The sequence below is a fragment of the Oreochromis aureus genome, linkage group 11 (assembly GCF_013358895.1).
Source record: "Oreochromis aureus strain Israel breed Guangdong linkage group 11, ZZ_aureus, whole genome shotgun sequence".
In the NCBI taxonomy this organism is placed as follows: domain Eukaryota; kingdom Metazoa; phylum Chordata; class Actinopteri; order Cichliformes; family Cichlidae; genus Oreochromis; species Oreochromis aureus.
In genome coordinates this window covers 21,033,852-21,173,709 of record NC_052952.1, presented here as the reverse complement: position 1 = coordinate 21,173,709, position 139,858 = coordinate 21,033,852, and the positions used below count along the sequence as shown (strand labels likewise).

General features: G+C 40.6%; 8 protein-coding genes and 2 long non-coding RNA genes across 13 annotated transcripts; 5 read left to right on the top strand and 5 right to left on the bottom strand.

The window, feature by feature from the left end:
* Positions 1-7,867: 7,867 nt before the first annotated feature.
* Positions 7,868-13,769, bottom strand: LOC116321196 (circadian-associated transcriptional repressor-like). Its single transcript, XM_031740981.2, has 6 exons — positions 13,551-13,769; positions 11,771-12,123; positions 11,570-11,645; positions 10,996-11,074; positions 10,446-10,629; positions 7,868-10,320 (listed from the first exon to the last, which is right to left on the bottom strand). The coding sequence occupies exons 2-6, from the start codon at positions 12,119-12,121 to the stop codon at positions 9,757-9,759; spliced, it is 1,254 nt and encodes a 417-aa protein (XP_031596841.1). The 5' UTR covers positions 12,122-12,123; positions 13,551-13,769; the 3' UTR covers positions 7,868-9,756.
* Positions 13,770-24,329: 10,560 nt separating this feature from the next.
* Positions 24,330-38,010, top strand: ca14 (carbonic anhydrase XIV). 2 transcript variants are annotated; one of them, XM_031740992.2, is made up of 12 exons: positions 24,330-24,490; positions 24,722-24,745; positions 28,019-28,198; positions 28,414-28,559; positions 30,356-30,451; positions 30,583-30,649; positions 31,686-31,843; positions 32,492-32,618; positions 33,451-33,474; positions 33,616-33,700; positions 35,070-35,123; positions 37,167-38,010. In XM_031740992.2, exons 1-12 carry the CDS (start codon positions 24,421-24,423, stop codon positions 37,276-37,278), a joined length of 1,143 nt encoding a protein of 380 aa, XP_031596852.1. In that variant the 5' UTR covers positions 24,330-24,420; the 3' UTR covers positions 37,279-38,010. The 2 variants fall into 2 exon arrangements, with proteins under 2 accessions (XP_031596852.1, XP_031596860.1); XM_031741000.2 differs by lacking the exon at positions 35,070-35,123.
* A 1,881-nt stretch (positions 38,011-39,891) lies between these two features.
* LOC120442713 lies at positions 39,892-41,234 on the top strand. The gene is made up of 2 exons (XR_005614889.1): positions 39,892-40,040; positions 40,236-41,234. It is a non-coding gene; the product is annotated as an uncharacterized LOC120442713 (long non-coding RNA).
* Positions 41,235-41,353: 119 nt separating this feature from the next.
* LOC120442714 lies at positions 41,354-71,618 on the bottom strand. Of its 2 annotated transcripts, XR_005614890.1 has the most exons (5): positions 71,566-71,618; positions 69,745-70,030; positions 68,644-68,735; positions 54,183-54,324; positions 41,354-42,020 (listed from the first exon to the last, which is right to left on the bottom strand). It is a non-coding gene; the product is annotated as an uncharacterized LOC120442714 (long non-coding RNA). The 2 variants fall into 2 exon arrangements; XR_005614891.1 differs by lacking the exon at positions 69,745-70,030 and having other exon boundaries at positions 71,566-71,601.
* crabp2a (cellular retinoic acid binding protein 2, a) lies at positions 52,395-59,406 on the top strand. The gene is made up of 4 exons (XM_031740741.2): positions 52,395-52,720; positions 55,953-56,131; positions 56,709-56,825; positions 58,748-59,406. Exons 1-4 carry the CDS (start codon positions 52,639-52,641, stop codon positions 58,799-58,801), a joined length of 432 nt encoding a protein of 143 aa, XP_031596601.1. The 5' UTR covers positions 52,395-52,638; the 3' UTR covers positions 58,802-59,406.
* A 1,540-nt stretch (positions 71,619-73,158) lies between the features above and the next one.
* Positions 73,159-105,915, top strand: itga10 (integrin, alpha 10). Its single transcript, XM_031734029.2, has 30 exons — positions 73,159-74,311; positions 83,373-83,484; positions 83,613-83,722; positions 83,813-83,901; positions 86,375-86,489; positions 86,594-86,721; positions 87,466-87,614; positions 93,438-93,588; positions 97,768-97,933; positions 99,251-99,324; positions 99,427-99,571; positions 100,140-100,288; positions 100,425-100,568; positions 100,728-100,934; positions 101,014-101,144; positions 101,345-101,511; positions 101,628-101,770; positions 101,872-101,982; positions 102,070-102,155; positions 102,235-102,376; positions 102,483-102,575; positions 102,694-102,770; positions 104,192-104,281; positions 104,373-104,457; positions 104,566-104,679; positions 104,750-104,854; positions 104,945-105,058; positions 105,141-105,236; positions 105,319-105,432; positions 105,532-105,915. Exons 1-30 carry the CDS (start codon positions 74,260-74,262, stop codon positions 105,583-105,585), a joined length of 3,513 nt encoding a protein of 1,170 aa, XP_031589889.2. The 5' UTR covers positions 73,159-74,259; the 3' UTR covers positions 105,586-105,915.
* Positions 105,916-105,966: 51 nt separating this feature from the next.
* Positions 105,967-116,496, bottom strand: polr3c (polymerase (RNA) III (DNA directed) polypeptide C). Its single transcript, XM_031734090.2, has 13 exons — positions 116,358-116,496; positions 114,152-114,298; positions 110,041-110,305; positions 109,371-109,675; positions 109,127-109,231; positions 108,409-108,582; positions 108,259-108,310; positions 108,088-108,148; positions 107,842-107,992; positions 106,723-106,824; positions 106,550-106,599; positions 106,287-106,436; positions 105,967-106,189 (listed from the first exon to the last, which is right to left on the bottom strand). Exons 2-13 carry the CDS (start codon positions 114,296-114,298, stop codon positions 106,108-106,110), a joined length of 1,644 nt encoding a protein of 547 aa, XP_031589950.1. The 5' UTR covers positions 116,358-116,496; the 3' UTR covers positions 105,967-106,107.
* Positions 116,486-122,960, top strand: rnf115 (ring finger protein 115). The gene is made up of 9 exons (XM_031734091.2): positions 116,486-116,662; positions 118,735-118,793; positions 119,031-119,085; positions 119,230-119,513; positions 119,661-119,729; positions 119,818-119,890; positions 119,966-120,059; positions 120,907-121,022; positions 121,691-122,960. The coding sequence occupies exons 1-9, from the start codon at positions 116,510-116,512 to the stop codon at positions 121,808-121,810; spliced, it is 1,023 nt and encodes a 340-aa protein (XP_031589951.1). The 5' UTR covers positions 116,486-116,509; the 3' UTR covers positions 121,811-122,960.
* Positions 122,036-129,817, bottom strand: gba (glucosidase, beta, acid). The gene is made up of 12 exons (XM_031734089.2): positions 129,665-129,817; positions 129,449-129,526; positions 129,165-129,356; positions 128,931-129,077; positions 127,260-127,393; positions 127,013-127,185; positions 126,824-126,913; positions 126,571-126,718; positions 124,673-124,897; positions 124,074-124,237; positions 123,869-123,985; positions 122,036-123,787 (listed from the first exon to the last, which is right to left on the bottom strand). The coding sequence occupies exons 2-12, from the start codon at positions 129,519-129,521 to the stop codon at positions 123,682-123,684; spliced, it is 1,569 nt and encodes a 522-aa protein (XP_031589949.1). The 5' UTR covers positions 129,522-129,526; positions 129,665-129,817; the 3' UTR covers positions 122,036-123,681.
* A 1,561-nt stretch (positions 129,818-131,378) lies between these two features.
* dap3 (death associated protein 3) lies at positions 131,379-137,600 on the bottom strand. 2 transcript variants are annotated; one of them, XM_031734118.2, is made up of 13 exons: positions 137,452-137,600; positions 137,237-137,278; positions 136,999-137,112; positions 135,716-135,817; positions 135,484-135,592; positions 135,288-135,380; positions 134,863-134,993; positions 133,738-133,818; positions 132,974-133,138; positions 132,807-132,866; positions 132,641-132,730; positions 131,662-131,779; positions 131,379-131,578 (listed from the first exon to the last, which is right to left on the bottom strand). In XM_031734118.2, the coding sequence occupies exons 2-13, from the start codon at positions 137,273-137,275 to the stop codon at positions 131,493-131,495; spliced, it is 1,188 nt and encodes a 395-aa protein (XP_031589978.1). In that variant the 5' UTR covers positions 137,276-137,278; positions 137,452-137,600; the 3' UTR covers positions 131,379-131,492. The 2 variants fall into 2 exon arrangements, with proteins under 2 accessions (XP_031589978.1, XP_031589979.1); XM_031734119.2 differs by having other exon boundaries at positions 137,463-137,599.
* Between the last annotated feature and the right edge of the window lie 2,258 nt (positions 137,601-139,858).

The following is a 139,858-nucleotide window of genomic DNA, read 5'->3' as shown; positions in this document are numbered from 1 at the left end:
AAATAGTTTAACACATGGCTTCCAGCTTTTTAAAGGTAACTATTATCAAAGTGAACATTATGGAGTTAAGCTCTGTTGGTTCAGGAAAACAAGAACATTTGAAGATATGCACGTGGAGTATGTAATTGCTTTTTGGGTTGTTTTTGTTGTTGTTGTTTTTTTTTAGGTATTCACTGATATATTGCCCAAGAATAACTGCTTCTGGCAAGATTGACCTTGTTGGCTGTCAGTTATGTAATGACATTTGCAAGTAGCAGTGACTATTGTTCCATTGTATGTGTTGTACAAATGTGGCTGCCTCTGGAGCTGAAAACTGATGCCAATATGGAAGTGCCAAAAACTGCATTAGTTCCTCTAGTGGCCACTTTAGGCCCGCTCCAACAAGAAGTTAATCCCAAGGGATGTTTTGGGCCTTTTCTAACAATAACTATCAGGCAACTATCCTATACAGCCACCTGGATACTGGAGTTAGGTTCATGGACTCTTTGACTGACACAGGCAGCTGGACCTGATAGGCAGAGGCAACGCTTTCCACCAGGCATGCCAGGCCAAACAAACTTCAAACTACAGCAGTTGCAATGAGCAAAGTTTGCAGGCCTGACCTCGCTAAGGGGGAACCAGACAAGTGTTTCAAATTCTTTTAAAACAAACCTAAAGACAAAAAAAGAAACTCATTCAATAAAAATGAAGTTGTCCCTTAAGGAGTAACAAAATAGAAAGTAAGTGATGTTTATTTATAAAGTGCTAGCAATATAAAACTATGGTAGAAGACATAACAATAAAAAAGACAATAAAAATATAATTAATAATAGAATTTCAATAGAAAGCGTGGTTAAACAGAGAAGAATTCAATTGTCGAAGAGTCAGCTAAATTTACAGTAGGGAAAAATTGATTCTCCTGCTGAATTTGTACATTTTGCTGAGTTAGAAAAAAAAATGTATGGCCGCTAATTTTTATCTTAATAGAGAGGGACAGAATATCAACCAAAAATCCAGAAAAAAAACACATCACATAAAAGTTATGCATTGATTTGCATGCCATTAACTGAAATAAGTGCCAGTCACACTTCTTCCTCCCACAAATTGGCTGCGTGTCCATGTGGCACACAAATTACATTCAGTCAATTACAGATACTCCCGAACTTAACTCGCTATGTTTAGAAAGCACACCTGCTCACAGAATCAATTTCTTTCTTTCCAACTTTGACCACCAGTACCAAAACAGCTGTCCAATGACATCAAGGACAAGATTGTAGATCTACACAAGACCATCAACAAAAAGCTTGTTGAGAAGGTGACTTGTTGAGAAGGTGACAAATGTTGGTGTGATTATTATGAAATGGAATAAATACAAATGGACCACAATCACCTAGAACAAAATTGGTAAAACACTATGCTATAAGGTCTCCCTGCCCAAGAAGGCACAAAATCCCTCCTGAGATGTGTGCAGACCTCGTGACCAACTAAAGAAATATCTTCCCACTGTGCTTGCCAACAGTTGTTTCTCCACCAAGCACTAACACATTTTTTGCTTGGGGATCAAAAACTTACTTCACTCAGTGACATGCAAGTCAATTTGTAACTTTTATGTAACATGTTTTATTTTCTGGATTTTTGATTGATATTCTGTCCATTCAAATAAAACTACCGTAAAAATTACAGACTGTTAATTTCTTTGTAAGTGAGCAAACCTTCAAATTCAGCAGATGATGAAATAATTATTTTCCCCACTGCAGCTGGAATGTTAGACTTTTCCAAACCCTTGGTGCCACAGACTGAAAGACTCTGCCCACCCCGTAGTCTTCAATCTCATACAATGATCACAAAGTGCTGAACAAAAGAAAACAAAAAACATCAGACATCAGTACATTGAAATAGTTCATTAAAAGCAATTGTAAAAAGATTTTTTGTTGCTTTTAAAAAAGCTGAACAGAGTTTGCAGACCTAAAACTAAAGGGGAGAAAGTTCCAGAGTCCTGGTGCTACTACTGAGATAAGGCTCTGTCACTTTTAGTTTTTACCCTTGCATGTGGCACAGCAGGCCTCAGTCAGATGACCTTAGGGATCTGCTAAGGACATACAGATGTAAAAGTTCTTAGATGCATGCTTGCGCTTGACCATTCAGAGCCCTGTAAGTGAGAGCCAAAATCTTGACATGTATTCTCGAGTCAATGGGATGCCAATGGAGCTGGGAGAGTAGCAGTGTGACATGAGAAAACTTTGGTGATTTGTTCAGAAGTCTGGCAGCATTCTGTACAGTCTGCAAACAGTCCAATGATGCTTTGTGTAGGCTGGTCAATAACGAGTTACACTAATATATACACTATGTACACACAGATAGACAATAAATAACTGGTGATGATTTACACTAATCCAATCTCGAAGAAACAAAAGCATGAATAACAGTTTTTCAGTTCTGTTTGTGAGATAGTACTATTTGGCAATATTTCGTTAGTGATAAAAACAAAATCCAATGACTGAACATGACCAAAGTAAAGTAAAACCAGAATCTAAATTTGCCCAGTGGTTCCTGATGGAAGGCTTGGAATAGTCTAATCAACTAACAGTCTAATGCACTAAGAGTTTCCTAGAGTTATATGCTTTTCTGGAGCACAAACAAGAATTTCATTTTTTTTCCTTATTAAGAAAATTTTTTTTATCCAGCTTTTTACATAGTGTAAGACATGCAGTTTGGAACCTCATGAGGCTTAAATAAGATATAAAACTGAATATTACCTGTGTAGCAGTGATATGAGAGATCTTTAAAAGTGCTCAAAATATGCTGAAGAGGGAGCATGTAAACCAGAAATAATACGGGCCCCAAAACAGAATCCTGAGGTACACCAAAATGAAGACGACTTAAGGAAGACCTATAATTTGAAGCAGGCACGCAAAAAGAACGATCAGAAAGATATGAAGGCAGTGTAAGGGAGATCCCAACACACTAGTCCAATACCTCAACCTGTGAAGCAAAATCTGGTTGTCAACTGTATCAAAGGCTGAAGTTGGGTTCAACATAAGGAGGACAGAACAATTGCATTGTAAACAAAATCCTTTTGTTTACAAAGTAAACTTACAGTGGCAGTTTTGTCTTCACCATTGTTACTGAAATAAACATGGTCTCTGCGGTTGGTGTCTTTAATAAAATTACCTGATACATAATATGGTTTGCTGGGTGATAGAGATCAACATCTGTGCTTCAGTTCTGGTGAGTGAAATTGTAGTATGTTGTCAGTCTGTTGATTAACACTAATGAGTCTGTATTTGCGTCTGTGCCATGCATGTGTACAGTTTATGAATCAGCTTGCTATTGACGCTTCGTCATCTCATTCACATATGGTCATGTCTTGCTCAAAAAACAATAGCAACATGTCAAAAAGCTAGTTGAAGCTTCAAAATGCATACTCCAAAACCAGTGGGTGACATCTGAATGTTCAAGGATAGTCTGATGAAGCTAGATGAGTCAAAAGACTCCAAAATTATTGAGGTTTTTTGTAATTATGGTACCTTCTCAGATAGGAAAGGGTCCAAAAAGGGAATTGAAAGTTAGTGTTCACCCATACACACAAAACATCTGTATCAGCTGTCAGCTAAATTCTAAAGATTGGTATTAGTACTGGCCCTAATGTCACATGTATGTTGTTATTGTTTTGTTTCTCCAAAGGATGAACTAATTATTCAAGAAAATAATCAGTAAATCAATAATAAAAAGCCTTTGTGGAAGCCATAGTGAGACAAATAAACAAAATCTAAACATGACTCCAAATAGTATGTTTCAAAAAAAAGAGAAATACAGGAAATAATCACATTTAAAAGGGTTCTCGTATTTTTTTTCCTCCATAAATGGCTGAAATTGTTGGGCTTCACTTTCTCACTGATCAGCCTAAAAATACTACATGAGTTCCTAAATGCCAGGTTTACATATAAAGCTCTTCTCTCAGTTTTAACTCTGATTTTGGCTAAAAACAAAGCAAAAAAAACCCCAACATGCGTAATTATTTTCATTAAATTTACAATAATGCTACCTTAATCTGTGGATAATCAAATGATTAACCTGACAGTAAACACCACACACACCACTGTCTCTCACATTTACCCACTCTGCTACGACCACCCGTGGCCAACCTGAATCCCTCCCATGTGCCGTCTGCCCTGCACACCCCACACACCCCCACCCCCCATTCCCTCTCTCCAGCCAGCTCTATTATGTAATGACACCTCAGCACATAATATGACAATACCACAGATATTTCTATACAAGTGCACACAGGAAAAACAAAAACGCACACAACATCACATGCGCACACACATGCCCTTATCCCACACTGGCAAACACGGTGATTTCAATTTGCCTGTGCAGCTAAAACAAGAGTAATGCATCATGGGGGCATGCGATGGGAGCTGTGTGAATTAATCTATTATATTACTGGAATGTCAGGCATTTAGTTTGTAATCCTAGTCCGATATCTGCAAAGCTTTTATTGCTGAATCTTAAGTGTTTCCTTTCAGTCTTAACAGCCCCCGGCGTGATATCAGCTATTAATGTATATTATTGCTTTCCTCCAAAAATTAACAACAGAGCAAAGTTTATGACTTTAGTTAAGTTATCCCCCCTGTTCTCACACAAAGATTTTGATTCATCAACTGTATGGTTATGGTATATTTTATCATGCTGACCCAGTTTTATTTCATTGTGTCTGACAGGGGTTGTAAATCATCTTGGAAGATACACTCTCAGGGGGCTCAGCTGTCTTCACTTCGAGCATACGCTGCTAGGATCTCAGTTCATGTGCAGGTGCTTCATTCTAACTCAAAGGGAGTAAGCTTTAATCTCTCACTTTTGTCTCATTTATAGCCCTCTTTGCTTGCCATCTGTGTCTTTCTTTTCCCCCTCATGAGTATACTGAACCTGGTGATTCCCTTTCACTCAGTGTACCTGAATAATTAAGCAGCCGTGTGGGATGGTGTCATCGCGAGCAGACTCCCGAGAACACATTCAGGCCAGAGAAACTGATGAGGATGTTATTTGCCTGTAGCTGAGCCGTGCCCCAAATATCACACACACACACACACACACACACACACACACACACACACACACACACACACACACACACACACACACACACACACACACACACACACACACACACACAATGTCATGATGAGACACACGTGCGCCCTTGAAAATTTAGTCCTGGTGTCTCTGTCTTTACCTTGTTCCCTGTTGGTAACATCACAGAGATAGAGACCACAGATGGCGCTCAGAGCAACCCCTTCAACCTGGCACACCAAGGGCCCGTCACCGCTGTGATCTCCGGCGAGGCAGGGACGACTTCGAAATGTCTGTGATTTCCATTTCAGGATTGTGCAGGTTTATTGAGCATTCAGGCTGTTTTTTGGTCAAGTCTGCACTAAAAAAAACCCTGTGGACTTATGGTGAGTAAGAGGCTGTGTATGTAGTTGTAAAGTCAGAGAGTGACTTCACCTCACGTGAGTCGTACTGGAGTGAAATTATGGGGGAGGGGTGTTTAGAATAAGTGAATAAGCACCTCATTGTGTCGTTCCCTTCATTATGTGCACAGAGCAGAACTGGAAGGACACCATTAAATCATCAACTTGTTAAAACCAGTAACAGGATGTGGGCCCACAATTAAAACCTACACGGCAAGGGATAAGAGCCGCAGTAAGTTCATTATGTGCAATCCTATTGATGGACACACACATGCTCAATTAAGCCAACACATGCTCGGAGAAGTGAAAACAACTTGAATGTGAACAGTGCTGTAATGTTAATTATGTGAAAATATACTGCGCAAACAGAATATTATAATCCAACTGAATGATTAAACACAAAACAAATATAGCTTTTTGGGGGAAACAAGGAACAATTATATATATTTTGTTTGTTAAAAGTGTTCCGAAAACTGTAGTGAGGTCAAGTTTCGTCCCTGTGCCCTCCACACATCCTCTTCTCGTCCTTCTCCTCTTGCCCCTCGTTTCCATCCTCCGGAGTAGAAAGAGAGGGGGGGAGAATAGCAGCGGTGGGGAGATGGAGGGCAAGGGCTTTTTCTGCTAAAAACTGCATGGATACAAGGGGGGGCCGAGGGGGAGGGAGGGTGGAGGCAGGGAGGGCTGTCTGTGTTGTTGTAACGTAGCATAGTCACTGTGTCAGAGACAAGCCCATCACCAAATCAGCCAGTCAGTGTGTCAGAGCGTGCGACGGGGGGAGCAGCGCATGCATGCTTGCATACGTGCCGCATGGCATGAGAGAGAAGTCAAAACCACACCCTCCCAAAATTTGCCACTCTCATCCTGGTGCGCATGCAGTATCCAAGGATATGATGCTGGGCAAAGAAGGAGAAGGAGAGTGCAATGATGATTAATACATGAAATTAACAGTTCTGCTCCTTATGCAGTGTAACATCTATTGTTGCGTCTGATTTTCAGGTCATAGATTTTTCTTTGAGAATTGATGAAAATAACAGAATCAGAATTTCCCACTCCAGATTTAAATATTAAAGGATAAAAGAAGCAGGAGCCAGCAAATGCTTTTTGAAAAAAACAAAAAAGACCAATTGAAGTTAAATTAGTACACAGCTCCATAACTTTAAAGTTTTTACTTTCTCTGTATTTTGAAGTAAAACTCACATTTTGTTATATAATATTACTCCTAGCAACCACCCAGTGTGTGTTTGGGTTATCAGGATTTTTTTTATTTTCTTTCATCACGTTTGGTGTGGGTGATGCAGCGCCACGGCGCTCAATTTTTCATTCTTACCTTTTGATTTTTCTTTTCTAGAGGGAATTAAAAGTCTCGGTGGTCGCCTGCAGAGATCAGACTTGAGCCTGTGGGTAATTGTTTTCTTGTGAAATGCAGGACAGCGCTACAGACACCACCAACTCTTCTCTGCTAACCTCCAGAAGGTATTTACTCATTATAACACTCTCACATGAGCACACATATAAGCTAAAGTAGTGTTTGGACTCTGATGTAGCAGCTGGTTGGAGGATCAGCCAGCCCCCCTACCTCTCTCAGTCAGATTACAGAGGCTGTAGTCTCACCACCCCACTGCCCCTCCTCTTCTTACTGCCTTCATCGTCTCCCCCCCACCCCCACTCACTCACTCACTCACTCACTCATGCACTCACGCACCCTTCAGAATGTACAGTCTGTAAATCTGCACCCCATCGAGTCACACATCTGTTTATTAAAAGCTGCTTTCCAAATCGGGAGCTGCATAATCAAAAGAAAACAAATAAATTCATGAAGATTTGCGTAAACAAGCACACAGGCAGTTTCATCTTTCAAAAATTGGTTTCATTTATTAAAAGTTTTTCATCCTTTTTTGTATCAATATTTAAAAAAAAAAAAAAAACAAACAAATCAAAAAAGAAAGCCAGGAGAGTAATATCACATAGAAATGGGGTGAGTAAAAGACAGAGTTTAGTTTAGAAAGAAAATATACTAACGGGATTGAGGGAGATGAAGGAGAGGAGAGGGCAGGGGCAGTGCAGCAGAGTGGGGGAAGGGAGGCGAGGTGGTCAGTCAGCTTTTAAAATGTAATAAGTAGTTGCAGTAGTAGAAGAAGAAGGCAGCTGAAATAAACAAGACATTATTTCTGACCAATAAGCAGTGGTCGCTGCAGTAGAAAACATACATGAAAAAGGACATAATGAAAAATAAGTGCAATTGGCTTCTCTGTCATACCACAAATGTATAAAAAAAATAAAACAGGAGTGTGGTGGAAGACACCCCCAGCCTCTGATCTAGAGTCAACATCTGGCGTACTGTAGCAGGATAACAGTGACTGAGGGTTTGTACACTCCGTACTAAGAAAAACAACAAAAACAAACAGGCAGTAACATGTTGGCTGCCGGTGGCTCTGTGTTCACGTGTGGTGCTTTTTGGAGGAGTCTAGTAATGCAAATCCTCCCACCCCATTTATAGTTATGTAAATAACATTTGAACCTCTCACACCGATTCAAAAATATCAGTCCAAATATTTACAATATAGATAAATCCAATCGGGTTGCTAAGACCCCCTTCAACATTTAAATGAATACTGTGAGTGGATTTCCAATTAAAGAGCAAGCCTCCAATGATACATGTAAATCAGCACGACGATAGCAGCGGTAGAGAGTGGTGCAAAGAAAGATTTCTTCCCTTACATTTATATTTTCACCATGTTTTCAAGTTTTCAAGAGCACCATCTTTAAGTGCCGTTCAGTCGGTTTCTCTCCTGATCAGAAACTAAAGAAAAGCCCCAAAGGAAGGCCAGACACTTAAATACTACATGACACATAGTAGCCACTGCTGTTGGTGTGTGTATTAGTCAGAGATGCAGGCCATTCAGGTGAGCTGTAGATGTTGGGATATAAGAGCTGGATGCCGGGGTTTTTTTAAGAATCACAGTTGATGATGTTGGTTTTTAAGCTGTGTGCGATTTTAGAAGAAGGATGACTACACGTTGGCTTTCGCGTTTGACTGTGTACTGGTTTTGTGAAACACAAGCGAACAATCAAAACACAGTATGAATGCACTGAAAGCACCGAATGCTTTTTTGTTTGTTTGTTTTGAAATACACATCCTATTTGGTAAAAAAGGCACAGTAGTCCAAGAGACCAATCATAAGATTTCACGTCCTTTTTGTTTTGCCCTCCTCACGATAGCAATAAAAACCACAAAAAAACGTCAACAGCATCTTCCCAGTCACCTCAAAAGAACTGTAGGCCAAACTATGCAAGAGCACAGCAGGTGATAAGCTGCCCAATAAATAAATACAAACAATAAATAGATGCAGTATCAGATCAACACATGAATAAATTAACTGTGTAATTGAATCAAGAGTCATATGTCTTTTAGTGGTCCTTGTTAACTCCATACGCTGGTCTATTAAAAGTCTTAGATTGTAATGAGACTGATTGCCAGTCGGTTTGCCGTCGGAAACATCGGATCCACGGCACGACAGGTTATGTGACCACCGGTCACTGCGATGTCACTACTCCTCAATGCTGATGATCTGCCAGCCGAGTGTCCAAACAATTCTTGGATTACATTCGTGAGTTGTGATGTCATTTTTCCACCGTCTCCAATGGCTCTGACACGGCACACACTACACCTCATTTCTCATATCACTAGCAACAAGATTTTTTTAGTTACTCATTGTTGCTTTTTCTTCTTCAAACCATTCAAAAGAACGTAGAGAAAAACGTGTCTTCTGCTGCAAGACTAGAATCAGCTCACTCATCAACCTCATCAAAATAAACACTGGCAGGTTTAATTTTGATTACTGACATCGGCTGTTCCATTTTCGGACAGTTTCTTTAAAGTTAGATGTCTGCTGAAACAGTCACCTATATAAATATTTCTTCTTTTTGTATTGATTGCCTTCATGCTGAAGAGGAGCAATCATTTACTCCTCTAAATACTCTAGAATGTCTCTCGTTACCTGTACATTGCTTTTGAACCTTCACAACCACCTTTCCGCACGAGTTTCGATTATAAGTGTGATAACGGTTGTTGTTTATGTCCTGTTGTTTGAAATGTCTGTTTTAACTGTGGTCTGGATGATAGGTTATGTTTTTATCCGTCATTGTTTTCAACATCTATCAGCAACAATTCTTTCCTCACTTCCTCTCATTAATGCAAGTATAATCACAGGCCTTCAGCCTCTTCCCTTCTTCCTGTCACAGCAGCTTTTAGCCCAGTGGTGTAACAAAGCAAGGCTGCCAGTTCTTTTGCTGATTCAGTACATCAGGTCTTCAAGCTGGTGGGACACGCCCCAGGCAAAGGCTTAAGTGTAACAGGAGGAGACTGGCTCTCACCCGGAGTTGTCTCAGTGGTCCCCCTCTCACTCTGCTGTCCAGCAACAGGCTGGCTTTGGCACCGGATTGGCTTCTTCAGATTTTTGGGGTGCTTGTAAGGTGTGGTGGAAGAGATGGAGCTGTCTTGTGTAGCTGGGCTCCCCCTCCTGCTGGCATGTGAGAGGCAGGTCTTTCGTGGGGACAGGATGGGTGCAACGTGAACCCACGTGAGGCTCGGCTCAGAGCTCTGACCCGCTTGGTACTTCGACAGCTTCCCCTGTTCCTTGCTGTCTCTGTCTTTTTCGTCATTTTTGTCATCAGTTAGCTGACTGCTGCTGGCTGCATGTGCCAAACTCTGATTTGCATCAGCTGCTAGTGATGGGGAGGAAGAAGGTCCACCTCCTTTATTGCGATCAGACTTCACCCTGTTTTCTCCTGTGCTGATGTGAGGGGACTTGAGAGGCACGGGGGAAGGCGTGGGAGAGTCTGTACTCGTCCAGCTGAGTCTGCGCTTCTGGAAAATAAACAGGAGAGTAATTTTCCGAATATGAATGGGAGGTTTTTGTAAAATTTGTAGTGCTGGTGGGGTAGAGAAATGTTTATGTGTTTTAGCAAGAAGTCAGGAATGTGTGTCCTCACCTTAACGGGAATATGTAACTGATCCCTGTGTTTGTGCGGCGGGGTGGAGCCGGAAGCATCCTGGAGGGATCGGGCAGGGGATGTGGCGACACTGGAGGCTGTAGACACAGGCTGAGTGGGAATTTGGGGAAACCAAAGTTTTAGCATCATCTCCACCTGGAGCAGAGTGTTCAGATACTTCTCCCTATGATGTAGAAAGAGGAACAAAATTTAGGTGAGGAGCAGATAGGAATACGACTTTGTTGCTGAGTAGGAACAGGCGTGGATATTTATGATCTTGCACAGAGATCTAGGTAAAATTTCATCTGAAGTTTGGTGTTTCTCTGGACTGACAGTGAAAGCTGTAACGCTACCTGCCTGAGGACTGTTCAATAAAACATGCAGTGCACGGTGAAGCAGGATATCTGAGATCAACTCACTGAGTCCCGTGTACAGTTTAATAAAGATAATAATTCTTAAATGCAGCTAAAACGTCTCATGATGGCAGGACTTGATAAGAGTGAGAAAAAGAGGGCTGATGGATGGTGGGACAATTTGGATGACATCCTACCCGCAGTCAGGTCTCTGTAAAACCCCCACAATCCTCTGGATACGATCCATCGCCACGCTCTGCTGGAAACTACTCAAGCCTGTCAATCAAAAGAACATAATCCTTCAGTCAGCATTCACACTGAATGAATGCATATGTGGGCATGCACGGTCTCGCACATGCGCACACGCTCTAACTCATGATATCGGTAAACTCTTGCAAGCTACTGAGTCAGCGAGAAGACTCGCTTCTCACACACACACACACACACACACACACACACACACACACACACACACACACACACACACACACACACACACACACACACACACACACACACACACACACACACACACACACACACACACACACACACACACACACACACACACACACACACACTGCACTGTGGACTGCATCAATAGGCTACATCAATACAGACTGCTGCTTGAAGGAAAACTTACTATTTCAATGGACTTAGGCCACTTAGATCATGTAAACCTGTGTTCAGCCTCAACAACTGCAGCAGCCAGTGAGCACACACACACACGCACACTTGCCTCCCAGAAGACGGTGAAGTAAGGATGCTTACCCCGGTCGAATCGGCCCCTCTTCAGCCCATTCAGCAGCTCTAGCAGGGGCCTGATGAAACCCTGCAGCTCAGCACACTGACAGAGGAGAAGGAGGGAAGACAGATTAAGAGTTGGTTTTGGTTAGGCCTGGCTGTCTGAGGCTGTCTGCTATGTCAGCCCTCTTCTCGTCACTCTCCTTTTCTGCCCATCACCTCTCTTACCTTCTGAGCAAACAGCAGATCTCCTTGTGATTTTGCGGTCTGCCTCGCCAGATCAGTCTTCCCCAGGCTGACGTGAGCCGCTTTGCCGGCACTCTGTGACCTGTACGAGTCCTCCTCTTCCTCTTTGTCGGTGAAGCCGTCACACGTCCACTGTGACCCGGGACTGTCTGACCCCCCATTTCCACTTGCTGACACGCCGCCCGACCCCCCGATGATGACAGATGGAGAGCTGTCTGTCAGGAAGACGTCCGTGTCGTCCTCTGCCTGCTCTGAATCGCTGAACAAGAGGCTGTCACTGGAGCTCAGGGAATCAAAGGAGGGCTGAGAGGAGGTGCTGCCCTGCGACTGCATCCCTGTCGGGACAGAAAGAAAGCTCAAAGATTAGGATCACGGAAAGAAACACAAGTGTGGCTTAGGCGAACATTGAAAACCAGCACGTCTGAAGTGAGAGGAAGTTCAGTTCTTAGCATTTGGCAATACTCCATTTTCCTACCTCGCTACCAAAAATAATAACCCCTATTACTCAAAATGGTGGGTATAGCAGTGCCCTAGTTTGGGACTGGGGGTAGGCAGTAGGCACACAATAGTAGTGCATGTCTGGCTTCCATTGAGGAGATTGGAGACTGTAGGAGAGTAAAATGTGTGAGGGGGATGGGAGCTTGTAGAGTAGTGAAATAGGCCTGCTCTCTCTCTCTCTTTGCCACAGCCTCCAGTGCTCTCTCTAGCCCCTCCTCTCTGTCTCAGGCTTGCGCTCCATCCCCCCTTGGATTCACACACACACACACACACACACACACACACACACACACACACACAGTCATGCAAACCACTCTCTTTCCTCTCGGCTGTATTTCTGTATGCTTCTCATCCCTCTCCGCTCTGCCTTCAGCTCATCCTGTTCGTTATGCACACAAGCCTGGTGCCCCCTCTTCCTTTCCTCTCCAAACCAAGCCCTCTTCCTCCTCCTTTTACTCACATTTTCACGTTCTGCATCTCTGGCCATGTGCCTTTCTCTCATCTGTTTGTTTTTCTCCCCCTTTCTTTCTCAGCTTGTGTAATCTCTGATCCCACAAATACCGAGGGGGAGATTTCAGGGGGAACTGGGAAACGCTCAGCAATGAAATACACCAACAGAACTCTTATGAGCGTCAGAAAAATAAAGTCAAAAGTCACTCACAAATGAAGGAGACTGACACAAACGCAAAAAGAGAAAAACGCTCAAACAGCGTGCTTTGCTATTTACATTTTATGTCTGGTGGCTGTAAAACCAAATGGCACGTTGTTAACGTGAAAGAGTCAACAGCTTCAAATACTGTAAGGCAATCTGATACTATTCCTGTTTATGTGCAACCCCTTACTTAGTTTATAGCCCCAGGTGGATGGAGATCTGGTAGGATTGGATTGGTGGATGTGTTGCCACAGCCTGCACAGGTGGACCATGAGGCTGCGACTCAGGTGTTTTCTGCCGGCCTGTGTCTGTGCCCACTACCACCACCACCACGCCAGCAAGAGAAACTAATAGTACTGTACATTCAGGCCATCTAAAGCCGTTTAGTCTATCAGACACTAACATAAATCCAAAGCAGTTACTTGTCTTAAACATGAAGGAAAATCTGAGCAATCATTGTACTGTTTAAAAGCAATTTATCGTTAGGAAACACCGCTTTAGGATATATTAAAATTATACCGGGATGGCACGCACAGGACAGGAAATTCCTTCAGGCTAAGCTGCCAACTTCGGCAAACAAAAAAGAAAAAAATGCTTTTAAAAAATACTTACCTTCAGTAACGCGCGTTTAAAAATAACAGCTGATTTTGATAATAGTGGAGGATGGCTCTGTCTTCTACTTTTGGTCCGTCAGTCCACACTCCGAGGCTCGAGCAGCATCGGGACGCCGAGCATCACCTCTCTGTCACACACACATATACACACACACACACCACCCAGCCTGCCGTTCATCGGTCTGTGCCTGTGCTGCCTCTTTCTCTCGGCAGTTTACGAGCGTCAACATGTGCGCAAATCCACGTGCCCACGCTCTGCACGCACTCCATTGGCTGTCGACGGTGGCGCGCGCCATTGGCTGGACCTTTCAGCCAGTGATCGCAGTGATCTCCGCTGACTGGACGGCAGCCCCGGCACTCACGGTCCTGCCCACTCATGTGTCGCCCGTGAGTGTGGCGTCTAGGCTGGGCTGCTCTACTATAGCGAGCGGGTGTAAACACACGCAGGCACGCACTACGGCGTCGGCCCGAGAGGTGCACAGTATGTTCTATGCATGCGATGTGCGCAAAAATTACTCATACCGAGAGCGTAAGAACGCACGTTGATCGTAAATAAATAAATAAATAAAACAAGGGACTTGAGAGGTTTAGCAGAAGGCACGCATGGAGCACGAAAACCGAGAAAAACAGCAAAACGTGATGAGATTGTCTTCTTCTTTTCAGGCTTGCAAATAAGGCCTCTCAAGGGTAAAATAATAACTAAACAAACAATGGGCGACGTTTTTCATTATATTGCCCAGAACAGACTAGAAAATCACATTTCTTATAATGACGGCCACTATGCCTGGACAAGGCTGTGTAAATCTTTCACCCTGAGATATCTTGGCTTACATAACTCGCAATATTAGACGGATATTGTTCATTTGCTAAATTTCTTGCAGTTTTACATAATCTCATGTGAACATTTTTGTATTTTCCTCAGTTTAAAGCTTACCAACTTGTTTGTCTAGTGTCATAAACTGGAATTCAGAGGATGAAAGTAGGAAGGAGAGCTGAGGTGATAAATTTTCCAACAATGAAATATCGTATTTAAAGTGTGATAGCCTGTTTTGTGTCAGTGTCATTCCATGTTTAAGTTAAAAACACACACTGCTACATGCACTCATACAGACAGCAAATCATCCAGTACCATGATGTATAGCCTTACAGCAACGAACTCACTGACCCTCCCCTGAAACTTGCAGTGCAGCAAACCAACATACATGGATCATACACATGATAATCGTCACATGCTACATACTTATTTTAATCCTGGTTTCTCTCCTTATTAGGCTTTATTGTAGGCCATGGTTTTACTGGCTTTGACTTGTATTTTTAGATCCGAAATGCCCAGCATGTTTCAGCCTAGGATATAGGGCCTACCCTTCCCCCACTGCCATGCTTAACATACACATGAACCCACTGACCCTCCTCAACGTACACAACAGGCTGTGTCCTTGTTAGATTAACAATTACCATCTTCGAGGCCTGCAACTATGTCAACTCCCTCAGTATTTAGTAACCTTAACATCAGGTGCGCAAACAGGACCCTCTTATTGTCAGGATACAATAACAGGTGACCTTTGGCAAAAAGTAAACCAGGGGAAAGGTCGTATGTGTGCTACGTGAGCATTCCTCTGCAGCACATGAACTCACTGAACCTATTTCGAGTTCATGCTTGCCGAAGACCACCCCCATCATTTCCATCTTCCCTTCCCCCCCCAAATCCCATCCTCCACTTGGCTTCCATGTTAATTTTTCTCTTTTCTCATTATCATTCCTTGTATTGACAAACTCAAGTATCATCTATGGAGGATGTGTTTGTCAGTTAGGTGGGTCAAAGTTCAGTGTGCCAAACTGGTCCCTGAGGTGGAAATCAGAGCGTTGCTCCATTGGGTTGTTTGTAGTAAAAATTGACAATTGGATGAATGTAATAAAAAGGATTCTGTTGGCTCTGAAGTTACAATATGGGGTAAATGATTTGTTTGATTTTGGTGCTCATGTGCTCAAATTCCAGCAGATGATTTAGAGGGAAACAAAGAGGGATGTGAGAGCGCTTAATTATAGAAGCTAAATTAAACATTTCCACGATTACTTTATGTAGAAGACATTTCTAGATAAATTCTTACTCGGTGTGAAAGCATTTAAATGTTTAGGTAGTGAAAGTTGAAGTTCCTGTTTGGTGAGGTGAGAATCAGATACTAGAACTGAAAAGTCGTTGGTCTAATGGAAGACAAAGACACGAAGAGCTGCAATATAAAGTGGAGACAGTTTGCAGTATGCACTCTTTGCACTCTTTGTATCTTTGTCCTCCATCAGAAAGACAAATATTCAGACCATGTCAGGATAGCTGGGAAACTACTACACACTGCTGCTTTACCGTGCCCTACCTTCTCCTTCAGCTTCCTCTGATTTAGAGGAAATGTTGATCATGTTGCCATATCACAATTAAATAATATTCATAAAGGAACTTGATGAAACACACTGTACATCCCTCTTGTAATTATTATGTGTTTGGGTGCACGTACCTCAGTATCCAAACAGTATATTTCGTTTCATTGCAGAACAGGCAGAAACTGCTTAGTACTACAAAACTGTGTTTCACATTTTAAATAAGTTACTATTTGGTTTGAAGCCTGGTACTTTAGCACCTGCCTCACAATTATTAACTACTATATCTGCTCCTCAGTGATAGTGCACTCACCTTTGGGCAAATCAGACATGCTTTTTTGAATCGATTCCAACTAGTATCATGCAAACTCTTTGCAATGTATTTTGCAACTACAGTGCGATTACAGCTTCCAACGTCAGTTTCAAAAACACTGGCACATTGAGTAAAATGTAAATAAAAACAGGATGCAGTTCCCAAATCTCATGAACCCTTGTTCTATTCACAGTGGAACACAGAAAACATATCAAATGTTTAAACCTAGAAAATGTATCATTTTAAAACTAATATCAGCTCATTTTGAATTTGATAGCAGCAACATGTCTCATAAAAAAGTTGGGATGGGGTGCCATGTTTACAACAGTGTGTAAACATCTGGGAACTAAGGAAACCATTTTCTGGACTTCTGGGAGAGCAATAATGTCCCTTTCTTGTCTGATATAGGATTCTAGCTGCTCAAAAAGTCCTGAATCTTCTTTGTTGTACTTTTAATTTCATGATGTGTTGACTATTTGTAGAAGGTCTGGACTGCAGGCAGGCAAATTTAAAACCAAGAGTCTTCTACTACAAAGTCATGCTACTGTAATAGATGCAGCATGTTGCTGAAATATGCAAGGCCTTCTCTGGAGTAGATGTGGTCTGAATGGAAGTATATGCTGCTCTAAAACCTTTATATGTCTTTCAGCATTGATGGTGCCTTTCCAGATTTGCAAGCTCTCAGTTCCATAGGCACCAATGCACCCACCATCAGAGATGCAGGATTTTTTGACTGACTGCTGATAACAAACTGGATGTTCTCTCTCCTCTTTAGTTGTGGGATGTTGTGTTCATTTTTCCAAACGGAACTTCAAATTTTGATTTGTCCAACATCCTTGCCTGAGTACATTTTAAATGAGGGTTAGCACAGAGAAGATAGCAGTGTTTCTGGATTATGTTCACATATAAGCCATATGTGATATGGATGATATAGAAAGAAAATTTGTGGATGTGAACAGACAAGCTGATGCAGTAATTTCTGTGAAAGGGTCACACCTGTTTTTAGTGAAATGCTGCCCGAGGGCTCGAAGATCACCGACATCCAACATTTATTTTAAGCCTCGTACCTTTAACACGGAGATTTCTCTAGACTCTTTTTCATATGTTACAATCACACAAGTGCTGAAGGACAATATTATGGTAGTAACATTTGTTGCTGTCACCACAAACATTACAGTTTCATTCAGAACTAGTCAGAATCCTTCTTCTGTTCAGGCTGCAGGCGTACATCTGCGGAGCAGACATGTGTGCCACAGAATAAACAGAGGGATCTTCACATGTCGGAGAGACGCGCCGCTGCTAGATTTGTGAATGAAACCGGCAGACACGCCCTCGGCACAGACTTGGCAAATGGCAGGTGGAAACACTTTAGCCACACCTCCAAGTGGAAGACTCAGTAGCCAATGGGAGAGCGGCAAGTGTTACCAGTGTTGCATAATTTGGCTGAAGTGCTTCACGTTTGAGCGCTCCGGTGCACGGTGTGAAAGGATGGAGCTGAGAGACAGACAGCGGAGGTGGAGAAAACTAAAACCGCGACATCAGTGCCAGAGATGTTAGAAACAATAGTCACGAGTCACACAAACCGCTGTCAACAACCCGAGGAAGAGAACAGATCAGAGTTTCACGAAAAAAACAAAACAACAAACAAAAATAGCAAATACTTCAAACACTTCTGAGCAGACCTGGTGGGTTTTTTCCTCACACATTTGTTTATCTAAAGGGATAAATAGTTGCAATCAGTGATTTTATTAATTAAATTCTATCTATCCATCTATCTGCCTGTTGTTTCTATGCTTGATGCAGTAAGTGATGTAACCTTTTCAGTTATATCTTTGAAGTTTATCCTTGAATCCACAATGTGATGTAATCTAGATCAAAAGACTCTTGCTTGGATTGACTCTGAGGTTTTAAAGGGAACTGCTCCCTAAAGGGCGATTTATAGCCAGTTTAAAAGTAGTTGTGCAGCTAATCAGAGCGTGGAGACTTTAATTGGTGATGTAATTTGGTGGCGCTTGCGGTTCACAGTGAAGCAGTGGTGGATTCACGTGGGCTCAGTCTTTCTGTTTTCACTAGTTTATTTATCTATTTTTGTGATTCGCTATTTTCCATCTAAATGAATGTCGATGTTTCCTTATTCGGCATCTTTGGAGCAGTTCCCAGATTGTAACGATCTTTCCAGTGTTGCAGGAAGAAGTGACGATAACATTTAGTTTTAGGGTGTATTTTCTGCTCGTTAAGCCCAAAATATGTCACATGGATAGGGCTCCCCCTGGTGTTCACACCGAACATGTCTTTTTTTAATTACAGTTTTTATTGATCATTTTGACGCCATTCTCACATCAATCTCACACCAGTGAGAACCCACATCAGGCTTTCTCATTGTATTTGTACACACTGCTATTGGTTTTACACATTCACTGCTAAAGATGATAGTCATTGTGTTGATGTGTTTCTCATTTGAATTGCACAACTGATCAAATTGTACTTTTCCAGAAAGAAATACAGATCTCTCACTTATGAAGCAACGCTGTGAAGCATTGCATTAGTGTTTTCAATCAAATCACTTCTCAAGTTTTTAAAATGTGCATGAAACAGCAAGGCCGTTAAATGCTGTCAGTGGTAGCAGTGAATATGCTCTTCAGTTGAAAGCAAATATAAACACATGGTCTCAGAAGAGGTTCAGTCGAAGCAGCTACAAACACATATTCTCAGTCTTGTGTCACGCATGCCTGTTATGACACTGTTATTACACACAAGCATGAACTACACACATATGTAGTGTGACTTTGCTGTACTATACAGTAGTTGTTGCTGTGTTGTAAGTATATTTTTGTCTTTGTTTATTTTCTGATGCACATAGTATCAGGACTGATTTACAACAAAAAGCGATGATTTTTTAAAAATGGCAGTGACAGATATGATGTGACTCTTAGAAAAAACTAGAGGTGGCCAGGCTGATATGATGGGTTGCATTACATTTTGTATGCAAAATAGTTACCTAAAAGATAAACAGGGAAAGTTCCCATTTTTACTGTCTAATATAAAAATGTCAGTATAAAAAAAGAGAACATTTTCATCAATCAACAAAAACTTGATTTTTTAAAACTACAGGGTAGTATACATTTACACATTTATCATGAAGATAAGCCAAGACCTGCTGTAAATACTGCACTTATTTATCTTATATGAAAAGATCTCAGGGATTAAATGTGTAATTAAAGATGTTTACACTGACAGAAAGAGTAGTTTCACTCATTGCCCCACTGAAAATCCAAGTGGGCTGTATGTGGCCCTCGATGTAAAAGGAGTTTGACATCCCTTGTTTAGACTGTTTTACTGACTTGCACAGATGAGACTGTGATATGAGACGTGGTGACAGTGATGCTCCTGATGTGAGACTTGCACCAACGTGATGAAGAAACACAGTAAAATCAGAAAGACCCCAGATGAGAAATGGGATTTCTGTGTTCTGGTTTTTAAAAAATGTTTTTCTATTTAAAATCAGAATCCACAAGAGAACCACGAATAAATTACTTAACCTTGAAGTTAATGCTTGGAAATGGATCCAGGAGACCTCCAGGGGTTAAGTTTATTGACCATAACAAAGCAGTGGTCTCTTCAAGTTTATTAGGGGCTTGTAACCAGATCGGCAGATATGGAAACACTGACAAGCCTTGAAACTTTTTTTTAGTTCCAAAATGTGGATACCTTTAAAAGTAAAGATCTCACTGGGATGCTTTTAGCTTGGTTATCTTTTTGTGTGCGACATAAAGATAACACTGTGTATAAACAGCTTTTATACATATATTTTCTTTGCAGTAACATTGAGTCTGTTTCTGGTTTAAGACATTTCATTGATCATTTTTTTCAAAGTAGCCAATCTACTCAAAGTGTGTCCCCTGACATATTGGGTTGCTGAGGCATTTATTATAAAACATGACGAAATAGTGAACAATAAGCATTGTGCTTCCTGTAAAAGAATTAACATAATAGATATCAAGAGTATATTTATTTACCTTCTTGTTTAGCATTTATGTTATTTTGTTCTAACAGAATTTCCACATCAAATAGTTTTTTTTACTTTTATCTGCACCTTACTGACTTTGGATGGAGTACAGCAAAAATGTAGCTCTAATGTAGAGTAAAAACATTTCAGACAGAAAAATGAAATGTGAACAACGTACTTGAAATTTTACAAAATTGCTTAAATGGAGAAAAGCAAAATGATACTCGTGAAACTATATGCATCAGAAAATAGACAAAGAAAGTATGTACAGTCCACAAACATATCAGCAGCCACTGTATAGTCCAGTACAGTCACACTACATACATTCAGCAGCCACTTTATTACTCTTTAATGCAAATATCTAATCAACCAATCACAGGTAAGAAATTCAAATTAGAGTCTGATCAAGTTCAAACCAAGCATCAAGAAGAAAGGGGAATAAAAGTGGCACGGCTACAGGTCTTTTAAATACTGCTGACCTGCTGGGATTGGGAATGGTCTGAAATGAGAAAATATCAAGCGAGCAGCAGTTTGCTGGGTGAAAATATCTTGTTGATGTCAGAGGTCAGAGAAGAACGGGCAGAAGATTTTAAGCAGAACAGCAACAGTAAGTCAGTCAACCACTCGTTACAAACACGAGTGGTTGCTGGAGTGTGCAGGAGCGCATCTCTCAAATCATAACACATCGGACTTTGAAGCAGATCTGCTACAGCAACAGAAGAGCACAGTGCAGGCCACTCCTGTCAGCCAAGAACAGGAAACAACTGTCGGTTACATATTGGATGAACATTTGAAAATCAATGGCCTCCAATGTCACCTGCACTGTGAATGATCTCCAAGATGTGACTGATAAAAGTACAAAGCAGAGTTGCATCAATTGCACCTTAATAACAAATATCGTTTGTAGTGAAGCATGCGTAAGTTATAAAAAAAACTAGCATTATTATTATTATTTCATAGCAAAGTTCAGAGTATCAGTTGCCAAGAACTGACAGCGTTGAGAGTAGATTGCATTCGAAGAAAGTCCTACCAAAAAAATCTGTAATTTTCCCATAATTTTGCTGCAGCAGGTGAAAGAAACAGTTTTTTCGTTGTTTGTAATTTAGTTTTGTAATGAATTTGTTGTTGATTCAGTTTGTGATAGGCATTGTTCTATGAAGAAATCGTAGAACTTCATGTTTTTTCATGCTCAGAGAAACACTGCTACTGTTGCCATTCAAGTCAATCAAGAAGAAAACAATAGAAAACAATAAAACGCATAAATCTGACACCATATTGTTAATAAACTGCAGAGCCTTTAGGGACACACTGTGGTCACAGAGGGTGACCAGAGGGTGACCTCCAGTCAAGTATTTGGCTATGGTTAAACCTCATCTATGACATCATCACATGCACATACATACCACATAGTCATGCATGCAGTCACATGTGAACAAAGTCACAAAGACAAGAAAATTGATCACACCTGCAGGCTGCTGACACGCACAGTCACAGCTGAGGAAAAAACAAAAGTGGACGACAATCTTTGACTGGGGTCAAAGAGGAAAGAAAGAAGAGGATAAAAGAATGAGTGTGGAGTGAGAGGCCGAGCGAGGGTGGAGGGGCAGAGCCGTAGGATGGGAGAAGGTGGAGGGGTGATACGATAAAATCAGAGCTGCACTTTTATTGACCTTTTTGGGGGTTTTAGATAAACGAAACATAGAAGAAGGTTGACTAGCAATAGAAGTATGAGAACCAGTGCTTGTTTGTCTTCTCAGCTTTCTGTTTTTCACTCATCCACATCTACTGACTGTACTAAACACCTTTATTCTTTGCCTGTATGACCTCCTTTTTCTCCTTTCTTCTTCTTTTTAATTTGTCTTTTCTCTTATACCCAATGTAAAGCAGCTCAACATCATTCATTCCATACAATGTGGTTTTACAGCTGATGTTTGATCATAAGTTTGCGAACAGTGGCATAGCTCTTGTCATTTCGGCTCTTACAGATCATCATGACATCATTAACCCTGTAATGCCATGAAATTTAGCATGGGGAAAAAGTTTTGTTAAGGTGTCATCTTTGGCCCTTCTCTCTGCCCGAGTTTGGGAAATTTGGAAAAAGGAATTTCAAATTTGCTGTGCATTCCTTGGAATCTGCTGTCGAATAAATAATATGTGATTTGAAACTATCTGGACGAAGTTACTTCAGACATGTGCATTGTTTAAAAAATTATTATGATCACCACCCAGTTTAAGTTGTAGTTGTAATGGTTGAAAGTTATACTTGATTCATTTCAAATTTCTCAGGGAAGTCCAGTGTGCCGCCTCAAATTTGGGTATAAAAATGTGAATTCAGTTTTGTTATTTGCCTAATAAATAAATAAGCAAACTAAATACTATGAATAAATACTACAAATAATAACAATAATAATAATATAAATTTTACTTTTAAACACTTTTTTTTGACAGATTTCTAAAATATTTGTGTTTTCTTGTTTTTGAGGGGATGTATATTTAATTATGTGTGTATATTTTCATCTATATTTTCACTGTGTGTATTTGTGTGTGTGTGTCTGTGGAAACACTGTTGATTGTCCTGCATTAGGCAGGGTATTTTTGCAAAAGAGATTTTTATTTTCAGGAGTCATGCTATAACAGATTTATCATAAAAAAGGAAATATTGGTATTATTAACGCTATTGATTAAGGTTCTGTAACTAAATACATCAGAATCTTCACAAGTTTCAGTAGTAAAACCAGTTTAATGTTTGGTTAGATGTGCTAAGTAGAAACGTGATTATCAGGCCTCTGGTGAATTTTACATGTTCAAATCAGCTGTTCAGTGAGTTTACATCTTGACTAATGATGCCAGAGGAAGTTCTTCAGGATCCACAAAGAACTCTAGCTTTTTCTCACAGACCATAGACATGCGTGTTCAGCTCACTGTTGATTCTAAATTGCCCCTGTATGTGGCGTAGGATAAAATACTAGTTCATACAGAAGCGTGCACACAGAAGGTGTGGTTAAATGACTTAAGTAGTCAGTAACACTAGGAAAGCTCTATATAAATCTCAAACATTTGCATTTGTAATAAGTCTCTCCTAAAGTCGAGTGGAAGTAAAAAAAATCCCCCAAAAACCCAAAACAAAACAAAAAAAAATTAAAATTACAAAGCTAATAGGAAGTAATCAATAAACTGAGTGTGGATTATTTACTTCCATCCCGATTACATTTGATGTTATATTCATATTATTGTATGTGTGCGGTACTGATCCATCTCATGCAAAACACAGAATAAGTATCTAGTGTGCATATGTTTTTTTAGTCCTGAAAATAAAGACTACATATGTAAGTAGAGAGTTAAGCCAACATATTAGACTCATTTATTTAAAATAGGCTTTTGCTAATGCAGTGGTTCAGTGTACAATCTCAATTTTATTATCAGCAGTATAGGACCTGTACAATGGAGTGCTTGTACTATACTCACAGAACTCTCAGTTAATAACACAATAATCCAATGTACAGTGTATAAAAGTAAATAACATAGTTATATTTAGCATTTAAGGACTTCTAATCAAACAGTCCAAAAAAGAAAAATCAGAAAGATCAGTCTTCAGCTGAACTCCTAACAAAAGAGTAATGGATCCTATTACAATTTTTTTCTCAGTTTCAGTCATGTGCAACATTTAGAAAATTAATAATAAGGTCAGAGAAATCAAATTCAACTCACAGGAGTTCTTCCTACCAAAAAACTTAGGTTTAACACAGCAGACATCTTTTTTTCCTTCACACATTTCCATTTCTCCTCTGCCCTAATCAATTAGGTCTTTCATTATTTTGTGTATTTTTTTTTTACCCCGTTGCCTCCATCCTGTAGCTTCTTTTTGTCTTTTTCCACCTCCAACTCTGAATGAATTCTCACTGACTTATCCCTTAACCGGCCCTTGTCTCGCCCCTGATTTCCTCGTTTTCTCTTCTTTCATACTTTCTGTCCATCTCTCTCTTGCTGAGACCAGTGCACTGTGTGCCTGAGTGGATTCAGCATGTGACATCAACACTCTGGCTGTTAAACAGAGCTGTGGCAGGTGGGATTGCTGGAGCCCGTCACTTTCTCTCCTCTCTTTCTCTCTCTCTCGCTCACTTGTTCCTCATCTCTCAGTGTGCCCTTATTCACTTCTGTGTATGGGCAAAGCAGGATAACATGGACACTTTGGGTCTTTTTATGCTTTTAATACTTCTCTTTTTCCAGTGGACGGCTGCCCTTGCTCCTGGTAAGGTCTCAATTAACATAATAAAAGGCATCATGTGAGATTTTTCTGCTTTGATTCTGGTATTTGATGGTTTGGGTTTTCCAGTGTGAGCCTTAGTAGAAGAAAAGTAGTAATTTCCTGATCTATCTTTTATCTTATGGCTTTTTTCCCAAAGTGAATTTTTCTATTTGGTTTAACCAAAACAGAAATTTTAGGAGTTTTTTCTCTTTTGTTTGTTTTTGTTTTTTTCAGAGGAAATCACCTGGACCTACACTGGTAAGTTCAAGTTCCCAGTGTAGCTCATTAAAAAAGATTCTTTTATTGAGTGATAGTTAGCATAACATTGTCTAGATTTATGGGAGTATGTTAGATATCTGGGGCAATTGTTTTTTTTAGCACTTTACAAATAAGGAGCAAAGTCCTGAAGTCAGTTTTGTAATGACCTGAAAACAAATAGAGACATTTCGTCCAGTGTAATGCGTAATCCACTACGCAATCTAATCTGATGACATCAAAGAGTTGGACAAGTTTTGCATGAAACAACTAAGCAGGCTTTTCACCTTCTTGGCTGCACGTGTTAAATCTGGATCTCTAAAATGTTAAAATTCTGGTAAAAGCTTCTGTAACTGGGGTAGGATTTAGGTCTTCCCCTCCCATATCTTCCACCCTTTCTCCCTCTGTTTTTCCTCTTCTCTGTATTAGTTACAGTTCAGCAAACTGGCATGAGGGCAGCAGCCACACAGAGATGATGAAGGGGTGGGTGGAGGCCGGTAGAAAGGAAGAAAGCTAGAAATGCCTGAGAGAGAGGCTGACTGGGAGAGAGGCAGGTGCACGAGGATGAGTGTGTTGGACAGGGAGGGAGATGGGACGGGATGAAGCTAAAGCAAAGCAAATCGCACGGTGTATTGTTGCAGCGCACAATATCCTATGTGTTTATTGTGTTGTTGAGGCACACTGGCTGCCTATGCTGCAGACAAAGACATTGTGGGAATGAATGGGGCGCACAGATTAGCACCCTCTGCATGTATTCAGGAGAGCAGCACTGATATACAGTACATGCAGAATACACAGCAAACTTTAGAGTCTGTACCAGGAGGCAGATGGTGTATATACATGTGTTTAGGTCTTATTATACTGGATACAGAGGCAGACGACTGTAAGATTGTGTTGTAGTGCATACGCTCTGTTTGTTAATGCAGAAAGTCAGTTTTATTAAGCACAAGGTTGTGAAGTGGAGAATCACTTGATGTCAGAGATTCGTCTTTTCACAGGAGTTTAGAGAGATTTGAGGGAAAGTCGGTGATCTCCTCATCATGCCTCTCAATGTGTCTTTGTTTTTAGCTGCATTCAGGCCGGTTGCAGCATGCTTTGAGAGGTAGGGTGGGTGCATGGGGGTCATAATTTTCGCCTGCAGTCACCATGGAGACCTCCATGACAACCAGTTAGGGGGCTGCGAGACTTTGAAGTTCTTTGCTGTGAAGAGTAGCTAGTGAGGGGCAGTGGGCATTTGGCAGATTAGAGAGGGCAAGGTGGGGGTTACATGGAGACATGGAGAAAGCAGTGGGAGTGGACATGTGGTATGCGTTTACATAATTAATGTCAAGTCCCCTCCTCAATTCCTCAATTTCTGTGTGTTTGAGTGAAAAGAAAGCCTTCTGAATTTGCTGTGTTTATGCAGAGGAAGTGTTGGTTTTGCAGAGGTTTAATGTGCTTTTAAACACAGAACCAGTGAACCTGCAGCCGCAAATAACATGACAGTCCTCGCATTTTTGTGCGTAAAAGGTGTCAGTGGTGTGCCTGTTTTCTAAAGCATTCCTCGCTTTGCAATTGAAATTCAGGTTCTTTGACTCACATGTCGCTCTTTCTCTTTCCTCTTTTCGAAGTTTCTTTTATCGTGCAATAGAATAGACCAGTCTCTTTTTAATTCAGTGAACCCAGGCCTCAACTACCCTCCTCTCCCTCAGTTTCTTTCTCAGCATTGCTCTGTCCATCTTTCCATTAAATTCTTTAAAAATAATTAATTTTTTTTATACATTAACAGATATTAGATATTATTTGAGCAGGGGACCAACATTTCATAGTAATTTCCTATGGCAGCCAGCAAAAATATCTGAATCTGTGTACAGATGATTATAAAAATGCACAGGAAAATATAATTTCTATACACACTAATACTTTGTTTTTCATGCTCATCGGGTTAAAATTATATTAAAATACTGATATTGTCATTCAATAATCAAGTCATTAATTATCAGTGCCGAAAGAAAGGTTTTTCCAGAATTTACCATCATCTGTGTTAACCATCCAAATTTAACCATCACATTTTATATAACTGTGAAAAAAAGCAATTTTAACGTGTTTTTTTTACATAGCTGTAAGAATTTACTCATATTACAAATGTAGTATTTATGTTTTTAAAAAAACACTAGATTTTATGAAAAAATGGACTCTCATCAAGAATCATAATGCACTTAATGTTAAATTAGAAGTACTTTTATAATCTTATCTATCATTGCACATCTATTGTACATGGTTTATTTATGTTTTGTGTCTCTTTGACCACAGATATCTGCATTAACTAGCTGTTTAGTAGGAAATATCATCAAAACTTATCAGGTCTTCATTAGCAATCAGAAAACACATATTACTGCTTTTGTGTTTTTTAATGGTGATATTTTATATCTACTAAGTAATAAACAGAGTAGCCCCTCAGTAACCTGTGTATTAATATGTTTATGTTACGAGGCACTAGCATCACTAGAATAACATTATTCATACTACAAGAACCAACACTAACACTAAGAAACACACACAAAGCAAAAGTTTAAGTGTCCGAAAAACTAAAAACAAGTCTTTCTAACTCCTCACTCGTTCCTCATTCAATATGAGATCATGCCCACACTTATTTATGAGGAGTCTGACAAGTAATAGCCCAACATGGTTAATGTGGTCATGCAAAATAAGAAAAAAGACGCTGTGCTACTATTATTTATGTTAATTAAACAACTACGTAATGTTAAATGAGTGATAAATAAATATATTGGGACAAGTAAATATTACCAGACATTCAAAGTCGGGTTAGATTACATCACGTGATGATCAGGTGACAGCCAACATTGATTAAGCAGTTGATCCACTGCTCTGGTTAATAAAAATTAATGCTGTGCTGATTTCTTTGATTCATTGTTTAGATCCATTTCCCCGCATGTTTGTATTTTTCAGCCTTTTTTTTTTCTTGAAAGTGTGTTTGACAGTAGAGTTAATTCAATACAATAGAAATAGAAATGTCTCTCTGAACAAACAGTTATTTAGACTGTTTTAACAAAACTGGTTCAGGATCGTCCTGCACTGTCAGCAGTGCTGGCTTTTATCAAAGGCACATAAATATTTGGATGTGTGCATGTTTTTGCCATGAGCCTGTGAACCTAAAGAGCACATAGAGGAATAATTGTTCTGCATAATTAGAGATACATCAATAGAAGCTTTTCACTGAGCCAGTGAGCTGTGTGATTGAATGACATCAGTGTAACTGTCTTTCCTCTGTCAAAGGCTTAGTGGGCCAGAGTGAGTGGTCAGAGTATTTCCCAGATTGTGGTGGTACCTCACAGTCTCCGGTTGATGTGATAACCACCCAGGCTAAATACGACCCCAGTTTGATCCCTGTGACTCCACTGGGCTACAGCCAGTACGGCAACCAGCCCTTCACTATGTACAATAACGGACACACAGGTAACTATGGCAGCCGGCTCATTTCCCGTTCCACTTTTATGGTCTGCCTGTTTGTCAGATGTGGTCAGCGAACATTTATAGCTCATTAATTGCTTTAGGAGATTAATAAGAGATGACTTGCAACTTTCTATTTTTATATCCACTTTTGAAATTGCAGATTCTCGTTATACGCTTTCCTAGAAACAAGTCACCAGTGTTGTTTATTTCTCCATCAGTGGTGATTGAACTGCCAGAATGGATGGGACTCGGGGGGCTGCCGTGGCTCTTTACAGCCGTACAAATGCACCTCCACTGGGGCAATGACGGCCCAAGTCCCGGAGGCAGTGAACACACCATTAACGGACTGAGTGCAGATGCAGAGGTACATTTAAACACATCTGACTGTTAACTACCTGTAACCACACATACAGTTAAAGTAAATATGAAACTCACCCACAACACATGATGTGTCACTTAACATCGCATGGACTAAACAGATTTGTAATATAAAAATAATAATAATAAATAAATGAATGAATAAACATCAAGGACCAGTATAAAGATGTTTATTCATTCATTTATAAATATAAAGAGAAATATTTTTACAAATATAAAAGAGAAATATAAAGAGAACGTTTTTTATTATTAACCTGAAAGTGAGTATAAATTTATAAATATAAAAGGAATTTTCAGCTGATTTAACATGTATGTAAGACACACTTGTGTAAAAAGGTTTTTTTAGAATCTGCCATTATCTGTGTGACATGCACAATAAAGCAATGTGCATGTCACACCAAATTCTGTGGCAGCATGACGGCAGGTAGATTTCTTGGTTGTTAGGGTTTTTTTTCCCAGACTGTTACAAATATGTGACTACACACAATATGTATCAACAATTACAGCAGTAAATGTGTGAATCTGCAGCAGGAAATAGTCACAAAGAAATTCATCGCTTCCTCTCGTGTGCCTAAAACTATTTTGTAAAACGGCTGTGCTACAACTATTACTTTTTAATTAAGTAATAGTCAAAGAACAGACAAAGATTGATAGAAAAACATTTGAGAATTAGCAGTCAGTTATTTTTCTATCAAAAGTAAAAAAAAACCCAAAACTCTCTTTCTAAATATGCATCTATTTATCTTTGGCACATGCAGTAAATGCAGTAAACATTTAACTAAAAATGGACACAATTAAATGAGAGACCTTTTATATTCTCTGATAAACTATTTTTCATTGTGTTTTTCATTTTTTAGCTAAAAAATGATTAAGATTATATAAATATTTGTTTAAATATAACATATTAATAACAAATATATAATATACCCTCCTATAAAGATAAATATTATTTTAACAAATACAATTATTTACTTTTAGAATTGCATCGGTATATTTAAAGATCTTTTTATGTTCTATATTTAAATCTTTGTGTCACTTTTTTTGTTGATTTAATTTGGTTTACTGTGATAATGAAACAGCCCACTGACGAGAGGCTAAGGGGGGGTGGGGGTGGGGGGGCATCCAAGAAACATTTGCGTTGCTTTACTGTTAATTTAAAAAAATTAAGAAAATGCAGGAATAAAAAGAGAGAAAGACATGAGTAGGTGACTGAATAAAATTTAGAAAGAGTGGAGTAAGGATGAAGGTGAGCTAACTCTGCGCCACCGTTCCTGTCTATCTGTCACTGTCCAGATATGCCAGAATATAGATACGCCTCTAAGAAGAGGACAATTATCATTATTAAAAAATGTCCAAAGACATGCAGTTTGAGGGGATAGGTTAATTGGATAATCCAAATTGTCACTAGGTGTGAATGTGTGAGTGAATGTGAGCGTGAATGGTTGTCTGTCCCTGTGTGTTGGCCCTGCGACAGACTGGCGACCTGTCCAGGGTGTACCCCGCCTCTCGCCCTATGACAGCTGGGATAGGCTCCAGCGCCCCCCGCGACCCTGGAAAGGATAAGCGGAAGCGAATGGATGGATGGATGGAAAAAATGAACTTGGCATTTGGGCTTTTACTGCATAATGAGACATTTCAGTGCTTTTCAGGACAGAAAACTGAGTTTACATCCAGCTTTTTCCTTCTGTCAGTCTCTGTTTTAAACCCAAGCCTCTCTTCACCGCCTTCTTCCTCGTCAGAGTGAATTTTCTAAAATACTGCATGTCCTCCTACTCCCTCCAGCTCCATGTGGTGCACTACAACTCTGAGCTCTACCCAAACATGTCTGCAGCGATGACCCAGAAAGACGGTTTGGCTGTTTTAGGAATTCTCATTGTGGTAATGAAACAATTTTGTCACAGAGCAGCTATCCATATAATCATAAAAAAAAGTAATAGGTGTAAATCTTACCCTCATTAGCTGGAATATTTTGAGCATTTTAGTGATCATTTAAGCCTAACTTTTCCCAGACAGGTGAGGAGACAAACCCAGCGTTTAACAACATCCTCAACTACCTGAGTCGCATCAGACATGCAGGTAAGTCTTCTTCCACTTTATTCCTAAAGCACTTTAAAACAAAAAAAACCCAGCAAACCAAAGTGCTTTACAAAAAATAAGAGAACAAAAATAACACAATAAATCAGCTATAAGTTAATACATAGGAAATAGTAGGAAATAGTACAGGTGCATACAAGGGTAAAAGACAGAAACTCACACTGGGTCAAAGCCAAGGAGAAAAAGTGTGTTTTTAAACGAGTTTTAAAAACAGCGAGAGATGGAGCCTGCCTGGCCTCCAGCTATAGCTCATTCCACATTTAGGAGCAAAGGCTGCAAAGGCTCTGTCTCCTCTGGATTTATAAAATGTCTTCGGGAGAGTCAAAAACACCTGGTTAGCTGATCTAAGAGCAAATGATAGCATGTAAGGGTGAAGCAGCTCAGATAAATAACAAGGGGCAAGACCATAAGAGACTTAAAAACAAATAAAATAATTTTACAATGGATCGAAACTGAACAGGAAGTCAGTGAAGGGATGCTAAAACTGGGATTATGTGCTCTTGTTTGCTTGTACCAGTTAAAAATTGTGCAGCAGCATTTTGTACCAGCTGTAGACGTGAGAGGGAGGCCTGGCTAATTCCAATCCAAAGAGGATTTCAGAAATCCAGGCGAGAGGTGATTAATGCATGGATCAGTGTCTTTAGGTGGCATCTAGATAGGATGGGCTTAATTTTTGACAGCTGCCTTGAATGAAAGAAGGTGGACTCAACCACAGTATTGACACGTGAGTCAAGTTTTAGGCTGGGGTCCATTTTCAGCTGGATCCTCCTACGAATTTTTTAAACCACGTTATTGTTTCACAGTTTCTTTACATTTAATCATTTACAGTATTTGTTTTCTTTTAAGTGATCTCACATTTAATAATTTTCAGTAATTAAACATAAATCAGTTCTTTTCAGCTCTGTTTGTAACTGTAACAAAATGTTTTAAATTAAAAGCAGTTAAGTTTTAAGAGGATAAAAAAACGTGTTGCTTTGGGTATTTACAGATTTCTTCTTCTCCTTTCATCCATAATCAGACCAGAAAGCGTTCATCCCAGCCTTTGACGTCCAGTCTTTGCTTCCCGAGGATCTTGGGCGATACTATCGATACAACGGCTCCCTGACAACACCGCCATGCCACCAGAGTGTTATCTGGACCCTTTTCCATGAAAGGGTTCAAATCTCAGTAGCCCAGGTCTGCGCACCAAGAATCTCATCTAAACAGTGCAAAAAAAGGACAAACTTGCCTCATTTTTTTTTTATCGTGCTCAGCTAGTAATGTTTTTTCTCACTAATATGAAACAGGTCAATTGAGCATATTGAATACAACATTAATCCTATTTTTACTTTAAAATCAAAGTGAAATGTATTATTTGTTATCATGATAAATATATGTAATGAATTATCTCACAGCACTTATTATCATTTTGAGATAATAAAACATTATCTTACCAACAACATATTTACCTGTTTAGACATGTTATAGCTTCCTGTGGATGTGATGAGTGCATCCTGCAGCTGTGCAGTGCTCATTGGTTGTAGCTGTCTCTGATGAGAACATCAACCCAACATGTCCCAGTCAGACATATCAGCACTAAATACTGGCCAAGGAGCTGCCTGCATATGGTCCAGAAAATCCTGTCCTACTCCAGCAGTGTTATATTTTCTTTATTTGTAACAGAAAGCGTAAACTTGGATTGTTTTTGTGACTTTGACTTAACTTTCAGCACTACACTATAGCTGACAGCTTTTATTCTACCAGATAGATATAAACTTGCTTTCCACGTGCGGTCTAGAACTCTGTGTAACTGCTCTTCTTCTCCTTTTTATCTCTCCACTCCAGCTGCTGAAGTTGGAGAAACTTCTTTACTCCAGTAAAGCTGAAGAACCATACAGGATGCTGCTGCAGGACAACTACCGTGCAACACAGCCACTCAACCACAGAGTCATCTTCACCTCTTTTTCTGCAGGTCAGACAGAGTAACTACAACCAGATAATTAAAAGAGACATGAAATTCTCTCTTTAATGTTGCTGTGGTGCACAGGAAGTCACTTATGTGCATATAAGCACTTAGAAAAATGGTACTTGGTTAGTTTAGAATATTACCAGAATATTCTTTTTAGCCTTTCAGACTGAAGAAATGCAGATTTGGGACAGGTCGCAGCCAGTCTGCTTTGAAGTGTTACCCCACTTTAGCCCTTCTACACTGTGATTGTAATGCCAATCTGCTGCTCATGATACAAAGAACAATGAGTGCAATAAAGTCAGTGGGTGGCCATGTAGAGCAATGCAAGCAATTAGTACAATGCATGGAAAGCGTGAAAAGTGAGGAGAAATGTGGGAATACTAATGATTGCCGGTGACTTTGTTTGAGAGACAATAACCTTAGGATGGCATGATTAAAGAGAAAAAGGGAGAGAATAAGGGGAAGTGATGGAAAAGGAAAAAGTGTTTCTTTGCGAGCTTATTAGAGAAAAGGATTTTTTAGAAACTGAACACTGTCTCCATTGTAATTGCAAGAGAAAAGGGAAGAGGAAAAAGAGACAGAGAGAGAAGTGAAAGAGAGAGACAGAGTGGCAGACGAAAACAAAGGAGAAAGAATTTGTGTAAAATGCTCATTGTAATGAGTGGCTGAACTGGAAGGCCCGTGATATCAGCACTCTTGGAAAAGGCAGCAAGACTGAGTGGACATAATGTCATAACACTACGAGCTGAACAGCAGATACTGTCGAGATAAACCGATTGGTTACTCCGTGTGAGACGAAAAATAACAAAATGATTATTTATTCTGTACTTTGTAGAATCGGGGAAGGAGCTCTCTTCTGGTAAGACTAGCAGTAATTTTATGCATATATTTGCTATCACTTTTTGTAGGATCACTTTTTTAATTCGCTGACTTGCTTTATTTCCGTATTTCTGTTCACTTTTTATTACTTTCCTGTTTGTCTCTGTGATTATCCCTGCAGGAGAAGTAACAGCCATAGTGATAGGAGTGATGTGTGGCTGTGTAGGCCTGGCGGTTATCGTTCGCTTCATCGTGAAGACAATACGGTAAGGGGTTTTTACTGCGTTGCTTCGTCATTTCCATAGTCTTTTTGCTGTTTTTCTTTCCACTCTTTCAAAAGCACATTGTGGTCTTTCTGTTTTTCTTTTTGGTTTAACTTTACTGTTTACCTGTAGAAACTTTGGGGGGAATCGCCTCACTCCAACTCCTTTCTCTTGGCAGATTTTTTAAACTCCTCCAATTTGAAGCTGTCGTGGTAAACAGGTGGTTTACCTGACCTGAATACTGACAGAGCTTTTGGCTAGCACTGACTGTGTCGGGTGTCCTCAGCGCAGATCTTGGATCGGCTTATAGACACATTCATTCTGTTTTCGATCCCTGTGAACGAAAACAATGGTGATCTCATAGTAATAAATACATATAAATCATTAATCACAGTATGCTGACAAGCAGACATAAATTAGAGCCCAACGAGTAACCTGGCATGGACAAAACTGTGAATTTATTTTGATTTATCACAGATAAACTGATACCTGCATATATTTCAGACAACAAGTAAAAACGCAAAACATAAGTGTGCACAACAGACTGTTTATAAAAGAGTGATATTTTAATGACTGAAGCTTCGAAAGGATTAAAAATTACAGGCACACCTCAGTGTGATCCAATACAATCCAACATACAGTGCAGCTTCCTGTTGAGATCAGCGCTCTGAGCTCAGTGAATATAGTTACAATGTCAGATGGTTTTAACTTAAATATGATCATTTTTACCATTACCAGTGTTGGTTGGGCTCTAATAGGAATGTAAACAAAGAAATGAAAAGATAAAATTATCACTAAGATCAGTGCTGGGAATAATCCCATCCTTTGACCTCTGCTGCAATAACATGCCTATTTCATAATTCGCTGCCTTCTCTCATGATCACCACCGATTAATGAAAGTCTAAGCTCTTCCCGTGCCCCACCAGTGAGCGATTTAACTCTTTTCCCCTTGGATGCCGACTATATGTAACCACTGTTTCTCTTTTTTGTGCTGAACGGTTTCTGTCATATTTGAGGCCTTTCTTCCAGAACGACTGGGTGTTTGTGGTGGAGGTGAGGGGGCAATGATGCAATGATGGTACAGGGGAAGTCGTCAAATGTTGTCTTCATGGGGGAAAGAGCTAACGTCTTCACTGCTTTCTTCAGCACTTCCCAAAATGGATCATTAGATCCCTCAAGGAGTTTGGGAAACCATCAGCTTTCATTTTGTTAATCTGCTTTAAACTTTACATTAAAATCTCATCTCCGGTCCCTCAGACTAACGAGAGCACAGTGGGAAGAAAACATTTGCATACAGCCTCTTTGAAATGATAACTCTCTGTTTTGTTCTTCTGTTCCTGTCATGTGATTCTATCTTTTGGTCTTGTGACAGCTCTACCTCTAGCTGGGATGTCCTGCACAATAACCGGCCTGCTCCCATGCCAAGGTCACTGTTCAAAATTATGACCCCTGACCTCAAAACTTTAACTTCAACCTCTCAGATGTAGTTTATTCTTTTTTTAACCACCTATTCACAATAACTTATCCTCATAAGTTAGACATTCTTAGAGTACCTGCTAAAGACTGTGAGACATTTTAACTTCCAAGAAAGCCTCCAGAGTACAGTTAGAATTTCTTAAACATCTGTCATTAGTAAGAAGAGTAGTCCTTAATCCTAAAGTTTTAGGTGTTAGAGTTCTGTCCTCTGTCTTCTAACGTGTTCAATGCTCACTGGATACATATGTGACTGTGTTGGACTGTCTCTTAAACTGTAAATTTACATGGGAAGGAAGATGAATATCTGTTGATAGCCTTCCATTTTTAAATACTCTTCTGTTTTAAACCAGTGTAACAACATGGGGACACAAGGACATACCCTCAGATTTATTCTAAATGCATGGACATTTCTGCACAGAAACTATAAGGGGACCAACTGTGCATGTTTTTCTAGACTGGACCAGATTTCAAGCAAACTAAGCTGTATTATAAAAACAATTATGCATTCCATGAAGTTGCAGCTGTCTTTGTGTACATCTACAAGGGAGTGTAATCCTGGCCTCATAAGTAGACCGAATAGAAGTAACTGAAGGTCAATTTAAAACCTGCCTCTTTGCTTTCAAAGGGCTCTTTTTCTTGTGCCAAGTAGTGTTTCTACAACACACTCAGAAGCAAATAGAGCTGCTTATTAAAAGTGAGATAAGCAAGGAATCTGATGATGTCCTTGTTCTCGATATTTACAAAAGAAAAAAAGTTTGTCAATTTATGATTTGAAAATTTTATATAATCCAGTACACCAGCTTCTATAAGAATTTCACATTAGTGACTTTAATGAATCTTGAATGCATTAGATTTTATTAACATTTTCTTTCTACATTATTATTATCACATCTGTTGTGGCTCAAAGTAATGCACCAGACTCCGGTCACAGCAGATGCAGATGCCTGAGCCTGGTTCTGCCTGAGGTTCTTCCTGTTAAGGGAAGTTTTTTACTTCCCACTGTTGCCAAAGTATTTGCTCATAGCGAGTTATATGATTATTGGGAATTTTCTCTGCATTATGATAGGCCCCTTACCTTAGGATATAAATCGCCGTGAGGCAACTGCTGTTGTGAACTGACACTAGATAAATAAACCTGAACTGAACTGAGTGGAGCTGAAATGCATTTTACTGAAAGGTGTCAATAGTATTTTGTCAACCCCAGTAACCTGCTTCAGTAACCTGACAGAGCTTCTGTGTTGGACTACATTAGATTACATGTTTAATGTTTCCCAAACACAGAGTAAAGCTGGAATGAAATGAAATTTTAAAAAATATACATTTTTATACCATAACTTTGCAACTCTATGAATGCCTTTTATTGTATTACATGGCAGTTGATATGACACGGCCAACCTGAAAGACGGGATATATATCCACAGATTCTTAAAGCTTCTGTTACGACATCTAAATGAACTGCCAGGACATTTATAATGAATGGGGGCTTGTTTACTCCACCTCTTTTCCTATGACAGCTGCAATAGGCTCCAGCTCCTTCCTGTGACCCTGAATTCAAGTGGGAAAAAAAATGGATAGGGATAGAAGGATATTTATATACATTTTTTAAAAAAAAATGTCATTAGTATATCCAAAATATGTGATGAAAAAAATGTACTCTTGCTGTACTGCCATGTGCCAGTGACACAGTAAATCCAGTGGGCATCCTTTGTTACATGTCCCCCTCTGCTAGTTTATTTTCTCTTGACTCTACTAATTTATCCCCTACCCTCATATGTTCCTAAAACACCCATGTTTGATCATTGTTAGTTTTCTTTTTTTGTTTTTTAATCATATAATGGAGCCTTACCGGGGCTGAGCTGTATTTTTGGACAAGGAGCGACCTCTTCTGGATAAACTACACTGACATTTAAAAAAAAAAAAAAAAAACTGTCTGAGAAGTTTTGAAGTATGTGCAATTAATCAGTGGGGATAACTCTTCCCTTTGACATTTCAGGACAAAGGATTCAGAGAAGGAGAAAGAGAAAAAACAAGACATGGCTATGAACTCGACTTCAGAAGCAGAAAAGAAAGAAGAGCCCTCGCTGTCGCCTCAGAGTGTGCCCTAGCTCACAGCAACGTCAAACACTGTCCCTCTCATCAGTGAGTTTATTGCTGATCCACATCTCCTCAAGGGAGAGGAAGCAACATCTTTTTACTTAATCATTTACAAAATAAAAGAAGAAGAAGAAGGAGCAGCTTATAAAAAAAGCGAAGGGACTTGGACACAGGAGAAGCCACCTGCTGCCCGGACCATTTCTGTCTGGTGTATGACATTTCCTCAGTTTGCACAGGGAGCAGTTGGTGTAAATATGCAGTTTTGCTGGGTTTTTTTTTTTTTTTCAGGTATGGCTCATGCGTGGCTGGAATATATGACTCATGTAAATACTGTGGGGGATAAATATTCTGTTGTTTTTATCACAGTTGGGCGGTATTTTATCTCGTTCACTTTGTTCTTTGAACTGTAAGCACACGTCACTATGTGAAATGTAACAGACTCGTTTATTGGCACATTAATAATCTTAATTAAAATTATTTTATTTTTCACTAAAACCTAAGAATTGAAGAAAATTTGATAACAACGCACACGAGAGTTGAAGCAGGTTGGATTTGTATAAAATAGACGAGATCAGAACATTTCTGGCTCTGAACTGAAATCAGCAGATTTTGTTGTAAATCGGTTTTATTTATGTGCATTTAGTTATTCCATTGAGGGTTTGGGTGCTATACGTCCTCTTTATGTGTTTGTTTTTATCTAACTTGTCAGCATGGACACTACATTAAAACACGTGAATGTCAAACTTGCCGATTCTTGATTACACATATGACTATGTGTTAATATCTGGCTCACAAAGTGGTTTTGCATGATTGTATATGACCAAGTAAGGAGTGTTGAGAGCTGTGGCAGTTTGAGGAAGCTGCTGATGCTCAAAGGGACAAGCAGGTGAATGTCCGGGGACACTAAAGAGATAACTGTACAATCTCTAAACTGTCCTTGAGTGTTTCCTTTTAAGGTGAGGAGTGTCAGAGAACCAGATTAGCTTTCATGAACACAGAGGTGATGAGCGGATCCCTGGAAGGGCTGCAAGATGAGCAGAGCTGAGACCCAGGTGAAGAGAAACCACACCCAAACTGATCCACAATAAATACACACACTCATTTTTATATTTTAGTGAGGACATCTAGTTGACATAATGTTTTCCCTATTCACTAACCTTAACCCTAACCATCAAAAGTGAATGCCTAACCCCAAATGTCATGGCCATCGTGTGTTTCATCTGAGATCATGAGATAGAGCAGTGGGCCAGGACAAAACTGTTCATGATGCAGCAGAGCCACGTGTCATATTCATGTGATACAACCTGACAGAGCTGTAAAATGACAGCTGCGAGGCAAGGCTGTCTAATTTTGTTTCCTCTGCCTTTCCTACCTGAGGTGGAGGGTGCTTTCACATCTGCAGTGAAAAAATGAAAAGACTGAAGAGGCACTTTTGATATTTGATACCGAAATGTAACAAACTTAGCCATTTTTCTTAAATGAAGTAACACATCAGCAAAAAGAGTAATGTTCATGATGCAAAATACTACACCAGTAAAACACTTAAAGCTGGGGGTATTACCAGTAAATTAGAGGAGATTACATGGTCCCCATGTTTTCACTATGGCCCTTTCTTTGTGGAACCACAGCAAAAACAGCTGAAAAGACCTTCTTAGCTTTATGTGTATTAATCAGATTTTAACGAACATAAACGTGTGTTTAATGGCACAGTTCTTTTGTGCTCTGAAGGCCTGAAGATTACATCACAACTCAGATGAAAGTGAGAAAAGACAATGAGGAAGTTTGGTTACACTTCACTCACGAAAGCAAAGCCATTCATTCTCCTGATCTCATTGACCCATTTTCTTCATTTGATGTTAAATTTCATGGATTTAATATAAAAATATAAATGATTTATTTCAGTCACATATACAGTGGCTTGCAAAAGTATTCGGCCCCCTTGAACTTTTCCACATTTTGTCACATTACAGCCACAAACATGAATCAATTTTATTGGATTTCCTCAGAGACATACCCTAAAAGACTGGCAGCTGTAATTGCAGCAAAAGGTGGTTCTACAAAGTATTGACTCAGGGGGCTGAATAATTACGCACACCCCACTTTTCAGTTATTTATTTGTAAAAAATGTTTGGAATCATGTATGATTTTCGTTCCACTTCTCACGTGTACACCACTTTGTATTGGTCTTTCATGTGGAAATCCAATAAAATTGATTCATGTTTGTGGCTGTAATGTGGTAAAATGTGGGAAAGTTCAAGGGGGCCGAATACTTTTGCAAGCCACTGTATATGAGATATGATTTCTTCATTTGTAACATATTCTGAGTTTTGATGAAATCTTAAGCAATTTTAAGTATTTCTGTGTTTCAATCTTAACTATAATTTACGCTGACTATGATGTCAGATGATTTATAATTGAAAGGTCACGTCTGCAGGAACACAGGCTAGGCTGTATCGGTTGAAACACGATAATAATCTGCATAATTAAATTAACGTGTTACAAAAAGCAGTCCTTCAATGCAGCAGACTCACACAGTGAGTTGCCAAAATAGCTCACTGGACCTTTAGTATTTATAGCAGTCATTGGATCGCCTTCCTCTCCACATGAATGACTGCTCTGAAGCATAGCCATAGTGGTCGGCCTTATGTAATGCACAAGTTTAAGCCACTCCTACTCACGGTACAGGAAGAGAACTGAAAGAGCGCAAACGTCTCACATCTGGAGCTCTATATTCACTTCTACATCTCACAGAAGAACCAGCAGCTGGCAAAAGGTAGGAAGTTGTCTCAAATAAGCAGCGGTTTTCTACTTCCTCTCCCGTTTTCATGTTTTAAAAACTGCACAGACAGTCAGCTGTGGCTTTGTCACTAATTCAGCTGCTATTTTATGTCCCGCTCAGCGCAAAGCTGTAAAGTGTTTGTTTACGACGTCTTTATAGCTCTGTTATAACTCTTCTCGCTCTCTGCAGGACCGCTGGGTAATGGCTGCTCCCAGGACTTACCTCTCGCTTGCCGTCTGTCTTTTTCTGGGACATCAAACTGTTGCCGTAAGCGATGCTCCCTGCCAGCTCTCCACTTGGAAAAAAGGCTTCAAAACCTTCATGGATCGCCACGTTCGCAATGGAACTCCTACGACCCTTGATCGAAATGAGTGGTTGAATTACATTAAGAATATCGGGGACTGTAGCAGACCCACACAGTCCTTCCTTGATCCAAAGGAACTGAAGAGGGTGAAGGCCGTGTGCTCAAAGAATGGAGGAAAGACGTACAAGGATAACCTGTGCATCAGCCAGCAGCCTTTCACCTTTGTCACAGTGAGAAGTGAGAAGGGCACCTGTGGGATCAAAAGTGTCCAAAAGGAAACCAAACACCTGATCCTGGCCTGTGAAGTGTTGGACAACGAGTGTTTGCCGGTCCATTTTGAGGGAAACCCCACGAACCTGAAGCCTGATAACAACGCCAGAGCCTGCCAGGACCCCAGGATAAGCCATGCTCCCAGCTTGAAAATGACATGGCTCTGGTTGTTGTTTACTTTGTTATTCCTTATAAGCTTTTTTTAAATCGATTAATTAAATGTTATGGATTTGTTTTGTTTTGTTTTTTTGTTTTTTATCTGAAGGCATTTCAATTCAGTTCACATTTCAGTCATGAAATTTGATTTGGAGTTTCTGACTTCAAAGCAATATTAAAACAAAAAAAATATTGTCAAGTATTCAGTTATTTAAAGATGGATTTTTGTAACAAATGTTGCTACTTTTTTATGCATGTACTGCTCAGGTGAGTCTGTCTATGAGTTTGATTTGAATAATTTGATTGTGGACATGGCAGACATGGTGTGCAGGGTTTGAATGACAACAGTGTTCTCTTGAGACTGACTCTAATATAATTCAAAGATAAAATGCATTATTGGTGCTAAATTATGAGCCCATAAAGATTAAATTTAATTAAAAAAAATTCTCAAAAAGCAACTGCAGGAATTTTTCTTTCATCTTTGTCTGACACAAACTCAACGAATCGCCCCAATCCATCCACGTCTTTTATTTTTAATCCACCAGTAGTTAGTGATTCATGTTTACAAATGAGGTAGATGACAACCATGTGAAATTGTGTCTCTGGGTTTGTCTTATTTTAACTGTTTTGCCTGCTAATTAGGCCACAAAAGATACAGTGAAAGTGCAGCAATTAGACAGCAAACCCATTCAAGCTGCACAGAAGACTCTGATAATAACAATTACTTGGGTGAGCTTTGTTTGGAGCAGCTGATATATTTATTATACATTCATAAGAAGAGGTCTCGTCACACCAAAAAGATCCAGTAGTTCAGTTTCAAAATTCAAGAAATTAATATTTGCTTTCTTCTTCCTTCCAGCAAATTAACCAAATGGGTTTGTCGTCTGTCAGTGATGAAAGTATCGGTAACTCACTGTAGTGGATCACCTATTGCGTGCGATGGGAAAACCACAGGAAATATCATACCATGAAGACGCGTGCACTCAAAACTCAAATTGCTCATCACTATCTGACATGCTGAATAGTTTAACATGCACATGGTGGCAGTTTAACTAAATGAAATAAGAGTTTTCAGGTGTGGTTAAATACGGATGTAGTCTGAGATTAAGAAAAAAAATCAGTATATGAGCCGCTTTCAATCACAATCTTAACACAGCTTTGCCACGGTGCCTCTCTGGTCTCTGCTGATTCAGATTAGCACCCTCTGCTGGCTTCTTCTTACGATCGACCTTCTCAAGGACAGCCTGCCAGTTTGAAAACACAAACAAGCAAAACAAAAACTATTAAAACGAGCACAGAAACCTTATGTGGCTACGCTGGACCGAAAGCATTTGTATGTGCTATGCCTCAAGCAGAGATGAGAAGTGGAGCCATAGGTTTGGCAAGCTGACTTCTTTCTACCTCTTCAGGGGTTTTTTTTTATACTTTTGAGGATGTAGTCAGTGAAGTGACGTATCTTAGACGCAGCTTGTTAATGAAAAGGGAGAAAGGTGTCACAGAAATTTAAAATAAACAGATTTTACACACAAATGGGTTTTTGTGAGGTTTAAAATTGGCTTTGTGAAGGGGTCAAACAACAGTACAGAGTGCAGTTCAGTACCAGTCGTTGCATGGCATTTGACAAAAAGAAAACAAGAAGAACAACAAGCACAGAATCATTTATAGACATGTTATTTACAAGTTCCCAGAACACAGTTAGAAGATTCAATGCAAAAGATAAATAGTAGAGATTGTTACAGTTCACTGGCACTGCTATTTTTTGCAAGTGTGTTTGCGCATTTGGTTATGATCTCTGCAATTTGAGTTCTTGGTGTTGCCTCTGATGATAAAGGAGGGTTGTGACTATTTAAGTGGCCTTCTCTTTAGCTCTGCCCTTCCTTGGTGTCTCTCATCTCATCACGTCTGTGAACTGGACCTCTGTTCTTTCCGGTTGCATGTTTTCTTTTTTTTGTTACTAAGTGATGTTCATCAGGCAGGCAGTATCTGTCATTTATGTGTTAGAGCCTTACAAGCCAGCTGTAACAAGTCGATTACATGTTGCTTTAAAAGATTACAGGGAAATAAAATGAGACACTATGGAGCCTCCCATTCAGCCAGGTCAGCTTGGCACAGAGATGAAAAGAATGTTAAAAGTTTCCATTACAAAGAGGCACTGCTGCATTTTTTACTGCACTTATACTGATATGGGTGTTTGCAAGGGAAAGGTTTAAAGAAGAACAGATGGGAAAAGAATACAGACACATACAGTCCTTGAATCACTAATACAGAAAGCAGACAGTTTCCTTTTCTTCATTCTCAGTTGACTTGTTATCCACCCTCATATGAGACCTTGTGTATTTAAGATGCATTTTTTCAGCTCTGTCATTAAACATATTTACAACAGGATGGGTGGTCCAAAATGATACAACATACAGCAACACCAATATTAAATATTGCAAGCATGTATCTCAACTCTGAACTAAACTATGCAGAAAAAATATGAACTAGAAACTTGCTGAAATAAGATACTTTGTGATACACGAGTCATTGTTGCTGTTGAGAGGTCACTATTTTCCTGCACTAGAATTTCCCCAGATTGCCCAGTTAGCAACAAATGCTGTGCCCATATTTACAGTTTTCTACTGAGCCACATTAGGTGTTCACTGACAGAGTTAGCTCAGACTGAGTGAAGGCTGAGTAGGCTTAAAACCTGCCTCAAGTCAACCACAGGCCCATGCTGCATGAGCCAACTGTCAGGTATATTGTGGCACATGGCCCACCTGGCTCAGCTCAGTATTTTTGTGCCAGAATTGGCAAACAACACTTTTTCCATAATGGAGCCAGAAATGCCAAGTAGCTCAGATTCAGCTCAAATCTGTCTACTGGCTTTGTGTTGACTGGAGCTGACCTTTTATTCTTCACATTTTGCACTTTGTGGTGTTAAATTAACATTAACAGCGTAAGAGCTAACTTGCAGGTTTGACATAGCCTTCTTAAGAAGCTCTGGAACAAATTAAGGCATGGGTGAACTCCTGCCACTCTGTTTCACATTAAAACTAGTTCTCAGAGAGACAAAAACACAAACAAAATTATCAGGATGACTTGTGGGTGTTGGGACTCCACCTGTCCCTGCAGGCGTATGAGCAGGCCTACAGTCACGCAAAGCCGAGGGCACTAAACTCCTGTAAACACTAATAACAATAGTTTGATTAGTTACAGTAGGTTCCACATGCCCAGACATCTTCTACGTGTGGAGCCAAAAGGTTACAAAGAGTTTGAAGACTTAGACACAGCACTGTCAGTTTGCCACCACCAGATGGCAGAAGAGTTCCTATTTGGGCTACTCACCAAAATCCCAGGATCCAAGCAAAGCCTGAGCATAACAGTACAAACAGCCTTAAGGCTTAAATTCATTTAAAAATATAAAAGATTGTCTTTTATTCTAAAAGAGAAAGACTTTTAGTTGTTTAGAGTCTTTTTAGGCACCTACAGCTACACCCTGTGAGATTTCAGCGGTCGTATATTTTATTGCAAGCCACACCGTATGGGCCTAATAAACTTGGTTAGAATATAGAGTTTGATTGTAAACTGCAGAATGACAATACCTAAAGAGTCATCTGCAACTCTGCCAGGTTTTTCCCATGCTATGTCTACTTTGTCATGGTCATTATAACGGCTGGCACATGACACATCATACAAACAAATCTTCCAACACACATGCATTTTAATCTTTGCTAGAATTTAGTTTGGGTTCATTTTAGCTCACTGTTAGTGAGACTAGATTGTTGCAGCGGTCTCTGTGAGATGATCGTCCTAAATTTCCAACATTTGTTTGCAAATTAGTCTTGAAGAGTTTTTAAAGTGCAACAACCTTTTTGGATCAAAGAATCCCACAAATATAAGTAATATAACAGGTAATATGATACGTTGGGACAGTACAGATCAGATTGTGAATAAACAACTTTGGGATTTTTTTTTTTCTTTCTTTCTTTTTTACCATTCAGTAGAATCTCCCCTCTTGTTTTGGGCTCTGTGCAAAAAAAATAAAAATAAAATAGATCTCTGACCTGGAGACCACCTGACTCCTTTTAAAAGAACTACATAGAATAAAACTTTACTTATATAGCACCTTTCAGGATAAAAATTACAAGGTGAATCACAACAAGATACTAAAAACATACAGACAAAACGTTTCTGAAAAACAAGGTGACAAAGACGAGCGTTTAGCTGCTTTTTAAACCACTGAGTCCACAGATCTCAGGCTCAGTAGGGAAGAGCTCCAGAATCTGGGGACCACTGCAAAAGCTCCATCTCCTTTAGTTCTCAGCCTTGTATGCTGCACAGCAAGCAGGCCCTGAACAAATGACCCCGGGGCCCTGCTGGGTCCCTGTCCTATACAATAAAGGCTAAAATAAAGCCCCCAAACTATTTTTAAAAAGGGTTCCTGATAGAAGATTTAGGAAAAGTGGTAAGGAAACCTGGTGTTTCCATCTGTTGGAGGACACAAACAAGACTTCTGTTTATAACCTCTCATTATTAAGTTGGAGAATACTGTCAGCCACCCAGCTTTTAATAGAGTCTATTATGAACTATGCAGAATTTGTAATTTAAAACATCTTGGGGCTTAAAAGAGGTATATAACTGAACGTCACCTGTGTAGCAGTGATAATAAAAGCCCTTTAAAGTGCTTAAAATGAGCTGAAGAGGGAGAAACTGTAAAGTGCCCGAAACAGAACCTTGTGCCACACAGCAGGCAAGAGACGCAGAAGAGGAGGTTAATTTATGAGCACCTTAACCACTTCAACACAGACACTCGGTGTACTGGGGTCTGGTATGTCAAGCTATCAAGCTAAAATGACATCAAATGTGGAGGTCAGGTACTACGTCAGCAAAAACTTTGTGCTGCTGAGCCATTTACAGTAAAACATGATGAAACACACTGAATAAGCAGGGTGGAGGTGTTATTATCAAGAGAAAATAAAAAGTTATGGAGTTCTTATGGAGCTTATTTTGTATACATCTGCTTGTACAAAGCCACACTACATGGATATGAATGAATAGAAGTGTGAATGAAACAATGGGCTCAATGATTTGCAGAAAAGTTAATCAAAAAGAAAAGAAGTGATGACTTGTTTGGAATTTGACAAGAAATGATCATTTTTAACTTGGTTTTTTTTTTGTGCAGCAACACCTAAAGTATCACAGGTGACTCCATCTCTAAGCACTGCACCTTGTAAATTTTCATCACACCTTTCCATTTCATGTATAGCGATCTCTCGTAGCTTTCTTCCCCATCATGTTTTTGCAATAGCAGGTGAATAAAAGCTTTTTAAAGCTCATATTGAACATTTATTTTCTCACAGGTCTTTGGCAAAGTCAGAGGATCAGTGAAGAAATCACAGAGCTTAATGCCATTTTCCAGTTTTCTGCCTCAGACTCAGCGCACTGATATGCAGATCTACTGCTATTCAAGGCAATCGAGAGAACAATAAAGCATAAATCTGACACTGTGTCAGTTAATTGTAGAGTCTTTGGGGACACACTGTGGTCACGTACAGTAACAGTGACCAGAGGGTGACCTGCGCCAAGTATTTAACTATAGCAATTCTTTATCTATGACATCATTGCATGCACACATACTGTCCAGTCGTGCATACATTCATATGTGCACAAATGCACGGACAAACTTAGACAGATGAGAAAATTGCCTTCTGGACACACTACTGACACACAATCGTGGCTGAGGAAAAAGCAAAAGTGGACAACAATCGTTGACTCGGGTCAAAGAGGAAAGGCAGCGGGAGAATTAAAGAATGAGTGCGGAGTGAGAGGCAGAGCGAGGGTGGAGGGGCAGAGTCGTAGGATGCAAGAAGAAGGAGGGGTGATACGATAAAAGCAGGGCTGGACTTTTATTGAACTTTTTGGGGGTTTTCAGGAAAACAAAACACATAAAATAAGGTGAAAAGCAATAAAAGTATGGGAACCAGCTCTTGTTTGTCTTCTCAGCTTTCCATTTTTCTCCAGTCCACATATGCTAGCTGTATTTCACGAAACCTTCTTCATGAACACCTCAGCCTCCCTCAGTTCCTTTCTTTGCCTATCTGACCTCACTGTTCTCCTCTTTTCTTCTTCATCCTTCTCATCTGCTGTCTTCTGTTGGCAGCAAGACAATTCAGTATCCCTCAGTGCAGTTGTCAACTCAGAGGAAGTGCAGGTGACAGTGTAAGCAGCAAACACAGGGAAAACTTTAAGCATTTAACACACGAGGAGGACCAAATAAAGACAAGCTCGACGCAATCTGTTTCTCCACTTTCTTTTCATTCAGTGCTCACAGTCACAGCCATCTCCTCCCCTTCCTAATCAACCTCTCCCTGCTCTTGCTCTCCTGCTGTCCAGACTGGCTCATAACAAATGTGATAATTAGAACCACAAAGACGAGGGAGGAGAGAAGAAGAGAAGAGGGGGTTTTTGGGAGCGGGCGGGGGGAGCAGGGAGGAGCTCTGAAGGACAATAGGAATAGAGTGTGAGTAATACAGGCGTCTGGCTGCAACTGCACAGGCATCAGGAGGTTCAGTCTCATGTATGCAACACACAGACGCACACACACAGTGTCCATTAGTGATACTTTAAATGCAAAACTACCTTCATCTGTGTCTGATGATTTTCATTACCAAGAAAAATAATAGGGAAGGAGTAACCGTTATGTGGGGAAACACACACACACACACACACACACTTATTTTCGTGTTTTAGTGAGGACATCTAATTGACATAATGCTTTTCTAGCTGCTTACCCTAACCCTAACCATCAAAAATGAATGCCTAACCCATAACTGACTGTTGGTCCCCACAAGTATATTGGAATTCCAATTTGTGGTCCTCTCAAAGATATCTAAACATGTTGCACACACAGACGTGCACTCTTAACTTTTCTAATTTCTTATCTTTTCCTCTGCTCTTTGGTTTGAACTCTCTGCCTCACTTCCATGTACACAGTTAAATACTGCCATCTCTAATCAGGTCCATATGGTTTGCTGGGTCAGCATGCCAGGAGCCAACAGTGCCGCACACACTTTTGGCCGCGAACATGTGTGTCTGCAACTGTTGTGAAAGTCACACAGAGCAGGGGTTCGCAAATGTTTTAACGCCGTGACCCCCTTAAACTTATTTATGTCTTGCCGTGTAATTTTTAGAGGCTGGAAGAGGTTCAGCTGTCACGTATTTTGTGCTAAAAGAGAAAAGATTACAGAAAAAGACACAGTCTTGTGTCACGTAAATGTTTTGTGTTCTCTCCTGTTCTATTAGTCATCTAAAAGGGGCCCGATTCATCTCATGACTCTTTGGGGAGGTCCCAAGCCCACACGGACCCAGGGTTAAATCATAAAAGAAAGATACGGTAATTTGGGGAATGTTAGTCTGCATGCATGTGCACTTCTTGCCCAGTGGCTTCCTGTGAGGGTAAAGGCCAGTAATAATGACTTCCAGGAGCTGGCAGTTTGGAACGCCTGGGTCAAGTTCACATCTGGGATTACTAAGGTTACTGGGTAAGACTTTTTACTGGAGGTCATCGGCATGATAAAGTGGAGAATGCCACTTAAGTGTGGCTTTAACCCGACTGATCGCATTCACACGCACAGGCTCCAACTTGTGCATACACGTTGCAATTTTTTTTATGCTTATTGCAACACAAATATGATAAGACATCTGAAATAGGAAACCCAACATTTTAGACATACTTTAGATACAATTTGCATTAAATCTAATATGGTGTGAGGGTTTTTTTTCTCCTTTTTTCATGACCACATGAGGAAATTTTGGAACAATAAATAGTCTGTAGATTGTAGCTTTCACAGATATGGTTCAAATCTGTGTCATTTGAATGAGAAGAGGAAATAGGAAACAATACGCAGCATAAGAGGAAGTGAGTGTGGAGATATGGTACAGGTCACCCTAGGGAGGGTGTTGATACAAGGCTCAGTCTGTTTTAAATGTAACACAGAGAAGGAAATACAGCTGGAAATTCTCTGCTGCCAGCGACACAACTGTAAAGATTTCAGGGTATAGATTGTTTAACCAAATGATTTTGTTTAACTGTTTCGTGGTATCGCCAAGGACGTCAGTGCCACAGACGGCCCAGTTAGATTGAGATTAATTGTGCTTACACTTCTCGTCACAGAAATGAACAAACCCTCCTTAATAGCATTTGGCAAAGTGCAGCAGGCTCCACATAACCAATTATTTAGCATCCTCATTCTTTTCTGTGTGATCCAATTTCAAGCCACTGAAGTATTAAACTGAACCCATCATTACCTCTGAAACTGCACATCTCCAAATGTTTCCCTTTCTATTAGTTCAAAGAAGTACAAGTACATTCTGAAAAGTTTCACGTTTAAAGAAGGATTAATTTAGAAAACAGGTTTATTATATTATCATGATTATTAACAACCTCCGATGTCCTAAAAACTATGCAGAATTTTTTAAATACGTGAGTTTTCCTGCATTCTTGCAGTCTGTTGTCATGGCAAAGAAACACTAGTGTCATAAATCAAAGAAATTCTTTGGCACAACCCTTTAGCTTAACTGGCTTACTCTGGTGTAGCATGGTTAATGTCCTGATCAGTAAGAAGGTTGCAGATGGGCAATGTCTCAAATGTGTCTGCAGGACAAGAGACAGCTAAAACTCCAGTGATGTGTCTGTTCTATGTCTCTGCAGTTTTTACTTTGCAGAGACACAAGCCACACAGCCAAGGGGACCAACTGGACCCTTAGCGGCCTGGAAGCTGCATGTGTGTCACCCCTGCTGCTGCTGCTGCGTTTGATTTGGTGAAAACACTGGCGTAGTTATCATCAGCTTTTGCTGATGTCATTTAGTCACATTAGTTAGAAAGTTCTGTTTGAAAAATCTGATTGTGCATACGCTGGAAACAGTAAATATTTTCACTGTCAAAACTAATTGTATGATTATTTCTAAAACAGAACCCCGAATTTTTTTCAGCGTCCCACTCTTCTTCTATGGTATTATTTCTGCTTTATGTTATTGTTTCTATAAATGCTGAATGTTTGTGGCCATGCTGATAAGAGCCAAAAATGACTGTAAACAGGACACAAGAGATTCTGTTTAGATTGCACATGGTGCAGCCTGCCTGCCTGTCAGTCTCTGTGATGGCAGTTGGTGATATCAGTTACCAATAATAATCTTGGTATGAGAAAGAACACAGAAAGATGACAGAACAAAAGAAGTAAACAGTATACGTGAGGATAATAGCTGGAACATAAGGAAATAGCTTAGATAAAGTTGGCGCAGGAGTAGGAAAATAATACTTCTTACACCTCCGAAGACAGATCTTAATCTGTCGCCTTCATTCATCCACTGTTTCTTAACCTCTCCATCGCTGTTGGCTTTTGATCTCCTTGCTCTCTCTTTGCTGACTCACTCTCCCTATCCTTCTCCCTACAACAAAGAGATAAAAAATTGACATGCACTTCAGTCTCTAACTTTCTCACTAACTAGCCCCCCCCATCCTTATTTCTTCTCCTTTCCATCCTTTCCCCTTCTGTTTTTGCCTCTTCCCTCTCTTCAACATGCTTGAGGAATGTGTCAAAGCAGAACAAAAGAACAAAAGCTTGACAGGAGGAGGAGAAGGAGGAGGAGGAGGTGGAGAAGGTCAAAAAGGAGAAGAAAGGGGGGGAGAAAGTAGCATGAGGTAAAGGAGAGACAGAAAGGAAAAGAGGAATGGAGGGAAGGAATGAGGGGCAAGAGAGAGGTTGAGAGGAGTGGGCCACGGTTGAGTGGATCTGAATGTTGAGCTTTGCTTTGTCATCACGTGCTGACATGCAGCATCACACACATTTCAGAGCTCTTTATCAAACCCCCCCATCTGAACGGCACGCACACAACATGGGTGAGGCTATCGTCCTATACTGCATGGCTGCCTGTTTCATTTCAGTGGCCTTTGATGTATTTCTTGTTATGTCATGCTAAAGTGGTAATGGCCTGTGATGACGCTGAAGACGAATTCCTCCATGGTAGCCAGCTGTCTTTTGTAACCTTTAAACTGGGGGCGTGATCATGTCCTCTTTTCTGAACCACAGACCACCACAGATGCTGTGCTTTAATATAAAGATTCCCATGCGGATTTGGATTGATCTCAGTAATAAACTGCACTTTTTTACTTCACTATCAGGTGTTTTGATTTCATAATATAAGAGAAAACTGTTAAAGAGTTTAAAAAAAGAAGAAGAGGGAAGCCAGCTTACAAAAAACAACAACATGAATGACAGAGAAGAAGAAAAAGAGAAGACGAGTGCAAATTACACCTCTAATATGGCTGTCTTGTGAGGACATGCTGTGATTGTGGCATGGTGTGTGGCCAGTGACTTAGATGTTAGGTGTGTGTGTGTGTGTGTGTGTGTGTGTGTGTGTGTGTGTGTGTGTGTGTGTGTGTGTGTGTGTGTGTGTGTGTGTGTGTGTGTTGATGAAGGAAACAATGAGAGCAAGCTTTGTTCACATCAAACAGACCCGCCGGGCCCGATGCAATCCCCTACAACTGAACGCAGGGCTGTGCGCAAAAGCGCATATCAGGTTACCAAATATCAATCTGACACTGTTATTCACCTCTGTTAGTCACTGTGTCTTTGTTATAACCCTGACACTGAGCCGGTGTGTGCGGGAAGCTTATATTCTAAGCCGGCAAGGGGGGCTAATGCCCGCGCCTTAAAGTCGCCCGGGTTACCTCGCGCTAATTCGCCGTGGAGTGTAGCGGATGGGATCATCCATCAAGAGTCAATAGTTAACGTCTGCTTTGTCCAGTTGCCATCCATCATCAGCGCGTGCGTGAGCGCGCATACATACGGTGTGTGCGCGTGTGCATTTCCGTGTGTTCTTTATAGGACTACCTTCCGACCCCGCAGGGCCCCTGACCCCGCCTGACGCGTCTCCTCCCCTCCTCTTTCTTCCGCCAGCGGGGGGCGAAAAACTCTAATAAGGAGAGCCACCGCCGACCTGCGCCAATACCACCTCTTATTTTTAATCCCAGCCCCACGTAATATATTTCCCTCATGGGCTCGGGTTGTTTTTTCCTCTGACGCAGGCTAGCCCACCGGTTGCAGCCATTAGACCTATCCCATTACCACTGCTTATATTTTTATGACACAGAACCAAAGCGCACTGGAGGCTCGGAGATGAACTTGGCCCCTCTCTCTCTCTCTCTCTCTCTCTCTCTTTCTCTCTCTCTCATCACACACCCACACAAACCATCTCTTCAGGCTGGCAGTTGACTTGTTCTTCCTTTGCACCGCCCTGCCAAGACGACATGTTCTGTCAACATACTGACCTGGTTACATCCTTTCTGTTTTTGGAATGACAACATTGATGGTAATATGTAGTTAATGTAATTGCCTAAAGTAAGTGGCTAAACACCTAATAAATAGAGCACGCGGGAGTTTCGGGGAGTGGTTAGTTTGGGTGGTGACAGGTGCGCGTGTGGATGAGAAGGGTCTCCGAACGGCGTCTCCCTGGGCACAAAGTACCTGCTGGGGTGTTCTCAGGTTAAAGCACTGTGGGCCTGTGCCTGTAATCTGTCGGCCTCCGGGGCGTGTCCGTTCAGAAAGGGGCGTGTGCATCCCTACACAAGTATCTTTGCGCTCTGTGCCATTCATTTGAAGTGCAAATGCTTATAACGTGCACTGCTACATAGATGAGATAAGAGCTGCTGTCAGTAGGTCTCTCATCCCGGGAAGAAGGCAAAACCAAGTCACGGACAGATCCAAGCCATCTGGCGCACACACAGCTTTTTCATTTTTGACGCACAGACGCGCACTGACTGCAGCCCCAGGACCTGACAGCTTATCTAGTCCACACCACTAAGCAAACTATCGCCGAACATGGAGCGCAGAATCCCAGATTTCTCCGGCACTTGGGAGATGAAGAGCTCTGAAAATTTTGAGGAACTCTTGAAAGTGTTAGGTAAGTAAAGTGACGCAGGGTTTGTTTGTTTTTTCTTAAATCATCATCACTGTAAGTGGCAGTTTGAATCTTTTTATGCGCCAGTGGTTTCTGATGAAGCTTTTAGTTCTGTTCATAGTGACAGATCAGATGTGTCAGCTCAAACTGTAGCTTTCTCAGCACATTGTGAGTGTTCCTCTGCGTCCGTGCACCAGCGTACTGCATGGGTGGGGGGTCTTTGTCATTCTGCTGCAGAACCCCAAACTCCGTTCTTGGCCCCCAGCCAGCAACCCCCTCTTTTTACCCTCTCTCATCTCCCCTTTTGGCCTCCCCTGCTAACACAATAGAGACAAACGGCGACACATCTGTCTGTGTCTCAACTTCAGATTGTTTGCGTGTGTCTTTAAAGAGGACCGTTATGACACAATACAGTGCAGGACAGTGGCATCGTTATCCGAAGTGACAGTCCGAGAGAAGAACAAATACCTGCCGCTGAGATCCACGCTGTTTTTTTGTCTGGCTCATTTGCAAACCGGCCAGTGTATGCGTGAGCGCATCTGTCGTTAGTAGCCAATTTTCATTTGATGACTTGGCAGTGCACACCTGGAATCCGTTTTATCGCAAAGCGCCAACAACACCGCCTTTTATCTTAGTCTCTTAGCTACCTACACATATAGAGGTAATTGAACTACATGAATCCCGTACCACCACTACACAAATGAAAGATCACCAGTTAGTTTTAACGTCTGTTTGATCCAGATTATTCTGTCCAAAGGCAAATATGGCACCGTGCGCAATAATGCGAGGACGGGATAATTTATGCGTATACTGTCTGTCTAAAAGGACGATTCTATGACTTTTCGATAAAAAGAGAGATCCGAGCGCCTGTAGCAACCTTTAAATCTCCTCTTTAAGATATACTTTCATCACCTGATTTTTTTAAATACTCTTCTTTTTCTTTTATTTCCCCTTAAATGGTTTTAGCATATGTTCTAAAATGCATTGTTCTTGCGATGCGCCTGCTTTGTGCACTTTGTAAAGTGTTTCCAAAAGAATTATTTTATCTCTTGTTATTATTGACAACATTCCAACAGCAGGAATGTTGTGTAACTACCATACACACACACATACACACATGCACACATCCACACCCATGACTGCGTGTGTTCCTTTAATTTCCCTCTACATTGGGATGACCGACAGAGGGGAATGGGCTCTGATCCCTGGTTTCATTGGGGGCAAAGCGCAGCTGGATGCACACTGTCATCACCTACTACCCTATTCCCTCCATCTATCCTCTCTTCCTTTCCTCACTCCAGCTCTCCTCCCTCTACCCTCGTCTCTCCATGTCCCAAATGCTTCCTCTGCCCTATGATCTTTGACCTCTGACCCTGACGTCTGTCTGAAATTGTGTTTGTCCCCCAGTGGTCAAACCTGTGTGAATTAAAGAATTTCGGTCACAAAAATTAACAGCGGGGAATACCTTGAGAACCTTCGTATCCCTCTGTGGCTTCCAAAGGTTTTGGCAGGCCAGCAGCGTCTAAGCCAAAAAACTGAAGGGGGCCACATTTTCACTTCCAGGCTTTTATGCTTGGTCGTGCACAAGGAGTCATTACATATGGTATCTGTGTAAGTGGGAAAAAAATGGGAAAAAAGGCTACATTGTGAGTAAAGCTATAAAGCACATTTATAAATGCACAGCAGCAGCTATGATGTGCAGTGATTTACAATAATAAAAAGTAAATAAATAATCACATTTTTAAACTTTTGCCACCTCGTCACGGCATGGAGGGGTGCAAAAAGTATTTATATAACCAAATTAAATAAAGGAAGCCGTTCCACAATGTAAACACACACATACTGCAGATGCCCCCTGAAATGTTGTGAATTATTAGTATAACATAATATTTAAGTACTTGGAAATATTAATAATTACCTGGGGCAAAAAAGGTGCAAGTAATTCCTGCAAAATAATGTCTTTCCAATGAGTGGGGATTCATCTGCACACCACAAGCTCACAATGCATATATATATGAAGCTGCTTGTACAGTGCACACAAATTATACACAGGGCATAGGCTGGACAACCCAATGCATGGCAAATGACTGTGCATTTCTCTCTGTATATATTTACACTTGGTGACAGGTGGGAATGTGTGAGAGGTGAGAAGTGTGAAACCCAACTCGCAGCAGATACACACTGGGCGGCATACACACACTTCCCCTCACACTTGGACAGAGATCTTCGCACACCACACACAGACCGCTGCCCCTCGTCTGCCCAGGCCCCCCAACCTCCCTCCCCCCACACCGGTCTTCTCCTTGTTCCCTCTCTTTTCCCACGGGGTAACATCATTTTTTTTCCTTCTTCCCCTTTTCAGACAAACACTATCAGACAAACCTTTTCCTCCTTCACATTTTTTTTTAAACTTTTAAGCACATTTCAGTGGGAAAAAAGGCTGGTGAAATTAATTTTATTAAAAATAATACTGCAGATTAGTTTATAAATGTGGCTAAAGTTAACAAACACTAACATTAATTAGATTTTACGTGGCTTGTCTTTTTCTTGGAAGTGCTGTTCTGGTCACTCTTTCGTGAAATCATTGTGAAATACACATGACCAACATACCACAAACTGCCCCCGTATGGAGAAGCCTTTTACAGTCACACAAAATATTGAATGAGTTATGCTTTTTTCCTAGAAGCAGAAAAAAGGGGAATAACTGCGATTATACTTCAGGAAGTGCAAATCGCAATCACGGTGTGAGTGTTAAAGTCAGTAAGCGTGTGTTTGCATGGCCGCAACGATGATTAAGTCTGGGGGGGAGTGCAGGCATGCTTTGTCATATGACCTCATTGTTTCCTGTGCAATCATTATTGGACAGCGCCGTGCATTTTAAGTCTGCTCCAAATTTTGCCCCGTGTGTGCAGAATTACATTGCAGATAAGCAGCAACACAACAACACTCAAACACAACCACACAGCAAGCCGATACAGGGCTTGCTTGTCTTTGTTTGCTTGTGTTTTTGTTTACACTCTGATACACAAGCACAAAAAAAGATCCGTCTCCATGAACTTTACCAATGTCCAAGGGAATATTTTTAGGTTTAGTGGAAGCAGCAGTGTTAATTCAAGGCACCACAACTAGCTGTGTAAGAGCATTGTCACTATGTTTCTTGTCATTATGTGTTGTCTTTTCTGGAAATCTCTTCCCACACATGCTCTTTCACATTTTCTGTTGCTTGTTTGTGTAGGTGTGAACGTGATGCTACGCAAGATTGCAGTGAAGGCAGCCTCCAAGCCCCTTGTGGAGATTACTCAGGATGGAGAAACGCTCTCTATTAAAACATCAACCACAGTCCGAACCACCCACATCACCTTCACTGTTGGGCAGGAGTTCAATGAGACCACTGTGGATGGGCGTCCCTGCACGGTACACAAAATATGGACATGAATGTATTACTAAATGCACTTCATCTCCTCTTGGACTACACATGGACACACACACATACATAACCAAACACACAAATGATATGGGTGGGAGCTGTGTAGATTACATCAATCTGTTTAATTTGGCTTTTCATCATATTTGGACTGATAGCACAGCTTCACCCCTCCCTTGGTCTCTGAAGGCCTATCATGCTACACTGCACTCCTTCACACACTTTACAATCCTTTTCAACTTCCCGTCTTCCCTCCGTTCCCCCTACTTGCCCTTTGCTACCCTCTGTCCCTCCCTAATTCTCCCCGCTACTCTCTCCAATTTCCCATAGATGGCCTCTGTTCGGCCGTTTCCAAAGCAAACACATGCAACCCAGCCAGCGCTTCGCTCTACTAATGATGAGCGCATCACGAGTTATCACCTCTCAGTGATCACCCTGCTAAAGCCTTTTTGTGCTCTCTCTCCATTAGACACTCCCTCATTAAGTTCCCTTCCCTACAAATGGCATTGTATTTATTCGTGAGTCCATTTATTTGTGCATTCATTCGTGGGTCTAATGGCTTTTCAGAGTTTTCCACGTTGGGAAACAGACAGCAAGATCAGCTGTGAGCAGACTCTGCAGAAAGGAGAGGGGCCTAAGACATCTTGGACCCGAGAGCTCACCAGTGACAGCAAGCTGATCTTGGTAAAACACACAAACTATCACCTGAGCAACAGTTTAGATTCGGAGACAAGTACAAAGCTTTACCGTAGGTTATAGTTCACAAATTATTGTATACTGTCTACTACTGATCTACTACTAAACTGAATTTTCAGACTTGAAATTAACTCATTAAAAAAAACGTGTGATTTAAAGGTCATTATTAAAAAAGTGGCTAAGGAGTAAATCTTAAAATGAACTATGAACTGTATATAAAAAATGGACATTGCCACTGTGCTGCCTCCAACGTACACTTTGAAGCCTTGACCATAGCGTTGTGAACATCCCCATTTATCATTTTGTAGCCATAAATGATCGCATTTAGACCGTAGGATGATGTGCTAAATTGTCAGCTAATTTCAGGAAATTTGGCATCCCTAAATTATACAGGGTCACACATACACAGATATTTACTAACTGCTGTGTGGCATATAGCACAAGAAACACAGTGACATGGTCCAATTCAGTAACCCAGCAGTCACCGACCAGCAACATCTGCATGAGCTACCAGTCACCAGTCAGTCGAAGAAGCTACACCCTTAACACAGTGGCCATGTAAACCTGTTTATTTTGTCTATGTGGATCAACTACAGGCTGTATAAAATAGATGTTCATCAGTTCTGGGACTCGTAAACCAAGTGCAGAAATGCTTTAACCCTGCTTTTTTTCTAATGCCTAATAGACATCATGACATCATTAAATGCTCCCCCAATGAGTATATGCTCTCAGTTAGCACTTTTAACTTTAATACAAAATTATGTTATTTCTAAATCCTGGTCCTCATTAGAGTCAAAAACGAAGATAAGAAGGTTATGGTCACCTTGGCTATGCCCATCTTTTAATTACAGTCTGTGGGGATTGGCTCATTTTTGGAGCCAGCCTCAAGTGGCGAATCAAAGTACTGCACTTTGGGTTTTTGGGGGTTTTTGGTGCTTGTCCTTTAGCCCAGGTTGTTTCCCCTTATTTAAACTCTGCCATCAGCAAAATTTTATTCAGCTGTCCTGAAGACAGCTCAGTTGTCATCACATGAACAAAGTGTGTCCTCTGTGTCAAAGCAAGACAACTGGCTGAACAGACCATGACAAAAGCTGCTACGTGGATCTTGTTTTACTTGTGAAACCTTGAAATATTCTTTTGTTTATAGGAACGAGGGCTGCATGGGCTGCAGCATTGCACTTGTGACATAGCTGCATGTGTTTGTGAGACACTTACCACACAGAGTTGAGTTATTGTACTCAAATAATCTTTTTGGAGTCCACTTATATCTGCTGGCCTCTTACACCAAAACACTAAACTAATGAAAGCATAAACACAGAAGCATAATTGCACTTAATGGGGAACCCCACCCAGTTAGCACTTCAGGTTGATTAAAACAAACTTTCAGATGTAAATAAAATGCTTATTTGACCCAGTAAACCAGTTCAGCTAGAGATAAGATACCACGCAGGCTTCGGTCTGGAGCGAACGGTTTTTAAAGTGAAGAAATTGCAAACACAGGAGGTATTTATGGGGAGATGCTAGCTTGAGGGCTGGCAGTAAATAGTTCACATTTAAGCCTCCTGAAGTGTTGTTAAGCACCAAACCCACAACTGGTTTTTAGAAGCCAGCGTAGTTGTAGTGTTTGTGTGTGTGTGTGTGTGTGTGTGTGTGTGTGAGAGAGAGAGGGAAAGCAAGCAAAGTGTGTTTACTCTTTGCATACACAGTGATTGGTCAAAACAGTTTGGCACAGCGACATTATGTTAGTCATAACTGCTGGAGGCAATAAAAATGGGACTTTTAGGGTGGATTAACATGAATGTTTTAACTGTTTAAAAATGAATTTATGGTTAACTCCATGCCAGTATTTTTGCCTCGGTGCCTGCGAGTATCCTCATTAACTGCCCTCATTGCCCTCACTTTCTTTTCAGACCATGAGAGCAGATGATGTGATATGCACCAGAGTCTACGAACGACAACAATGAACAAGAGCACTTCTCACTTTTTGCCCTTTCAGCTCGCCCCGCGTCTACAGCATCACCGCTTTGCGTCATTGCTCCTCTTTGTCAGAGCTGGGAAATAGCAGCCTATAGTTTTATTCCAGCATCCATGTTAGCTTCACTATATAATAGGTGTGGTAATTGTATCTAGCATGTCACATGTACACTATAGTCTTAGCTACTGTGCTATCCGTCTGTCTTTCCAGACCCATCAAACGTGACCAGCTGAAGATTTAAACATGAAAATGTCTTCTGCATTGTATGTAGACTTGCTGAGGAACATCTTGTGTATTTGGCATTGTGTGTTTGAGTGTGAGTGTGAGTGTGTGGAAGGAGACGGGGTGTGAGACTATATTTGTAGACGTGTAAACCAATCTGAGCTCTTCCAGTCTTCGGGTCAGTTTTGATGTGTCCCTCTGTCCTCTCTGTTGCCCTGCCCTCACAACTTTAACCTTTTTCTATCTCATGATGACATTTTATATTTATTACTACGCTAGTGTCGGTTTTTACATTGTGCCTCTTTTATACGAAATGTGATCGTAGGAAACAACACTTTCTATGGGAAAACAATAAACTACGACATTAACTCAGCTCGACTCTTGGCTCTCCTGTGTTGAAAACCATTAGGAGCAGAAACGCATTTAACAGTGCCAGCAGTGTTTTATGGTTTGTGAGTGTAGCTGCAGAATGTGTGCGCATTAGACGGCTCCATCTTATTTTGGGTTTGCTGTCAGCTGCCTGCAACTAGAATAACTTGTCTGTCCCCTCCCGTTTAATCTTGCTTCCTCCCAACCTCCCGTCCCTCCCTTCCCTCTCTCTGTCAGTCATCTCGGTGCCACATGTCGTCCTTATTCTTCTCTCACAGTTTCATCTTGCAATGTTTCCCTGGCAGCTGGCTCTCATTTCTTTTATTTCCATATTATTTGCCAGTTGGTTAAATGATTCATACTTTTAAAGCCCTAAAAGGCTGCTTGACTTCAAGGGATATGTTGTGTTTTTAATCCACTTACTCACTTTCCAGTCAAGAGTTAGATGAGAAGATTGATTCCACCTTTACATATTTAAGGCCTAGACATGTGTACACTATATGGGCAAAAGTACTGGGTCACACCACACCTGGTATGGACCAATTCAAGAGTATAATAATGAGCTGTAAGTGATATTATGGCAAAGGGGAAGCATTTAGGAACAAATTCAATTAAATTCAAGTTGATTTATATAGCACCAAATCATGACAACAGTTGCCTCAAGTCACTTTTCACTGTAAGGTGCAGTACACTACAGTACTGGAGAAAACCCCAACAACAATGAGCAAGCACTTTGCAATAGTGGGAAGGAAAAACTCCCTTTTACCAGGAAGAAAGCTCCAGCAGCATCCGACTCGAGGGGGGGCAGCCATCTGCCATGAGTGGCCAGGAGAAGGAGAAGAGAAAAAGAGAACACCTGGAAAAAACATAGAGTAAAGAAGCGAAATTACAAAAATTTAGCAACATGCTGCAGTCATATATAAACACACAGGCAGTGAAAAAAGTGCTCAGTGCATCACGGGAAAGCCTCGCAGCATTCTTAGGCCTCCAGCAATGTAACTAAAGGATAACTAACATAACCAACTATATGCTTTATCAAAAAGGAAGGTTTTAAGCTTCATTTGGAATGTAAAGAGAGTGTCTATCTCCAAAATGCAAAACTGGAGTTGACCCCACAAGAAAGTTGCCGGATAGCCGGAGACTCTGCCTCCCATTCTACTTTTAAATATCCCAGGAAACACAAGAAAGCCAGCAGTCTGAGAGTGAAGTGCTCTATTACAATAAGAATCTACAGTGAGTCCTGAGTTGATCATTCAAGACCTTATATGAAAGGAGAAGGATTTTAGATTTGATTCTGGATTTAACAGGGAGGCAATAAAGAAAGGCCAGTATGGGAGAAATATGCTACGTCTTTCTGATCCCTGTCCATACTCACTGCAGCATTTTGGATCAGGTGAAAGCTTTTCAGAGAGCTTTAAGAGCAACCTGGTGATAGTGAATTACAATATTCCTGCATAAAAGTAACAAATGCACAAACTAGCTTTTCAGGATTAATCTGAGACAAGATGTTTCTAATTTTAAAGATGCACAGATTAAAGAAAGCAGTCCTACATATTTGTTTGATATGCATCTTCAAGGACATATCCTGCTCAAAATAGACACATTGTTTCTAAGGCTTTTCAGACAGAGGGTAAGCTCAGTTGCGTTTGAATTTAGGAGAAAAAAATTACAGGAAATCCCGGCCTTCATGTATGTCTTTATTATATGTGTTTGGCTTGACATATTGATTTAAGTAATGTGGCTTCCAGGACTCTGCTGACTCAATAACCTATATAATCTAAGTTCAAACCCCCTCTGGCAGTAACATCAATACAAAAGCTGCACCAGGAGTTTAGATTTAGATGGCCCACTACTCTTGTCCATGTAATGTGTCTGAATATGAAAATGCAGAATCTGTAGGGAACAGATTCTGTAGGTTTCTACTGTAGTTCGAGTTCTATTGACCAATTAGATTTGCATAGGCTTTGGTTGCATGTGCAGGTAAACAGTCGATGTGGAGTTTCACCTGGTTTCACCAGATGATTATTTAGCTTTTTATTATTAAAAAAACATATTTATTTGTAAACAATGACCACAGGATGAAACAGATATCTGCTCACCAGTTGGAAAAGCCTTTAAAATTGTTCATAGTCAGAGGCAGCAAAATTGTCCAACCAGCACAACTAATTAATGTGTTATACTAAAAAAAAACAAGTCTATAAATGCCAAATGTGAGGACCTTACCTACTTTTCTTACATGTGTTTTTTAAATGTTACACTTCATGTTTAGAGGTGCTGGTAGCTGCGCGTTGCTGCCTATACACAGAGCAGGGTTGTTGACGCTAGCTAACTGTCCATTCGAGGTAAATGAGACCCAGACACAAGAGTGGTATTGATCTTCTCATCTTGGAAAAAAGGTTAAAAGGAATCTCTGACAGGTCAGCCTAATCCGTTAAATGTCCTCATTATGGATTTTATATTATTGCAACTGTGGAGGATTACTGGACAAATAGAGGTCAGCCTGAGATCTTTTTGGGTCGGACGTTGAACCTCTTGACCAATCGTCAAATGGTCAGAGTTCGGGCAGTGGGCGTGCCTCTAATGGCAGGAAATGCCACTTGGATTACAGGGTACAGCTGATTGACAGCAGATGTGCTTAAAAACAAGCAGGCCATTAAGGGTCCTGGAAATGAAAGAGGCAGGGGGGGAAATGACAAAACAATATCCCACAAACATTTACGGTCATGTAATAAGTGAAAAAAAGTACAGATGGATTCCTGAGGGAGGAATTTAGCACTGACAAAACTTTTTTCTTTAAAGAACTATCTCATCTTTATTTCTCTTCTTGCCCTGCAGCTGTGTATAGTTAAGGTGTGACCCCAATAAAGTCCCCTCCTCTGCCTCCTGCCCTAATAAAAGAGGTAAATAACTACCCCTCCCTCTCTGTTTATTGCCCCCTGGGGCAGTAAAAGGCAGCTGTCTGGCCCCCTTCAAAACGTCTGGCTTGCACTGGACCTCTGTAAAAAAAAACACATGCACAAATTCACACAGAAAACTGAAAACACACATTCTGTCAACGTTTCACACACACCATCAAACACCCACACTCTACATGCAGTTTATAAAACACTTTGCACAAAAACAGGTGAAAAAGACAGTCTGGATAAACAAGAAGACACCGAGCGCACTCGTGTCTGCTGATGACATCCTGACGGCATCATTATTTCTGCAGGTTGTTGGCTTTAGAGAAAACATAACAAGGAAAAGAAGATATGGGAATACCTTGGCAAACTCTGGACAAACATACTGCATGCCAGCAGTGTAAGAAAAACAGAAACGGATATACTGTAGGAAAAAAATGCAGACATGCATCTACACAAGATTTTAAAAAAAAACCATCTGCATGATTAACAACTGCTGCACTTCATCCATCAGATTTAAGTGGAAACTTGACACCACCTGAACATGTCTAACAAGGTAACCATGGGCAATAGCAGATATCTGAATAGAAACTAGATGTTGGTGTTGTCGAAGTTTGTGGGGGAGCAGGTTAGTTTAGCTGCCCCGGGGCCACGGCTGACTCAGGGTGGCGTCTGATAAATGACTTACACGCATGCAGGAGTTGAGTGTGTTCTTGCCTGCATACTTGAGTGCGTGTCACAAAAGTCAAGACAGGTGATTTGTGATCTGGTTGAAGGAATTACTGAGGAAAAGGGTCAAGTGCATTCTGGGTTAGATTGTAAAGGAGTGGGAGGCGTCAGAGGAACAAATGTCCTGCGGGTGCTCAGAGAGCACGATGGGCAAAAAGAGGCACATTCCCACTACATCTTCCTGATACACATATTCCTAGGGAAAGTATGCATGTGGCAGTGTGATGACAGGTTAAACACCCTCACACACTATACTGTCACTGTCCGGGATATTGATTTACACTCACACACACACATCTGAAGGTAAAGTGCACCAATCTCCTGTGGCAAACACTATTAGACCACCCAGGAACCTTTGCGGTCTCTTGTTAAAGACTGGTCAAGAATAGTGCACATGACATCATACTGCACACACACACACTGCAACCGGACTGGCTGCAGCACATGGAAATCTACAGTTTTAAACACATCCATAAGCGCACATACAAAAATCAAATTATCCCCCTTCATTGAATTAGAAGTTTGTTATTCAGCTAGGAAAAGACATGAGAGAGAGAGGAAGGCATGCAGTAAAGGTCAGAGGAAGAAGTCTGGAAATCAAAAGTATTCGGCTGGCGCCCTGACCCACTGACTCAAACCGACAGACTTCAAAATATCCTCACTTTAACATCTGGCCAGAGAATCCTTCCATTAAGGAAAATAAAATCAAAGAGGAGCACAACCGAGAGACTTGGAGACACTGAGTCAGAGACTGAAAAGGCAGTCTCAGTCCTATTTGTATAAAAGATGACAAATTCACTTATACACAATGAGGCCAAGGATTCAATTTGCTGAGGCTCCTCATGTCTATTCACTGAGGGGAATCTCCAAACTCCAAAATCACAGTGTAGCATGAGCACACTCATCCTTCTCTAAGTATAAGACAATAGTCTTACAGTATGCTGGAGGTGAACTGAATGAAGTCTTTGTAGAGGTGAAGAATGTAATAAATCTGATTACAGACTCTTAATGGTGAACTCCAGATACACTGCAGGACACAGAGGAGATGGGAGATAGCATCTGAAGACAGATAGAGAGAGGGAGGGTGAACTTTATAGAGACAGGAAGGACAGTCGGTCACATTTTGCTGCAAAAAACTGACACTACAGGCTTATTATGTGCTTGTGCATCCATTTTCCCCATCAATAAAGGAAAGCTAAATAGGCACGGAGACAGTAAAGCAGTCATTAAGCTCACCCACCATATGTAAACATCAAGATTTTGCCTTGTATCCTTTTTATGCCTTAATCCCACCTTAGTTTCATCAGTACACAAAACAGAATGAACCAGCTCCAGTTATTTGCTTATTAATAAAGAGTCATTTAAGCCTTGAGTTGGTACTCTTGCTTTATTTTTTTATCCTTATTTGGCATTTAAGAATTCCTTCAGGGCATTCGCCTCTTTCTCTTGTGATCTCTTTTCGTGGGGGCACAGTGCACGCAAAGCAAACTGAAAATGTAAGTCAAAGCAGCTCAAATACTCCTGACTCCAGTTATCTTTGTTAATGTGATTAGCCCAAGGATTCACGCACTTTCCCCAGCTTAGACTGTTAGTGTTTAAATGATTAAAAAAGAAAGTGCAGTAAAAAAAAGTGTGACATTTAAAAACAGATCATGTTTCAGCCTTTAAGCAACCCGTATGTGAATAGAACCCATATGGCCTATCCTCTGGTCTTCTGTCCCCTGTTACACCACAACATATAGATCCATCTATCCATACATCCATCCATTCATTCATCCACACATCCATGCATTCATCCATACATCTGAGTTTTTTTTGTGTCCAGTGCAAAAGAGATGGAGGTGGGGGTGTGAAGGCAGGCGTCCAGAGGGACCATCAGGCATCACAGCTGCTGCAACTGTTAAATCGACATGACTCACTCCTTGTTTTTAGGATCAGCGCTCAGTAAAGTCTCACACATGCATTAATATGCAAAACAACATGCACACGAAAGTGCACAACATGTAAGCTGAAAAAAAACATATTTCAACCATAATGCTTTTTATGATTGAACTTGTATTTATTATTAATTTTAATTATTAGAGCGGGAAAACCTAATTTCAGTCTATTAACATCCATGTTTATCCACTTCTTCCCCCCACAGCTATCTCTCCCTTTCTCACTCTCTCCATCTCTTTCCTCGCTCGAGCACACTTGGGAACAGCGAGTCATAGCTGGACGCAGCGTAATGCTGGGTGAGGTGCGCTGTGGTGTCATTTGATTGGTTGCAGAGCACTATGAGTTGAGAAGCAGGGTTGGAGGAAACACACCTTGTGAAAACTTATTGGCTGCCGCATGTGCACGCACACACACATAAAGCATGTGTGTACATGAAAAAGTCCCAGAGCTTCTACTTGGAAATTGGTGCATGACTGAAAGAGCAAAAATAGTGCAACTGCTTTCCTCGTGGGAACAAATTAAAGGTGGAGTAATCCATTTTGGAAAAAAGACTGTCGATACTTGAACACGGTGACTAAACAAATATGCCACTCCTGTCGGGGCACTTCACAAACAAGGCAACGACACAATGTAACAGTTACAGGCACACTAACGCACTTTTGTTTTAAAGTGTTTAGAAAGTTTGCTACACTTGCATTTAGTGTACAACGTGCTACTTTTAGCTCTAAAACAGAGGCTTTTGGAGACTCTGCTGACCCAGTTTTACTCTGAAAGGCCCAGACGTGTGGTTTAGTCAAGACTGGCAGAAATTGAGACGTTTGGAAGCGCTGACACATACGTCTGCACTTGTTTCCTCGTTTGGTCTTAGCAGTCACAAAAATTAAGCCAAATTATTATACCTAGGCTCCCAGATTTCATCATTCTTGTCTGGTTACTCCATTTACACTGCTTCGTCTGATTATGTACCAATCTGAACATGCCACAGAATTCCCAACAATTCCCAGTCTATGCATTCTGCCTCTATGACTGCCTTCATGTACTACTTTAATTAAGAGTTCCACTTGATCACAAAGAAATTCACGATCTTCTTCCAATTCTTTCTCCCTCATAGTTTGTTCTTCAAGAAGCCAAGCCAACACTTTTACAACGGCATGAATACATAGTAAATAGTAAATGCAGTGTGTGTAGTGGTGTGTTAGTCATTATAGAATACATTTTGACGTTCAAAAGTCTTGAGATGCCCCTCATTTCTTTGACTTTTGCTAGAAAAATGGAAACAGGTGTAGTGATTTACTGAACATGTGGAAAAATATTTGGTATAATCACCTTTATTCCTTCCACAGTCTGAACTCTGTTAGGTAAGATTTCTTGTCATTTCTTTAAGTCGTCTTCAGGAATACTTATCCCGACTTCTTGAAGGATATTCAGAGCTCTTCCTTGGATGTTGGCTGCCTTTGGTTCTGTTCTCTGTCAACATGATCCCACACTGCTTCATTATCGTTGATGTCTGGGCTCTGGGAGGCCAGTCCATGACTGGTAGTGTATCATTATATGTTATTCTATCCAGGTATACTTTTACTGTATGGGCAGCGTTTTGGCAATCACTGTCATGCTGAAAAATGAAGCTGTTCCCAATCAGATGTTTTCCAGATAGTATTGCATGTTAGATGAAAATCTGATGGGACTTTTCAAAATTCTCTCAGTTTTTTAAATATCCCCAACACCACTGGCTGAAATGCAACCCAAACCATGACAGAGCCTCCACCGTGTTTTATAAATAGTTGTAGATACTCACTGTTGCACCTCTCTCCTGACCTCCTCAGTACATACTGATGATAATTTGAACTACAAATTTCAAATTTACACTGATCACTTCATAAAATTTGCTGCCACTAACTTTCAGTCCAGTTCTTGTGTAAGACCTCAGCCTTTTCTCCCTGTTGTCCTTCTGTAAAAATGGCTTCTTGACAGGAGCCCCTCCACTGAGACCATTTCTGGTGAGGCTTCAGTGAATGGTAGATGGATCAACCCGAAGGGTCAACTGCATCTCTCAGGTCCTGTGTCAGATCTTTGCTGGATTTTTTTTCTTAAGGTCCAGACAGATCCAAAAATACTATTTTATGTCTGTCAAATTTTGTTATCGTTGGAGTTTTTCAAAGATTCAACTGAAGAACTTGGAAGAAATCAAGTGCTTTTGCAATAGGCTGCTAGTGCCTGAAGACACAATTTAAAATTGGTTCATTGATGAGTCACCGGCCTGTCAGCGTCACACAGAAATGCTCACAACTCTTTTTGCTGCTATAACTAACACCACAACAGCATGCTCTTATTCTCTTGTATGCACAACACATATGTGCCTCCCAGCTTTCTGTGTTTATGATTGGGGTTAGAAGACATAACCACCAACAGAATGAAATATAATCAGGACAGAACTTGACCAACTCATTCAGTGAACAAGGTTTCAAAACATCGAGAGCGTCACGGCACTGAACATCAGCAATGTAAGTCTCATCATCTTTCTGCTCTGTGGCATGTCTACCTGAAACAGATGGATGCAGCTGTACTTTAACAAAGCTAAGCATGTTTCAACATATTTCCTTTTAAACTAACCCTCTGTCTTGTGTCTGGAATGTGGTTGTGTGGTTGCCATTTATAATTTTCAGGAGATATTTTCTGATTTTCAAAAAATGGAAACATTCCTCAGACACTTTGGTCCATATTTACCTGATAGCATTACACAGTTTCTGCAGATTTTGTGGCTGCACATCCATGTAGTGAATCTCCTCTTCCACCACATTCCAACGGCACTGTATTAGATCTGGTGACTGTGGAGGCCATTTGATTACAGTGAACTCATTGTCATGTTGGAAAAGATCAGTCTGAGTTTTAATCTGAGCTATGTGACATGGTGCATTATCCTGCTGGAAGCTGCCATCAGAAGATGGGTGCACTGTGGTCATAAAAGGTTGGACATCATCAGCAGTAATACTCAGAGAGGTGGTGCAGTTTAAATGATGCTCAGTTTGTACTAATGGGCAAAAGCATGCCAAGAAAATATTCCCACACCATTACATCACCACCACCAGTCTGAAGTATTGATACCAATCCATGATTTCATAATGCCAAATTCTGACCCTACCATCTAAATGTTGCAGAGGAAATTGAAACTCATCAGACCAGGCAACATTTTTCTAATTTTTTAATATGTGGTGTTGGTGAACCTCTGTCTCCCATTCTTAGCTGAGGAGCGGTACCTGGTGTGGCCCATCTGCTTCAAGGTTCAAATGTGCTCTTGTGCCTTCAGAGATACTCGTCTGATACCTTTGCAGTAACAAGTGTTATTTGAACTGCTTGTTTTCCTATGAGCTCAAAGCAGCCTGGCCATTTTCCTCTGAGCTCTGACAGGTACAGCAAGGTATTTTGACTAAGAAAAGTGGCACCCATTGGATGTTTTCTCTTTTTCAGACCATTTTCTGTAAACCCTAAATGCTTTTGTGGGAAAATCCCAGTAGATCAGCAGCTTCTGAAATATACAGACCAGTCCATCAACTATGCCATATCCATAGAATGAGTTACTGCCATGACATCAGTGCACAGAAGATAGGAGAAACTGGAACCCAAAGACCAACAACACCGATTAAAATAACAGGTATCACTAAAATGAAAAGCTTACCTTCCTTTAATAAGCCACGTAGTCATAACCACCAGTATCAAACACTGGCAGAATTCCAACCAAACCCATCAGGAGTGACGTCTCAGGGGCACCTGATGACAGAAAGGAAAAAAGGCTTGTCTACTAACACCCCACTGTCACTACTGTCTAACTATCCACAAATCACAATTGCTGTACTGTACTGATAAAATTTAACACACTGGTGCTATAGTCTCCTACAACCCTGCATCTATCTATCTACATAGCCAGACTGTAGGTCTGACGTTGATTTACTTATCATTCAACAGGCAAAATATCCCACAGAGCCGCCAACTAAAGTAGTACACCCAGCGGACATTCCATGTTTAACTCATGCTGAAATGCAGATTTGCCTGGAAAGGGAGAAGCAGACACACTGAGCAGCAGACATCAGTTCAACATAAACCCTCTGCTGCTGTTTTGTACACTATGAAACTCGCATGCAGTTTGAAACTGTTTCTGCTGGACTGCATGCTCCTCTAATATACTATCAAGTCTAATAAAATTATGCAAAAATGCATGGTATAACTAACCCATAAATATTAAAGTCTAATAAGTTTTCATCTTTAAAGTTGTGGGAAAGATCTAGAAACAGTAAAACAGTGCTTACTTGTGCATGGAATAAAATAAATACATTATATTTAATGTGCAGCAGTGGTTGCTAAATGCTGTAAAAGTTATCTGCTCTGCTTTGATTTAAGCTGTTTTGTCACAGCAGGGCGACTCTGCAAAGTTTGATTTTATGACTGATGTCAATGGGCTCCTACATAACGCCAACCGGTGTGAAACAGTTTGTCTGTGGTGTGTGTGTGTGTGTGTGCGTGTGCGTGTGTGACAGACAGAGAGAGTTGGCTCTCGCACAGGTTTCACCTCAGTACAAGACTCAGCGATTGTCTACAGCGGCGTTTGGTTGCGTGTGACTTTAAATGCAGCTGCCAGTTAGCACAACTATGTTGCTAGTCGAGTTACAGAACCCACGATGTGCCAAACATGTTAGGATACATAATTGCAAAAATAATATTGGCTTGACGTTTCTTTGAGTCATTATGCATAGATCTCATGGGAATATCTGATGCCTCTTACTGGATTCTGCGTGAGGGAGACACTGGATGAAGAAAGAAAGTGGAGGCAATAATGTCAAGGACGCTGATGAAAACCAAAGTCATTTCTGCAGTAAATGAAAGGGGAATGCCGGAGAGGGTGAGGTCAGTTTTCCAATAATCATTAACTTTCCCTCGCTGGACTCATGAATCAAAGCAAATGGAGTCCTTCAAGATGTGTTGGCCACTTATGAGTTTACTCAGTAAACCCAGTGCACTGCGTGCTGCCGCTGGCAGAAATCCATCGCCACATGATGACCCTGGAAAAGCTAGAGATAGAAAAAAAAAAGATCTTCTGCAGCATTCCTTTAAGTGTGAAAGGAGGAATTCAGCATAATATGAATCTGACATCAGCTGACCATCATGAGACATTGTACTGACAACCAGAAGACAAGCTGGCCCCGGATGAGCTATGCAATTAGCTTTAAAAGGAAACCATACCAATTTTGAAGAGAGGTTAGAGAGTGCACACACACCACTAGGCTGCTCTGCCAGGTCTGCCGAAATACAGATACAAAAACTGAAACACTGCGACACCAAGTGGTAATAAGAGACATTTGTTATAGCAGCAGAATAGTATTTGCAGCCTTTTATCACTACAGCTATATTTTTACACTCAAAGCAGAAGCAGAAGATATTATATGGAGTTTGACTATTTACAGTAACATACTAGTCACAGCAGACTGTTAATTTATTTTTGGAAAGTCCAGCGATTGGCTTTTTGAGACCTGTTTATGCAAAAGGTCAAAAACAGGGTTCAACAAAATCACTCATCTTTATACATCCTGCAGCAGACAGCATGTCTTCTTTCCACCCAGCCAATGAAGAAATTCACAGATTTATTTATGAAAAAATAAAATAAGCAAAGTTTTACTGTTATACTTTGTTCAAGTACCTCAGTCATCTAACAGCTGATGGTGACATTTCATTTTATTTCTTGTAAAAACCCTGTAAATAAGAAAGTCAGTCTGGAGCTGAACTCTCGTAGGGTGGTGTAAAGCAACAAACATGAGTCTCTCTTACAGGATGGAGTCCCTCAAAGGTGAAACCACACTGATAAAGTAAAACTGTAAACATAATATCTCACTGTCATGTGAGCCCACATGGACTTTTTAAATTATTTGGTATAGGAGAACAATTACAAGGCAGTGGAGCCCAGTGCCCACAAGAATATTTGATTAGACATCAATACAGTAAAAAAGTGGTGTGAAAAACACACATCCCTGTGCCCTGATATATATCTTTGATGTATTACATAAAAATGGGACTGCATAAGAAATTAAACCTGATTATTTCAGTTGTTCTTTTGACTTAAGTTTGGTCCGTTTACAGCATCCTGCCATGCGACTGCATTTGTCTCAAACCATCAGGAACCCTCACGTTAACTTTTATCGAGTGGAAAAAAGTTAGCGTTCATCCTCCAGCTACACTGTTTATGTTACGCTAACATAGCTGTGTCGCTAGCAATCACGTAGCAAATCATTATATACTAGCTTGTCCAACTTCTGTAACCCTACAAAAGTCACTGCTGTCTAGTTTTCTGTTTTCAGTTATGTTGGAAGTGATAGCAGAGTTGTACGTTTTAATTTTTTTCAAATCTCTCAGTCATAATACACCAGAACATGCTGTATTATGTTTAGGTGGAAACTAGCAAGCTAACTTCCTGCTAACTTCTAACTCCATTAAATTTAATAAATCCTGTTTTCATGGATGCCTGGATGTTAAACTTAATTGTTACACCTGGTAAAGCAGCAACACTGATCATTTTTATTAAAGATGAAAGATGAAACATTAAGCTACTCACGCAGAGGAGAACAGCTGCTGCTGCCATCATCATCCGTCATCATTTCTGCTATGCTGGCAGGGCTAGGGGCCAGGACTCTACTCTTCGGGTTTTGGGGGATGTTGCTAACTCCGGGTCCGATAACAGGCACCACACCTGCAGTAGATGTGCACGGTGTGAGGTCTCGCGGCAAGCTATCAAACACGGCGCATTTCTCGGCTTTTAAAAAAAAAATGCTATGCGTCGCCAGGTGTTTCATCAGATCTGAGGTGTTACCTCCTTTGACAGTATCACAGTATCAGCTTAAAGCACTTGTTGCAGGCTGCTGAGTTTGCATCTTTTGCTGTGAAGTACAGCCAGACTTTTGATCGCTTCGCCTTGGGCATTTTTAATCTGTAGCTGTGCTCTAAAAGAACGTACGTACCTGGGCCCGCCTACTATCCTCGGAAACGTAAAATGATTGGCTAGAATCTAAAGTGTATCAAAGCTCAGCAAAAAAAGCACCGAAATAAAGCACCAAAATGTGCGCTGCTTTTCGGTCTGGTTACTACCGTTTATGTCAGAACCGGTGGTACCCATCCCTGGACAGGAGATTGTCATCATGTCACATAAGATAAGTTCTGCATGTGTTTTCCTGCCACTAGTACAACAGTACAGATACCAAATGTCATGGAAGGTGGTTAGCCCAAACCACTGCTCAAAATAATGATCACTGCATGACTGAAATTTAAGGATGTGGTAAACCTGGATAATCAAGATTTTATGTGAAATTTGCATTTTTATGTGTTCTTAGTTTTGATCAGTTAGTTATCAAAAGCCTCAGTGTGATGCATGGCAGAACACATGTGCTGAAATTATATGCTCAGATTACTCTTTTGGGCCACTTTATGCTAGTGTAGCATTGTGAGTTGGATAACAGATGGAAAAACGCCATTAAGTAATCAGTCACCACAAGCCTCAAAAGCAACATTAGTGCTCCTTGTTTTGGATTCCCCAAATCGCTGAAAACCTACTGAAGGAATGAGCACCATTCTTGAAAAATGAATCTCTTAATTTGGTGTTTTTATGACATGTTATCCCAAAACCTCTTACTGTTGCCTGCTGGGGCTGAGATAAGGTGACGGTGAAAACAATAGCCGATGGTTTACAGCATTTCTTTTCTCATCAAAGCATCCATTGACATCTGTTATCCTGCAGATGGCGCCCTTGTCATGCTGGAAGTGATGCCCATTAGGATAGAAGATTTTCAACAAAGGGTGACTTTACAGCACTGATTCTAAAGCACAGAATTAAACATTTTATCATTAATTCGTAAATAATTAAGCAGAAGTATCTCGAATAACTGTTCCAATGGTTGTGGTAATGTTTATTGTCCACAGTTTTTGTGTTAGCTAATTTAATGTGACTTTTCCCGATTCAGAGCACTTGGTTCTGTTTCATTTCCATGTGACTCAAATTCATGTCACCTTTTTTCATCAAACACTTTGATCTGTCACAGCAGAAGTAGCGCTTGGTACATAAAACCAAATTTGGTTTTAATGAGAAGCCACCTCTTACTAAGCCTCTCTTAAGTCTTATGAAATGATGAGTGCTATAAATCATTATTCCCCCGATAGTAACATTTGATTTGGAAGTTTTGAGCACATCACCCTGCCAGTGTGACACTTGTTTTGTCTTTTACGGTTTCTGAAAGAAAAAAAGGATTGATTAATGATGTATTAACTGCAGTCAGTAACTGACTCTGACCCGTTGCAGGCACATAGAAATGGTGCTTTATGAAGTGATGCCAAAAACCGTTTGGTGAAATTTGACTCCTTATTCGTAAATCATAAAAAAGAAGAAAAGTGTACAAGATTTTGAGAGAAAAACGGGCTGAGTGTTTGAAAAAGAAAAACGAGTGCGAGGAGAGAAAGGGGAGATGTGGGTTTGAGGTTTGTGAACCAGTTGCTCAGAGAGGAGTCTGGTGGATGGAGGGAGGGGAGCTGTGAGGATAAATGCGCTCTTTCATTTCAACGTGAGAGAAATCCGTTACTAGGGGCACATATTTACATGGACAGAGAAGCAGGGGAGCCTAAAATAAGGGAAATAAGCGGAGTGGATAATGGATAACGTGCTGTCAAAGATACCGCTCACGACAGCTCTCCTCAGACTTTGGGACTGATGAGCGGAGTTTCTGTCAGAGGAGAGTTTGAGCTTCAAAGACGCGCTCCGGAGTCTGGAGGGATAAAGCTGCTGCCTGCCTGTTTATGAAGGCGTTACACATTTGTAATGGTTTAATGAGTCGGAACTGCAGCCTCTTGTTGGATGGGACAGGTGCAGTTATTTTCACGCCATGGGTCACTGAGACGTCATAAAGTTGATTTTTCATTTTTACGTTTTTAAGACGTTTTCGCTCACTTTAACATAAGACGAGAAGAAGAAGAAAATCATAGCCAGATTTTTCGTTTTCGACCGCTTTATTCTATTTGGATCAGTATTTAATTATTTGTAAACGAATAGCTCCTGAAGTTTAACCCCATTCACGCACGTGGCATGCCACCGCGGCACAGTTTGGCCGACTTTTACGCATCTCTTGGGGCGAGAAAAAGCTGAAAACAAGCGTGTCTGTGTATGTGTATGAGTGCGGTGGGCAACGACGCTCCTCATTTCCACTTAATACACGAGGGAAAAAGGGAAAAAACATTAAAGAGAGACTTCTTTCATTCGGAATCATAAATGGAGCTGCGTAAATACCTGTTGTGCCTGGAGTTTATCCTCCTCCTTAAAGGTAAGAGCCACATCTCAGCCTATATTTCAGACCTCTTTTTTTTTTTTTTAAAAAAGAAAACCTGTTACATTTCTTTAAAAAGCCAAACAAAACTGAAGGACAGTTTAAAATAAGGTGAAACTGCCGAAGATTTGAAGTTATTCATTCAGTTAACCCAACGCTGTGAACACAAATCTAAGTATATTCATCTCTGTGTAAAATAAGGCTCTGGTGTCTCTCCACTGCCCAGTTCCTTACCCCTCCCTCAGCACTCTCTTACTGGTGATTAACCTCACTCAACTTTAACAGACAGCATGTGCCAGTGATGGTGTGGCAGCCTCCCTGAGGCCCACTTAACACTGTGTGACAGTAAACTACTGACCATGAAGACATTCCTCAGATGATTTTGTGCATAAAGAAGGAAAGCAGGCATCTTAAAACACCTGGACACACTCCATTTGCCAAATAAATCAAAGGTAAAGGAAGCTGTGCGTGAGTCCAAAAGAGTACCGGTTCTTGGTTCAAAGTCCGATCCTTTAGTAAATCTATCAGATGTGTTTGAACTGAGGACATATTTCATTTTTGTTGGAGGCCTTCAGCTACCATCAGATGTATGTGTACTCAGAGCCAAAAGGTTACTGGTTCATATCCGCTTATAGCTGACACATACAAACCCTGGCAGCTGTGTAACACGACCTCGCCGGCCATATCAGCCGTCTCTTAGACTTGATGTCTAAAGTTCCCCTAATAAGGTGCCTGTGCCGTGTGTGTTTCTTCATGGAGCATGAACATCAGCTCCCCTTCAGTACTCATGTTCGCTGTGGCACAGAACAAACTGAGACGTTCCCACCCACCAGAAAGAAAGTGAAGAAAAAGGCCATTGTTGTCTGCATACTGATGCAGCTGATAAGCAGTGGTTAACTGCTGCCCTACGCCATGCAACCACGATGCAAAATTAGATCAATAGGCCTTGAGATTATGTTTTGCAAGGCATGTTAAATCTGTACCTGTGTCAAAACACACACAGTCGCTGAAGTTAATCTATAGAAGGAAATGTTGCCATTTGTGGTCATTTGTGGCAATTTGTGGCATGATTATCCACGCTGCCCATTTTCACCCTTGTTCAGACCCCAAGGAATGAACGAGGAAAGCATCGGGTACGGATGTTTCACGCTTTACACTCACAGGCACATATACCCTTCATAGAAACACCAGCAGCCTGTGGTTTGGTTTTACACATTACACTCCATTACACGTTTCAATAAAGCATGAACAAGCCGACGTTTTTGTCACCTTTTTAACCACGTAGCCTCTATTTTAACTCGTGCAGTAGCTTAGTGTTTACGCTCGTCCCTGCGTGTGAGTTTGTAAACCTGAGCATGTGTCACACAGGAGCTTGTAGGTGAGTGAGTATGTGTGTAATGTTAATGGCTTCAGCAGAACTCCCCTGATGTGGTCAGCAGGCATCTCATGTCTGTTACACTCTGCTATGCTTTTACTGAGATGTCAAACACAGGTGTGTTTGCATGTGTGTGTGCATATTTCACTCTGTTTCACCGCTCATTCATAAATTCTTGCTATTATTCTCCCAGCTATCTTCTTGCGTGTTTTTTTTTACTCTCCCATAATTCGCTGACTTTCATTCCTACTCCCCCTCTTATTCGTCCGCCCCCATTCCCCACGAGAGGGTGACAGAGATGAGAACAGAACACGATGGAGATAATGGAGAGAAAATCTGTGAAAGGGTGTAAGAAGAGGTGAAGGAGGGGGAATGAGTGGAGGAACATTCTGAGTCAGTTTAATACAGATGACAGAAACAGACTGTGAATAAGACATCTCTGCTCAAGGACATTTCACAGAGGTGCTGTAAGTCAGATGTGTAAATTAAAGAGGACAGGGATATACATCATTGTCTTTAGTTGATGCTCTAAATGCTGGCATGTCTCTGTAGTCCCCCAAACACTTAGTGTTAAGTTCCGTTCCTTTTGCCCGACATGTGCACACACCGGGCACATACAGTTACTGTACTACACAATCGCAACCATTCACATCAAGCAGCAGTAGTGCCCAGAGCTGAGCGTGTGGTTGAGAGAATCTGGACTTAGTTTGGCTTGATAAATGTTTGCCGGCAGTTGTCATGGCAATGGGTGGTCAGACAGCTTGTGGTAAAGTGTCATATATAAACCAAGATGAAAATACAACCAGAGGAGGGATGGCAGGACAGGAAAACAGGGAATGACGGTATAGTTTTCTGGAAGCTGCAGGGGTTGAGACGGGAGATGGGGCCTTGTGGTGCATTTATAGCGTGTGTGCGTGTGTGTCTGCTCATTTTATAGCATAGTGGGCAAAAAATAAATAAAATGAGCAATTTAAGGCTCATGAGAGAATGAGCTAAACACGAGGATAAAAGAGAACATCAGTAGCAGGAGCTGTTATCAGATCCCTGCTTTGATGTGGGAAGAAATCTGGAGTTGGAGTGTGGGTGACATTGTCACAAGAAAAGAGAGAAACAGTGTACTACAGTGTGTAAGACGGGTGGTGGGTGTCAATCTGATAGAATAGCTAATTGCAAAAAGCCTGGGAAAATGGATTTTCTTTGTCTGGCAAGGAAATAAAGACTGCAGAATTATTACACTGCTGCCTACGCGGATCCCCAATGCTGAAGCCTGTTAAAACATCTGTGTAGAACTGGATAGATGCATGAGGCTCATCTTAGTCACTGGAGGCTTGGATAAAGAAATACTGGAAGCTTGCGCTAATGTGCAAAATCAGCAGAAACAAGACTTAAGGGTCTATAGCCATGACAGCAGCTCTGTGAGGCAGTGTTTGAGACAAGGCTCACTGGTTCTTCCAATATAGACCACTAAATATAAACACTTTTATAATAACATAGTATAATAGTTGACTTTTTTATTACATCATTTATATATCACTCAAACAACTGTAAATGTGTAGCTAGAAGACCTAATTTTGCTAAAATAATTCAATTTTATTAACATCACTGCAATGCTATTAATACTTAATGATGAACTAATTGATGAGTTGATCTAAAAATTGGTTGTTGTTTGGTGCAGTTGGAAAAATTATGTGTAAGCTGGTCATCTAACTGTTGGGATTTTCTCTCTAATGTTGTAGGATCGTTACTCTACGCTGTAAAGCACCTTGAGGCAACTGTTGTTGTGATTTGGAGCTACACTGAATCAAATTAAATCGCAAGTTTATTTGTACGGGCCAATAATCGGACTTCTGTTGTTCCAACATCCAGTATATCCCAAAAGTTGATTCTGTTCATCTGGACGTAGCGTTTTCAGTGGGAGAAATGTTTTGTCACTCATCCAGGAGACGCAACGTTTCTCCCACTGAAAACGCTACGTCAGATGAACTTTCGGGATTTACCTACCTGGATGATTGAGCATGCATCGAAACATCCAGTATAAGTCTCTGGATTTTTTGTGGTACAGTTTTTTGTGGGGAGTTGTCTCATCTCGCCTTCCCTCCATCTTTTAATCAACAGAAACCTGCTAGTGAACCATAGTATGACCAACATTTGTAAAATGCCCATAATTTTTTATTTAAAAAAAGAGAAAAAGAGTGAATCAATCACAGGGCTAATGTAGTTTATGGCCATTTTAGAAAACAGAAACAATTTAGCTTTCATGGACATTGGAGGGAGCCCAGAAAGCTACAAGAAGAACATTCAAATGATAAAATCAAGGGAACCAGTTGGCAGCAGGTTTGAACCCGGACCCTTGTTACTGTGAGGTGACAGGTTAACCACTGCATCAATGTGCTTTTCTCAGCCAGTTGTTGTCAAGGTAAATAACAACCAATAAAGTCAAACTGAAGGTGGTGACAGACAAAAAGTCTCTGCGTGTAATAATTTATTGACATAACTTAATCTACACCAGAATATCTGCTGTTGCAGTGTCTGAAAACCTCCATCTTTGTAGGTGTGTGAGGCGAATACGTCTATGTAGATAAAACCAGAATGAATGTGTGTGACAATGCAGTTATATTACAAGAAAGACAATCTGTAGAGAAAAGTGAAGAAGCAGGTAGAAGAAACTACAGTGTGTGAGAAAAGCATGAGCGGAGCAGGGACGGAAAAGAAACACTGAACATATCTAGTTTCATTCTCTAAACCAAGTGGAATCCCAATCTGATTGGCTTGGCTGAGGTACAATCCTGTGCAAAAGTCTTGATTCACCCATCGTTTCTTTATATTTTGCTGGGAAACTGAGAAATATGTGCAGTGATTTATTGAAATATGTGCGAGAATACATGGAAACACAGTGTATAAGGCACAAATGAAGTTTGTACAATTCTAATGAGTTTGAAGGTCAATATTTGATATGACCACCTTTATTGTTTCCACTCGGGCAGCTTTCATGTCATTTCTTTAGTCTTCAAGACGAGTTCTTCTTGAAGGATATTCAAAGCTTTTGTTCTGTTTTCTGTCAAGATGATCCCACACTGCTTCACTGATGTTGAGGTCTGGGCTCTGGGGAGGCCAGTCCATGACTCATGGTGCTTTTTTGTGAGCTTTTCTATCCAGGTATGCTTTTACTGCATTGGCAATGTGATTGGGATCATTTTCATTCTGGAAAATGAGGCTTCTGTCTATCAGATGCTTTCCAGATGGTAATGTGTGGTGGATAAAAATCTGATGGTACTTTTCTGTGTTCATAATTTCATCAGTTTCAAGATCTCCAGCCCTACTCTCTGAAATGCAGCACATGTAACAACCTCTCTACTGACCTTCTCCATACATACTGATGAGAGTTTTAACATTAATTTCAGATTTGGATCATCACTCCATTAGACCTGTTGCCACTGATTTTCAGTCCATTTCTTGTGTAATTTGGTAAAACTCAGCCGTGTCTCCAACTGAGACCAACTCTGATGAGGCTTCAGTCATGTGTCTTTGCTGGCTTTAAGATAATGCTGTGGCACTATGACACTACGCTGACATAAAAACACGTTTTGAGCTAATAGCACTTGGGAATCATTTTGTCGGTACAAAAATATTATTTTATGCCCGTCACACCTGGGTTATCTTACATTTTTCATTGATTCAAGTAAAAAAATGGAATCAAATAATGCTTTTTAATACAGACTCTTTGCAATAAAGTGTCTAAAGATACAGTTTAAAATGCTAAATTGTCAGTTACATGTTGAGACAACACTGGTTTATCCCTTTGGTTAACCTGAATGATTTATAGGTCAGTGTTAATTGTTTTAAAAGCAAACAAACAAATATTCTTCTGAAAAATTGTTAGATACAAGAACTTGACAAAAAATGAGTGAAAAAGCAGCCAATGTCCAAAGAAAAACTTTGAAAGACCTTCAGAAAGCTCGGAGAAATATTCCTCAAGACCATTTTAAAAACTTTAGGAAACTGTGGCTCCTTAGAAGCAAAGTATAAATAAGTGAGGAGTGAGGCAAGACTTTTGCACAGAATTTAGTTGTGGGAAAGTACCTGTACACAAGTGTGTAAGCAGCTGTTTCATAATCATGCCACCAGTGTTTTGGTCTGCTTCCCAGTCTGGGAGTACTGGAGAAGTTACAGAACTGTTAGGAAGGAACTGTAGATGTTGCTAAACTGCTCAGTAAACCGAAGCCATTCTGAAAGCCCATTTTAGCAACCACATCCAACACACCCTACAAATAACATACAGTAGACACACAAGTGGGACAAGTTAAATACCGACTGTTGAGAGCTGCAGAGTGTGTCTCAGTCTGAACTGAAAATAATACACGATGACTCTCTTTAATCTATGGGGAACTGTGTAGGCAAGAAATACCAGCTGGCTCATATCCTGTAAGCTACTTTCAACCACTTCAGTGGAAATAGGAAATACATATATATCTGCTTAAATGCTTGCTTGACTACATTTTCTTTCATTTGTATTGTCCATTACACACTCAGTCTATTTATGGGTGTTTCAAATAACCTGCTATCTGCTACATGTAGCTTGAAATGCAAAAGATGAAGCCAAAGTCAGATAAATCTCAGATAAATTGCGTTTGTTTCACATGTCACGTTCAGCGTACGTCACCTGTATGTACACTGAAAAAAGAGAACTGCTGGAACAACGTAGTTATATTACGTCGACTGGTAATGCGTGATTTAATTATTAATTAATTAAGTCAACCAGATCAACCCAACACAAAGCACAATACGTGAAGCTTAACTTGGGTGCTTTAAAAATAGCAAGTTAAGGGACCAGGCTCTAATTTCAAGTTGAAAGAAACCCAAAAAATACACCAACCTCACTAAAGCATTACCTCAGCTACAACTTAAATACTCCTTGCACAGTGTAACTGAAGAGTCACCAAAATTTGGATCCATGACAGAATTTTGTTCGAGTCACCACTAAACACAGGCTGAATGAAGAAAAGTGCAGAAAGCCTGGCTTCCACCATTTAAACCCAAATTTAGGCATTTGTGAGTTTTTTCCTGACTTCTCCAGTACTTCCTGTCCTCCACTGCATCTCAACGGTAACCGTTGCCCTTTCTCCCTCACTATGTGACAGCCGGATGCTCAATACTCGCAGTAAATGATGATACTGGCTGTTCTGTTATGAATGAAATAAATATAACTTGCAGTTAGACATGAAGTTGCTCACAACAGCAAAATTCTGCTTCTACTGTGACGGCCACAGGGCTGACCTTGTTTTCTTTGTTGCCTTTGTCCATCTCTTCCGGGTAACTGGTGGGTGGAGCAGACCCAGTTTGGGATGTAACATACCTGAGCAGCTGGGGCTCAGGGCCCTCTAAAGCACCCCTGCCAGATCTTCGTGGGGGCTCCTCTCTTATGTCCATGTTGGCTTGCACTCACTCGTACACTTACCCTGTGTATACACCGATCTGCTGACAACCACTCCTACTAATCTTTGGTTTCTTTGCTTTATTTAATTAAGCTATTTAATAGCATCCTAAAACGATGTGTGTGCTCTCTCTTTTTGAACCAGGGTAGTATAAAAATCCCAAGATTCAATCTTTCTATTTTAAATAATTTGCTTTGAAAATGTTTTTACATTTTCATCGCAGGACGTTGTGTTTACACTGTAGTTTAAGTGTATACTACAGTGTATAGACTACAGTGTACAGACTTTTGTTGCAATGATGCCAGGTCTCTCTTGGAAATGATATTTTTAATCTCAATGAGATTTTTTACCTAGAGTAAGATTATAAATAAAGGACTAATAAAGGACTAATAAAAAGTATAAGTAGCTGTATTTAAGTAGATCACAGTCCTTATGCTGGCATCTGTTGGCACTGAAGATTACAAGTCTGACACTGAAAAACAATGTGAGGGTGTGGTGTTAGAAGTGAGCTATGAGCTCTGTGGTCTCTTCCTCATCTCATCTACATTTGCTGCACCTAGCATAACACACCTGAGTCCCCAGACTGCAAGTCGATTAGCTGTGGGTCACTTATGTGTCAGGTGCTTATGAGGAATAAATGTGTATGAATTAACAGTCCAGGGTGTGTTTTTCTGCTGCCAGTTGCACCTTTTAATGTTTCCCTTTTAAACAGGTTAAAATGGATGCTGAAACATCTGTGTTATTTATTTTCAAGCTGTTTGACTCCTAAATCTTTATTCATTTAGTTTAGCTCTGATCATCAGCACCAACCAGCTCAAACATGCTTCAGCTTACATACAGATGTAAACAAGTCGGTGAGCTACCATCTCACTGTGTCTCCCTCACTTCTCCCTGTAAGTATGAAGGGCAGGCTTGTGTGTCATAACAGGGAGCTCACTATATTTAAGAGTTTTTCTAACCCACACCCTTCCTTGCTTTGCTTCTTCTCTTCCCTCTCGTCTCCCTCTTTCCCCTTAGACTGAACTCTCTTTTTCCTCAGAGACGGCCTTTGGTCACTTTGTTTATCCATCTTTTTGACACCCCCCTACCCCCCACCCCCTGTCCCCTCTAATCCTCTTCTCCAAGGCCAAGACATGAAATAATAATCTTACTCTTCACTGTAGCTCTAACTACACGTAGTACACGCAGTTGTCCAAGCTGGCCTTTGACAGCTTATGAATAAAGTTTATGTAAGTGCATTAACTTTAATGCTCCAGAGCAAAAATAGATGAATAAATAAAAAAGTTGGAGAGGTAGATGGAAGGATTTATATTTGTACTACCATGTCGATAAGGTTGTGGGTTTGAATCCAGGCCAGGAGTTTGAATGTTCTCCTTGTATCTGCGGGGGTTCTCTCCGGGTACTCCGGCTTTCTCCCACAGTCCAACATGCACGTCAGGCTTTTAGGGTAACTGATTATTCCAAATTGGCTAAAAAGGTGAAAGTGAGCATGAATAGCTGCCTGTCCATTGTGTTAGCCCTGCAACAGATTGGCACCCAGGCTGTACCCCACCTCTCACCCTATAACAGTGATACGCTACAGCTCCAAGTGGAAGAGGATGGATGGATGCTTTAAAAGTTATGGTTTTAATACCTTTACAATTCCACCATTTTCCCCAGTTACAGTTTGTATGCTAAAGCAAATCTACTACCTAACTAACTGGTTAGTTTAATATTTAAAATCTGAACTACAAACTTTTCTTTGAATGCACAGCTTCCCCTTGTAATTTTTTACGTGAATCTTTAAGAGAAAAAAATCCCATCTTCCACACTTTATACACATCACTCAGCCATAACACCTGACACAGGAAAATGTAGGGTAGAGTGGGTTCCTCCTGCCAGAAGAAGTTTTACTGGGGCTGTAACATTTGATCTGTGGTGTCTGGTACCCAGATATTGGCAGCCGGCAGTCCTGTTGATGCTCAATCAAACTGGGATCTGCAACATTTCATGCAATGCCTTGTCCCAAGGGGCTCTGAATGAGATGACTAGTATTATCTGTTTGTAGGTTTAATGTTATCCATTAAAGTGTTTGTTCTGTTTCAGCTTGATTCAGTTGATTTATTTGGTGTTTACCCTCGCTGAAATATTGGAGCATCCCACATTTTTTTGTGGTTGCATTATTTAATTGAATAAAAATTAGTTAAGTGAGCAATGTTTTGTTGTCTTTTTTGTCATCAGTGTTTCAAATGTTCTTTGTCATGTCTTCCAGAGCTTTGTCAGTGTTTCAACATAGATGTAAAGCACCCGCGCATCTTCACCGGTCCAGAGGACGCGCTGTTCGGCTTCTCCGTCTTGCAGCATGAAGCACATGGAGAGAAATCGTAAGTCTGTGAGGGAGACAGTCAGATATAATCTAATGGAACCACACAGTCCTAAATAAACTGTCATAACATGTACACAAAGCGGGCGATGGATGACATTTTGATGATGAATGAATTACTCTGTAAAGGATGCTGGTTGGTGCTCCCTGGGACGGGCCGCCCAACAACAGGAAAGGAGATGTTTACAAATGCAGCGTGGGACGGGAGAAGAACTCGAGCTGCAATAAAGTGAATCTAGGTGAGAGAAACTATGAGTTGAAGAAAATATGTTCCAAACAATTCATGTTTGGATTTGTTACTTCAATGCTAAGATGTTTGTCTCGCTCAGGTGAGACGGCTCTCCAGAACGTTTCAAAGAATCTGAGGAATTCTCACTTGGGAATGACCCTCACACCAACTTCACCTGATGGCTTCCTGGTATGTGGCATCAACACTGCAAAACGGGGCTTTTTATTTTTCCTACATGGGCAGTGGGTTGATGGGTGGGAGCCTGAAGGGATGTGGTCAGACCAGGTTGAGTTTGTTCAACAGAATTCTGATGAATTCGCTCCCTTCGAGTGTTTTTAGTTGAATTTAGATTTGACCACAAGCGGTTCACTGATCCTCCTCTTCCTTTTCTTTAATTTTGGACATGCATTTGCACATTTACATAGTGACACAGACTGACTACGTGATGAAAATATCTTTGTGTCCATGGATTTAGAATTCTATCAGTGCAGTATATAAAATCCTTCAAATTTCAAGTGTGTGAAGCCTTTTAGGTTTGAATGGTCACAGTTTCAAAATCATTTATTAGAATTATTGCCAATCAGCTATTTTCATAGAGTATTACTCTTTAGTTTATATAAATATCATTTAATTATCACACAGAGAGACGTACAAACATATAATTCAGGTTTTCTGAGAGTGTGAATCAGCACTGTCCATATTCTACAGCACTGCTGAAAAAGCGTAAAACTGGCCAGCTTGTGGTCTGTAGCATTGGAAGAAAGAGGAAAGAGATCAACAAGGATCTTAGAGAAGCATTTGCCATTGCCCATCAGTCTGGGAAGGTGTTTTAAACCCATTTCCAAACAAGTGGAAAACATTCAAGACAGTTACCAATCTTCCCAGGAGTGCAAGTCACAGAAAATTCTCTTCAAAGTCAAACTCTACAATGCTCAGAGAAACTGCAAAAAACCCAAGAGCCACATCTCAGACAGTACAGGCCTCAATTAGCGTGTTACACAGTAAAGTAGCGAACCACAAGACTTCTAGAGTAATGTCTATTTAACAGATGAGATCAAAGTGGAATTGTTTGGTCATAAGTCTCAGCACCATGTTTGGTGAAAACCAAGCACAGCATATCAGCACAAACACCTCATACCTACTGTCGAGCACAGTGGTGGAGAGGTCATGATTTGATCTTGTTTTGGAGCCACTGGTCAATAGTCAATAACTATAGTATGTCAGTGTGATGGCTGACAACGCAGGTTGTATTTAAATAGTTTTTCGAACCTCGTGAGGACCACATAATTTGTTTTATGTCCTGATAGGTAAAACCTTAGAATTTAAGGAGGGTGTATTTTCTTTTTACCACAGCTCTAATCAATGTGAGAACTTACAGAGCTTGTAGTTACTGACACAATAACCAGACATGAATGATTCAAAGTCAAGCTGATGAAGTCAAGTGCAAAGCAAAGTTTATGGACAGAATCTAACTCGAGTTTAGGTTTAAGACTTTAGCTTTTAGACAAACTTCTTGAAATCTTACTCACTCATTTATCCTAATTTCTCCACTTCTGAGGCTTCTGGCTTGCAGACCCACACACTTATTGCCTTAGCAAGGAGACAGCAGTTTGTGTTACATGCCTTCTTTGTGTAACTCTGTGTGTATGTTGGGCAAGTGTGCTTGCGTGTTTTGGTATCTGCCAGGTTTTTTACTGCTTCTTCGGGCGTGGAGTCGTGTACAGTTCAAAAAACACTCGCCAGCTTAGGCGAGTTTTTTGTGTGCGTGTGTGCACAGGCATGTGTGCGGGCATGTGTGCATGTGTGTGTGTTTATCTTAACCCCAGCGGTCAGGTCTATAACAGGATCGGAATGCGTCTCCGGCCCTTTGTTAATGACAGACCTACCAAAAGCCATAGCACCTCTTTCGCTTTTCTCCATCTTCTCCCTCCATCGTTTCCTCCCATCCCTCTCTCCATCCTTTCTTCTCTGCCTGTCTGTGTGCCTGAGGAGAAACCCTTCCATAATGACAGGGCAGGAAAAACCAGGATGTTTCTCTTTCTCTCATTCTACCCCCACTTCACCCCACTTTCAGTCTCCTTCTTTTGTCTTTCTGCTAGCCTTTCTTTTATCTCTTGTCTCTGCACTCGCCCCTGTTCTTTCCTCTTAGTATGGAAAACCAAATAAACGGCGCTTTTGAAGGCAGAAATATTTTTATAGGGTGCCCCTCCCAACCTCCTTACTCACCCTCCCTACATTTAGCACAATCAAGTTTAAATCGCTCATACTGGTCTTGTGCTCCAGCTCTGTGAAACCGCTCATGACAACTGTGACTGCCAGCATGTCAACAATAGTCTCCCTCTCCCTCCTTCTCCTGTCCTCCAAACCACACTATTGTAGTTTTTCCATGACTTATTCCCTCTTGTGACTTGTTTTCTTTTTGTTCCCTATCTGCTCTGATTTAATTGTTTTAGTTTTGTGCGTTTCTTTGTGTGTTTGTGGGTATGTTCGTGTGCGCATTTCCATGTTTTAAACTCTTTGATACACATCTTGTGTGCGTAAAACAAACAGTGAAAAAGAATCAACTCTGCTCAAATTAATTACAGTTACTTGTGAAATTCACCTGTAAAACAGATGCTTGTGTGTGTATGTGTGTTTGCGCGTGTGTGCATCTGTTTTGCAGGCATGTGCTCCACTGTGGTCACAAGAGTGTGGTACATCTATGTTCAGCACTGGCATCTGTGCCTCTGTCAGCGATGACCTAGAACCAAGAGAGACTATCGCTCCAACAGCGCAAAGTAACTACACTTCCACAAACACACACACAAACACAAAAACAAAAGAAACATGTTGCAGGCCTGCTTCAACCAACCAAACATTTCTAAACGTCCATATCTGGCAGGGTGCTCGACGTACATGGACATTGTGATCGTGCTGGATGGCTCCAACAGCATCTACCCCTGGTACGAGGTCCAAAACTTCCTCAGTAACATCCTCAGCAAGTTCCACATCAGCTCAGACCAGATGCAGGTAAAACTCCAATTCAGTGTGTATTTGCACAGCCGATAAATATTATTTACATTAGTAATGGAAACTTGTGGGTTTAAATTTGAGTGAGTCTCCCACTTAAATATCTGGAACCCCTTAGCTGCAGCCCAGAGCAGTAAGACAAGCTAGTCCCTTGAATGAAAACATGCTGACAGGGACGTATTAGGAACCAGTTTGGCAAATATGTCCAGAAGAATAGTTGGAGTAATGTAAAGGGACATGAGCCCAGCTCACTTGAGGTTGAAGGGGAATGGGAGCTGGGGGTTTTGGTGATGGTGTGTGTGTGTGTGTGTGTGTGTGTGTGTGTGTGTGTGTGTGTGTGTGTGTGTGTGTGTGTGTGTGTGTGTGTGTGTGTGTGTGTGTGTGTGTGTCTGCATGAGTTGGGGAGGGAAAGTGAGGTTTCTAGTGACATTATTCAAAGCTAAGCAACTAGAAGAGTGAAAGGAGAACTGAGTTATGAAAAGGGGAGGTGGGGGGTAGGGGGTAGCAGGCAATGTGAGGTGAAGAGGAAATACCTCTGGTTTTTGAATGAATTCAGAAATCCCCCAAGTGCACTGTTTGCTTTAAGAACAGGACTGGTACTTAAGGAGATAGTTCAACCCAGAAACAAAAGTCTCAGATGTTGCTTTCCACAATTATGTGCCGGCACAACCAATAACATGTGGCATTGTTAAATGCTTGTGTGTTTCTGTACGTGTGTGTTTGCCCTCGTGTGTGCACATTTAGGTTGGTATTCTGCAGTATGGTGAGGTAGCTATTCACGAGTGGTCTCTGAAGGACTACCAGACCACACAGGAGGTAGTGGAGGCCGCCAAGAACATCAGCCGACAGGAGGGACGGGAGACGCGCACGGCATATGCTATCGAAACAGCCTGGTAGGCACGGCAGTTACTAATCAGGGAGGATTTTTCTCATTCTAAAGCATGCTGTAGATTTGGCAGGTTAACTGGAATCTATGTGACGCTTTGGTTTTTGTTTGTAACAATATTTGGTGTTTATAAATAGATCGCTGCATAATTTTCAGTTATAATGGCAATCAGATCTGTTTTCTTCTTCTCTAATTTCCTTTCTAACAATATGCTCCATGTTTAATTTATGGAAAACTATTAGATTTCTCACAATGTATGACCTGTTTTTGTTCAAAATTAGTCAGTGGTAGTGGCAGCACCACAGAAGTATGTTGCAGCCAATAGTTTTTGGTTCTGACAGGTTTACTTTTTGGGTTCATTCTCACTGATATCAGGCAGCTGTTGTGAGCAAAAAAGCTGAAACAAACCACTCTACACTCCCTGTACATAAACACTTAGTGCCCAAGAACAATTTCAGAAGTAGCTGGTTTCCAGTTTGTTTCCAGATGGTATTGCATAGCGGAACTTTTACTTTTCTACTTTTATATTGTCATCTCCAACATAACTAGCTGAAATGCAGTTCCAAACCACGACAGAGCTTCCACTCACTGTTGTAGCTCTCTACCGACCTCCTACATCAGGTGTGTCCAACTCCAGGCCTCGAGGGCCGGTGTCCTGCAGGTTTTAGATGTGTTCTTGATCCAACACAGCTGATTTAAATGGCTAAATTACCTCCTCAACACGTCTTGAAGTTCTCCAGAAGCCTGGTAATGAACTAATCATTTGATTCAGGTGTGCTGACCCAGGGTGATATCTAAAACCTGCAGGACACCGGCCCTCGAGGCCTGGAGTTGGACACCCCTGTCCTACATGTATACTAATATTGACATGAATCAAAAAATTTCAACAATGAATGCATCACTGCATCAAAACTGTTTCCACTGATTTTCAGGCCGCTTCTTCAGTAGTTTGACATACCTCAGTGTTTTCATCCTGTTTCACTTGCTTGACAATGGCTTCTCAGCAGCCACTGAGACCATTTCTGATGAGGATTCAGTGAACAGTAGGTTCAACTGAAGATCCAGATGCATTTCTCAGGCTCTGTGTCAGGTCTTTGTTTTAAGAACATAACTTTCAGACACCATTCATCTGCTCTAGAAAGTTTTTTAGGCCTGTCACTTTTGCTTTTGTCCTCAATATTTTTAAGGACACAGTGCACACCTTGCTAAGAAATGCAATGTTTTCATCTGATAGTCCTTTGGGAATCACCTTGTTGATAAAAAAAAGTTCTGTTTTTACAACAGGTTGATAATAACAGCAATAACAAAGCAATTTAAAAGTATTTCTTTGCTAAATTGTTTGTTTAATCGTTTGAAGGGTAAAAATCATAAGTCAGTGTTAAATGGTTTAGCAAAAAAAATCCTCTGAAAATGATCAGGTACAAAAACTGAAAATGACTCAAAGATCAACCAACGAAAAACACTGAAAGACCTTTGCTCAAGACCAATTCAAAATTAAAATAAAAAAAAATGGAAAGGAAATAAGTGGTGGTTCAGTACAGTGTGCAAGATCAAATCCAGTTAAAATGCATACGGGACCTTTGAAGCAGTCTTCTATAACCTTGTCATGGCTGCACTGTGACCCAGTTCCTCCACACATCCATGACTTTGTGGAGGTATGTTGGGGGGCTTTAGCGCTGGTAACCCAAGTGTAAAGAAGTTGGCAGGTCAGTGAAAAATCTTTCTTTTAAAAACAAAATTCCTCCTTTATTAAAGTCATACCCACATAGAGGACCACACCCAGACCTGATGTGTGGCCATGACTGTTATTTTGGTATGTGTGTCTCTGAGCACGCACACACATTCACACAGGTAATTGGAGGGTTCCTGGTTTCTGGTACATTTAAAGGTAAACGTTGGACATGTAAAAGGTAGTGGAAAAGCAGTGACTGGAAACCAGTATAAGGTCTTAAAGCTTTTTACTTTAAAACGCCAGTGATGGCAAATCCAGTTTTTGCTTTCACTGTAACTGTCATCTTTCGCTCCCTGCCTAATGTGATGGTTGGGCTGTATATGTGTGTCTAAGTGTAAACAAGTAAAATATAGGCATTAACTTGACATTGAGAGGCGGAACTATCAAAAGATAACTTCTAAACTAACTCTCATAAACATATCTACTTCAACTCTCACATATTCATGCACAGATGGACAGATAGCAGCCCTGGCACTGGCAGGAAAGTGACGGGGTAAAAAAACAACGAGATTAGCTGAGCTGGGCCAGCCGGCTGCTGGCTCAGCACGGCTGCAGGTGTGGCATGACCTGACCCAGACTGGTCAGCCAAGTAGTTCTGCTACAGCTGTAAAAATACACACAGAGACACGTACAGTATGCACGTGCACACGTACACACACATATCGAGGACTCACACATAACTTGTTAAATTCATGGACGCTGCCTTTTAACTATTCTTTCAAGACTTGACAGTTACAGCATTTGTTCCCTGACCTCCTGACCCCAACGTTAACCTTCTTCACTGTGTGTTTAACTTTCAGCCTTTATGAGAAACCTAACCCTAAAATGAAGCACTTAGCTAAAATAGCTCCCGAAAGAACAAACAGAAGATTTCGAGTTCCTGGGAGAGTGGTCGGTGCAGATTTAAACTGATCTTAGACTTTATTCACACTAATGCCATAAAAATCAGGAATTTCGATTTGACTTGAAGTTGACTGCTCTGAGGCTTGGCATATTTGAGAGCTAACTATTTGAGGAGGAGAACTATTTGGGACTACTGGAAAGAAGGAATGGTGGTTTATTCAAATGATTAACATTTCACACCTAATTTGGTAGAAATAATCCGACCAGATCTACTGTGCGTAACTTGATAAGCATGCTATAAAAGTACAGCTGTGGGAAAACGCACAAAGAAACCCCCCCAAAAATAAAGAGATTCTGTGAGCTAGGCTAGCTAGTGTTAGTGAAAACTAATCACAGAGAAGGACTTATTGGTGGCCACATTCAAGGCAAACGTAGGACAGAAATGCTTGGACTTCCTCCGGTAAGTCCTCCAACTAAAAAATCATATCAGCTATCATCTGCTATCATCTGACACGACCCATGAAACAACACATAGCAGTGTTTCCACAAAACACAGTCTGCATTAGGAGCAACATGATGCGTAGTATCTCACCTGCTGTTACATGATCTGTTGTTTTCATGCTTTCAATCATTGACTTCAGCGTTCACCATCTTATTTTTTTTTTTCCAGAAAAGTTGGGTTGCTGACAACAGAATGCAATCATTTGTAAATCTCAAAAATCCACATTTTATTTACAAGAGAACATAGATATCAAACATTCAAAATGAGAAAATATTTCATTCGAGGAAAAACGAGACCAGCTCTGTGCCTGAACTCTTACTTTGAAGTCTTGATGTCTAGTAGCTGCAGTATGGAGTTTAGCATTGTCTTGCTGAAATATGCAAAGCCTTCCCTCAAAAAGAAACCGTTATATAGCTTTAAGCACTGATGTTATCTTTTCAGATGTGCAAGCTGCCAATGCAATAGATACTCATCCAACCCAATACCATCAGAGATGACATGTTTGATGGTCCCTCTCAACGTCAGATTTCACATTTGGATTTGTCTGATCACAGAACAGACAGAATGCTTTAATGCAATGCTGCCTGAGGCATCACAGGGGTCCTGTTACTGATTTTCAGCCTTGTCCCTTGCACACAGAGATTTCTTCAGATTCTGGAGACACTGCACTCTCATAGAGTAACAACTTATCAATAAAAAGATAGAAGCATTCTCTGCTTTATTATCTGTTGGACTCTAAATGGGAGAATGAATCACCAAATGAACATCTTGTTATGTTAACAAAGAACTGAAACTGGGAATCGAGGTCATAAACTTCTTATAAAAACTTTAGTGAGGTATTAAATTCAGTGAGGAGTAGGGTAGTTTATTCATAGAGTTCAACACAATCTTACTTCTTTTTGCAGTCAGAGGAGTCACCCAGCCTCACCCTGTGTTTCAGCTGTGACTGTCTGGAAGTTTCACCCATTGATTGCTTCGGTTTTTACTCTCGATTTTTAGGCACAAAAATGACTAAATTTGCAAATTCCGTCCCATATCACAATAATGACACCACCAAACATTATGCATGTGCTTCTTTACTCTGCTAGAAGTACTTTAACTTTAAATCATAACCATAGCTCACAATAACAGCTCGCACGAGTAACATTTTTCGTCTGTGGGAGGAAAGTCAAGGACTTGACCTGAACCTGGCTGCCACTTGTCTAGTGACACACTTTACCTAAAACTTAATTGTTTTTTATCTCCTTCCATAATGAAATGAGACTAGTAACAGACTAGAGTACAATTTGATTGCAGACTAGATGACTGCTTCATTAACATGAAGTAACCCATCTAGAATTGGATTTGCCACTATTTTCTTTTATCGCTCCACCCGTCTGAGACGAACACCATTCCCTTCCACACACATACGCAGAAACACAACTAAAGTACACACACACAGACCGCTGTGCTGTGTCATTACCACACTGCTATGACTCCATAAAATGGCTAGTAAATACAGCCAGGCCTCCCAATTAGCTCCCATCACTTTCTCTGCTCTTTCATCTCCCTGTCCTTCTTTCTCATCTGTTTCTTGCTTTTCCTTTTTATTTTTCCTTTGTTTCTTACCTGTTTTTGTGTCTCTTGGATCCTCATTTTTCCCACTCTTGTCTCCACCACTGCCCCCCCACTCTTCTGTTGTTTTTTCAATCTTTCCCATCAAATTTGTTCTGCTGTATAATTCACTAAATTTTAACGATAAGCACAAAGAAGTGGGTTTTGCACTCATAATGTTTGACGTAATTTTTCTGTCTTTATTCTTCTTGTTCTTATAATGAAAACTTATAGTTTGCATTATAGTACCATTATTCTCATTATTCAGCATTCGTGTGTTTGTAGTTTTTCTGTTTGTTGCTTTTTTCCTCATCTTAATGCGACTTTCCTCGTTCATTTGTTCCTTTTCTTTTAACTCCTCTCCTTTCTTTCTCCTCTCCTTCTTTGCACCCTATGTAATTTGCAGACTGCATAGGGGAAACTGTTGTTTTTAACTCAGAGTTTCTTGCGGCTGACCACAACGTTATATTTAGTCAAGGGCTGGAGTTAGGCCTGAAAATGACTGAGTTCACGAGCAGTGACTTCTCTGCCTCGTTCACTCTGTGTGTGTGTGCGGGCGTGTGTGTACGTGTGTGTGTGTGTGTCCGGGCATGTGTGTGTGTGTGTTAGTCTGAGGCTTACCAACCCTATTCAGCGCTTGAATCAGCTCCCACTGAGAACAGGTTTCCTCCAGACAAACAGGGTGCAGCTCGGGTCTGTTTGTGTGTTTGTCAAGTTTTCGTCTGTGTGTCATAGCACAGCTGGACTGGAATGCACAAATGTGGTTCTTGTGTGCAGTGACACATCCACGCTGCACGCAGTGACCGATTGGAGTCAACTGGCAGCTGATGCATGTGTGTCAAGTCGGACTAATAAAGTTGTGGAAAGGTCCAGCTGTGACTTGGGCCACTTATATCGCGCTTGATGAAAGAAACTAAAACTCAGTGTTTTTACTAGCTTTTCTTTTCTCAGAGAAATGCTTAATGTCGTGTGTTTTCTTACAGAGGATGTTTATTTAAATTACTTGATACTCATTGGTAGCCTCCCTTTCATTCATACACTTTGACCCTGTTTTTCTTTCGTTCTCCGTGCCTCAGATCAGATTCTGTTTCACAAGATCAGTAAGACCACCTGACGTATATTTTTTTAAGCTTTATATGTCTCTCTCTCTTCCTTTGTAGCACAGAGGCTTTCAGTCCTGAGCGTGGAGCGAGGGAGGGTGCCACCAAGGTGATGATCGTAGTCACAGATGGAGAGTCCCACGATGGGGATGAACTAGAAGGTGCTCTGGAGAAGTGCAAAGAAAGAAACATCACCCGATATGCAATCGCTGTGAGTACACGTTGTCCAATCTGGGCAGGTGCTACCCTAACAGAACGATAATCTTTGGGGGTTTCTGATTCAGAAATTCTTTCTACAATACTAATAAAAACTGTTGTGGAAAACACACACAACCAACTAACCGATGCCATATGCGGGATGTGCAGCGCATCCCTGGCATTCCTAACACATTGTGTGAAAGTGGTATAGCAAATATATACACCCCGAATGAACCAGACAATATCAACGCCACCCCACCCCAAAATAACTCCAAATTACAAAATGACCCACTTGGGTCTACTAAAATAGCCAACTGGGAACAAAAACTCTTCCTTTCCAGCCCCACCCGACCCCCTCAACACACAGAAAAACACCGAGTGGTGGCGTGGTTTGTATCTGAGAGCCAGACAGACTCTAGTTGGCAAGACTGGTTGCAGACCCCTCCCTACCCCACAAGAAAAGCAAACGAACCTAAAGGCTCCACTGGAACCGCAGAAGAGGAGAACATGAGCCAAGCATGCAGGAAGAGTGGCAAAGGGCCACTTTGGAAACAGATGTAGATTAGAGAAGATCAGATAAACTGATCACTGGTTGGAGAAGCTTATTTACAGTACGAGTCAGTTACAATAATTTGTTCTGTTGAAACAACGAGTAAGCCCTACGTCTGGAACAACAAATCCTGCAGTTTAATCAGACCATCATCAGTGAATATTCTCCCATGTCTCCCCAAATCTGCTTCTTTTAATGTTTCGCTACAGGAAAACATCTAAGGAAACCACTAATTTCACTCTGTTCATTAAGCACTGGTGGGCCAAGATAAAGATGTATTTCTAACAGCTTTTAGTGGTATCAGAGCATACAGATAAGTTTGTAGTGTTTCTGTAATAGTCAAAGGGAAATGTTTAATATTCTTTATAATAGTTTAGAGCTATAATCACAGGAATCTGTTATGTTGAGATCATTATTATTTTCTTAACATGATAAGAAGCTGGAGTTAACATCTATAGATTGAGAGTTTTTAGTATGTTTCCTTCCAGAATCCCTGAAAATGTACCTGATATTTAATTTCTTATATGACTAAAAGTAAAAAAAAAGATTCATGTTGAATATTTGTGGAAATAAAGCTCTGTACAGAATCACCATATACATTTTTTACTTATTAATTTTACTACAAAATAATTTTTGTTCAACATTTTTTTGATCCATATTTTTCCTCTTATCCACACTCAGCCTGCAATGACTCTGTGGCCCACCAAGGAGATCCGTTACTCAGCATAAGAACCCCTGGTTTGGTCTGTTAGGACACCAGCAGTTCCCAGTTAGGACTAAAACTGATTCAGATGATACTGATGAATCTTGAAAGCTGTTTGGATTCATCATCCACAAAGCAAATGATGAATTATTTTCATTCAGTAGTTTAGAATGAAAATAATTCATCAGCCAAACTAGTGGTCAAACTAACGCCACTCTGAAAATCCAGTAGCACCTATTACAGCCACTGTTTCTCTAGATTACAGTTTTAATATAGACCATTTCTTAAGGAAAGTGTGTGAATCAAAGAGAAAAATGTCTCTAAAAAAAAGTACAAAAGGTTTGAGAAGTACAGATGAAATTTTATTGTGTCTATGATATCAGAAACTCTTTGGCTCCAAAAACCACCTGGAGAAAGTAATAAAATATGCTGCAGAAACAAAATACTTTGTGAACCACAGTTTCACGGAGGGAATCAAACAGGTAGTGCAGTGGTTCCCAAACTTTTTTTGCCAGGCCCCCCTTTGTTTTACAAGAAAAATGTTCGCGCACACACACACACAGCGCGACCCAGAATCAGTGAGATGTTGCCTTTCTCACGGTCGGGGCTGAAAGCCGACAGCTCGCTGATTCTGATGTTTCGGCAGGTCCGCGCTTTGTGTTCACGTCCTTTTTGCGCTGATTCTAAAGCTGTTAGTTTTATCTCTCTCCAAACAATATTGACCGAACCAGCAGCAGAAGAAGATCCAAACTACGCTTCACATAAACATCGTCATGAATTCACTCTGACTTTTACTGTTTTGCTTCAGCCACGATGCACCGCTCTCTCTCTCTGTGTGTACTTCAAGAACAGTTTCCCGTCTAAAAATATGTTTTCTGCATTATTCGCTTGCTTGTTACGCACAACTCTACCGTTGTTTACAGCGCTGTCGGCCGCCGTTTTTTCCCTTTTACATTCTTCCGAAAAGAAAACCTCATTTCTGCTGTTCAATACTGAACCACTTTAAACTTTTTTAAATTATGCAAAACGCTTAGCCGTGTCTCTAATAAAACCGCTGTAAGTCAGAGGTAACGTTCATATGTTGATTAATGGTTTTCTTTCGTTTTTGATGTACTGCAGAATATTTTTATAAAATCCCAGGCCAGGAAAACCACCTTCATGTTTTTCTGTGTTTTATCTTCAGCTACTTTGACACAAAGGCATCTGCTGTGATGCTCACACCTTTGATAAAGTCTTGTGTGTGTCAGCTTCCTTTTTATTGATACAAAAATATGTCAATGTACTGATCTGAATTATAATATTTCTGACTGTCAAAATTTCCCAGATTCAAATCGAATCAAATCGAATTAAATCGAATCGTGGATCAAATCGGTTCGGGACCTTGTGAATCGGCATTGAATCGATTCTAGAAATCAGTGACGATACCCAGCCCTACTATCAATACATTTTTCAAAAAATGCCTCTCTGTGCAAAATGGGTTCAAAAACAAAAACAGATGTGGGATACTGTTTGTCCTTGATTTGAACAGGGGAAACAAATTACGGCAGGATCAGCCTGATATTATTTGTATGCCGCTGTAACTTTACTGCATAAAGAGCTAACATGTCCAAAATGTCAGGAGTAGTCATTACAAGAAGACCTACCTTGGCACTTGTGCAGGTGAAGCCAAAGGGAAGATATGTTTCACCATATTTTCTAGTCTTTGGCTTGGAAGGAAGTTGGTTTGGAAACATGTTTGGCGATGCTTCATCTCCTGCTTTGCGTTTGTGTGGGAGCCCCGTCAAAAACCTGTCCATTATGCTAGCAGTGTCCAAGCTTTCTGTTGTTTTTTTTTTCTTTTCATACCGTGCCCCCCCTGCAATGGCTCTACGCCCCCCCTAGGGGGCGGGCCCCACACTTTGGGAACCTCTGAGGTAGTGACAGATATTTAAGGTGCTGCTAGAGCAGACATTTTATACACTGTCACAGCCTTAAATAACAAAACAAACAAACAAAAAATGGCTGAAGCAAACGACAGTGAATGGGGTGGGTTTGGTGGTTTGAATGTTTGCCAAAAAAAGTCAAAGTGATGAGAGGTAATTATTGCTTGAAGCCATGTTTTCATGTTGCTCTCTGTGCTGCAGTCTGTGTGTGTGTGCATGTGTGCGAGCAGTGAAAATGGCTTGCTAAGGGGGTTAGGGCACTCAAAACAAGAGCAAAACAAGCGCCCGGTCACTGAAAACTGTGTTTTATACATCAGTGCAGCCCAGAGGCTAAAGCATTTAGGCAGCACCGTACGTATGGACACTTGTAAAGTGGAATCAAACCAATCAGAAGAGTTACATTTACTTTATAGTTCTTCTTTCCCTGTTGCCCTTTTATGACCACGTGAGCGCTCGCAGCATTTGGCAGTCTGAATGGAATTTCTCAACTTCTACAAGTTCATAATGTACATATTTATATGTAGGCTCGCCTTATGTTACACACTGCACCCCTGCCCTTTGAAAACAGAGGATTTCCTTAGTTTGCTTGGCAGCTAAAGTCACAGGGGGAGATCTTGGGTTTGGTTTCTCTTATGGAATTTTCTCATTTGTACTTCAGGCGTTAAGCCATAAGCCTTTGCCGCTGCAGTATATTCTCTGCATCAGTCATTTCTTCACCTCGCAGCTAGGCCTGTGCTCCTCATTTACAAATCTCTGGTGGCTGCCATTTCCTTCCATCTTATGTTTTCCACTCGATTTGTTGACTGTAGGTATCATTTAATTATCGGTAAATGACACCGAAACTGGCACATCTCCAAACAGTGTCGATTTTACTGATAGTCACAGCAGAAACATGGATGAGCACCTGCTTGTATACATCGGAATTTCATCTGTGGTCTTTCATCAATATTTTATTGAGCTTGTGTTATGTGCTCATTCATTTCCCATGTGGTCTTTTACATTTCTGACTTTCTTCAGGTCCTGGGTCATTACATCCGGAGACAGCAAGACCCTGAAACTTTCATTAAGGAGATCAAGTTCATCGCCAGCGACCCTGACGACAAATATTTTTTCAATGTTACGGACGAAGCTGCGCTCAACGACATTGTTGATGCACTGGGAGATCGCATCTTCACTCTGGAAGGTGACAGTGTTAAAATCAGAAAGCATGTTTAGCCTTTCAAACCACATGGTTTATCAGCAGTTTACCTGCTGTGTTGTGCTGCATAAAATGTACTAGCTGCTGCTCACAAGCAAGAAAGACAGAATGGTTGCACAGTGCTGTGAAAAAGTCTTGAGTCACTGCTTATTTCTTTATATTTTGCTTCAGAAAAGGACCCAGACTTTCGTGTACATTTTTAAAGTGGTCTTGAGCAATAGTTCTTCAGGGTTTTCAAAGGTCTCTCAAAGTTTTTCTTTGGACATTGGCTGCTCTTTTTACTAATTTTCACTTCTGCCCATGCACCTGAGGAAAGTTGTTTTGTTTGTGAAGCTAGTTAACACTGACCTATGAATCATTCAAGCATAAAAAAGGGACCTGACTCAATGGATGAACCAGTGTTGTGTCTAAACATAACGGACAAATACATAAAAATGTTTCCCCATTTCTTTGAATATACAGACAAAAACTCAGCATAATCTGCAGTGTGTTTAGGAAACTGGACATGTGCAGAGCAAAAGAAGCAGTGCAGGTGAACAGTTTCTGAAAGTCCAGACACAAGACAGGAGAGATCCACCTGATCCACTGAAGCCTCGTCAGAAATGGTCTCAGTGGAAAGAAGCCATTCTTAAGGAATGTAAAAAGGTAGAAAAGGCTGAGCTATGCTAAATTAAAAGAGTGTAGATAAGTAGCAACAGGTTTTTCGGAGGGATGAATCCAAATTTGAAGTTTGGATCAATGTGTACAAAGCAGACGAGGCGACAATGAGCCTCTATAAAACCTGAACCTCAACATTAGTGAAGCATAGTGGGATCAATGTGACAGAGAACAGAACAAAAGGCAGAAACATCCAAAGAGCTCTGAATGTCCTTCAAGAAGCATGAAGAACTATTCCTGAAGACAGAAAACCTGCCTATGAGAGTTCAGACTGTGTTGAAGAATAAATGTGGTGAAATTAAAGAAATGAGAGCTGTCTATCTGTCTAATTGGCAAAGAAAACTACATAAGGAAAGAAATGTGTGGGGAGGATGTACATGGGAGAACAAAACAATGAAAGCTGAAAAAGGGTATGTTCAGCTGTCATAGTATTTGTGGGAAGATGATAGGAAGGACGATGAAAAGCGATGCCACCCTTCAATGTTCAGGGAAATCTGAGAGGAAGAGATGGGAGAAAAGGAAATGTCTGCCACCTCCAGTGTCTGTCTTCAGTGTGAGCGAGGATGCCAACGATCAGAAAGAGAGAGGAAAGGGAAGGGAGGAGATGGGCAAAGGAGCACGGAATGACTTGTTTTCCTCCTTTAGGTACGCTGGGTTACAACGAGAGCTCGTTCCACATGGAGATGTCTCAGATCGGCTTCTCCACGCACACTCTAGATGTAAGTCCAACTTTATTTAATTCTTTTTATTTTATTTTATTCTTCCAGTAATTCGTTGAGTTTTGTCTCTGCACATCATTCATACCCTGCTCTATTCTTCAGGATGGCATTTTGTTTGGCATGGTGGGGGCCTACGACTGGGATGGAGGTGTGTTGAAAGAAGGGACCAATGGGCGAATCGTGCCATCCAGAGAGGCCTTTGAAAGCGAGTTTCCTCTGGAGCTCAAAAATCATGCTGCTTATTTAGGTAACCACATATCATACCACCAAACATGACACTGAATGCTTTGTTCTTTGCTCTTATTGTTTGTGGTATTGAAAAAAAAATAGAAAAAAAACTATCTTCATTGGTGAAACAGTCATGTAATGGCTCACCATTACCCTGGTATTACAAATGCAGATGACCATATTAAACCATACTGGAGAGCGTGAGTTGTCCCCACTCTCCTAAGAAGAATGGCAAATATTGGTTTATAAAATATCAAATAACAACTTTTTTCAAACAAACCAAACATTCCTGGTCTTTCCATTTAATATAAGATACAAAATAATTGCCAAAGTGAGAAGGTTGGACCTTTTTATGGCCTTTCTGTAGCTGATAATTCAGACCACACTCTCATCTGCATGAAGTGAATGGAAATGGAGGAAACATGACTACAGAAATGTAGCCATTTACCTAATGTGAATATTTTATTCATATTGATTTACTGGCATTGCAATGGATTAAAAACATGTTACAGCATTAATGTAACTCTTTAAGAGCCTTAGATTAGGGTTTTCAGTGTTGAATGAGGTGTGTTTATATGCGTTTCCAGGTTACACGGTGACCTCTGTGATAACTGGTGACTGGAAGAGGGTGTATGTAGCTGGAGCTCCTCGATTCAAACACAAAGGCAAAGTCATTCTGTTTGAACTCAGCGATGAAGGCGATGTCAACATTGTGCAGGCGCTTAATGGAGAGCAGGTAAAGCCCTTGCTTGAGTCTCCCTTCAGTTGTTTTTAATATTATAACAGCAAACAGTAGGAGTCTGATTTCTCTGAGTTAAAGCAAGCGCTCCCCCTGCTGGCGGTAAGATGAAATAACATGTATCTGTGTTTAGATTGGCTCGTATTTCGGCAGTGAAGTGTGTGGGCTAGACATCAACCAGGATGGCATCACTGATGTCCTTCTGGTTGCTGCTCCAATGTACCTTGGATCAGGAAACAAGGAGGCTGGACGAGTCTACATCTACACTCTCAACGGAGTAAGACAGCAGCAGCATGGATCGATCACCTTCATATCAATTATTATGCAAACATTCCTGTCATATACAACAATGAATGATAGCCCTGTTTTACTCCTACAGGATCTCCTGTTACCATCCACTCATCTATCTTTGTTTCCTCCTCTTTGTGTCTCGCAGGAGGACGTTTTTGTATCCAATGGTACGCTGAAGTCAAACAATAAGTCCCAGGATGCCAGGTTTGGTTATGCACTGGCACCCACTCCAGATCTGAACCATGACGGCTTCACGGATCTGCTGGTGGGAGCCCCACTGGAGGACGAACACCGGGGGGCCATCTATGTTTATCACGGAGACGGTATTTATGTCATCCACAACTATAAACAGGTATGCCCCTTTTTACAACTGCAAGTTTACTGGTGCATCTCAGTACTCAGACTAATTCCAGCCTCTCTCCTTATAACAGCGGATAGCTGCATCATCAGTTTCCCCCTCCCTGCAGTATTTTGGCCGAAGCTTGAGTGCTCGATTGGATTTGGATGGAGATGACCTAATAGACTTGGCAGTGGGAGCGCAGGGAAGTGCTGTACTGCTCAGGTTGGTGGGATGAAAAGTGTAACAGGCAGAAAGCAGTGCAAGCAGTGTTAGATAATGAAGCAACATAAAACATAACGTGTATCATCTATAAACAACGAGTTCCCTCATTTAGAATCATAACAAAAAATTCTACTGGCTGTTACAACTGTGCACACACATGGATAAATACTGCTTTTTGAGACTGTCCCTTCTGTCTCTAGCTCTCGCAGCATTGTCCAGATCAATGTGAGTCTGTCCTTCCAGCCGCACTCCATTAATGTCATTCAGAAGACCTGCCACAGAGGAGGCAGAGAATCCGCCTGTCTGAATGCCACCGCCTGCTTTACAGCCGTGTCGCGCTCCCCAAGACCACACAGCAACAGCTTTGGTTGAAACATTTATATATTTATATATATTTTATACATATATGTATATATTTTATGAACCCTACATTAAGTAGCATATCCATGGAGTTTTTGCCTCAGTTGCATGATTTCTCTTCAGATCTGTGGGTGCGGGCCATGTTGGATGACAGGAAGTTGTCAGCACGGGCGCTGTTTGATGACAGCTCCCACCGACAGACCCAGCTGGCTGTCCGAGCCCAGACAGGGAAAACTCTGTGCTACAAACTTCCCTTCCATGTCTATGTGAGTGTCGGTACACACCTTCCATCTTTCACTCATACACAGCAGGATGGGAAAGTCACATTTCTTTGGGTTTTTAAAAAAATATTCTGTCTTCAATGTAGGACACAGCAGATTACATTCGTCCTATCAGCTTCTCACTGTGGTTTAAGATCAACAACACAGAAAGTGGTCCCGTGCTGGATGAAGGGTGGCCGACTACTATCAACAAATCTGTGAGTGGCACAAAAATTAGCGCTATATATCCTTGATGTTGTCCACATTCATTCAACATGCTACCCCTGCCTCCCAAACCTGTCCAGATCCCATTTTTTAAAGACTGTGGTGAGGATGATGTGTGTACAACTGACCTGGTGCTACAGGCACACATGGACATCTCTGGGACAAGGTACAGAACTGAGATATTCTGGTGTTCCCTCTCTTCCCTTTTTTGGTCTCAGTGAGTTTTCATTGTGTTTCCTCCACAGACAAAAGCCTTATGTGATTCGCAGCCCTCGTAGGCGTCTGGCAGTGGAGGTGCAGCTTCAGAACAGACTGGAAAACGCCTACAACACCAGCCTGACGCTGAACTACTCACGCAACCTCCACTTCTCCAGCCTTAGCATCAGGGTAAACACAGCACATGTACTGCTATTACATGAGGGACCATGTAACCATAAACATCTATCTACATGCACAGATCCTCTCTTTCTTCGTGTCTTTTCTTTCATCGTAGGAGGTTGCCCACTTCAAGATCGAGTGCACAGCTCTTAGCGCCAACAGCCACTCATGCAATGTCAGTTATCCAGTTTTTCGCTCCCAGTCAAAGGTACGTTCGTGCTGAGGAAATAGCTCCATCAATCACTCAACTCAGCCCACACATACTTCTCTTCCTCCAGGTGAGATGTAGCACTTCAGCAAGTTGCTGCTCTCTTTTTTGTTTGCAGGTTAACTTCATGTTGGAGTTTGAATTCAGCTGTACATCTTTGCACAATCAAGTGAAAATGAAGCTCCATGCATCCAGGTAGCTGTCTGCAAAGTAGCATGCATGCACACGTGTTGAGATGCTGGAGTATTTACAGATGAGGACAATATTATTAGCCCCCTGAAGAACTGACTTTTTTATTGAGCGATAGCACCAATCAGTGCTGTTCAGTGATGTGCTTTAACTATGTAATGGTCAAGACTTGTAAAATCAAGTTAAAACTGAGGATTATCTTTTAATTTACACACAATATAAAACCTTCACCAAAGGTTTGAGCTGTCACTTGAGAAAACAGCATGCAACAAACAAAATACCTCAGTTTAGACTTGATAAAAAGATTTATTGATGCTCACAAGTGTTAAGAACTGGAGTGAGAAGTATCATCATGAAATTCAAACAGCAGAGAACAGAGAAGTCTGGCAGAGGCAGGAAGTGAAAGATTTCAAATACTCTGGAAAGAAAACTTGTGAGAGATGTGTCAAAAACCCAGAACAACTGCCAAGAGACTATTGAATGACTTAGCCAAGTCAAGATATGTAATCTCAAAGAAGACAGTCAACGCCACCCTGGGCAGGAGTGGTCTGCAATAAACCACAAAAAACGCCACTTCTACACAAGAGACATCTTCGAGCCAGACTAAAGTATGCTAAGAACAACCTGCAGAAAGATTTCACTGGAATAAACTGGAATATTATAGAATAAACTAGAATAAGCTGGAATTTTATGTGTACTGGAAGTACGTCCTCTGGTCAGTTAAGACAAAAACTAGAGTTCTTTGGCCACAGAGATGTTTCGAGAAAGAAGGAAGAAGCGTACAGCCCAAAGAACATCGTCTCCACAGTGAAACAGGTGGTGGGTGTATGATGCTGTTCGGATGCTTCAGTGTGTCTGAAACTGAGAACCTCATCAAAGTGGAAAGCATTATAAAGAAAGAAGGATATGTAAAGTTTTTAAAGAAGCCTCACGCAGTCAGAAGCTAAGCTGGGTTTGGGTCGTCACTTGGTCTTCCAACACAGCAGCGACCCAAAACATACGTCGCTGCTGGTGAATCACTGGCTCCAGAAGACCAACGTGAACTTTACTGACTGAGCTATTGCTTGAATCCCACTGTAAATCTGTGGGGTGAACTAAAGACCAAGGTCCATGCCGGAGGACATCAAATGTTGAGAGATTGGACAAAGAAGAATGTGCTGGGATTGCTCAGGAGATGCACGTGAGACTGACTACAGCCTGTTTTATAGCAAAACACCTGGTATTTTTTGTTTTTTGTGAAATAATTTTATTTATTTAAACCGTTAAAAATTCCTTACGCTGTTTAACAGCACTTGGGAAAATTTAATAGGGGGGCTAATAATTCTGTCTTCATCTGTTTGCATCCACATTTTGAGATGCTGGAGTATTTAGGAGACATTTAAACAGTGAAACTGAGACACTTTTGTAACCCTTCTTTTGTCTTACAGTGACAGTGTGGAGAGACAAGACACTTTGAAGGACAACAGTGTTCAGCTTCAGACTTTTGTTCAGTATGAACCAGACCTTTTTGTTAGCAGGTGTGTTTGTACAGCATCGATCTAGTTAACCTTAATTCATGAACTGGCTTATCTCTGCATTTATGTGCTGTTCTTTTCCCTGTTTTTGCAGTGAATCTAATTTGAACCGCTATGAGGTCCATCCTACACGGACAATGTCGGAAGCAATTGGACCAGAGTTCTACACACATCTCAGGGTAAATGTATATCCTCTATATAAAAAGCAATTTAAAAAAGCATATAATTATAATCACAATAAGAAAAATAAGACAAGGCAAACGTTTTAGCTTTGTTTGTGTTTATAGCTGCAGAATCTCGGCTGTTACTCTGTGAGTAACCTGGAGCTGCGTCTGCATCTGCCCTCTGTGGCTGCAGGTGACAGAGTCTTCATGACTGTCACCGATGTCTTCTCAATAAACGTGAGTACTGCTTCTGTGTATTCTTATTATGCTTTAAGATCGTACCTGACATATGTAAATTACACCGTAGGTGACGGTGAACTGCAGCGTGCTCAGTGATGCAGCACAGCTGAAGGCCAGACAGGGAGATGTGCGCCCACTTCATCCTGAAGACATGATGCAGGATGATATGTTGGTAAGGGCCTAAATTGCCACAGAGCAGCTGGTGAACACTGCAAAAGCAAAGATGTTAATATGGCTCATCTTTACATGTTTTTGTGTGTAGAACTGCAGCAGGTCATGGTGCACAGAGGTCGTGTGTCAAGTCAAGCAGCTGCCGAGAGGAAAGGATGCCATCATTCGGGTCAGCCGCAGAGTTCATGATGATTTTTTCAGACATGTGAGTAACAAAACACGCAGATTTTTAAATTCTGCTCCTGTGACACAAACATTGGTCATAATCTGTGCGCGTCTTCCTCTAGGCCAAATATAAGTCAGTGAAGATAATAGGCGCATATCGACTCACAGCTCAGGAGACTAACCTCATTACTTTGAGCGCGGGAACAGTCTGGAGGGAGGTAAGACCCAAGAGAATCCTGAGCAGCACAATATGCATAAAATTAATATCCTCTAATCTCTCCCTTCATCTCTTTTCCTTAGACTGTGCTGGAAGTGCTGAAAGGCCGAGCTATTCCCATCTCGCTCTGGATTCTGATCGGTAGCATCATAGGGGGTTTGCTGCTGCTGGCCCTCATTATTTTCATACTGTGGAAGGTATTTGGAACTGAAATTTCACATCAGATTCCTTCAAGAAAATATCAGAAAGTAGTAAATCTGTCTCAATTTCTTGTTTTCTGCTTGTTTTTTTATCAGCTTGGATTCTTCACACGCAAACAGAGAGAAGAGGATGAAAACCATGAGGACTGAGCAAAACCTTTGCTGCCAAGAACACACTCATCTGCAATGAAGACTATTAGATGAGTAGAGCCCACCTCCTACCAGACACAAAGATGGTCCCGAGATGGGCCTTCAGGACCAAAGAGAGTATCGGGGAGGGGGTTCAACAGTAATGCACTACCCACTGTTTCAAGGGTCAGGGGCACTTATGTAAATAATCTTTTTCTAATTTTAAAGAAATGCAAAGTGTATTAAACCACAGTCCTTCTATTTAACTTGCAGACATTTTTATGGTTTTATATTTCAGTCACTTGATTGTTCAGTTTTTGTTTGTTCTTTAATTAAAACAGTTAAAAGACATATTCTTGTTCTTTATTTATTCACTGCTGATGTAAATGTAATAACAAAATGGGCAAAAAAAATCTGGTTTTATTTCAGTCCAAACAGAAACATCCGAGCTATAAACTATAAAACAGTCATACTTGACACGCATGCAGAAATCATACACAAAAATTAACTGCATGGATGAAATATAAAACTCCAATGCATAAATCATGAAGATGCATTGGTTGAGTTTATGTAGGACTCTAGAAGAAAGATGGTTTCATCTACTTGGTTTTCTGCAGAATCTAACCTAAAGGAGAAAAAGACACAGTGAAAAAAGGACTCCATTAGACCACCGAAGAGCCTTGTCGCCTTTAGAAAAGAGAATTTTTGTTTCGTCTTCTTACTTATTGATGTGAAGCCTTAAGGTATCCAGCTGTTGCTTTTCAGGAGCAGTGATCATCTCCTCGACTTCAGTTAGCTGCTCGGGCTCGGCCCCGCTGGCCTGCAGAGATGCCAAGATGGCTTCGATTCGCTGAGATTTCTCCAGCAAGCGTCTGTAAACCAAAAACTGTCAACCCATTTCTTTGTGGCAACGTGCATACCAGACAAAAGATATTATCTGCCTTGCAGTGAGATGCATCAAAATATATCACTAATGAAGACTCACTTGCTCTCTTTGGTCTCAAAGAGGCGTCGCTCTATGAGGTTGGCTACGGTCTGCAGAAGAAAAATATTCAGAGATAAAATGTTACCGAAGGCAAAAACCAGAGTGAAAGACAATTAGCTGTCTTCTTCTGCTCAGAACTCTAAAGGTTACATGTAATGAGTTTATTGTTTTACCTTGTAGCAGTTCTGGAGCAGCATTCTTGCAGTCGGGAGTTGATTAACAGTGTAAAGATAGAAGGTGCGAGAGGGAGCGTAGTCAGGAGTCTTTGGGATTTCCTAAAAAACAAAGTATAATGGTTGCTGTGAGATGAAGAGCAAGTACAGTGCTGTGAAAAAGTATTTGTTGTCTTCCTGGGTTTCGGGGGGGGGTTTGCATGTCTGGAAAAGGTTACAAGCCACTTCTAAGGCTTTGGGACTCCAGCGAATCACAGTGAGCGCCATTGAGAGAGATCCAAGAACAAAACACCTGCTGAGCAAATAGAGCACAAACCTTGACTCACATTTGCCAAAAAAACATCTTGATTATCCAAGACTCACTCAGTTTATGCAGTAGCTTGTACAAAGGCTTAGTCAAAGTCCGGACTTGAATCCAATTGAGATGCTTTTTCATGACCTTAAACTGGCTGTTCGTACTGGAAAAAACTCAAATTTGAATGAATTAAAATATTTCTGTAAAGAACATTGGGCCTCCACAGTGAGGAGGCCCAATGTTGAAAGACTCATTGCCAGTTATTGCAAATGCTTGATTGCAGTTCTTGCTGCCAAGAGTGGCACAACCAGTTATGTAGAGTTTGCATGTTCTCCCTGTGTTTGTGTGGGTTCTCTCTGGGTACACCGGTTTCCTCCCCCACAGCCCAAAGACATGCACTTAGTGGGGTTAGATTAATTGATGATTCTGTGAATGTGAATGGTTGTCTGTCTCTATGCGTTAGCCCTGCAAAAGACAGACTGGCAACCTGTCCAGGGTGTCCCTCGCATCTCGCCCTATGACAGCTGGGATAGGCTGTAGCACTCCCACGACCCTAAACTGGATAAACGGAAGAGAATGGATGGATGGATGCATGGATGGATGAGTTATCTGTGTGTTTTCTCTGGATTACTTCTTTTACTTCCTTTCACAGCAGTCACTCGTGTTAATAGAAGAGTATTCTGGCTCAAAGAGACCCTACTTCAGACATTTAAATTCATTTTAGTGACTGTTGTGGCTTCTTATTCGTTTCAAATGTTACAGATATTTCAATTAAAAAACTGCAGCAGGCTTTGGAAACAACTAACAGTCCATCATCCACATACCTGTAGCTGGACCAGGTTCTGTGACAGCAGTGTGTACAGCATGTCTTTAGCCTCTTTGGCTGGAATCATAGCAAAATCCTCCACCTGCTTCTGCTCCAGGTGACGTTTTCTTAGCAACAGACGAAAGATGCGAGCCGACCGGGAGCCAAACCTGATGTCAGATTAAGAGTGACTTCAGTAACATGAAGCTGGTGATAATAGGACACTCACAGCTATATATATTATTTAACATACACACTGGCTTACCTCTCCTGTACTACAGACTCAAGTGTGGCCCGTGCCAGATTGGCCAGTGCTCTGTGCAGATCTGAGAGAGGAGTTTAGAAAACCAACTGTAATTCCTGAATTTAATCATATCAACCAGTGTGCTGGTTCACAGGAAAATGCTCAGGACCTTTTAAATCTGAAAAAGGATACTGACAACAAACATCCCTCCTCCGCTTTCACCAGCCTTCCCCACGAACTCCATCTTAAAAAAGAAGAGGAAAAGAAGATATAAACATGTTGTTTTTTGTTTATTTAAAAAAAAAAGATCAGAAAACATAATATGGTGTTTGCAGGTCATACCGGGTCATCCACCAGCAGAGTGAGGTACTGGTCTAAGATGGGTCTGAGGATGTTGTAGCTGGGTGGAAGGGACCTGAAGATCTCATTGGCTGAGAGGGGCTTTGTGCAGGTGGCCATGGGGGAGGTTGTCACCTCACTCATCCTCAGCATGGTCCTCACTATTTCACTGCTAGTCTGCATAGTGAGGATTAAGAAGATAATTAGTCATTAAATTCCTAATCAATCACAATAATAAATCATTCAAGTATATGCACATATACTATACTGTATATGCATATACAGTGACTATAACATGCTCTTTCACAATAAGAGCAGGCTCATATCATCGCTACTCATAATGACTCTGAATTTGATTCAGACATAAAAGTGGCATCCATATTTTCTTATGAATGACTAAGCTTTCTCAGTAAGGTCTCTCAGGTCTGGAGCTTCCTGCCTGAACTACTAATGTCTGCAAAACCAGCAACAGCTTTAAATGTATGATCATAATCTACCTTTTATTAATAAACTAACTACTCTATTTTTCTCTACTGTGTTTTTTTGTGGACATTTGTTACATTTTTAATGTTGCAGCATATTTTTTTTTTCTTTGTAAACCACATGTTAAAAAGGTGCTGTGTACATAAATGAACAATAATCATCATCATCATAATCTTCATAACACAAGAGAGTAAATGAGTGTCCTTAAATCAAAAATTATAATATTTTTTCCCATCACCTGGTCCAGCTTGTTGGCGACAGCACTGATGATGGTCTGATCTCTAAAGTGGAGATGGAACCGTTCAAAATTCACCTGCCAGTAAATCCCCTCGTCACCATGTGTCTGAGCCGAATGAAGCAGAGCATATGAGAGACAAACGGAGAAATGAAAGGTCACATGAACGATAAGCGGTAAGGTAGATATAATGGACGGAGGACATTGCAAATTTGTTAAAGTAACCAAAAAGGTTCCAAAAACTAACCTCTGGATCCATTTTGGCCCTTTTTGCGCTTCTTTGCTCCTCTCCATCCTCACTGGCGAGCTGGCGTTTGCCCCGCCCTATGAGTGTCACACTAGGTACCTTATAGCATTCTGGGAAGCTCTCTGGTGTGGGTGGGGCAGTGTTAACGGGAGCAGCCGGAGTACCAGGAGTGGCAGGAGTCTCACTTGGAGCAGAACTGTCTTTATTTCCCACTCCTGGCAATGGAGGGCAGCGCTGAAGAAAATGGGTCTCCACCAGTTTGGAAAAAGTCAAGGACACTTCAGTGTAATCCATGGTGCGGCCCTCTGCAGCAACAACAGAGAAAAAGTGGTGTACCTCTCTTTGTATTCACAACACGTGCAAAGTCATATTTAATTCCCTTTCCACACAGCTAAATTACGAAGATAGTGCAAGTACTAGTGTCTCTAACAAAAGTCCAACATTAATAAAGTCAAAAGAGATATTAGGACTTCTAGTTGACTCACAGGTCTCCAGGTTTTTTGGAGATATTCATTTGAAATCCTAATTGCTAATCCTGACATTTTTTTTTCCACACAAACATTTAAACACTGGCTGTAGCAAACGGCATGTCCATCTACTAGACCAAAGTCCAGCTGTCAAAACATCCACTGATAGAAGTGTGTGTTCTTTGCTTGATACCAACACTGACCTGCCATGTTCTGCGTGAGGCGGTCTGCCACCGTTTTAACGGTGCTGCTCATCGTCGTGTGGCCTCTCTGTAGTAACTCCTCTATGATCAGCTCTCCTGTGTCACCATACAGGGTTTTTGCAGTGTAGATGTATCGTGGGTAGCGAAGAATCCTAAGGATTCGGTCACAGCTGGTGTGATACTCTGTGGGGCTCCCGGGTCCTTTGCGGCCTGAACTGAACGTAGTGGCCCCGTGCTGCACGAGGACACATAGAGACTTCTTCACCTGGATTTGGAAATAAATAAATGAAAGAGTTTATTGCTTCCTTTGATATGCAATATAACTGACAACAGTCAGGTAAAGACAGAATGCAACGCGATTCAAGTTGTTTCACTAATACAGAGAACACACCAAAAAAAGACATTTTCCTTATTTTCCTTGTCTGGTTTGCTATCTGAGATGTTGTTGTTGTTGTCGTCTCCAGTTCCAAATTTTTTTTGAGAAAGGTAAAATTTTTGAAAAAGGTAAAAAACCAAAACTTGACAGGAGATTAATAATAGTGTAAAATGCGTGACTAATGGCAGGCTAATACCTATAATCCACATCCACTGAGTTAGACTACGCACCACCAAGTATGAAGGTCTCTGCAGAAGAACTGCAGCTTAACCATTTAAAAAAATCTTTTTTAATTAATAAGGTGAAAGTAGGATTGAATGAGGTAACTACAAATTATGTGCACTTTCTTGCCTTTTTTCCAGTGTATTATGCTCAGAAAACTACATCTTTGCTTCTGTTCTTTATGCAAAGCTCTGTTCAACCTAATTGCCATATGCCCTTAAATGCTACTTTGTACTGTTCCCTTATTCACAAAGGGTTGCCACAGCAGGTAGCTCCACATGTATGATTTGGCTGATATTGATGCCCCTTTCCTGACACAATCTAAGGGGAATTGTGTCTCCTCCTGGGGTCAAAGCAAGCTTGCTTGTTAGACAACTGTGTAACCCCTACACTAATGAGCCATCTGTCATATGTAGTTATGTAGTCTTTTTTTTTTCTAACAACAATGCAGCATAAACAAAGAAACAAACAAAAACAAAGAAAAAAAAAAGAAAAAACCCCCAAAAAGTCACATACATGGGAAGAGTTCCAGAAAGGAAGGAAAAAAGAACAGGATATATATGATATATATGAGTATATCATGGGTCCAAAAAGGACCGGATCTGGGAGTACCCAAATGTACCCCAGATTTAGACAATTGCACTTAAGTACAGTTTTTCGGCAACGCTGGGCTGCCCGACTCCTCCAAAGACCGTTATTTGCCACTTTGCTGGTCTAATTATTTATTATTATAATATTTTTTAATTCTTCTATCTATTATTATTTAATATATATACTTTCACGTATGTAGTTGATTTAATTTGGGTCAACAGAAAAGTCACCAGCGCCACCGGACCTAGAGGCCCCCCGGAAATCCATGTATCAATCGTACTTCCAGAACCTTACAAAAAGTCAGATCTTGTTGGTTTAACATATTCGGTCCATTTTGACCATTGCTCATAGAACTTGTCACTTTGAATCCACAAAGTGAATGATAGTTTTTCCATGATGTAGATTTCATTGACGATACTGATCCAGTCCTCCTGTCATGGTGGTTCCACCTTTAACCATTTCCTTGTAATTGCTTTTTTGCTAGCAATCAATAGAATTGCCAACAGTCTCATATCAGACTTCCAATTTTGCGTGTTTACATCTCCCAAATATATACACTGAAATGAACAGGGGATTTTAGCTCCAAAAACATAATTTATATGATTACAAATACAGCATCAAAATGACCTTAGTACATTACATTCCCAGAAGATGTGATAATGATTAGCCCCAGAGGTCTCACAAAGCCTCCAACATGAATGAACTCCCTGGTGCCTTTTTTGAATTGGGGTAATAAAATATCTCACCAAGTTTCTCCATCCAAACTCTCGCCATGTATTGGAGACTGTTGTGGTCCACTGCAGTTGACACATTTTTGCCCAATTTTCACTAGGGATAACTTCACTTCCCTCAGTCTCCCACCTTCTTTTAATGTATTCTGAGTTGGTCTCTTTGCCATGCTGGATTGCCTTATACATTTTGGATATCATGTGACTCAAAGAATGGGATTTTATTAACGTGGAAAAAGTTTCCACAAAGCCCAATTCACTGTTTTCTATTATAATTTTAATGTTTTGACAAAATAATATCTGACTTGTAAATACCTGTAAAAATTGTCTTGACCTAATCCATATTTTTGTTTTAATGTTTTAAAACTGGCAAATCAAGATGCCAGTTTTATTTCTTAAATTCTTATCTGCCAAAAGTACCATAATTGGCACCCCATTTATAACGGTCCCTTCAACAGCCTGAGGAATAGGTTGGTGAACATAAACACATCAGGGGTCTTAATTGGGCTACATAATAGTCACGAAGGCATGGTAAACCAATGCCCCCTTTCTCTTTCAATAGTTGCATTGTTTTATATTTAATTCTTGCTCTTTTATTTTGCCAGATATACTTGGCCAATATTCTGTCCCATACCTCAAAATGTCTCTGTGGTATCCGAATTGGTAAGCTTTGAAATAGATACAGTAAACGAGGAAGGACATTCATCCTAACTGATTCCAGCCGAGAGTACAGTGTCAAGAAGGGAACAGTATTCCATCTTTGCAAGTCTGTCTTAATCGTTGAGAGCAAAGGGTCATAATTGGCTTCAAACTGTTTAGATGGATCTTCAGTCAGCACAACCCACAAATATTTGATCTGGTCTGAGTCCCATTTCCATTAATATGTGTTTTTAATTTTAGTTGTTGGATTGTAGTTAAGCTTTAATACTTGAGTTTTATTAATGTTAATTTTATATCCTGAAAAAACCCATAGTCATCTAACAATCTCATCAAATTTGAAAGTGATTCAGTTGGATTAGTCAAGAAAATCAATATATCATCAGCAAATAGGGCAAATTTTTGCTCATCCAACCCAAGGGGAAACCCTGTTATTTCTGCGCTTTATCTTATATATTGACTTAAAGGTTCTACAAATAGAGAAAACAGAAGTGCGGAAGCTCCACATCCTTGACAGGTTCCTCTTTCTAGACTGATAGATTTTGTCAAGTCTCCATTGATTTCAATCCTAGCAGTTGGTCTGGTGTATAGTGCAGTGACTGTGTCAATTATACCAGGGTGGAAGCCAAATTTGGTCATGACTTTATATAGAAATTCCCATCTCACAGAGTCGAACGCTTTTTTTTTTCTTTTTTTTTTCACATATTTCATTATCAATAAAGTTTTCCTAATATTGTCTTGAGTCTGTCTTTGTCTAATAAAACCAGTTTGGTCTTTATGGATAATTTCTGGTAAAACTGTCTCTGGTGGCTTACAGATTATGGAGGTGAAGCGTTTGTAATCAATATTAAGTACACTTTTTGGGCGATAATTCCCACATTCTAATTTGTCTTTATTCTCTTTAGCAATTATAGAAATTATACCCTCATTCCATGAGGGCGGTATAGTTCTCTTTTCCAACACCCAGTTGAATGTTTTTACCAATGTTGAAACTAGTTGTTCTTGCATAATTTTGTACCATTCTGAATTAAATCCGTCCGCCCCAGGGGCTTTACCATTCTTTAATCTTTTAATGGGCTGTTCAACTTATTCCTTAGTTATATTTGATATGAGTCTCATATTCTGGTCGTTTGTAAATTGGGGCAGCTGCAATTTTGCTAAAAATGTATCAATGGCTTCCTTACTGCTACATTCTTTGGGTTGGGAATATAATTTTTGATAGTAATGTTCAAAACATTCTTTGATTTTTCCAGGGTTAGTTTCTATCTTATTTATTACTGGGTGTTTAATTTTATGAATTGTTCATTCTCCCTGTTGTTTTCTTAGCCTGTATGACAGAAGTTTTAATGCTTTTCCTCCTGTGTCATAATACCGTTGTTTTGTAAAAATAATAATTCTAACAAATAAAAATGTAAGACAATAGAATCTCCAGATAAATGGCCATAAAGCCATAGCTTTTGGAACACGGTGTGTAGACAATAAATATAAAATCAACAAGCCTAACAAGCTGAGGCAGAGTTGGTGTAGTACTCCTTACCAAGTCCACTGAGAGGCCAGTTTCATGAATGATTGTTCTTAAATTTTGTGCTCCACTTTTGAGCAGGTGTGTTCCCACTTTCTCAACCACCTCTCCAAAGTGCTCCTGCAGCAAAAGACCACACAGGCGCACTTCTTGGGCTGTCATCTGCACAAACAAAAGAACAGGAACACACAGGTGATGAAAGGTCTAAAATCTAGGATAGCTGTAAGTAACTACTTATAGCAGTACAAAAACAGTATTCCAGTATTCCCCTATATTCCTTTAATATAGTGTCATTTCTCTTAACACCTGGATGTAATAAAGCTCAAATTAGAATCATGTCAGGATACAAGAGATCTGTAATTTAAGGTTAAATGAGTTGCGCCTACAAAAACCAAACTCTTATCTCTGTAAAGACTAACACATTTCTACAGAGAAGTAAATGCTTTTTATGCAATGTGTGAAATATATTTTTATTATGACGGAGGTGGACTGCTGTTGCTATGTGCAAATCACTGGTTGCTATGTGTTCATATATGAAGATGTACAAAAAAAACCATCAATAATAATTTGTGTTCCCTTACAAGAAGGTGCAAACAATTTATGGTTTCTATCTACAAGCACACAAGGGAATATATTTCAAAAGGGGAGAATTAAAAAAGGAATGCTAAAATAAGCAATGTAGGATGTGTCTCTAACAATGGACTTCTCACACACTTGAATCACGTGCATCACTTTTTTTTTTTAACTCCTTCTATACTACCTTCAGACTCAGAGACTCTGAAGCACAACTGAAACTGAAAAACCTTTTCTAACAACAAAAACAACAAAAAAATGATTAAGAATCAACAAAGACTTGGATCTATAAGCAAAGTCTGTGTCACTGCCATCAGCAAATTCGTACCATACTCATCCCTAGCACAGCTAGACAACCCTGGGTCGAGCCTATCCCAACTGTTCCAGCACCATGCAACCCTGAATTGGATAAGTGGTTTAAAGAAGTAGATGGACGGACTGCACAACACGTTTCTCCAGAATGTCACTACTTCATTCAGTATTTTATTGCTTTTATTTTTTTAGTTTTATTTGAATTTTTTAATTTAACTTATTTTAGTTTTAGTGTATATATGCTGATGATTTACTTACACGCAATACTTTCTTTCCAAACTCCCATCAATAATCTAACTCAGCCTTTGTAACAATAGTTACCTCTGTACATCTCTCACACTCAATAGTACCACCATCCTTGCTCACACCCAGGTTACGTCCTCCATCAACATCTTTAACTCCCTTCTCAAATCCATCCAGAACTTCCATTTGTTTCATCATGCCAGTACTTCAGAGGTTTCACTGGCTCACAGTTAAATGTCCTATTGATTACATAACACCACTCTGCAGTATCCCTCTGAACTTCTGCACATCAACACACTCATCCAAAATCCCAGATTTTCTCCTGGTCTCCATCTCATCGCCCTTTTCACCTGTTTGACTACCATGAGGCCTAGAGGCTTCAGTTGCTCTGTTACTCGCCTCTGGACTTGCATCCCACCAGAAATCCATAACACTGACTCTCTCCATTTTCAAATCTCGTCTCAAAACTGGCATATTCACTCTGTCTTCCACCTATCATATTAAACCTGATTTAACATAATTTATATTCTTTTATTAACTTGATCGATATTTTCTTATTTTTATAGTTTTTCAAGTCTTCGGCGTAAAATAACCTTGAATGTTTTGAAAAGCGCCTAAAATCAAACGTATTACTGTTATTATTACTGTCTGTCTCTCCACACCTCCCTACTGATTTGTCACAACAAGAGCAGGCACACACAATGAACACAAAACAATGACTGTTTTATTTTTCACATTATGTCCAGATATTTCGATAGTAACCACGTTATTTTTTGGTCGCAATAAAATAGTTACAATCTGACAACAGAACTGGCATTATTTAGGCTAAAAGTTGTACTGCACATTACTAAAGAGAAACAACAAGTTTCCACTTAGATTTAAGCGACTGCAAACCTCACTTATATTTAAAGGATTGTTAATGAATTTCTAAGCACATGTGTAAATGGCATACTGTGCAGAAGCTTCTTTGTCGAGCACAGAAAAGATAGTTTTGTCTAACTCCAAGTTAACCCTGTGAGCTGTGCATGCTAAGCTAACTAAAAAGCTAACATTTACAGCTGACCATCTGAGTTCTTTAACACTTTAAACAAACCTTTTCAGTTGAGAAGTTTCTGAACACACACTGCTTTTATTCACCATCACCCGCAGTAAACACTTCACGTGCGACTTCTCGATGTCAACACACGAACACTTTTCCTTCCGCTCCTCGGTGAGCTGGGACTCCGGCCAGCGGCGCCGCGGTGCATGCTGGGCTGGAGGTGGACGGCTGCCTTCGGTTTGTGGAGGACCGACGTCAGTGTTTGTGCTGCTCTGGGGAAGATGGCGGAGGCTGCGGCTGTTCCCCCGCATCGGTTTTTCTGTCACTGTTGTAAAGGGGAAGTAAACCCCAAACTCCCGGTAAGCAGGAGGCTTTTCTTGTTTATCTGTCAGACTCTTTTAGAATACGTCCGGCTGACAGCTCTGCCTCGCCGCTAACGGCCATTTGTTCCGCTTGCTTTCTCGCTACAGCTAAAAACCAGCTAGCCTGTTAGCAGTTAGCGGCGTCTGCTGTTGTTAACTCACTAAAATAAACTCCAGCTACGAGCCCCGTCAAAGGAAAGGGGTGGAAAAAACTGACATTAAAAGCAAATATCGACAGGTTTTGTTAGACTTTTCTAGACGTTTCTGTCAAAGCAGTGTACTCGAAGCTCTGCTTTGACAGTTCGGGGGATGTTGTGCTTTTCCTCAAAACAACAAGGACTTGTCGAAAACATTTGCGTTACTGCTGCCTTTGTTCAGTGCTTCAGACTTAACTTTAGTTGCCTGACAGCTGGTTAGTTTTTAATTTCCGATAAAAACGCAGTGTTGACAGGACGAGTTGGGGGATTTTTGGAAACACAGTTAAACATGTCGTATTCAGTTTCAGTTTTGAAGTTAAAAGTAGAAGCTAAACTCTGGACGCAGAGCTGACCCAAATCGTGACATACTTACTAACTTTAATTGGTTTTAAACATGTTATCCACGTCTTAAATATTATGGGGTGTGTTTGTATTCGTTTGTTACAAGTTTATAAAATACACCAACCTAAAATTAACCTACTCCAATACAAGCTTATGGTCAGCTATAACTTTCTCACAGTTCTCAGTGGCACTGTTTATTACTGTGGTGTTTTGTTGTGTTTTGTAGCTGAAATCTCAGACGACCCCCCCCCCAAAGAAAAAAAAAACAATTGCTGGTTTTCATAGTCCTTTATGAAAGTATTTTTTGTTTGGACAAAAACAATGTGAAGACATTTTGAGGAATCTTATACTGACAACGGACAAATTCTGCCCTGTTTAAAAAAAAATTACAATATTCACAATGAACTGTTGACTGGTTTTATATCACCACTAGAGTCACATTAATCTTTTATTTTTATGATCCAGCCGAGAGTAATTACAGTCCTCCTTGTCACTGACTCTAAAGTGTCCCAGGCACAGTCAGTCCTATGGCATGTCTTCACTGAGCCAAGTGACTGCAACACCTAAGATTATCGACCTGTGCTACTACAGTACAGCCCAGGCACCGGTCCTCAGTCATCTGTCCGTTTTATACAACAAACTGGATAATCTGTGAGGTTGTCCAATTTGACACTAAACTGATACAACCTGTTTTGCTCACGGCAAAGTTTCTAAACACGTTTTAACCACAAAATTCATTTTAGATCCCCAAATTTCTGTATGCCGAGCGAGTATGAGTTTTAAAATTGTCATGTGAATTTAAGCATGGTATAAGCATAAAACAAAAGGCTGGTATTTTTGTGACCTACTTTTAATACACATATGCTGTTCAACAAGGGTATCGCTTTAATCTCTCATAACCCTATCTGTATATTAAATGACCCCGCTTCTATCCTGTTTTCATGGTTTAAGAGTCTGTGCTTTTAGTGTACACCTACACCAGCTGCACAAACAAACTGGTAGCAGTGTTTTCCTCATTCTGTTACACAGGTTTTCTATCACGCCTCTCTTTAGGTGTGGTTGGCAGACCAGCTCTACCTACTTGATTGCATTCACAAAATACAGGCCGTCACACTTCTTACTGATATTATCTGGCTGTACTTCTTTGTGTGCCATATCAGGCAGCAAAATGTCTTTACATGCTGTAATTATTTCATGGAATGGATGCTGATTTGACAGTGATAGAATATTACCTTTTGTCATATCTCATTTTGAGACATGCAAAGTGGTGTATAGTTAACCAGCACAAGACAGATACTTTCAGTTGATAGTGTAAATGAATTTTAATGTAAAAATTCCAGGTATTTATTGATTCCTGATTTCTTTTCTGTGAGAATTGATATAATTGACAATAGAATATTTAAATTACTGGATAGTTTATGTAGTATGAATAGTTTGAATAGTAGGGTCTAGGAAATAAAAAATAAATGTAAAAAAAAAAAACATTTTTCCTTTCCTATTTGACTCTTACATGGCTCAATCTATTTCTAGGAGTACATCTGTCCCAGATGTGACTCAGGTTTCATTGAGGAAGTAACAGAAGACTCCAGGTAAGAGATTTTTGTATTATCGTCACTATCCATTTCACTTCTCTAGACAGTTATATGATGTTAAAGCCTGTGTGTTAGTGTGGAACAAGAGCAGGGACATGTACTGAAGAACGCTGATGTTGCACTGTTGAAACTTGTAGGCTCACTCTGCAGTTTTGTTCCAGGCTTACGCTACAGCTGAACGGTGCATGTTGCTAATAATGAGTCTTTTGTCCCCTTGTGCGCTGTTTCCCTCAGTCTCCTAGAGGGTGGCGCCAATGGGCTAGATGACACAGCCACACAGTTTGCAGAGGTATGACTTGATCTGAAAGGTTTGGGGAGTTGAGGAAGGAATACGGGATAAAGAGGTTTAATTGACATGATTGTATGTTTTACTTTACTGAATCTTTTCCTTTTCTTCTCTTACTGTTCTTTTCTTTATTATTATTTCATCAAGCTATGGCACCTCTTGTTAGTCGAGCGGCCATTTACAAGAGACATTGACAGCCCAGACTCAGAACCTAGGCTCCCTGGTGGGCGCCTGGGGAGTTTCAGTGACCTAGGAGGGTTAGGAGGGGGACCAATTGGGGGATCTGTCCCAGCAGGCCTAGGAGGATCTATGGGGGGCCTACTAGGAGCTGGGGAACACTGGGGACCAGGACGCCCCCCTCGTCTGAGCAGCCAGAGGAGATACCGGTCTAGAGGCAGCAGTAGGCCAGACCGCTCGCCCGCTGTGGAAGGGTGAGTAACACTAGTTCATCGTCTTTCCTGGCTCTCTTCTCTGCCTTGAATACTCCCACTTATAATGACAGTGCTATTTATGCTCTCCCCCGAACCGATCTTATTTTTGGTAATGACATTAACTGCTGTACATTTTCTGTTTGTCAGGATTGTACAACAATTTCTTGCTGGTCTTTTTGCCAACTCTGGAATCCCTGGCTCCCCTCCCCTGTCATGGTAATATGACATTATAGAGCAACAAGGTGTTACTACAATTTAAAATAACATTATTATTATTAAAAGGGTCTATTTGTGTTTTGTTCAGGACAGGGATGCTGCACTCTAACCCTGGGGATTATGCATGGGGGCAGGGAGGATTAGATGCTGTGATAACACAGGTAAACAAACTATAAAATAGTCTACAAAATTTGTGTTTTTCTCATGTATTTACATATGTGTCCATGTCTCTGTAGTTACTAGGTCAGCTGGAGAACACAGGACCTCCACCAGCAGAGAAGGAGAAGATCTCTTCACTCCCAACTGTCAATATTTCTCAGGAACAAGCCGGTCAGTCACCTCTGATTATCTTTTTTTTCCCTTCACTGTCTCCCCATGTTTCTTTGTCCTTGAAGTACAAATTGCAGTTCTGTTATTGCTAGAGTTGTCAGGTCAAACCCCTATTTATTACTACTACTACTAAGTTTGTGTTTCAAATAGTGGTGGCACTATTCAAGACTCTTGAAGTCAGTGGTGTTGTATGCTGTCCGCTTACAAAATAATCAGTAACACATTCCAGAAAAATGTTAAACCACGTATTACTTTGCTTTAGTTGTATATGCGCACTCATAGACAGGTTTCCATATAATGATGTTTTATTTTTACTTGTTTTCAGCTTTGAAAAAAAAAAATAGCTAAGGACAAAGTGTCCATTTTGTTGATACATAGTTGTTTCAAAATCTTCACAGCACTTAAATGTCTTGTATACACTTGCTGCCTGTTAGAAGGAGCTTCTGAAATTGTGTCTGTTAGGGACGAAACGCCCAGTGGCCTTGACAATATATATATTTTTGCTTCCTTGTCTTTCACCTCCCCAATTGTCTTTCCTCTTTTGGCTCTGTTCTTCTTGACTTCCTCTTCTTGGTATGCTGTCCTATTTTACCACTCAGCTGTAACTGTGTGACTAGTTATGCTGTCCAGTTGCTGCAGGACTGTTGATAGCGGACTTTTAGGCATAGATGAATGTCCGGGTGCCTTCTCGGGACTTTGTGTTATTCTCTGCTGAGAAGTGTAATGTATATCTCCTCAAGAAATGCAGCTGTACCACTTTGTAAACATGTGTGAAGCTGTCTCAATCAAAAATGACAAGGGTGTTGATGTCAGGAAAAGATTTAAAAACACATTTCCTCTTCAATAGATTGCTGTATGGAATGCCCTGTATGCAAAGAGGACTTTAGAGTTGGAGAGCCCGTCAGACAGCTACCCTGTAACCACTTCTTTCACTCAGACTGTATAGTACCGTGGCTGGAAATGGTGAGTCACATCAAAAACGTTGAATTTTTTTCAAATATAACCATACCAGAGACCATACATTACATTGAGGATTCTATGTGTTATTTATTCACTTTGCATTTGAGAGCATTCAGATCTACAGGAACCTCAAAAATGTGCTTTGATTATCTGAGTCATGATGGAAATGCCATGTAGGTGGGATCTGAGTAACACTTAACTTAAATTGATGATAATGGAGTGGAACTGATGAAGTGTTGTGTTTTAATGCCACTTCTGAATGCTGAATAATGCTTCCCGATAGTTTATTTATTGCAATGATACAGTCAGAGTGTTTTTATTATTGCATGGTGCTTTTAGTATGTTATCCTCCTCTGTGAATGTGTTATTTTGAAAATCTGCCTGGAATTGCATGGGACAAAAGGTTAAAAAAAAATTACAAATCTGAAAATTTGTTTGCATTCATCTTTGAGTTATTTGATATTAGCAGTTGGGAAGCTGTGGATAGCACATAATTGGCTGAGCAGATTAAAACATTTTTAAAAATGAGTCACAATCAAAGACAAAGAGCAGACTGACGTCATTTAAAACAGGCCTGAAATAATGTTCCACTTATTAAAACTCTTCTCAGACACTTGTGAGAAAACTGTACTTAGCAACTGTTTTCTGCGTTTTGTTCTGTGGCCATGCAGCATGACACATGTCCAGTGTGTAGGAAGAGTTTGAACGGAGAAGACAGCAGCAGCCAGCCCCCATCAGAGTCCCCCTCGCTCTCCACGGACCCTCGCACACAGGAGAGATGGTCCTTCTGAGACACCCACCTGTCGCATCCCTTTAGTTCTCCTCGCCTACATCAAGCAGCCCACTGAGAAGACAAAATGCTTCTCATTTCCCTCTGTTCATCTCTGTTGCAGTCATAATCATCTCTGTCTGAGTTTTTGTATTTTTACTTTTTATTATAATGCCTTTCTCCTCACCTGTGTACCAATGCAGACGTCTTAAGAGTCAGTTAAGTTCTGATTTTTTTTTTTTTTTTATTGCCTAATAACAAACCAGCCTAGATTGTTTATCAAGACCATGTCCTCTGTACTTTGAACCCTCCAGGAAACTGCTTTCACATTTTTTCTTTAAATATTACTGCTGCAATAGACTGGTGGAGAAATACCAGACTTCTTCATGCTTTTCCCTCTTCATTCATCTTAAGATTACCTAAATCCTGCAACTGAGCCCTGTAAGCATATGAAAAGACTGTAGGTGATTTTTTTTTTCACTCTACGCATGCACAGAGGCAACCCATAACAGCATGAACACCTTTATCCCTGAAATAAATGCTGTTTATGAAGGGTCTGTATAATGTTCTTTGTTGAGATTGTGTCAGGAACATGTCGAGTGACTGTTGATATGTTAGTGTTTAATTGGATTGGACTGTAAAGGTGTTTATGTTTTTGTGTCCACACTCTGTAGTGTTTCTCAATACAGGAGCACAACAGAGTCTTGTATAGGAAGCACGTGGAGTCGCTGCTGTAAAATGGTCACAAACAGAAGGTCTGACTAACTTAAGAGGAAAGTAAGGGATTCAAGACACCTTTCAGGACTCTTCTAAATCGGAAGAAAACAAAACAAATACCCATAGTACCAGCAAGGGAATAAAAATAAATCCTCAGAGCTTGGCCCCATATACAATGCTTCATATTTCAACATGCTCCTCCTAGTGTGTATAGTATAAACAGCTGGCATCCCTCTGTCATTTTATTCCTCTGTTTACGACTGTCTTTTGTTTCACATTTTTATCACTTTTGATGTAAATAATTTTAGTCCAACAACTTAAAGTTTGCAAAGAAATAAACATGAGAATGGAGGCCCAAATGTGAAATACCTGGTAATGAAACTGTATATTATATATATGAAAAAAATGTCTATGATAAACTGTCTATGATGTATTAATAAACTGAAAAAAAGTCATTGCTTCATTTTCATTGCTCACAATCCATGTAATAGTTGTTCCTCTTTGCCTTGAAAGATACTCTTCAAATTTCAAACAATTTGCTTTATTCAGCAAATATGATTAAATAGCAACAACTTAAATTATTTACAGATTCAGTGCATTACATGATTTGATCAGAGCCATGTCAAATATGTTATTAAAAGGAAATCAAGGCACCAGTGATTATGTAGCACAGGCATCATTTCCCCCCCCAGACATTTGAAGGGGGAAATAATGTGTTGAATGTCTGGTTTCTTGTGGTTATTTTAAATGAATACTGGAATTACTCAAGTTATGTTTAAAAAAAAAATCACAGCAAAACAAAATAAGATGTCTGTGTGATAATGAAATTGAAAACATACTTAAAACAGCTTTTGTATTAGAGGGATTTTTGGACTAAACAGTTCTGGAGACTCCCAAAGCCACACTGGGAAATCATTCTCAAGAACTAGGCGCTTACAAGGGCTTTTTTCCTGTTTGTATCCACACTGCCAAAAGGAATGATTTAGTGATGCAATCGCCCTACATTTATGTCAGAGGTTCCTCTTGCTTGCTTTGGTCCAGAGGTAGCAGCTAAACAAAAAATAAGGCCCTAAAATCAGGAGGTTTTATGATCATCCTGTGTGCAAATTCGCAGAGAAATGCTTTTAATGTGGTTCAGCTGAAACAAATACGCAGTCTGAGAAACTGCTTTAATGATCACTGCCTTTTCCAAGCGAGTGTGAGCAGAGAATGAGCTGGAGCAGTGGAGGGGATGTAACCCACAGCAGGGTCCCAGACTTCAAACAGGATGTCTGATGATGATCTAAAAAAGAAAAACAAGCATAGAAACAGCTCAGTGTTTACCCATCATGTCACATTTCCTACAACATTAAATATGCTTTACCTGTTGAGTATGATGAGCACTAGTGAGCCATCAGGTCGGATGAAGGCAGAAAATTCCAGGTGTGTCTCTCCACTGGCAGACACCCCCACTCTCTGAGACCCCTCCCACAGAAACTTGCTGTGTAGAAAGATCATGTAAGAGGATCTCGCTGAAGTAATGGAACGGGGGAAATGTAGCATTCAATGTGAGCAGAGATCCTGACTACCTGAAGTGGGCCATGCTGTAGAAAGACGGCTGCTTATAGAAGACATCACGTGTTGCATCGACTATAACAGGGCTGTCCACAAAGTTTTTAACCCAGTTTGGTCCACCGTTTGGGTCCAGCGCCAGGTTCCAATCAGTCCAGCCGACCACATAATGATTCAAGTCCTGCCGTGGAGAAAAACACCCACAGTTTACTATCTGCTACCTCCTCTGTGTTTTGTAGTAAGATGTGTAATTTAGTCAGCCTGCTGAACTAGCGTTTTGTTTAACTATCGCAGGGATTGCACATCTACATAAACAAATTCCTCTGGACTCTCAGAGCGTCTGCAGCCTGAATTCACCCATGCAAAAGAGAGAGACATGGAAGGAGTCCAATTTCCCTTGAAAGAGAGTGAAGAAAGAAGAAACTAAACACCAGTTCCAGCTTGCTTTGATGGCCTGCAGGCCTGCAGTCTCTCGAGTGTGTGCACAACCTGCACTGCAGCACGAAGGGAGGTGACTCACCTTTCTGGAACAACTCACAGCTTGTCAAATTCTCTTTTTGCAGTGGATCTGACTGAACAAGCACAAACCTCCACGCATCAGATAATATGATCTTACCTCTATAATGTCATGTGCATACTGTTCAGCTCTGTCCCAGCTTCCCAGCATCACTCCTTTGTGTAGCGGGTTCCAACCAGCGCAGGCCTCTGTGCCAAACAGGTAATACTCCGGGTAGAGGTCATGGGTGGTTCCCAAGCTGATGCCAGGTGGCACAACGCTGTCTAAGTACCAGTGGACTGCCACACCATGAATGTACCTTCCTGCATGAACATCACTTAAGACCTGGAGGGACAAGAGGTAAAAAATAATAACAATGAAAACAAGAAGCACTCCGAGAGCGCAAACCTCTGCTAGGGCAGCTCAGTCACTGGACAGTATTTACTATTAAGGGGATCCTTTTGCATTTGTACATATTCATTTTGTTTTCTTTGTTATTTTGAAATGTAAGAAGTTTGTAGTGCAGTTAAAACCAATAGCTCATTTTAAAATACTTCACATAATTTTGATTGTTTATTGTTCAGTACATTTGTTTAAATGTACACTAATAAATATCAAGTGAAAAAAGTTTTGCTTTGTTTTTAAAAGAAAAATGACTTATTCATAAAACATTGTACATGTACTCAAATTGGTATTTATTTAAAAGCTATAAGCTTTTACTGTAATGTAAATAACAATGTCATAATATATTAACATTTTTAGAATCCCCACATATCCCTATAAGCGTATGTTGTCAGGTCAGAGGTCAAACGTGACGTGACATTTTAAATCCTTATATGGTACTTTCTGTATGTTGACAATACACCATACTTGTAAGAAACATAGTTTGTAAGTATTAAGACTTTTTGTCGATTTTATCAATAAATCATTAAATTTTATCAGAATTCATTCATAACTTTTCAAGCTATTGTGTTTACAGATAGAAAGATGACACACACATGCAAACCTCCTTGGCAGAGATAAGGATAAAACTTTCCACGTGGTTAGAGTAATAGCGCCACAATTTTCCAGATCAGTCCTAGAAAAGTATACACAAAATACTGGATTTATTTCCTCCCAAAAGGTTTCAGTAAAGTCTTTAAATATATGTTTCCTCACAGCTGCTGTAGACACTGAGTAAAGTAAATGTCCGTTTATGTGATTCCAATTCCAGTCACGACTCATTTTACCGCTATAAACTTTCCTCTGGACTTTCATCGAGTGACACCACAGTTTTTTTTTCTTAAAGTACTTCCCTTAGCTTCAATAGGCTAACTGGAAGCTAATTATAGCACAATGGGTAAACACTGATTTTAATAAATAATTTGGTTAAATTAGACTACGGGGCCACAGTTTTACCTGTTCCTTGCATTTTTCTTTTGCCGTCTACTTAACAGATCCAACAACTTCCCTATTTTTTGGTGTAATTCAGTTTTTGGGAGTTTGTAAGTGGCTAATTCATATATACTTTAATATCCCTCCACAAGTCATGTTAATGGGAATTATGGTTGAAACAGTGCTTAAGAAGACCTTAAAAATGAAAAATAATGCACTTTACTCAAGATAATTGTGAAAGATGCCTTACAGTGTTAGTGGCTTTGACTTTATTTGTTGAACCACAGCAGAACATTTGCATTAATCTGCTTTTAGCCTGGTTTTATCTGGTTCTTAACTGTCGTGAAATAGCAAAAGAAAGCGTCTTTCTTTGGGTTGATTTCTATCAACAGCTTATCAGATTGACATTTTTCCCTTTGCTGAACAGTTTGGACACCAGTTGTGTGAGACTTTAAGTCAAAAAAGTCCTTTATTCCCTCTTCCCCTCCTTGTATTTCACTACATTAGGCTTTCAAGTTATCTTGCTAAGATGTTTTGGATTCATTTATTCTCCTAAAACTGATTCATTTTTAATTTCTTATTCGCCTCAGGTAAAATAAAGTTTGCCACGACCTTTCCTGCTACCCTTCTGTTTACTGACTCACCACTTTGGCCCAGTGGGGCAGCAGAATGCGGCTGTCATCCAGTATGAGGACGTGTGTGTGTGGGTATGACGAAGCATGCAGGGCAGGGCCCAGGTCCAGAGACACCCAGTCCCTCTGCTCCTCGGGAGTGAAGCCCAGGGCTTGAAAACTGCAGTGAGACAAAGATACTTGTCAGTCTGCTGCAAAATTTAGAATCCAGCTCAATGCTTAACATTTTTTATATGAAAAAAACTTTTAATGCATCTGAGTAGACCTGTAGTTTGTCATCATTCCTGCAGAGGGCTCATTTCCTGTCGTCAGTGCCCAGAAGGTCAAGTTATATTTAGCGTATTCCTCCAGGAACCTGACAGGAAATGATTAAAGCACCCATCAGAATAAATTTCTCTTGAATCACGCTCCTCCAATATCTGATATCAATCTGATTTAAAGCCACAGAAGTCACCTGACATAGTACTGAGCCCAGGTTTTATGCTCCTTGCCCCCTGGCTGGCCCTTCAGGGAGCCCTTTCCTGTGAGTGCACCGTTCGTTTTCAACCAGGCGGGGGCACTCCAGGCACTGGCCAGCAGAGACAGAGGGCGAGGAGACAAGGCCTGCGCACGCTGCAAGAGAGGGATCTGGAACACAAAGGAGGTAAGATGAGAAATGGGCGACAATGGCCGTGTCAGCGTGCAAGACAAAAGACAGACACCTTCATGTTGATGTCTTCTGGGGCCAGAGTGAAATTGTGCAGATCATAGTCTCCAGGTGTGTCAGCATAGGTGTACAGACGTGTGGAGAAGTCACAGCTGGCCATGGGGACACGCACTACACTGTAGCCGATACCTGCCACAAAACACATCCGTACAACCAAGGCTGGGAGATAAATCAGTTTTATTACTCAACAATTATAGCAATTTATTATACGGTGTAAAAACTTTAAAAAAATATATGTTTTAGAAGACTGGTGAACAAGCCATGCAATAGATTTCCAGAAATCTGAGGTATCAATAACAACGTCCAAGGAAGCTGTTCTGGCAGGATGCCCTTCATAGTAGCTGAGTCATGGCTGTAGTTGTAGTTTTTGGGCAAGAAAAGAACTCTGCAGGTGTGCTCAACTTTCACAGTCTTTCAACCTCCTCACCAGGAGAAGACTCTTTCAGTATTTTATGCCGACCTACGCCAGCATTGTGCTCCCGTCCTAGTGAGCAGCCTCCACACAGAGAGGGGAATCCCAGACAGCCCACTTCCAATGGAGAAAAAAACCCAAAAAACCCACGTACCACCCTTTTTGTCCGTACATTTGCCAGGCAGCTGTTGGTGTTTACTGGTCGACCGCTTTCCCACAGTGCAGTCAGCTTCACTAAAATGATTTCCTCCTTTCTGTTAACCAGATAAACACATCTGGCCTCAGCTTAAGAGGGAAGCAGGACATCTGGGAACTGGAAAATAATTGAACTAAGGCCATTTTTGGTTAAAATAGTTTTTTCCTTCCTGAATGAAGGTAATTGTGTTGAATGACTGTTGGTTTTGATCTGCTTTTTTTCTTCCTTTTTGGCTGCTCTAAGACATCTAAAAGTGTCAATAATCCTGTAATCATGGCACCATCTATTACTTGCCTCAGGCCAGTGATGTCAATGATCAGGGCTCGGCAGGATGTGCACCATTTTTTGTTGTTCACGTCCTCAGGTTTTACATTTCTAACCAAACTGTAACTATTAGATGAGACTCTACTTTAAAGGGGTTCTAATACTAATTTCCAGCTCCATATTTTTATACTTTCATTCTACTAGAACAGCTTTGCGTTACAGTTCACCACACTTACATTTTACTGGGCCTGTGTGCAGTTTCATCCACTGTGAAACAATGAAACAAGCTTTTTGTTTAGCTCGCTTGTCCCCATTCTTTAAAGACACTTTCTTCTGATTGGCTGCCCCTCATACACACCAGGTCTAAACAGCAGGTGAGTGGGTTTGCTGTGCTAAGCAGCCTTCAAAACCCTTTTCTAGTTATTCTGTATATATTTGTTACATCTGTTTATATCATTGGGGAACAATTTTTATTATTATTTTTCTAAATCACTCAGTCAATAATAACAGGTGCTGATACTAGGCTATGACATGGATTTTTAGAAGCACTTTGGTGTACCTCTGGTTTTAAATGTGCTATACAAATAAAATGGTATTGTACTGTATGACATGTTTTAATGATCATCATGCTGCTGATGTAAGTTAAAAGAGTGTCTTTTAATACCCCAAACTGTCTGACATCTCCTCGTTTCTGTTACCCTTCTTATACCTATTAGTATTCTTTTACTGCCTGACTTTGTATCGCCCTTTCATAGCCTGTAAGGCTATGTCTCCCCGATACTGTGGCAGTGTACCTTCACTGGAGAAGTACTGCCGCAGCAGCTGCTCCTGTGCACCAGCAGAAAGAGAGAGTATGTTGATGGCTGCTGCATCTGTCATCGCCCCTCCAAACCCCCTGATCTTCTGGTACTTCTGGTAGGGAACTATAGTCAACCTGAGCCCTGAAAGAAACACAAAAGCAGACAGAAATGCTCTGCACCTGCTCCAGCACCACTGATGGTATCTTAAAATGCCGCTCCTCTACCCACTTCCTCCGCTGCTGTTAGCCCGAACTTCACCCTGACTGGCCTCCAGTCTGCTGCCCGCAATGCTGCTCAGGTAGGACGAGAACTGGCCCAGTGGAGGGAGGCTGACAGGTCCAATGCTGTCACAATATGTCGAATTACATTCACACACCACAGAGTCATGGCCAAAGTTTCTGGCAACACATTTATTGTAACCTGGGAGAAGAATAAATCTAGTTAACAATTATTCTTCTGCAGTAATAAAGGACACACAAGCTGTGTGTGTGCCTGTGTGTTTTCCTGATTACCTGCAGAGAGGATCACTTGTGCTGCCACGAAAACAAGCCCCCAAAGGACAGGTGACAGAGATGAAAGGACCATTTTATCTACAAACAGAGTAGTTTTAAACATAGAAGTGCGAGTTTTTATTTAGAAAAACACACGTATCAGACAGAGGTGCGTGCTTTTTACTAATTTTCTTGTCATACGGCGCACTTTGTAAACTTAGAAGAAGATGTGCTCACCTTAGATGCTCCTGTAGTTTACCTCATGTCCTATAGAGTTACTAAAAATGTCAGTCCTCCACACAATGTTTCTCCAATTTGATCAAATGTCATGCCAAACAACTTTCCCTACGCACTTCCTCACTATTAGCCAGTCATGTGACGTTACATATGATCACGTGAACAATTATGCAATATTCCGCAACGGCAGCCAGGTGGTGCTGTACCTTCATTTTTTCCCACTTTTTTTAGATCAACTTTATTGCAACATAGAGAGCAAGAAGTGCAAAGGAAGAACTGCACTATTGGGCAATAGAGCACTATACGGAAAATTACAAAAATAAATATTTTTAAATATTTTGTAAATATATTAATAACATCAGAAAGGTTTTCAGTTCAGCTGAGTTTAATTTATATAGCCCCAATAAACAGCAAGCTACCTCAATGCGCTATTTGACTAATTATGAACCTGAAAGCTTTGAAAAAGCCAATTTTATAAAAAAAAATAAAAATAAAATAACAACAGATTACTGCTGTTACTAACACTGATCTTGTAAGGAATAAAAGCTATTTTATTTAAAAGATTTTTCTCGATTTCTTCACTAATCAAACAGGCTTTACGCATAAACGTCACGTTCTTCCTCCATTTCTTTATTCTGCATTTATGTCTTTTTGTGTTACGCTAGCTTTTCAGTGGCTTTTCCATTTGGTTATCACATCTGGGTTTCGGGGAGGATGCATTTCTAGCTCTGCGTGATTCTTTTTGTGTCACACGTGTGTTGTGAGACATGACTTCAATTTTGGAAACCTGAGCCAATCAAAATGTGGGACATTGTCGTAATATGTGGGACAAGGACACGAAGGATAAAAATGCAGTGCAGGCCAACATGAAATGGGACACGTGGTCTCCCAGCTGGTGAATTGTATGAAACTAGTTGTAGTTGTATAGTAAATATTACTAGTACTACATTTTGAACCAGCTTGCTTTTATTCATTCGTAGTAGATCATAATAAATCAACAAACAACTTTGGACCATAAAAGGAAGCCAGTGGTGTTTGGTTACAGTTTTTAATATTATAAATTAAAATTTGTAAAATTCAACCCCAGTGAATTATTTATCAACTAGTCATAAAGTCCTGACTACTGCCATTTATCAAATGTTCAGAGAGGCTGCTATATTCTGTTGTAGAATTTACCTCCTTAAGAAATCCCAAAGATATATAGGTGTAGACACTTAATGACTGAAATTACAATTTTTTATTTGCTAGCTGGTTGGCATAGGGGAATACACATTTTTTTCCAAGCATATGGTGGTCAGCAACCTATGCCTGTGTGACCCCAGTAATCCTGCTCGGTATAGCAGATCCACCTGGACTTTGGTCCTGGTTTTTGAAAGGTGTGTTTCTGACTGTACCTGAAACCTGAACTCCGGGGTGTGAAACAAAAGGCCTGGGGGTCAGAATCACCCTGACAAAGACTGGACTTTTAACTGCATCCAATTTTAAAGCTTTTCCTAACAATAAATACCTCCCCCATGGCCACTCACAATATACCAAAGTAATTAAACTTAGATTTTCTGTAATTTTACACATTACTTCATCCTATATTAAGATATCTCATTGATTAAATGTGTAGTTAAACTATTTACACTGACAGAAACTGAGGATTCACCGGTCCGGCCCGCATACGATCAAAGTGCTGACAAAACCAAAAGCAATATTTTTTTTTTTTTAACATTTATTTATCAAAGTAGCACGCATGCATCATAGTTTACAACGGTATACATATTACAGATATGGACATTGTATGTTTTTGTATTTCTAGTAGACTGATAGTGTGTGTGCATCCTCATAAGAAGCCACAAATTCTGTCCAACATTGATGGATTCCTGTTGCTCAAGAAGACGAGTTCTTTCTTCCCTTCCTCAGTTCGACCTGATTAGAGGAAAACAATTAAAATATTAGAAACGCAGCCTAAATTACATGTTATTAGTGTCGCCATCACCATCATCGCTCACTCTGTGGGTGCTGCAGCCAGTGGCGGTCCATATAGTAGAGGTAACAGCTCTCAAACTCCTTCTCGCTGTAGTTGGGCACAGAAACGGGAATGAATGGATCCATGCTGTCAAACCCTCTCTGATGATGAAAACACAAACAAGAAATCAGAACACAAGACGTCAAATCTCACGTTTTCAGCCATGTTTAAAGCCTTTAAAGCTGATGATCATTTACATACTGACAATAAGTTACAATAGAAAAATACAGAACATATGAATCATCATAAAAATGCAAAACATGCACTGCAGGCTCTAACAAATATCAGTGTTTACATAAGATAGATGCACTAAAGGGGGGGGGGAAATCAATAATGCATATTTCTAAATATGAATTAATGCATTTAAAAGAAAAGAAAAAGTTCAGGTCAAGCCCACACAGTGTGAACTTACATCACCAACACTTTTTAATGTTGGGGGGGATCAGAATGTTTTACGAGCCTGCTTTGAGTTTTATTGTTTAATCGTTGTCCAGAGTAAGAGGTGGGCGACAAAGATGGATTTATCGGTCCATCTGCAAATGAATCTTGTGACACGCATACATCAGACAAATATGGCTGTGATAAACAGAATGGACTGCATTGGCACAGTCACGCTGTATAACTGCAAAACTGAACCCAGCGAGCAGAATGGGGACACTGACAGAAGCATTCACATTCATGCTGCTGCATAGAAGAGCCAGCTTACTAAAGAAAGAGGGCGTGTATGCACTAAACAAAGAATAAGATTCATCCTTTGTTGACAAATGTCACAAGAAATCTGTTTTCTGACAATATTGCTGGTTATGCAGCATGATTTGATGCTCACAGACAATAAAATGTTGCTCAGTCTGCAATTTCCTGACTAAGAGCCAAAACTGAAAATGACAAGCAAAGACGAATCGGCTGTCACTGCTTGAGGGCGAGTGCTACAGATAATAAAGCACAATCAAATGACCTCTAACCTCTCCGAGCAGCTCTTGAGGCAAGTAGGCAGATTTGGGGGTGTAGAGCGATCCCGTCTGGGACAGAGTGGCGATAATGGCGCCTCCAGTCTAAAACAAGAGAGAGAGCGTTAATGGAAAGTCTCTTCAACATAATATTCTCGTAAACACCTTGTGTTCTTCTCACCCAGTCGTTCCTCATGAGCTTCCTCAGGTTATAAATCAAAGTGAGCTCCTCTGGATCGACCTGATAACAGTGAGAAAGTGAGACGCATGAGAATTTCCATCTGCAAACGTAGAAGAAGCCTGAAAACATTTTTGAGGAATAACAGGACTCTAAATGTGTCTTCTCACAGCACTCTTATCCTCCTTCTTGATGGTGGATCTTCCCCACAGGCCATTGACACCATCCACTGCCACAGCCAAGCGGAAGTCTGAACCCGGTTGCCCGCTTTGCAGCCTCAGCTCCTTCATCACCGCCCCCACAACATCACTGCTGCTCTTCACACGAGATACACCCTAGAGCGACGAAATGCCATTTGTTATGGAAGCAAAATCAAGAATATAAATAACAGTAACTCTGCAGCAGAAGAAAATCTGAGTTATTGTAGCGTGTGGGTGGGAGGGGGAAGCCTGTAAACATCCAGCTGTTTGATACAGAAGCCAAAAGAAGAAAGGAAGAAAAATCCTGGATACCTGTCTGTCTCCTCGCTGTTGTAGGATAATTGCTTAATATAAGCTTTATCCACATATATGACAAGCTTACCCCTACATTAAAAAAATATATATACACTGCAGCGCCATCTTTTAAAGAAATGGGAATAATAAGACAACTGATACAAGTGGGAAATTGACAAGCTGCATATAAATTCTTGCAGCATTTGTCAGCATGCATGGTGCAAAAGTATTGTTTTGATCCATCAGTGCTCAGTTCATTCACTATTGATCTCCACCAAGCACAGGCAAGGTGAAAGATGAAACTTTAATGACCCCTGTGTTGGGAATCAGTCAGGCAGGGCAAAAGAATCAGTAACAGGATGATGAAAATGTTTTGGAGGGTAAACACAAATCCTCTAAACAACAGAACTCCCACTTATTTGTATAGAGGGAGGACTCACCTGATCCACCAGCTCTCCTAACAGACTTCCCTCCTCGGTGAACTCTCTCTTTGTCCACATGTAGCGATGCTTTGTCTTTATCTGGCAAAGAAACAGAAACATTACACTCTCATCATTTCTATTTGAATTCCTCACCAGACTTTTACCCACAAAGACAAAAAGCAGCAGGAGGTCAATATCTCCAACCTAGTTTAAAACCTTATCTACAAATTTCCCCTTCAAGGTCATCTCCTTATGCACCTTTCCAACCCTTGCAATGTTTCTGATAGTTTTAGATTTGCTACCTTGAACAGCTTTTATGCCCACTTGCATATGTGCACTTGCAATATATACTGAATCTCCTCCAGTGTGTTCAAATGGCAACCTTTGTATTTTATTTTGAGAAAGAATTGAAAGTCAGAGGAGAACCAGATCTGGTGTGTAGGGTAGGTGAGGAGCCAAGATTGTGTTAGTGTAGTCAAAAACTTCCTGGCTTACAGATGCATGCTGAAATCACACATTCATAATTACAAGTAGTCAGAACAGAACTTTCAGGGAGCGTCGTAAAAATGGAAGCGGTCTGGACGTGCATAAGGAGAAGACTTGAAGACGGAACCTAACGAAGGAACATTTAAGCCAGTTATAGTAATTTTCAAGTTTGGTGGTTACATATGGGTACACATATTTACTATTTATAGACATTTTTTTTCTAGGGGGGTGCATTTAGTAGAAAGGACAGTATAGATTAGCCATTAAAGTAGGGACAGAAAGAGGGCGAGTGGCTGGAAGTGAATGAGGTGGACTGGGATCCAAACTACTGGATCAATAATGATCATAGTTAATGGCACACGGTTCGTCTGCTCAACCAGGTGTGCTATAGATGGAACATTTTTCTTCAAAATGTTACACAAGTTTGGATTAAGACCATTGCTGAAATTTACATGATACAGGAACCTGTGTCTCCATGTCAAACACACCATTTTCCAGGGGTAAAGACGGGTAGATTTAAATGGTGTCATTTAATAACTTAAGTTGGTCCTAAACTACATCAAAGCGAGTACTTGTAAAGCTTGTTTATAAGCCTTTATCTCACTTTGAACACTTAAAGTACTCTAAATACTGCGTATACTGTGTCCATATTGTTACCTTTGAAAGGAAGCGTTCGTTGGTGAGCCTGAAGTTGCGTAACCATGTCGTGGCTTGTAATGGCTGATCAAAGCGCGACGCATTATAGGACGAAGGCAGCAGCTCCTTACAGTTCTTCACCCATTGATGAGCTGCACGAGCAAATAAGATACTGATCGTTAACTTCTCACGCAGGAGATGCAGCGATTGTGAAATAATATATTCATCATTAAAAATAAATATAGTTTTAAAGACTTTTAAACCGACACCAAACTCTTTCTGAATGACTAATACATTTATCATTGGATTTGCAAGCAGGCTGGTTGAAAGTTGCTGACAGGTTGATGCCAGTCAACAAGGCACATAAACAGGCCATTGAATCAGAGCATCCCAAACACTTTCTTCCTGTTTACTAATCAGACATTTAGCCGATGTGTCTGTCTCACCATCAGGAATATGAAGCACCAGCCATCCCTGTGTGTAGCAGAAGTGGACCGTGTGACAGAGAGAAATCGTCTTCCCAGTACCCTTCTGCCCATCTGAACACCCCGATAAGGACAACGACTGCTTTAATCGGGATCAAGAGATAGAGTGCGTTCACTTTTCTGTGAGCTGCAGCGCAGGTGTGTTTCTGAAGGATACAAAATAAATATCGCAGAGCAGGTTTGCTGTAGTCTGTTTTTTTCAGGTAAGAGATGACCTCAAGGCTTGGCTGCCTCACCATGATGCAAGCTTCGTTAAATGTCTTCACCTAAAACCATGGAGAAGAATTTATCAGTGCCGCTTAAGAATAACAAAAACTACACTGTAATCTACAAACAAGGTCACGTTTGTAACTTTTCTATGCAGATCTCACATCCAAAGATGAACTTACCTGTTGCTGATAGCGCCAAGGGAGGCCTGAAGGGAACAGCGTGCGGATATGTGCAGAGGGCAGAGTGTAGTGCTGTCCGAGGTGCTTCTCTGAATGACATGCCTGGAAGGAAATACGGGTCAAAATCATAAGCTTTTTTCAGCCGTGCACTCGTTTCGATTAAAGTGACAACAAATTCCGATGTCAGCTTCAAGTCTGAATCAGCAATGCAGTCGCATTTCTATAAAAGCTGCAACAAAATGTTTTTAAATCAGATCTTTGTCAGTTGCTCAGCACCCCTCAGATTGCCCTAAAGCGAAATATATACTCGTCATCTATATAGCAACATTTTATCCACATTCCTGTAACCATTTTCACCGTATAAATAACAATCTGGCTGTAATGGTCATTAACGAGTTCTCATGTAGTTCATGCAGCACAAACAAAAATCTTCAGGACAGCAGAAGAGAGAATAAAACACAGTAAAACTAAAACTGACGATGCTCACTGACAAATCTTTTGAACAGACACCAAATTCTGTGAGTGCATGGCTTTTCTAGGCATTACATTTATGCAGCATAACCTGAACGTAAAAGTGAGTCGTGTCTACATGAGCGAGAGGAAAGAGTTTCACTCTATTTTGGGAGGAGGTTAGACTGACTTGTGAGAAGACTACTTCAAAGAAATTCAGCTAGATCAAACACATTTTCCTCTATCCGGAAAAATAACAACTTATAGTAAAAAAAAAAATAAAAAAGGAACAAACACTAATGAATCTAAAGTCTAACATGTGGCTTTTGACCTGAAATAGAAGATGATGTGTTTTCTTTTTGTTTTCTTTCATTTTGGTAAATTTTGACCTTTTGTTTGCTATGGCTGATTTTTATTCTTAAAAAAAATAAAAGAATAAAGATTTTTTGTTTAAATAATTTTCCCTTCAGTGTGTTGAATAGCAGTGGTGGTTTGTTTATCTGTTTTGTGTTTTTTGCTTTTCTTTGTTAAGATAATGCTGGGCTGGGAAAAAGGTCCATGTTTAATAGACTAATGATTCAACACTTATCCCAACAACACGTATCCCAAGTATGAATCCAGATACAATTGACTGTGATAACAGCGGCCTTTTCTGGCTGGTTCATTATAATATATACCAACATAAACCACTGGTTAAAACTGTGTTCTGGAATAAAAGAAATCTTGCTTTAACCATTTTTAGCTTTCAAATGTTCTGCTTCACTCCAGCTCAGCCTCAGAGCGTAAGCTGTCTGGGTGTCCTCAGAGCCAGCTTTGCCTCATGTCTTGCTTACCGGGTCGCTCTCCCGTGTCCTGAAGACTGAGAAAGGTTCAGGTTCCGAGTCTACAGCCACAGCCTCCTGCTGCTGCCTGCATCCACCGCTGTGAAGGGACCTTACGCGGGTTACCTGCAACATTTTGCCACAACAGCTGTCAGTGAAAACATTTTTGACCTGACATTTTGGACTATGGCGTGAAATATTAAAGTACTGTCCAGGTTACGAAGAAGCAGCTTCTAAAGCCTATCCTCACCGTTGGCCGTAGCCTTAAGGACAATCTGTGAAGAGCCATGACCTGAAACAGGGTGGACAGAGAGAAACAATTCAAACGCCAGGATGTATAAACACACACCAGTGTCCTGTAACCTTGCATAAACACTTAGCTAACAGCTAGCTGTGTCGTCCTGCAGACATGTAATAAGTAACGGGATCGAACCCAGAGCCGCGCGGACGCTGAAAGCTGCTCACCTGCGACTCACTTCATTAAATGTTCAGCGAGGAGGATTTCCACAAACGTCATCTGCTGAAAAGGCTCTCCAGACTCCGGACACGGAGAGTAAATACTGCACAAACCGAGCCGATGTCAATGTGCCAGACCTGTCATGGGCACCGCCATCATGCTGCACACAAAGGAAGTGACGTACGCGGTGGTTTAGCCAATCAGACCGCACGAAGCGAGGCGACAACAAATGAGGAAAATGGAGTTTATCAGACTTTGGCGTTTGGCCTCTGATAATTACGGTACAGTTATTATGACTGTTTAATAGATTATAAAGGGTAAAGACAGTGATCTTTAAAGCTATATCCCTGTTCTCTGGATTTATGTAAGATTAACAGCAACAGTACAGTAATCTCAGTTAACCATCAGATTAGTTGCCTGGAGATTAAACAAAAAAAAGTTACAAGGCTCGTGACGAATATTCATGATGAGAAATAAATCAGCTAAATGTCTTTGCTCATGCAATATACTTTGTGTTCTTCTTTAGGGATCACCTCTGCAGATCATCTGTCTCCATCTCAGCCTATCCTTAGCATCCCCCTCTGTCACATCAACCCTCTGCATGTACTCCTTCACTACATCCGTGAATCTTGAGGTCTCCCTCTTTTCCTCCTGCCTGGCAGCTCCATACTCAGCATCCTTTGTCCAGTATATCCCCTATCCCTCCTCTGCACATGTTCAAACCATCTCAGCCTTGTCTCTCTAACTTTGTCTCCACCTGCTCAACCTGAGCTTTCCTGTTAATATACTCATTTCTGATCTTGTTCATTCTTCAGTGAAAATCTGAGCATCTTCAACTCTCCCACCCCCAGCTGTCTTTTTGTCAGTGGTACCATACATCATAGGAGATAAAGATAAAAATGTGTATTTGCCATTTGGAGACATACACTAAGGTCTGGGTAACTCTTACGGATTAGAGTCAAAGTCAAATAAATACACTATAAAGACATATCTTTATAGTGTATAAAACAGTGCACACTAAGGTTTTTTGTTTGTTGTTGTTGTGTTTGTTTAAAAAAAAGATATGGAAAAGCAACAATATGTAAATTAGTTTCAGCTATGAGACGGTAGTTCCCAAATTCCACTGTAGTATGAGAAAAATATTGCACAGTCATTTAGATATTTACTCCACATTGAAACGTGTATTGCATAGGAATATATATTGCACTAAGTAAATGTGATTTTGTATGTTTTAGTTTGTCTTTATGTTTGTTTTTGCCATCAGTCTGACTGTTGCCGGTCTCACTACTATCTTCTAAACCTTCCCTTTCACTCTTGCTGCTGTCCTTCTGTCACAAATCACCCCAGAGACTCATCTCCACTCACTCCACCCTCTCTGCATGCTATTCTTCACCTCTCTTGTGCACTGTCTGTGGCTTTGGATCATTGATCCCATGTATTCCAATTCACCAAGTCACCACCTTGACTACCTCTGCTCCTTGCAGCTTCACCTTTCCTTCTATTGCCCTCTCATCCACACACATCTATTTTGTCTTGTTTCTACTGGCTTTCCTTCCTATATTTCTCCAGAGCACATTGCACCACTCTAGACTCTCTTTCCCCTGCTCCATGCTCTATAAATCACAGTGTTGTCTGCAAACATCAGTCCACAGAGATTTCTGTCTTACCTTATTTTTCAGCCTGTCCATCCAAACTACAAACAAGAAAGGGCCTCAGAGATGATTTTAGATGCAATTCCTCCCACACGCCGAACCCATATGTCACCTTCTCCACACCTCATCATTGTCTTGCTGTCCTCGTGCTTGTCCTGTGTGAGGACATGCCTCCTTCTCCTCTCTTGACAACCTATGTGCTTTCTCTAGATCTACAAAGACACAGTAAAACTCCTTCCTTCTCTACTCCTTCACCAACACCCTCAAAGAAAACATCATATCTGTAGTGCACTTTCTCAGCATGAAGGCATCATTGATGAGGGGATCATTGATCCCCACCTCTCCTCTTAACCTAGCTCAGCAACTCTTTCCCATAACCTTATGGTGCATTTCATCAGCTTTAACCCTTTGTGGTTACTACAGTTCTGCACATCACCTTTGTTCTTGAAAATCAGTACCAATGCACTTCTTCTCCATTTCTCAGTCATCCTCTCACTCTCCAAGATTGTGTTAAAGAATCTGGTGAAAAAAAAAAAAGAAGAAAAAAAGTCCACTCTCATCTTTCTTAGACATCCCATACTTTTACAGGTTTTTATGCGACTTTTTGAGCATAAATTCAGTTCACCAATGCAGGTATTTAATGACCATTTCAATTGTTAAACTTTAATCACTTAAAAAAGTTCGACTTTACTTTCCCAATTGTTCACGCTATCACGAGTACACTGATCCTAAAATGGACGAGCGCTCTCGTTAGCGTTTTAAA

Coding starts and splice junctions, on each gene's coding strand:
- crabp2a (XM_031740741.2), top strand. CDS start 52,639: ATGGAGCGCAGAATCCCAGATTTCTCCGGCACTTGGGAGATGAAGAGC. Junction 56,132..56,708: donor TGGATGGGCGTCCCTGCACG/GTACACAAAATA, acceptor ATGGCTTTTCAG/AGTTTTCCACGTTGGGAAAC. Junction 56,826..58,747: donor GTGACAGCAAGCTGATCTTG/GTAAAACACACA, acceptor CTTTCTTTTCAG/ACCATGAGAGCAGATGATGT.
- dap3 (XM_031734118.2), bottom strand. CDS start 137,275: ATGGCTCTTCACAGATTGTCCTTAAGGCTACGGCCAACG. Junction 133,819..134,862: donor ACGAACGCTTCCTTTCAAAG/GTAACAATATGG, acceptor TTTCTTTGCCAG/ATAAAGACAAAGCATCGCTA. Junction 132,731..132,806: donor AGCTCATGAGGAACGACTGG/GTGAGAAGAACA, acceptor CTCTTGTTTTAG/ACTGGAGGCGCCATTATCGC.
- LOC116321196 (XM_031740981.2), bottom strand. CDS start 12,121: ATGCAGTCGCAGGGCAGCACCTCCTCTCAGCCCTCCTTTGATTCCCTG. Junction 11,646..11,770: donor ATCTGCTGTTTGCTCAGAAG/GTAAGAGAGGTG, acceptor CTCCTCTGTCAG/TGTGCTGAGCTGCAGGGTTT. Junction 11,075..11,569: donor GAGGGGCCGATTCGACCGGG/GTAAGCATCCTT, acceptor TTTGATTGACAG/GCTTGAGTAGTTTCCAGCAG.
- rnf115 (XM_031734091.2), top strand. CDS start 116,510: ATGCTGGGCTGGAGGTGGACGGCTGCCTTCGGTTTGTGGAGGACCGAC. Junction 119,514..119,660: donor CGCTCGCCCGCTGTGGAAGG/GTGAGTAACACT, acceptor TCTGTTTGTCAG/GATTGTACAACAATTTCTTG. Junction 119,730..119,817: donor GGCTCCCCTCCCCTGTCATG/GTAATATGACAT, acceptor TGTTTTGTTCAG/GACAGGGATGCTGCACTCTA.
- ca14 (XM_031740992.2), top strand. CDS start 24,421: ATGGACACTTTGGGTCTTTTTATGCTTTTAATACTTCTCTTTTTCCAG. Junction 28,199..28,413: donor GTACAATAACGGACACACAG/GTAACTATGGCA, acceptor TTTCTCCATCAG/TGGTGATTGAACTGCCAGAA. Junction 31,844..32,491: donor TTCAAATCTCAGTAGCCCAG/GTCTGCGCACCA, acceptor TCTCCACTCCAG/CTGCTGAAGTTGGAGAAACT.
- gba (XM_031734089.2), bottom strand. CDS start 129,521: ATGGTCCTTTCATCTCTGTCACCTGTCCTTTGGGGGCTTGTTTTCGTG. Junction 127,186..127,259: donor CAGAAGACATCAACATGAAG/GTGTCTGTCTTT, acceptor TTTGTGTTCCAG/ATCCCTCTCTTGCAGCGTGC. Junction 126,719..126,823: donor GGAATGATGACAAACTACAG/GTCTACTCAGAT, acceptor GTCTCACTGCAG/TTTTCAAGCCCTGGGCTTCA.
- polr3c (XM_031734090.2), bottom strand. CDS start 114,298: ATGACAGCCCAAGAAGTGCGCCTGTGTGGTCTTTTGCTGCAGGAGCAC. Junction 109,232..109,370: donor GGGCCAAAATGGATCCAGAG/GTTAGTTTTTGG, acceptor CATTCGGCTCAG/ACACATGGTGACGAGGGGAT. Junction 107,993..108,087: donor GAGTCTGTAGTACAGGAGAG/GTAAGCCAGTGT, acceptor ATCTGACATCAG/GTTTGGCTCCCGGTCGGCTC.
- itga10 (XM_031734029.2), top strand. CDS start 74,260: ATGGAGCTGCGTAAATACCTGTTGTGCCTGGAGTTTATCCTCCTCCTT. Junction 83,723..83,812: donor CTGCAATAAAGTGAATCTAG/GTGAGAGAAACT, acceptor TGTCTCGCTCAG/GTGAGACGGCTCTCCAGAAC. Junction 99,572..100,139: donor AAATCATGCTGCTTATTTAG/GTAACCACATAT, acceptor ATGCGTTTCCAG/GTTACACGGTGACCTCTGTG.